The 144,179-nt window shown below is 33.5% G+C and overlaps 2 protein-coding genes across 2 annotated transcripts; one reads left to right on the forward strand and one right to left on the reverse strand.

The window, feature by feature from the left end:
- Positions 1 to 9,959: 9,959 nt before the first annotated feature.
- On the reverse strand, positions 9,960 to 102,012 carry LOC114331518 (UMP-CMP kinase 2, mitochondrial). The gene is made up of 6 exons (XM_028281110.2): positions 101,788 to 102,012; positions 63,304 to 63,377; positions 43,034 to 43,166; positions 39,714 to 39,912; positions 22,585 to 22,842; positions 9,960 to 10,368 (listed from the first exon to the last, which is right to left on the reverse strand). Exons 1-6 carry the CDS (start codon positions 101,903 to 101,905, stop codon positions 10,239 to 10,241), a joined length of 912 nt encoding a protein of 303 aa, XP_028136911.2. The 5' UTR covers positions 101,906 to 102,012; the 3' UTR covers positions 9,960 to 10,238.
- Positions 102,013 to 121,060: 19,048 nt separating this feature from the next.
- On the forward strand, positions 121,061 to 121,891 carry LOC126886256 (uncharacterized). The gene is made up of 2 exons (XM_050653123.1): positions 121,061 to 121,112; positions 121,266 to 121,891. The coding sequence occupies exons 1-2, from the start codon at positions 121,061 to 121,063 to the stop codon at positions 121,889 to 121,891; spliced, it is 678 nt and encodes a 225-aa protein (XP_050509080.1).
- The last annotated feature ends 22,288 nt before the right edge of the window (positions 121,892 to 144,179 follow it).

A 144,179-nucleotide genomic window follows, 5' to 3' on the forward strand; every position in this document is an offset into this window, starting at 1 on the left:
CATTTGCTTATGAGATCGCACATACCAAGGATGCTTCACCAGTTGATCCTCGCGAAATATCATCGCGGTTTGCAACGATATCGATGCCAGAGTACAATAGTTCATTTAGATCGCGATTGGGCTGTTGATTTCGTGATAAATTACTGAATAAATTTTATTATTTATTATTATGTATTTATTTTATACTAGCTGAACCGGCAGACTTCGTACTGCCTCAATAGATAAAAACAAAATTTTGTATACAATAAACTTAAAATAAACAAATGGAATTCGTAATTAATAAACTAAAAATGCTAGATGTGAATTAGTATAGTATAGTTGATCCAAAAGATGGCATAACCCAGACATCCAAAGTGAAAGTTATCCTTCAACACCAAATTGTTCTATATGGTCCACACAATGTCCAGAAAAAAGTCACACCATTTTGAGCGTAGGATTTGTGGGGGAGAGTGGGTAGAAGTCGGTAAATTCGTAGTTTTTTAAGTTTTTCGGCAATATTTCTAAATCTATGCGGTTTAGCATGAACAACCTTTTATACAAAATTGTTCTACATTAAATTCTAAATAAAAAAGGTCCTATGCATAATCTTTCTAAAATGAATGGTTCCAAAGTTACGGAGGTAGTATAGTATAACTGTTCCAAAAAAAGGCCTAACCCAATCATCCAAAGTAAAAGTTTTCCTCCAACATCAAAATGTTCTATATGGTCCACATATTGTTCAGTAAACAGTTACATCATTTTGAGCGTCCGGTTTGGGAGGGAGACGGGAGAGAAGCCGGTAAATAAGTAGTTTTTTACGTTTTTCGTCAATATTTCTAAAACTATGCTTTAGCGTAAACAATGTTACATACAAATATGTTCTACATGAAATTTACAACAAAAAATGTTCTATACATAATTGTTATAAAATCAACGGTTCCAGAGTTACGGAGGGTGAAAAGTCGAGGTTTTCGATACTTTTTATATTTTTTGGGCAATATTTATGATATAACTACACCAAAAACCCAGACATCCAAAGTGAAAGTTATCCTCCAACACCAAATTGTTCTATATGGTCCACATAATGTTCAGAAAAAAGTCACACCATTTTGAGCGTCGGGTTTGGGGGGAGAGGGAGGAGAAATCGGTAAGCATAAAAAAGTATCGAAAACCTCCACTTTTCACCCTCCGTAACGCTGGAACCGTTGATTTTATAACAATTATGTATAGAACCTTTTTTGTTTTAAATTTTATGTAGAACATTTTTCTATAGAACATTACTTACGATAAAGCATAGTTTTAGAAATATTGACGAAAAACTTAAAAAAACTACTAATTTACCGACTTCTCCCCCATCTCCCCCATCCGCCCCCCCAAAACCAGACGCTCAAAATGGTGTAACTTTTTACTGAACAATATGTGGACTATATAGAACAATTTGGTGTTGAAGGAAAACTTTTACTTTGGATGTCTGGGTTAGGCCTTTTTTTGGCCAATTATACTATACTACCTCCGTAACTTTGGAACCGTTCATTTTAGAAGGGTTATGCATAGGGCCTTTTTTATTTCAAATTTAATGTAGAACAAGTTTGTGTAGAGGGTTGTTCATGCTAAACCGCTTAGTTTTAGAAATATTGACGAAAAACTTAAAAAACTACGAATTTGCAGATTTCTCCCCCCTCTCCCCCCCAAACCCGACGCTCAAAATGGTGTGACTTTTTTCTGAACATTATGTGGACCATATAAAACAATTTGGTTTTGGAGGATAACTTTCACTTTGGATGTCTGGGTTTGGGTCTAACTATACCTTACTAAATGAGGTTTTATTATTATTTTTAATTAATTACACATAGTCCAGAAAGCCACTGCGCATCCGCTAGGAAAAATATTCTAATTCGAATTTTTTGCACAATCTTACTCAAAAAGGACCCCTTTTAACAAATTTGCATGTTGCCAGGACCAAAAAATGGTCAAAAATTTTTTAAACGTTTTTTTTTTTTGTTTTTTTCCTAAAATTATTTTTTTTTGCATAGAACAAAATTTTTTTCGGTTTTTTGGATCATTCCAAACAGAAAAGGTTTTTAGTGACTTTTCTCTAAAGTTGATAGTTTTTGACATATAAGAGATTAAAAATTTAAAAATTGCGAAATCGGCCATTTTTAACCTTTAAAAACTATGTGAAAACTGAAAACTTGAATGTTGCCAAGGTAGGTAGATATTCTTTAAACATCGATTGATGAAATCCCGAAGAGTTTTTTGCAATACAATATTCAAAACTCCTTTGTTTTTTAATTGCTAATCAAGCGTGCGCGACATTATTTTCCACCGTTGCATGTGTATGCAGTATGGTGCAAATGAAAGGAATAAATTCGTTATTTCGTAAACCGGCGAATTTAAGGAAAAATCCCGAAACAGGTCAATTTTTATTTTTAAGTTGTGATATTATGACATATATGGTATACTAGTGACGTGATCCATCTGGGCGTGATGACGTAATCGATGATTTTTTTAAATGAGAATAGGGGTCGTGTGCCAGCTCGCTTGAAAGGTCCTTCAATTCTCTATTCAGTAATATAAACATTTGCATAATTATTTATACAGGGTGTCCAATAATTTAATTTTTTTGTCAATTTGCCATATGATTTAATTTAATAAAAATTTTTTGGACACCGTGTATAAATAATTATACAAATGTTTATATTACTGAATAGAGAATTGAAAGCCCTTTCAAATGAGCTATTACACGGCACCTATTCTCATTTAAAAAAATCATCGATTACGTCATCACGCCCAGATGGATGACGTCACTAGTATACCATATATGTCATAATATCATAACTTAAAAATAAAAATCGACCTGTTTCGGGATTTTTCCTTAGAGTCGCTGGTTTACGAAATAACGAATTTATTCCTTTCATTTGCACCATACTGCATACACATGCAACGGTGGAAAATAGTGTCGCGCACGCTTGATTAGCAATTAAAAAACAAAGGAGTTTTGAATATTGTATTGCAAAAAGCTCTTCGGAATTTCATCAATCGATGTTTAAAGAATATCTACCTACCTTGACAACATTCAAATTTTCAGTTTTTCACATAGGTTTTGAAGGTTAAAAATGGCCGATTTCGCAATTTTTCAATTTTTAATCGCTTATATGTCAAAAACTATCAACTTTAGAGAAAAGTCACTAAAGATCTTTTCTGTTTGGCATGATCCAAAAAACCGAAAAAAATTTTGTTCCATGCAAAAAAAATAATTTTAGGAAAAAAACAAAAAAAAAACGTTTAAAAAATTTTTGACCAACTTTTGGTCCCGGCAACATGCAAATTTGTTAAAAGGGGTCCTTTTTGAGTAAGATTGTGCAAAAAATCCGAATTAGAATATTTTTCCTAGCGGATGCGCAGTGGCTTTCTGGACTAACATGATGTTTGAAGTAATAGAGTTTAGTTAGAAGTAACAAAATAATCTTAATCTGATAATGAATATAACAGCTTTATTTTATCTACATTAAAAACAACACTGTATTTATAATTGAGTTCGGGGTTGTCCAACTATATAGGTGTTGATTAATAAAAATTAAATTAAATTAAAATTAAATATCATTAATTAAAATTCCATAAAATTGAATGAAAATAAAACTGAATAAAATAAATAAAAATAATAAATTAATTAAAAACAAATAAAAAAATTAAATAAAATGAAACAAAATAAAATAAACACGAAAATAAATAAAATACTTAAATTAAATTAAATTAAATTAAATTAAACAAAATTAAATAAAATTTTATAATTTGCTGCTTGTTCTTATCGTGTGCTCAGAACTTTTCTCCTGCTTGCCGTTCGTCACAAAAGTTCGGTTTAGAGATATTTTGTGAAAATTTCGAAAAATTAAAAAATTCATAAAAGATAAAAAAGGGTTCAAGGCAGGTTTTGTTTATATTCGATTCAGAGTTGGACCACCATCTCCATATAGTAACTATTTCAGCATCCTTATGCATCATCAGTGAAGATTATGCAGTCACAACTCTGAAGGGAATACAAACATTCTGCCTCTTTTAAAGCAAACCATCGCGATGCGATGAACCCGCCTTTTGAGACGCAAAACAGCGACATCTCTCGTATTACGAGGAAAACGAAAAGCCCTAGATACAAAGTTTACTACTTTTTAAACAATTAGAATAATTGAAATAAAAATATAATAAACAATATTTTAAATCCAAGACTTTTCGTTAATAAACTGCTTTCTGGCTGCATCCCATATCTCCGGATTTTACAATATATAATCACATAGAGACGACGAAATAGGAGAAAGCAAATAGAGGACACTTAGGCCACGCATTTACCTTCTCTTCGTCTAGGAAAAGGACCGAAAGACAGTTTCTAAATACTCACAAATTGAGTAAAAATGAAAAAGATAAAAAAGGGTTCAAGGCAGGTTTTGTTTATATTCGATTCAGAGTTGGACCACCATCTCCATATAGTAACTATTTCAGCATCCTTATGCATTATCAGTGAAGATTATGCAGTCACAACTCTGAAGGGAATACAAACATTCTGCCTCTTTTAAAGCAAACCATCGCGATGCGATGAACCCGCCTTTTGAGACGCAAAACAGCGACATCTCTCGTATTACGAGGAAAACGAAAAGCCCTAGATACAAAGTTTACTACTTTTTAAACAATTAGAATAATTGAAATAAAAATATAATAAACAATATTTTAAATCCAAGACTTTTCGTTAATAAACTGCTTTCTGGCTGCATCCCATATCTCCGGATTTTACAATATATAATCAGATAGAGACGACGAAATAGGAGAAAGCAAATAGAGGACACTTAGGCCACGCATTTACCTTCTCTTCGTCTAGGAAAAGGACCGAAAGACAGTTTCTAAATACTTACAAATTGAGTAAAAATGAAAAAGATAAAAAAGGGTTCAAGGCAGGTTTTGTTTATATTCGATTCAGAGTTGGACCACCATCTCCATATAGTAACTATTTCAGCATCCTTATGCATCATCAGTGAAGATTATGCAGTCACAACTCTGAAGGGAATACAAACATTCTGCCTCTTTTAAAGCAAACCATCGCGATGCGATGAACCCGCCTTTTGAGACGCAAAACAGCGACATCTCTCGTATTACGAGGAAAACGAAAAGCCCTAGATACAAAGTTTACTACTTTTTAAAAAATTAGAATAATTGAAATAAAAATATAATAAACAATATTTTAAATCCAAGACTTTTCGTTAATAAACTGCTTTCTGGTTGCATCCCATATCTCCGGATTTTACAATATATAATCACATAGAGACGACGAAATAGGAGAAAGCAAATAGAGGACACTTAGGCCACGCATTTACCTTCTCTTCGTCTAGGAAAAGGACCGAAAGACAGTTTCTAAATACTCACAAATTGAGTAAAAATAAAAAAGATAAAAAAGGGTTCAAGGCAGGTTTTGTTTATATTCGATTCAGAGTTGGACCACCATCTCCATATAGTAACTATTTCAGCATCCTTATGCATCATCAGTGAAGATTATGCAGTCACAACTCTGAAGGGAATACAAACCTTCTGCCTCTTTTAAAGCAAACCATCGCGATGCGATGAACCCGCCTTTTGAGACGCAAAACAGCGACATCTCTCGTATTACGAGGAAAATGAAAAGCCCTAGATACAAAGTTTACTACTTTTTAAACAATTAGAATAATTGAAATAAAAATATAATAAACAATATTTTAAATCCAAGACTTTTCGTTAATAAACTTCTTTCTGGCTGCATCCCATATCTCCGGATTTTACAATATATAATCACATAGAGACGACGAAATAGGAGAAAGCAAATAGAGGACACTTAGGCCACGCATTTACCTTCTCTTCGTCTAGGAAAAGGACCGAAAGACAGTTTCTAAATACTCACAAATTGAGTAAAAATGAAAAAGATAAAAAAGGGTTCAAGGCAGGTTTTGTTTATATTCGATTCAGAGTTGGACCACCATCTCCATATAGTAACTATTTCAGCATCCTTATGCATCATCAGTGAAGATTATGCAGTCACAACTCTGAAGGGAATACAAACATTCTGCCTCTTTTAAAGCAAACCATCGCGATGCGATGAACTCGCCTTTTGAGACGCAAAACAGCGACATCTCTCGTATTACGAGGAAAACGAAAAGCCCTAGATACAAAGTTTACTACTTTTTAAACAATTGAATAATTGAAATAAAAATATAATAAACAATATTTTAAATCCAAGACTTTTCGTTAATAAACTGCTTTCTGGCTGCATCCCATATCTCCGGATTTTACAATATATAATCACATAGAGACGACGAAATAGGAGAAAGCAAATAGAGGACACTTAGGCCACGCATTTACCTTCTCTTCGTCTAGGAAAAGGACCGAAAGACAGTTTCTAAATACTCACAAATTGAGTAAAAATGAAAAAGATAAAAAAGGGTTCAAGGCAGGTTTTGTTTATATTCGATTCAGAGTTGGACCACCATCTCCATATAGTAACTATTTCAGCATCCTTATGCATCATCAGTGAAGATTATGCAGTCACAACTCTGAAGGGAATACAAACATTCTGCCTCTTTTAAAGCAAACCATCGCGATGCGATGAACCCGCCTTTTGAGACGCAAAACAGCGACATCTCTCGTATTACGAGGAAAACGAAAAGCCCTAGATACAAAGTTTACTACTTTTTAAACAATTAGAATAATTGAAATAAAAATATAATAAACAATATTTTAAATCCAAGACTTTTCGTTAATAAACTGCTTTCTGGCTGCATCCCATATCTCCGGATTTTACAATATATAATCACATAGAGACGACGAAATAGGAGAAAGCAAATAGAGGACACTTAGGCCACGCATTTACCTTCTCTTCGTCTAGGAAAAGGACCGAAAGACAGTTTCTAAATACTCACAAATTGAGTAAAAATGAAAAAGATAAAAAAGGGTTCAAGGCAGGTTTTGTTTATATTCGATTCAGAGTTGGACCACCATCTCCATATAGTAACTATTTCAGCATCCTTATGCATCATCAGTGAAGATTATGCAGTCACAACTCTGAAGGGAATACAAACATTCTGCCTCTTTTAAAGCAAACCATCGCGATGCGATGAACCCGCCTTTTGATACGCAAAACAGCGACATCTCTCGTATTACGAGGAAAACGAAAAGCCCTAGATACAAAGTTTACTACTTTTTAAACAATTAGAATAATTGAAATAAAAATATAATAAACAATATTTTAAATCCAAGACTTTTCGTTAATAAACTGCTTTCTGGCTGCATCCCATATCTCCGGATTTTACAATATATAATCACATAGAGACGACGAAATAGGAGAAAGCAAATAGAGGACACTTAGGCCACGCATTTACCTTCTCTTCGTCTAGGAAAAGGACCGAAAGACAGTTTCTAAATACCCACAAATTGAGTAAAAATGAAAAAGATAAAAAAGGGTTCAGGCAGGTTTTGTTTATATTCGATTCAGAGTTGGAACACCATCTCCATATAGTAACTATTTCAGCATCCTTATGCATCATCAGTGAAGATTATGCAGTCACAACTCTGAAGGGAATACAAACATACTGCCTCTTTTAAAGCAAACCATCGCGATGCGATGAACCCGCCTTTTGAGACGCAAAACAGCGACATCTCTCGTATTACGAGGAAAACGAAAAGCCCTAGATACAAAGTTTACTACTTTTTAAACAATTAGAATAATTGAAATAAAAATATAATAAACAATATTATAAATCCAAGATTTTTCGTTAATAAACTGCTTTCTGGCTGCATCCCATATCTCCGGATTTTACAATATATAATCACATAGAGACGACGAAATAGGAGAAAGCAAATAGAGGACACTTAGGCCACGCATTTACCTTCTCTTCGTCTAGGACCTTCTCTTTTACTCAATTTGTGAGTATTTAGAAACTGTCTTTCGGTCCTTTTCCTAGACGAAGAGAAGGTAAATGCGTGGCCTAAGTGTCCTCTATTTGCTTTCTCCTATTTCGTCGTCTCTATGTGATTATATATTGTAAAATCCGGAGATATGGGATGCAGCCAGAAAGCAGTTTATTAACGAAAAGTCTTGGATTTAAAATATTGTTTATTATATTTTTATTTCAATTATTCTAATTGTTTAAAAAGTAGTAAACTTTGTATCTAGGGCTTTTCGTTTTCCTCGTAATACGAGAGATGTCGCTGTTTTACGTCTCAAAAGGCGGGTTCATCGCATCGCGATGGTTTGCTTTAAAAGAGGCAGAATGTTTGTATTCCCTTCAGAGTTGTGACTGCATAATCTTCACTGATGATGCATAAGGATGCTGAAATAGTTACTATATGGAGATGGTGGTCCAACTCTGAATCGAATATAAACAAAACCTGCCTTGAACCCTTTTTTATCTTTTTCATTTTTACTCAATTTGTGAGTATTTAGAAACTGTCTTTCGGTCCTTTTCCTAGACGAAGAGAAGGTAAATGCGTGGCCTAAGTGTCCTCTATTTGCTTTCTCCTATTTCGTCGTCTCTATCTGATTATATATTGTAAAATCCGGAGATATGGGATGCAGCCAGAAAGCAGTTTATTAACGAAAAGTCTTGGATTTAAAATATTGTTTATTATATTTTTATTTCAATTATTCTAATTGTTTAAAAAGTAGTAAACTTTGTATCTAGGGCTTTTCGTTTTCCTCGTAATACGAGAGATGTCGCTGTTTTGCGTCTCAAAGGCGGGTTCATCGCATCGCGATGGTTTGCTTTAAAAGAGGCAGAATGTTTGTATTCCCTTCAGAGTTGTGACTGCATAATCTTCACTGATGATGCATAAGGATGCTGAAATAGTTACTATATGGAGATGGTGGTCCAACTCTGAATCGAATAAAAACAAAACCTGCCTTGAACCCTTTTTTATCTTTTTCATTTTTACTCAATTTGTGAGTATTTAGAAACTGTCTTTCGGTCCTTTTCCTAGACGAAGAGAAGGTAAATGCGTGGCCTAAGTGTCCTCTATTTGCTTTCTCCTATTTCGTCGTCTCTATGTGATTATATATTTTAAAATCCGGAGATATGGGATGCAGCCAGAAAGCAGTTTATTAACGAAAAGTCTTGGATTTAAAATATTGTTTATTATATTTTTATTTCAATTATTCTAATTGTTTAAAAAGTAGTAAACTTTGTATCTAGGGCTTTTCGTTTTCCTCGTAAAAAATTCATATTTTGCAAAATTTAAGTCCAAAAGTTAAACAGTTGCACTTTTCTTCGATGAAATTTGTTGCTCGTTCTTCTTCTATTTCTACGGCTTAAGTTATTGTAATTCGGACACGGATTGCGCTAGAGAAAAAATTTGAGTACCGTTCTGCTCAGAATTCTGAAAGGAGTCTCACTACTTAATTTCTTATTTTTCACGTCATTATTATGAGATTTGTATGGCGTCATGGGTAACCCCCTCATGATGTACAGGTATGAATTATAGATAACAACCTACTCCCTGTCTGGTCGAATATATCTTCCAAATTTCATAAAAATCGGTCTAGTCGTTTCGGAGGAGTATGGCAACAAACACTGTAAAAAGAGCATTTTATACATATAGATGTAAAATTTTTGGTGGCTACTAAAACGACTATATAAAACAGTATAGACCTTCCCTGAACGCCCACAAATAATTCAACATCAAAATTAGCCAAATCGGTCCAGCCATTCTCGAGTTTTAGCGAGACTAACGAACAGCAATTGATTTTTATATATAAGATTTATTATTTATTGTAGAAAAATGTGTAAATTAATGTTAAAAAGTTAACTATTTCAGAAAACGTGTCAGTCACTTCAAAAACCACAAAGAATACTAAAAGGAAGGTATCTTCGGCATGTCCGTACCCTTACTATCTCTTTACAATCAGTTCAAATGATCCAGATAGAGTACTGAGTGATTAGTGTGTAGGCTCTCGCCTAATAAGAAAGCAAGGGTATACAAAACTTTGTATATTTAAAACAAATAACAAAATACAATAAAGTATATAATAAATAAAAATTTGCCTATGAATTACTTCCACATAGTCAAAAACAAATACAGAGATAAATTTACTTATTTAAATATTAAACATCCTATCTGTGTTAGATGTTTGTCAAAATTTCTGTATCTATAATTAAAGCTTACCATAGCTAAACCTATTTTAACTTGAAAGTAATTCCTATCTCTTTGTTGGTTGTTGATTTTTAAATAACTAAACAATAAAAATAATTTATTTATGGTTGACTTTTCTTAATTAGCGGCTTAACCTTTGAATAAATACTGTTTAAAACTTCTTCAACCGTTGGGTTTCCGTCTATCACAGCAACTCCTGGATTATGCATCCTTTTGTAGGCAGTAAGCATGCTGAAACAAAACATAGTTTAAAAATATAGAACAATAATAAGGCAATTGTAAAATATACGGAAATGGTTAATGAGAAGTTTTTACGGCAATAAAAATCCTTAAGAACCTACTTGGTTTCATCTGTAAGAATTACAAAATACTTTTTTTTGAAACCCTTTATTATAAATCGGTAGTACTTCAGTTAATAATCATGAGTAAAGCTCGGATTATAGGCAAAATGCCTTTTTTGACTATTTTGCCTATTATAATTGTTTTTTGCCCTTTTTGCCTTTTTTCGTAAATTCCGCCTCTTTGTGCCTTTTTTAAAATTTCATGGTACTACCCATGATATTATTCTATCACTAAACCATTCTATAATAAAATTTTGGGTCAATAATAAAATAACAATGGTTTGTTTATATAACAGATTTCTAGGAAAATGTACCTGATCGAGACTTGAGGGTTAGCTATTTGGAAATCCCTAAGTTTTATTAGTTTATTATCAGTTGTACAGTCGGTTACTGTATCAGAGTTTAGTCACAAATTGCTATATCCTAGTTTAGTTTTGTTGCGTATACCGAAAAGCAAAGAACACGTTTTAAAACGTTTTAGACATTTGTGTGAAAAGATGACATCTAAATTAAGGCTATGGATCGCACCTTATTCGGAACTTTCTCTAGAAGGAGATGGAGCATTTGGTAAACCATGCGGCAAATCGGTAAGTTTTATTTTTTCTCCTTTTTTCTCGTCCCACAACATAACTAAATTCTAAAGCGGTTTTAGAATTCTAATTATTTTTTTTTAATTCTCAGATTTCAAGTAGAAAAAAGTACTTTATTGACCAGCATTGTGGGACCCCACTTCATAAACGTAATTTGGAAAAATTAAATTCCTCTAAGTAAGCCCAAATATCTCTGCGGGATAGTTTAAGCAGTTCAAAAAAAAAGGAGGAAGACGCATTTAAATTTGATTTATGCCAGATGATGATTGCATCCAACATTCCTCTATATAAAGTTAATAACCCTAGTTTTAAATGCTTTTTCGAAAAATATCTTAATAAATCCTTACCGGACGAGAGTACATTGAGAAAACATACTGTGGAAAAATGTTATGTGGAATGTATTTCAAAGCGGGAGTTAGAGGGCAATTTTTTGTATATTATCGTGGATGAAACGACAGATGTATGCGGCAGGTATATAGCTAATTTAATGATTGGAATTTTAAACGAAAACTTTGCGAGAAAACCTTATTTAGTTGCCGTTAAAGAATTGGAAAAAAACAAACAATTTAACAATAAGTCGATTTATACAAGATAGTTTAACAAACCTCTTTTTACCCAACCCTATACCAGTGAATAAAATAGTTTTAATGCTTTCAGATGCTGCGGCATATTTGTTAAAAGCTGCTGTTAATTTAAAGATTTTTTATCCTAATTTAATTCATTGCACTTGTGTAGCCCACGGGGTAAATAGAATTGCTGAAGAAATAAGAAATCTGTTTCCGTTGGTAAATAATTTTATAAATTTTATGAAAAAAGTTTTTGTAAAAGCTCCGCTGAGGGTGCAAATATATAAAGAAACTAAACCAGTAATTACAAGGTGGGGAACCTGGCTCGAAGCAGTTTTTTTTTACTTTGAACACTGCAATGAAATAGAATTAGTTATGTCAGAATTTGATGATGATATTTCCGAAGCCATTCGAGAAGCAAAAAAATATTAAAAAATCCCAAATTGAAACAGGAACTCGCTTATATCAATGACAATTATAAATTAATAGTTACCACAATTACCTTATTAGAAAAACAAGAGATAAATTTATGTGAGTCAGTAAAATTAATAGATAATTTAAAGACGAAAATTAAATCGGCACCTGGAAGTAACGGTCAATTAATTTTTAAAAAAATGAAATATGTCTTCGACAAGAATGAAGGTTTTTCGTTTTTATTTAATGTTGCTAAAGTTTTGAATGGGACATTTTCCGAGGAATTACAAATTATGCCAGATTTATTATCCGCTCTGAAATATGGTCCAATTACATCTGTCGATGTCGAACGTTCGTTTTCAATGTACAAATTAATTTTAAGTGGTCGAAGACATAGTTTTAAGACCGAAAATATTGAATGTTTCTATTAATGGTAAAATTTTAAGTGGTTACAATGTTTAATTATTAATTAACAGTTATTTAGTTGCTAGTTTATTTATACTAATGTTATGATTATGATGTGTAAATATACCTGCCTTAAGTTAATATTACGTTAATTCACTTTGTACAATAAATAATAAGTTATATTCCTTTATTGCCTATATTTTGCCTAAATGTTAATATTCCTGCCTTTTTTAATAAAAATCTTTGCCTATATAGGCGCCATTTTCTTCAATTTTTGTTGCCTATAAATCCGAGCTTTAATCATGAGAGCCTTTCTAGAAGTCTGGAACCCTGTACCAGCTTGTATAACTAATAATATATTTTGGAAATTTTTTAGTAGTCTCCAAAAAGTGTTCGTTGCCTGAGGCCTAGTGCCTAGCAATTATAAAAAATATAGTTGATCATTCAAGATCTTTACCACAGAGCTAAAGTCTCCATGTTTGCAGACGATCCTTCACTGACGCAAGTCCGACAAGAAAGTCTGTTATGATTGTGGACCTGATTCGTTTTAAGTAACAACTTTCGTCCCATTAAAATCGACAATAAAACCACTTGAAGAGTAAAGGGGAAAAACAGGGAAGGTCACTTTTTCATTAAGTTTGGCTTTTCTGTCGACATGCGGTAGCAAAAACTGAGTACTATCGACTAGACGATCGATTCACAACAATAACCAGAAAGACCTATCTATATAAATTTTCTAAGAATTTGTATCCAGGCAAAGAACCGGATTATCCGCACGCCACTGAACAAAAATAAGGAATGTTATTAGCAGTTTTTTGGCGAATTTATTCTATTTGTGAACTTATTAATTAAATTAATAAGTTAATATAAATTAATATTATATGAAGATTGTACACTAAGAATTGTTAAAATTCTACTAAGAATCTCCTAAGTATGTATAGTTTTTGGATATCATGAGAATTAAACCTTTATTGGTGTTTATGACACAAATGGAAGTAAATGCATTACAAGCAACTGCTAACAATCTTGTTACTCCTCTTTAACTTTTAGCTTTAAAATCTCTATTTAAAGTCTTGACAAGAACTGAACAAAAAAAATTAGGGCACTCGTGGGAGTGCCGACAGAAGTGAAAACTTCTTACGAAGCCAGCCCCTTCGGGTACACACTCTATCCCTCCTTCAACCATTACAGCTTCGGTCGAACTTAACGGCAATTCAACCTATAGTATGTAAATTACTAATATCTGCCGTGTCGATAACAATCGCGAGTTCAATGCTTTTTCCTCATCCAAAGAGAAGTTATATACCTACATTATATACTCAGTGGGTGCATCCTATACTATTTATATATACATAAACATAATACATAAACGTACAGAATTTATTTCGGCGAAGCGATAACGGTCACGAATTCGATGCTTTTTCCCCATCCAGAAAGTGCACAAAATCTCTACAGAAGTTTTCACTTCAAAAATACTTTAAACACTAATCACTTATAATAATTGGAGTAGGGACCGTGTGGCCCCTTATACGCTTGCTTCGCAAGCTCCTTCAGGTACACGCTCTATACCTCCTCCAACCATTATAACTTCGTTCGAACTTATACATACGCAATTCAACCTATAGTACATAAACTACTCATATCTCGCCGTAGCGATGACGGTTGCGAATTCAATGTTTTTTCTCAATCCAAAAAGAAGTTCTATACCTATATTATACACGCGTTGAGTGCGTCCTATACTATAATATATACATAAACCTAATATGTAGGTACCACAAACGCGAAAATTGTAAACCAATAAGCCTGTTGCCACATCCGTACAGAATGCTTACCAAAATAATTACTAACAGGCTATCAAATAAATTCGATAGTTACCAGCCTGTTGACATAGTACCATAGAACACCTACAAACAATAACGAAACTTATTGAAAAATGCAACGAATAAAATGAACCTCTTCATTTGGAATTTTTGGATTACAATAAGGCATTCAATTCCATAGAACTCTGGGCCGTATTATAAGGAATGAAATGAATAACGCAGGGATTGATTCTAGATATAGAATACTCCTCAAATACATATGCGACAATGCAACTTTGCAAATAAATGAATCAGAAAAAACGGTCACCAAAAAAATCCTTTTTCCCCATCCAAAAATAGGTTTTACATTTATTTTAAATTTAAATACCTCTATACAATTTATATATACATACACATAATATACATACGTACAAAAATTATTTCGCCGAAGAAATGACGGTCGCCAAATAAATCCTTTTTTCCCATCCAAAAAGAGATTTTACATTTATTTTAAATTTAAATACTTCTATACAATTTATATATACATACACATATAATGTATATACGTACAAAATTTATTTAGCCGAAGCCATGACGGTCGCAATGACGGTCGCGATGACGGTCGCGAATTCAATGCTTTTTCTCCTATCCAAAAAGTGCACAACGTCCCTAAAGAAGTTTTCACTTAAAAAAACGTATATCAAGGCTCTACATAACATCCATAGTAATACACTGAGTCTTTTAAAGACGTCCAGAAATGATTTTTAGAACCAATAAATTGTCTATTAAAAAACCAATTTTTATGATCTAGTCTTTTTTAATAATTATGGCACATATATTTCCACAGTAATTGACGAACAGAGTGGTTTCATTGGATTTTTAGTCTGAAAAGGCACTATGGTGAGAGCCTACAATTAAGGCCCTAGAAGCCCCTACTAGAACACCAAACTTAGCATCCAACAATGACATCTATTCCACTTTGCTACCGCTCTTTTCATTTTATGTCCACGTCAAATTTTGTTTGGGATTACAGATAGAACTGATACAACAAATAGTTAAAAAACCTATCGAATAATACTTCTTTTTCCTATACTATTTATTATCTTTTATAACCAATGGACTCTAAAGGCAATATTAGGTACATGTTACGCCATAAAATTCAATATTAACTTTCTTTCTTTCTCCCCCTCCTTATACCCTTTAAGGTGTCGGATTTGGGTTTAGTTTAGCTACATATTCACCCATCTCTTCCATTCCTTTCTGTCTTGTGCTATTAGTTTCATTTCTTCTAGCGTTTTCTGTTTATTTTTTCCTGCTTCTACTGTTTGCTGTATCCATTTTTTCCTCGGTTTTCCTTTTTCTTTTTTGTAATATTCCTTGTTTCGTGAATTTTCCTTGTTAGTCTACTAGGTTTCATTCTCATCAGATGTCCATACCAGTTTAATTGTCCCTTTATTATTTTATTCATTGTTGGTTCCTGTTTAGTTATCCCTCTTCTTACCTCATTTCTTATTCTATCCCATTTGGTCTTTCCGGCTATAGCTCGTAGATGTCTCATCTCAATTGCATTTATCCTACTATTATGCTTTTTCTATAAAGTCCAATTTTCGCTCGTATACAGTATCGTCGGTATCACAATCGTATTATATATATTAATTTTTGTTTCGTGGGACCATTCTTTTTTCCTCAGAACTGGCGCTACTGCGTAGTACAGTTTGTTTGATTTTTTAGTTCTGTTTGTTATTTCGAGGTCTATTTTCCCATCATTGGTAATTATACTTCCAAGATAATCATATGCGGTAACTATTTCCAGTTGAGTATTTTTGCATTTCATATTTACTTCATTTTCATTCTTTTCGCCGATAACCATTATTTTACTTTTCTCGATGTTTATTTCTATTTTAATTTCTCTATTTCTTCTGTCTATATGTTTATAAGTTTTTGCATTTTTGTCACGAAATCTGCTATAAGGACTATGTCATCCGCATACAATAAGGCTTCTATTTTTATTTGCTATAATCTTCGGTATCCTATTGTTGTCTGTATTTGGTTCGTTCTTTCTCCAGTATTTCTAGTCAATTCATTCATGACTATTATGAATAGTAGCGGACTAAGACTGTCTCCTTGTTTGATACCTCTTTCCCAATTGAATTCTTCAGATCTTTCTCCTGCTATCTGTACACGTCCTTTTACTACTCTGTATACACTTTCAATTATTTTTATCAGTGTAATTGGTACTTTCATGTTCTGCAAGCATTTCCATATAATTTTTCTTTCTATAGAGTCGAATGCTGCCCTTAGATCTATGGATGCTAGAATGAGCTTTCCCCCGAATCAATACTTCTTTCTATTATATTTTGAATGATGTAAATGTTATTGTTTGTCTGTCTTTCTGGTCTAAACGCTGCTTGTTCTTCTCCCAGTTCTTTTTCTACCTCTTGTCTTAGCCTCTTCTCTACTATTTTCGTGTATATTTTAAAACATACCGATGATAAACATATTGCACTATAATTTTCGCAGTTGACGTGTTCCCCCTTTTTGTATATTACCCCAGGCTGTGGGTGAAAAATAGGTTGATTTCATGATATAATTCAGGAATTTTTGAAGCCTATCAGGTGTTGTAAAGGACGATGCCAGGAATAGCTTCTACTAAAATGTCACCAAAAATATTGTGCGCTTTTTTTTTAATTGCGATTTTCATTTGTTAAATTTGCAATTTTTATTGATTTTTAATTTTGCAGCTTAGGATATTGATTTTAGAGAAAAACTTTTTAACAGAAAGTTGTAGTAAATTAAAAAACCTACAATTTGAGGTACGGTAAGTTTAATTTGGTTAATTGGTTATTGCAAAACAGCCTGCGAAAAGTCCAAAATGACCGTTTTTTACAATTGCATTATTTATTGTACAAATATTTTTTTTTATTTTTTAAAGCTTTAAAATAAAGATCTTTCAATTTCAAACATAAAAAAATTGTAAAGCCAGATTAACGAATTTGTTGCTTAGATATTATAAATTGTTTATCCCAAGAGGTCAAATGTCGAAGGCTATAACTTTTTGAGAAAAAATCGTAGAGAGTTGGTGAAACATCTAGTCTCCTTCTAAAGAGTTATATTTTCATATTCTGATGTGAATAAATGCGTAAAACATTTTTAAACCTCTAATTTTTGGGTTTGAAAATAAGGGGGCAAATTTCGTTAAAAACATTTAGAGCTGAAGCGGCCCTGTACATCCTATTAGTTTTTAACTTACAGATTATTGTTGCTAAAGATGAAACAAAGATTTATAAAAAAATTAAAAATTTCTACGACCAACTGAAGCCGAGATCATTTTTGGGTTTGGAAATAAGGGGGCATATTTCGTTATAAACATTTAGAGCTGAAGCGGCCCTGTACATCCTATGAGTTTCTAACTTACAGATTATTGTTGCTGAAGACAAATCGAAGATTTATAAAAAAAATAAAAATTTTCTACAACCAACTGAAGCCGAGATATTTGTTTTTTTTTCCTTAAGTCGTAGTGCTTTTATTTATAACAATTAATTATTTTACAGTCATTAACTAAAGAAAGACTTATGTTATCTTAAAATAAAAATTATTATAAAATATAATTACATTTAATTATTAAAAATTATTTTTAAAATCGGTGCATTTGCGAGCGGCCGAATTTTGCAAATCGCCCGGCTCGCTTCAAATCCGCGCGGTCGGAAAATTTTTACGTAGCTTGTATTAAATTTGGAGAGAAAACAATTTAATAATATTACCGTTATAATATACAGTCTATTTACCATTGTATTTGTTTTTCTCGATAAACTTTTATATGTGAAATTTCATTTCTGAAGAAATAATATTACAAAAATGATACATATATATATGAAATATATAACTATATTTTAATTTTTTCATTGTTATATAAATATAATAATAATGTTACTTCTCACTATAATATACAATATAAAACTTTTTTTTCTTGTAGTGACTATTCTTTTTGGATTTCACATATAAAAGTTTATCAAGAAAAACAAATACAGTGGTAAATAGACTGTATATCATAATGGTAATATTATTAAATTGTTTTCTGTCAAAATTTAATACAAGTTACGTAAAAATTTTCTGAGCGCGCGGATTTGAAGCAAGCCGGGCGATTTGCAAAATTCGGCCGCTTGCAAATGCACCGATTTAAAAAATTATTTTTAATAGTTAAATGTAATTCTATTTTATAATAATTTTTATTTTAAGATAACATAAGTCTTTCTTTAGTCAATGACTGTAAAATAAATTCTTAATTATTATAAATAAAGGCACTATGATTTAAGAAAAAAAAAACAATTATCTCGGCTTCAGTTGGTTATAGAAAATTTTAATTTTTTTATAAATCTTCGTTTCGTCTTTAGCAACAATAATCTGTAAGTTAGAAACTCATAGGATATACAGGGCCGCCTCAGCTCTAAATGTTTATAACGAAATTTGCCCCCTTATTTTCAAACCCAAAAATTATCTCGGCTTCAGTTGGTCGTAGAAATTTTTTATTTTTTTATAAATCTTTGTTGTTTCATCTTCAGCAACAATAATATGTAAGTTAAAAACTCATAGGATGTACAGGGCCGCTTCAGCTCTAAATGTTTATAACGAAATTTGCCCTCTTATTTTCAAATCCAAAAATTAGAGGTGTACAATTGTTTTACGCATTTATTTACATCATAATATGAAAATATAACTCTTTCAAAGGAGATTGGATGTTTCACTAACTTTCTACAATTTTTTTTTCAAAAAGTTATAGCCTTCGACATTTGAGCTCCTGGGATAAACAATTTATAATATCTAAGCAACAAATCCGTTAATCTGGCTTTAAATTTTTTTTATGTTTGGAATCGAAAGATCTTCATTTAAAGCTTTAAAAAATAAAAAAAAATTATTTGTACAATAAATAATGCAATTGTAAAAACGGCCATTTTGGACTTTTCGCAGGCTGTTTTGCAATAACCAATTAACCAAATTAAACTTACCGTACCTCAATTTGTAGGTTTTTTAATTTAATACAACTTTCTTTTAAAAAGTTTTTCTCTAAAATCAATATCCTAAGCTACAAAATTAAAAATTAATAAAAATTGCAAATTTAACAAATGAAAATCGCAATTAAAAAAAAGCGCACAATATTTTTGGTTACATTTTAGTAGAAGTTATTCCTGGCATCGTCCTTTACAACACCTGATAGGTTTCAAAAATTCCTGAATTTTTTCTCGTCTTTTCACCCACAGCCTGCAGTATATTGGCACTATAAGATAACTTTGCCAGTCTTCTGGGATTTGCTGCTTTTCCCAGGCCTCTTTGTATATTTTCAACAACCAGTTTATCCCTTCTTCTCCCATGTACTTGACCATTTCCGGGTCTATGTCATCATCCCCTCCAGCTTTACCTATTTTTACGTTTAATACTTCCTGTATTACTTCTCCTCTACTTATTTGCTCTAATTCTTTGTTCCCGTTATCTTGATATGTTTTATTTCTATCAGCTATTGTTTCATTTCTAAATTTGTTTTCATAGTATTCTTTCCTTACTTTAGCTATCCGTTCTGGATTTGTTTTGATTTGGTTTGTTGTATCCCTTACGGCTGTTATTTCTTTATGTTTTCCTTTCTTCATATATCTGATTGTTGTCCAGAAGCTTCTATTGTTTGTTACATAGTTTTCCTGTAATTCTTCTCCAAACTCTTCCCACGTCTTTGTTTTTGCTTGTGTTATGGTGTTTTTCGCTAATCGTCTTAGCCTTTTGTATTCTTTTTTATCTTCTTCCAGCTCGGTTTCAATGTATTTTTTCCATGCTATTTTCTTTTTCTTCACTGCTGTTTTAACTTCATTGTTCCACAATCTCGTTCTTTTATGGTGTTTGTTATGTTTTCTGATTCCACATATTTCTGTTGCTGTAGACTTTATGACTACTTTGAAGGCATTCCATCTCTCCTCCAGTGTCCATGCCACTTTTTGGTTTTCTAGTTGTCTTAATCTTCTATTGGTTTCTTCTTTGTAATGTTCTCGCACCTGTTCTAATTTGAGCTTATTTACTTTTACTCTTTGGTAATCTTTTCTTTCCACCTCCTTTATTTTTTCATCCTCAAGTTTTGCAGTAACCATCCTGTGCTCTGTAGCTAGTTCCGGTTCCTTTACAGTTAAGACGTTATGTATTTTATCTTCTAGGTTTCTCGTATAAACTATGTAATCTATCAAACTTTGCGCTCTTCTCTCTTCCGCCACGAACCTATATTTGTCTACCATGTTTTGGTTTGTAAATGTGATTCCTATTAGTAGGTCATTTGCTTGGCAGAAGTCTAGCATTTTGACACTATTCCTGTTCAAACATTCCTCTCCGTATTTTCCAATGCATTCTTGAATTCCAATCTCCCAAAATTATGATTTGCTCTCTCGATTCTCTTAATTTGTCTAGTGCTCTTTGGAGTTCATTGTAGAATTCTGTCATCGTTTTTTCATCTTTGCCTTCAGTTGGTCCATATAATTGTATGAATCCTATTTTGTCTTTTAGATAAATTTGGATTGTTATAATTCTAGATGATGATGTTTCATAGTGTGTTATTCTTGGTTCTAGTCTCTTATTTACTATTATACCAACTCATTCCTTTGCTCTTTGTCTCCACATAGTTAAGTGCGGGCTACACACCAACATTCGAAGACTACACAAACTGAATGAAGGCCTAATAGCCACCCTTAGTGACAATAGTAACTTAAATGATGTGATAACGTTTCTCAAAGATTGTCAGTTATATTGCGCCATATAGATATGGTTCTTATCATTTTACTCACATTGTAGTTCTTTTTAAATACACTGTAATCCTTGTCTAATAATCTTTAATATATCTCAAATTTTCAGTTAAAAACAGGTTAGTCCTTGTCAGAAAGTGATATTATTTACATTGTTTTAAATGCGCATTTTTTTTAGAACATTGTTTTGAATCTGTGCGTTGATAAAATATGACAAAAGAATAAAGCTTCAAATAATGGACTTCGCTGATAAAGAATTATATAAATCTTATTTTGTATAATAAAGTTCATATTACAAATTAAATAGTATAAGAAAATATAAATAAATATTTTTTGTTTAAAAAAGCTTTGATGTTTTTTCAAATAAAAAAGTTGTTAGGTTGTCAAATTGACTGTTAAATATTTGTAACGCTAGAATGTAATGCAAGTATCTTCTTTCTTCTTCTTCGTCTAGCCATTCACGTCCACATCTGAACATAAGCCTCTTCAAGTCTTCCTTTCCATTGTTTTTTGTTGTGCGCTACTTGTACAATTGCCAATATCCAGTTTCAAAATAATCGGAGTAAAATTACCAGAGATACAGCGTGTTGAATATCCCTACCTTCGACTCGCTTAGCCGCGACTTCGCGCCAGCACGCTTGCGCGTTGTGAGAAACGTTAAACAACTGTTCGCCTTCTCTTTTGTAGATTACTCCTCGATTCAAAAAACATATTCCAATGTGCATCACTTTACGATTTGGCAGACAAATAACAAGATGAAGATGCAGTTGTCAAAACTTTAAACGCATTTTTCTCAAAACTGCTTTTTCAAATGCGGTGGACATTGTAACTGAAAAACTACTCGGCCGATCTACCTGATATTTCGCACAGATTTTCTTTAGACATTTCTTGAGGTAAAAACGTCGAGATATTTTTCTTTTTTTGCTTATTTTTTGTTCAACAATAATAACTCTGTTGATTTTCACAAAATTTTTACCAAAAATTTCATTTTTTTGATTTCTGAGTGATACCAAAAATTCAAAAATCATTAAAAATAAAAAAACTTGACATTGTGACCTCGTGAAACTCATAAGCTAATTAAATCTATTTGAATTTTTTGTTTTGTATGATTCAGTGACGAGTTCTGATGTCTACCGCAAAATTAATTTTTTTGTGAGCTGCCTGTCAAAATTTGTCACCAATGGCTTATTTTTCAATATTTTGGATTGAATTTTTTTCTAAATATGCTTTGAATTATACTTAATATGTTTATTTGATTTAAAAATAGAATAATTCTACCATAGCTTCGAAAAAAATTCACAAAAATGTACTTGATATGTTGATTTCAAACCATACCCCCCGCCGGAACGGTTTACAATTAAATTTTGTATTTTTGCAACCGTTAGCTCCTAGCGTTACATATATGTAACATCATACTGAGTGATTTATAAATCCAAATGCGTAAATTCATTAATTTTTGTTTTCTAATAAAGCTCTTCCCAAAAAAATAATAGCATCACATTAAAAACTGCGAAGAAATAATCTGGGCACTAGTGGGTTAACAAAAACAAAATATGACTTACTGTGAGAGGAAGAGAGGACATTTTTTCAAAAATTTGGTAAAACTTTCTGGTTTCTCGATCACTCCATGTGCTTTCCTTCGTTTGTTTAATCTCTGCTCTCGGATATCTTCATCTACACTTAGTAGTAAAACAATATCTGGTTTAAGTAAGTCCTCTGGCCAATCGTACACTTTATCTCCTTTTGGTGGAAACTGGTACTGATCTGGATAATTGTTAACTGCAGTGGAAATAGCCAGAGCAGCATATGAATGCCAGTACCTAGAGGAATAAAAAATAATAATTTAATAAATAATATTATATCCTAAAAAGTAATAACAGATGGAAATGGAGTTGGATGGGGCAATAAGGAGACCTGACACAGACATCGCAAGGCAAGCCCTAGAATACACCCCACATGTGAAGAGAAGACCAGGTAGAGCCGTAGAAACGTGGAAAATAAGTGTCGAGAAAGAAATTAATGCTATTGGAAAAACCTGGGCAGAAATAAAGATCAGTGCAAAGGATAGGAAAGAATGGAGGATTCCTCTTCGCTCCTATGCTCCGCATGGATTGAAGAGGACTGAGTAAGTAAGTGAAAGTAATAAAATAATGTTTTTCTTGTTTTCTTTTTACTTAAGGGCATAGGCAAAATCTTGGTCCAATGGATTTAGTTTTTCGAATTTGGAGAAAACTGATATGTATTTTTGAAAAAATTAAACGCATTGTAAAGAATATTTTCTACGCCGGCCCTGACGGACGACTAAAAGAAATGGATGTTCTGACAAACAGCATAGATGCCCGAATATGGATAATGAAGTATTTAATGAGTCAGTCGATTATAGTATTTCGTGATAGAAAGACATGTGTACCTAGATATTAAAATAAATGTATTTAATTATGCATTTGCCTTTAAATATTTAACAAAGCAGCGGTAGGATATTATCCATGTGCTATAACAAGTGTTAAGTTATATTTATACTTATTTAATAGTGATATTTGTTTAAAAACACAATAATAGTATATCGTATGTGAATGTTTCGAAAGTGACAAAAATAGCAATGGAATTTTCCTGCAAGAATGAACTTGTGAAGTGTTGTTACGTTAAAGTGTTTTACGTGGAATTTTATCCGGAATTTGCACTAAATGCGACGTGTAAATAATATTTAAAGTACGGTGAATCACCTGGGTGTTTTTATGAGTTGTTTTTGGATCAATTTGTGCTGTTTCTTTGCCAATGATGTACATTGTATTACCACATATTTTTTATGACAGGATGTCTGTTGGAACTTCGAACTTGTGTCTGATGGGGTTAAGAGGATTGAACTGTATGTATTTATCAGATAGTTTATTTAATAGATATTAAAATATTTATCGTGATGTATAAGCTATTCAAAGTGTAGTTAATAGACATATTTCGCGATTTGATTTTGAAAAAGATTAAAATATTTATCGGAATATATTTATAAGCTATTCAAAGTGTAGCTAATAGGCTTATATTTCGCGATTTGATTTTGAAAAAGGTTAAAATATTTATCGGAATATATTTATAAGCTATTCAAAGTGTAGATAATAGACTTATATTTCGCGATTTGATTTCAAAATAAGTTAAAATATTTATAAGGATAGTATATAAGCTAATCAACGTATAGTATTAAGCTTATATTACCTTATTTAAGTTTGAGAAACTGTTCAACGTGTAGCAACAGACTTCTCTTTTATTAACTTCACAATTTTATTAGGTATATTAATAATGTATTATATTTTTATAAGCTATTCAAAGTGTAGATAATAGACTTATATTTTGGTATTTGAATTTGAAATAGATTAAAATATCTATAGGGAGATATAAACTATTCGACGTTTAGTAATATTTATATTTCGAGATTTAAATTTAAAATAGATTAAAATATTTATAAGAATATACACTATACACTGCGTTTGGGTTTCAATTAGATATGCGCGCTTGAGGTGTGAGCACTGCCGGTTTTTCCACATTTAATAAGGTATGCGTTATTGTTATAATTTATACACATGCATTTATAAATATTTAGAGTGTAGACGGTATAGTCGTAGAGTGTCAATGTCATTTTTAAAATAGCGGTGACTATGGCTTTAGTTTTTGAATATTCTTTTAAATCATTACTTGTTAATTGCGTGAATTATTTATTAATTTACATTAATAGCATTATTTTAAATTAATTATTTATTCAGTCATTACGATAATTTATATACTATGCAATAAAAACTAATAATCGAGAAAAGAGAAAAATTTATAAAGCGATTTTAATAACATACTGTTACTATCGAGTAGATGAGTTTTGAACATTTTTAACAGTTAAAAATTAATTTTAAATGTTTGGTAATAAATGTTTGAGGAATTTGAGCAACCGGTTTATTTACCCACTTGCCGGTAATTTAACAACCATATTACGTCACCTACTCATTGTAGATTAGTAATTTCAGAACCTAAAGTATTATTTGTTTAAATCCGTCGATGGACGATTACGCATCGATACTATAGTGGAATAATAGACAGTGTTGCCCATTTTGGCGCTTCCTTCGAAGTGGTATGTCTGGTTGATTGGTGAACGCTCTGTATAAGCTATTCAACGTGTAGTATTGAGCTTATATTGCATTATTTAAGTTCGAGAGGTTGTTCATTGTTCAACGTGTAGCAACAACCTTCTCTCAATTTAACTTCGCAATTTTATTTGAAAAGCATGAATATATAATAAATGTAGGTATATATTATTATATAAGTATAGTATATAAAAAGGAAACAAAAGCAATGGGTTGAAGGAAAGGATCCAGACTAAGTTTAAGTTCAACATCCGAATCTAGCAGTAGTAGTAACGACTATGATTACAAGATAAAACGGACAATATCATTTACATCATCAGGCAAGTTCCAAGATTCCCAGATCTAGAGAAACGAACATCGTTCAGGTAGTTTCATCAAGTGAAAGAGTCTCACACACTCCTCCACTACTCGAAATGTATGTTAGTGATAGACTCAATCGATTAGAGTTACTAGTCAAAAAAAAAGCTCAAGCCCAACGATGCGGTTAATGGAACATTTGTGGAGCCCGAGTGCATTCCTGAATTTTTTTGGGATGTTGGGATCTATTAGTGACTAGAACGAACTGCTATGATATTCCATATGCAAATCAGGTTGAGAGGATTGGCTAGAACAGGGTACAATAATTTGAATACATACATATCACCTTAGTTGAGGTAAGTGAAACTCAAATTGTAGCTAGAGGTGTTGATTGTGTTGAAGATAAAAGTATTTCTTCTGATATTGGCGTAATGACCTGTTCTTTACACAATTCTTGTTTGTTTTCCAAAAATTATGTGTTATGTAATTCAAATTTGTCTGCGGAGTAAGCAGTAAAGCTCCTTGACTTACTGAATCAATTTAGGTGCTGTTTTTCACAAAACATTAGTGAATTGGGTAAACAGATATTCTTAAAATGCAAATCCATCTTACTGATGATCGTCCTGTCGTGTATCGTCCTTATGGTTTGTCTTACAATGAACGAAAAGTTGTACAGACTATCGTAGATGATTTACAGGCTAATGGAGTAATTCAAGAATCTAGTTCACCTTATTCAAGTCCGATTCTATTAGTCCAAAAGAAAAATGGAGAAAATCGAATGTGTGTAGATTATCGTGCATTGAATTCGAAGACTGTTAAGGATCGATTTCCACTTCCACGTGCAGACGAGTTCTTAGAAAAATTAAAAGAGTGTATGTATTTCACGACTTTACAGCTGAAAACAGAAGCAATTGAACGATTTCCAGAACCTGTTGATGTCGACACTACACGCCAATTTTTGGGTTTGTCAAGTTACCTACTTTAGAAAATATGTAAAGGACTTTGCCACGATTGCAAGACTTTTGACACTTCTCACGAAAAAAGATGTCAAATTTGTATGGGGTGACGAACAACGTGTGCTTTCGAAACCCTCAAGAATAAATTGACTTCGAGGCCTGTCCTTGCTGTTTACAATCTGGAGTTAGAAACCATGGCAGTAGTAAATTCATTACAACATTTTCGAATTTATCTCATCGATATCCATTTTAAGGTGGTTACAGATTGTAATGCAGTGCAGACAACACTGACCAAGAGAGATATAATTCCCAGAATTGAAATATGGTGGTTAACCATTCAAGAATTTACTTTGGACATTGAATACCGTCCAGGTACGAAAATGCCACATGCTATAAGCAGAGATACTGTCGCAAAAATTCCTGAGGAGGCACTCATGGTTGAGATAAACCTTGTGAACATCGATCAAGAAGATTGGATCTTAGATGCCCAATTAAAAGATGAAAGATGCAACACTATCATAGATCTGCTGTCGAAATCTCCATCAGATAAGGAAGAAAAAGATATCCATCAAAACTACTGCATTGTAAACAATCGACTATATCGAAAAACTTCAGAAGGCAAAAGGTGGGTTGCTCTAAGGCAAGCCCGCAGGCAGGTTGTTTTGCATTATCATGATGGAACTGGTCACATGTCAGTAGAAAAGACTATTTCGGCAATATCTCAATTATACTGGTTCTCAGGTATGATAAAATATGTTAAGAAATACATTGGAGGTTGTCTAGAAGGCTTATATAATAAGGAACCTGGTGAAAAGCAAAAAACTGGACTTGTGAATTCTATTGAGAAGGTTGCAGTACCTTTTGATACACTGCATATAGATCATCTAGGTCCATTTGTAAAGTCAAAACGAAGGAACTCTTATCTCATTGTCATCGTCGATGCTTTCACTAAGTTCTTTTTTTATGAAGGCTGTGCAGTCCACCAAAGTTACCCCGGTGATTACTTTTTTGAAAAGTGCAATTGAAAACTTTGGTGTAGCAAGAAGAATAATTAGCGATGGAGGTTCTTGCTATACTTCTCAACGATTCAAGCATTATTGCACATCACTTAATATAAAACATGTTCTGAATTCCACTGCTGCTCCTAAAGTAAACGGACACGTGGAAAGGTATAATTGTACAATAGTAGCTTCTTTATCATCCTGCAGTGAAGACGAGATTACTTGAGATGAATTCGTTCCAAATTGGGGATTGAATTCAACGAAGAATTCAACCACAAAAAAAACGCCCTACGAAGTAATGTTGGGTTACCAACCAAGAGGTATAGCCGATGCTGTTCTGGCCAACAAAGTGTCATTACAGGAGGCAGACCGGAGCGATCTATCGAAAATATGTGCGGACGTCAAACGAATGACTGATGCAAATCTGGTCAAATAAACGCAAACATTTGACAAAGTGATTGAATTCAACGAAGAATTCAAGCGGACGTCAAACGAATGACTGATGCAAACCAGGTCAAATAAAAGCAAACATTTGACAAAGTGATTGAATTCAACGAAGAATTCAAGTGGACGTCAAACGAATGACTGATCCAAACCAAGTCAAATAAAAGCAAATATTTGACAAAGTGATTGAATTCAACGAAGAATTCAAGCGGACGTCAAACGAATGACTGATGCAAATAAGGTCAAATAAAAGCAAACATTTGACAAAGTGATTGAATTCAACGAAGAATTCAAGTGGACGTCAAACGAATGACTACCTAATAACCTGATCCTTATATCATTAAAAAGGGTTTTAGATCATGATCGTTACGTAATCGAGGATCCTGAAGGTTCCGTGAGATCTCAAAGAAAAATGAAGGTGTGTCATCTAACGATAAGATGAAACCTTTCAATACTGACGTCAGTTCTGAATCCAAAGGGGATTTGGATCCTAACGAAACGGATCTCCAAGATAACGAGCGATCCACAATTGTTGTGATCAAAGCTAGCTCTACAAAAAAAAAAAATTACGTATGTCTTGTTTTAATCTGAATTTATATCATTGGTTTATCAATTAATTTTGATTAATATTATAAAACATAAAAAAATTAGTCAAAACCTTTAACACAGAACTTAAGTCAAAAATAAAAGAATTAATGAAATTATAAGTAACAATAATAAATACAATCAAACAAGATGCTGTATATGTCCATCGCCAACATCTCTACATAACCTAACTTTTCTTGTTAAGTTGACGTACACTGCAAAGTTGACGTAAACTGGAAAATATATCTGAATTAAGAATAGACATGCACTGTATAGCTATCTCTGTAATTTAGAGCCACCTGTGATGGCAATAATTTTGGATCACACGTTAGCTAGCTACAAGAGTTCTAACGAAACGAACTTATAAGAGTCCTAACGAAACGGATCTCGAAGATAGCTAGCAACAGAACTCTTACGAAACGAGTTCTTAAAGAGTCCTAGGCGAGTTCTAAAGAAACGAACTTATAAGGGTCCTAACGAAACGGATCTCTTAAGATGGTTGACCACAAAAGTATAAGAAACTAGCTCTTAGACCACGGCTCTTCCAACCCATGGTAAGGGGTTTGGAGAGGGCAAGTTCTAAAGAAACGAACTTATAAGAGCTCTTTTCTTACTATAGGTACCTATTGCATGTTTTGCTTAATGGAATTTACTAATGAGGCGAACTTATAAGAGTTGTTTTCTTATTGCAGGTATTGCATATTTTAGAGGCAAACTTATAAGTCTTGTACTCTTATGGTCTTATACTCTTATCTTACAACTCTTAGAGTTGTTGTCTTGCTATTAGTATAGCATGTTTACCTATTGCATGTTGTTTTTAATGTAATTTACTAAAGAATCGAACTTATGAGAGTTGCTTTCTTATTGCATAATTTAGAAGCGAACTTATAAGAGTTGTTTTCTTACTATGGGTTTAGCATGTTTTTTTAAAGAAATTTACTAGCTGTAGATCTTAAGCTAATATTTCAGGTCCAACTTAAGATGAACTGGATGGATGACTCCTGTTAGATTTAATGTAAAATTATTAGATAGTAGTCCCATTATTAATAGGGCATGTGTCTTATTTATTTCATAGTCTTGTCTTTTAAAGTTAACATGTTTTTTATGATCTAGGTAAATCAGTGGCATCGGATCCACGAGGACGTGGATAAGGGAAGCGTGGCCGACTGTAAAGAATATTTTCTACGCCGGCCCTGACGGACGACTAAAAGAAATGGATGTTCTGACAAACAGCATAGATGCCCGAATATGGATAATGAAGTATTTAATGAGTCAGTCGATTATAGTATTTCGTGATAGAAAGACATGTGTACCTAGATATTAAAATAAATGTATTTAATTATGCATTTGCCTTTAAATATTTAACAGCATAATGAAAGATTATATTATTACCAAGGGCCAAGAGGCTCTGAAAACTTCTATAATGTTTATTTTAATAAGTTACAGGAGTGAAAAAAGAAAGAAAAATTAGTGTGATCTTTAATTTCAAATAGTTCATTCAACAGAAACTTTTTTGTATATTTTAAGGGACTTTTGGCCCTCGGTAACAAGTATTCTTTCATTCTGCGTTTAAAAGTTTTCAAAAATATTTATTAGTTTTCTCAGGATTAAAAAAGAGAATGCATTTAGACAGCATGGGAGCAAGAATTTGCGCCTACTCCCTTAGTATATATTTTAAAACTTTTGTAATATTATTTTCAGTTTTTAATATATTAAGTTATTTTTTCTTATTGTTAGATAAAAGAACATTTTCTTGGAAGCATAAACATTTAGTTGTTAATTCTCAATAATTGTTAATGTTTTTATAATGTTGTAATTAATAACAAAACTCACTTTTTAGACAATGTGCGTATATTATATATTTAATATCAAAAATTAAAATACTACGTTGTATTAATAATTTAAGGACAAAGAATCTTGTTATTATAGCTGAACCTTGGAAACAATTTTCCATTTCGTAATATTTTGCATCAAAATCTACAACATAAATGTCTTGATAACCTTGCCTGTAACTGGTATTTTGATTAGTTTCAAGTGAAAATGATAAAAAGTCAAAATTTTAATTGTGAGAAATCAGGATCGGACAGAAAATTGTAAATTGAAATTGAAAGAAAATTATACTAAAAAATAATTAAAAACACGACATTTCATTGTCTCTTTACGGTTGTTAGCATTTCTTTAACAGTAGGTTTCATATCAAGTGATTTATACAGGTCGGTGAATGAGTTACAGTCGGTGAGAATGTGTTTCACAGTCAGGAAAACATTGCAATGGAGACAAGTTGGACGAGTTTATGAGTATATCAAGAAACCATAAGTAAGTTTGGTGTGGTTAATTCGGAGTCTTCTAATAATCGATGTTTCTCTTCTAGTTAGAAAGTCCAAGGAGAAGTGACCAATATGTGGTTGGAGTTCATGTTTTACTCTGTTGCCATAAGTTTTGCCAGGCATCATTTACTGACTTTTTGAAAACGAGTTTGAGATCGCTAGCTAGTTAGGGCAGTCAATGAGGGTATTTGGCTCCGAATTCCATTCTACTAAATTGATTTACTTGATATTTTTACAGTAAGTAGTAGTCTAGGCGCCAGAGGGGTCACCGTGTCATATTCAATTCTGATGGACAAACTCAACGGTTTCTTATCGATTTTTGGCTGCTGATTACGAATTTCGAGGGGGGATTTCGATCCGAGTGGTCAAAAAATTGTTATAAACAATTTCATTGTTTATAAATTGTTTATAAGGCTCTGGCTCATAAACTAAAAGAGATAAAAAAAATGTTTCAAATAAAATTTGTTCCTTAATAAAAAACGAAGAAAAAACCGTTTACTAAACTTAAATCTAGCAATTAGAACTCAAAATATTGTAAAATTAGTGCACAATGCAAATTTCAAATTGCAAAATAAGTATTTTTCGATGCTTTATCGATCGTAACTCGGCTTCTACGCATGAAAATAAGTCTTAGAAGGTGTCGTTTTAAAGCTTAATTACCAGGCTTCCAAACAAAGTTCGTTAAATTATTTGATCTTCATTTGTTTTAAAGTTATACCCGTTTGAAGTTACAATTTTCTTAAAAATATTGTACATTCATTTGTTTATAAGGGTTTCATGCAAATTTGAGCTACAAACATTTATACTTTAATGAACAATTATGATAGAAAAACTCAAAAGGAACAATTTGAGGTTATGGAAATGTTCATAAGTGTATTTTTGGCCAAGATGTCGATATTATAATGGCGCGCGCTATGAGGCGCAAGATCGGCTCACCGCGTAAAGGTTCACGCGCTAACTTCTCGATGCAAATTATAATTTCTATGTATACATACGTTATCTTCATTTTTCATTTTTGAAGATCCTAATAAAATGTTATCATCTAATTCTTATATTTAAATCATCATACTGTACCTCGTATCACCTTTCATTCTATTTACATTGTCTTCTATTTTTTGCACTAAATGAGAAAAAAACATTAAAAACTAATATTTCAGAAGTATAACTAAAAAGTAAGTTGATACTATTTTTACAAACATTTTTTTCATGCATCTGCAAATCTGCATAGAGATATACAGGGAATATCAGCTTTTTTACATCTGCATAAGTTCTTAGCGAAATTTTAACAGTTACATGGTGGTACAAGTCTGTTCTTGTAGGCAGTAAAACTAAAACTTTTTGAGGCTTCAGAGTCTAATTATCTATATGATATCCATATAAAGTGGATCTAGTTCTTTTGCAGCATCATCAAGGCCCGTCAATTGTGTGTATGCCGCCACATCATACATGCTCGTTTTATATGCAATGATGATGCTGCAAAAGAACTCGATCCATTTTTATATGGATATCACATATTGGCTCATTTTCATGCGTAGAAGCCGAGTTACGATCGATAAAGCGTCAAACAATACACACTTACTTGACTGTGAGCCAATCTTGCGCCTCATAGCGCGCCATTAAAATATCGACATCTTAGCCAAAAATAAGCTTACGAACATTTTCGTAAGCTCAAATTGTTCCTTTTGAGTTGTTTTATCATTATTGTTAATTAAAGTATAAATGTTTTTAGCTCAAGTTTGCTTGAAACCTTTATAAACAAATTAATGTACAATTTTTTTAAGAAAATTATAACTTTAAACGGGTATAACTTTAAAACAAATGAAGATGAAATAATATAACAAACTTTGTTTGGAATCCTCTTAATTAAGTTTTAAAAGGGCACCTTATAAGCCTCATTTTCATGTGTAGAAGCCGAGTTATGATCGGTTAAGCTTCGAAAAATACTTATTTTGTAATTTGCAATTTGCATTGTGCACTAATTTTACAATATCTTGAGTTCTAATTGTCGGATATAAGTTTAGTAAACGGTTGTTTCCTCGTTTTTTATTAGGGAACAAATTTTATTTGAAACATTTTTTTATCTCTTTTAGTTTATCAGCCAGAGCCTTATAAACAATTTATAAACAATTAAATTGTTTTTAACAATTTTTTGACCACTCGGATCGAAATCCCCCCTCGAAATTCGTAATCAGCAGCCCAAAATCCATAAGAAACCGTTGAGTTTGTCCATCAGAATTGAAAATGACACGGTGACCTCTATTTGGCGCCTAGACTATAGGGCATAGGGAATAGCTCATGAAACAAAGTCTATCCTATGCCGATGTGCGCTATTATCTTGGGGGTGGTTTTGAACTTGAAATCAATGAACTTCAACTTGACTTGAAACTTGAAATAACAGAGAAACGGTTGATTGTAGATGTATAATGATACTTACAACTATTATAGTGCTTGAAAAGACCTTTAAAATGATCAATACTAAATGTCGATTACATTCAAACTAAGCGAGATTTTCTGCAAAAAAGTTGATGACTAATGTATTCTAAGAAGAAATATGACTCATATATTTAACCCCTCATCCTTCAGATGGTTTAAAATGGACGGTTTTTGAAAAAAATAAGATCAAATTATAGAGCGCATTTTTAAATTTTCTTAAAAATCTTCCCTTTTATCCATGTAACTTGCAAATGATAAGAGATACGAAAAAAAGATACCACACAAAAATGTAGGGTTTTTTTAGATGAAAATTTTTGTATCTCTAATGCCTGGTTGCACCAACAAATCTTAAACTCCAGCTTAGCCCAGCTCTAGATAGGACCGCTTTAAATCTCATCTACGTTGCACCATAATTTTCAAATCCTATCTAAACACCTATTAACTGAGACGAAGTTTAAGATGCAATCCACGTGGCAATCCATTGTGGCAAGCTGATTATTGATCTAATACTTAATGATGCAACGCCTATGTTTCTTAAGCTAAGCTTAAGACACGCCTCTGACGATAATATAATTTTATCGTCTAGAGTACGCCAATGAATTAAGTAAAACGTGTTTTTGAACCGTCTCGGACGATATAAAAGTCGGAGCGAAAAGCCTAGTTGATTATTATTCTTGGAGCGTTGATCGAAGAATAATAAACAACAACGAGGTATAAGAGGTGAGTTATCCCGACTATTTTCCGCTGTCGTTTTGGTGTGTTGAACGAATCCGACGGTTTAACTTTTACCTATTCTTTTACGAGCGTTGATCGTATTTCCCTACATGTCTTTTCCGCTGGCGAGCTGAGCGAGCCTTCCTCTCCTTATATGTCCGTTTCATATTAATAAATGTAATTCCTGATCCACGCGATCGTCGATTGTATTCATTCATGTACCAGATATTGTCACATCAACCCGAACCTAATGTTTCGATACGTAGGTTATAATAGTTATTTATCTACTCTATGTCATATTATGTATAAGTTTTTAGTTTCTGAAAACTGTCATTATAGATAGCAGTGCGTGAAGGATTTAAAGTGTGCGTGAAGTAACAATGTATTTTAATAGTGGAGTCAATGAAGGTGGATATGAGTTATTACCTCAGATTTCGTTGAACCTCCATCGATTTTCATAAAAATTGGTGAGTGGTTAAAGAATACCTCAAGGAACAAAGGTGACATAGTACCAACTTGCGCTTTTTGCATTTTAAGGGTTAAATAAACCCCTTTTTTAAAAATTATTTTTTAGATTTCTGAAAGTGCAGTCACTGTAAGTTTCCACTTCCTATTTCGTTGAACCTTCATCGATTTTGATGAAAATCGGTAAGTAGTTAGAGGATACCTCAAGCACTAAAAGTTATATAGCATCAACTTGCGATTTTGCATTTTAGGGGTGCAATACACACCTACTTTTTAAATTGTAAAAAATGCAGATTTCCGCATTATGGCGCAAGTAATCTCGTTTAATTAAGAAAAATAAACATTTTTTTTATATTTATGTGCATGAATTATATATTTTTTTAATTTTTTAAACCTTATAGCAACCAAAAATCCGAAAATTAACAAGTCGAAAATCACGAAAACCTTATTCTTTTATATTTCTGAAAGTGTAGTCACTGAATGTTTTCACCAACGATTTCTTTGAACCTTCATCGATTTTCATGAAAATTGTTGATTAGTTAGAGGAAACCTCAAAAAAAACAAAAGTGATACGGCACCAAGTTGCGCTTTCTGCATTTTAGGGGTGAAATCCACCTTTTTTATGATAAAAATGCAGATTTCAGCATTCTGGCTCAAGCAATCTCATTTAATTAGGTAAAATAAATAGTTTTTTACATTTATGTGCATGATTTATAATTTTTATTAATTTTTCAAACCTTATAGCAATAAAAAATCAGAAAATTAGCAAATCGACAATCACGAAAAAAGTTATTCTTTTATATTCCCAAAAAGGCAGTCACTGAAGGTTTTCACCCCTGATTTCGTTGAACCTCCATCAATTTTCATGAAAATTTTAAGTCGTTAGAGGATACCTCAAGAAACAAAAATGATGTGGTACCAACTTGCGCTTTTATCCTGGGGATGCATGTTACCCCTTCTCATGGGTGAACACTATTTTATTAAAAATAACCCCATAATTAGGTAGAGGAGTAAATTCTAAGCAAACTTTCTTTTATCAAGTTTATAAATTTTTTATTTAAATAATATTTCATAATTTAATAAAATATTATTGGTACAGTAAAACCTGACAGTAACGGCCACTAAAAATAGAAAACAATTGGCCGTTATAGAAATGTGGCCGCTAATGCTAGGTTTCCTTTTCCACAAATACATAAAATATAATTCAAAATTTATTTATTTTAGTAATTAAAGCAAATCTAATTAAATATAATTCTACAAACAAACGGAACATACTAAAACTAAATTCAATTTACTACAATATAAAACAATCTCTATACGAAAAAACAACTACAAGAAAAACGGAATTTTTGTTTATTTTACTTTTTTTTAGATAAACGAAACATACTAAAACTAATTTAATATAGGTAATACATAATATAAAACAACATACTATAGCTACTACGAAAAATACGCTCATCACTAAAGTATCGTCGTGCTTTCATGCTATATTCAACAAAACCAACTTGGTACGGCCTTTAATTAGATATCGCAAATCACTTTGGCTGATTTTGTCTGCATATATAGGGTGTCCCAAAAGTAGTGGAACGGTCGAATATTTCGCGAACTAAACATCAGATCGAAAAACTGAAAAATACGTTTTCAATTATTTTCAAAAATCTATCCAATGACACCAAACACCAACCCCCACTACACCCCCTGGAGGTGGGGTGGGAGGTAACTTTAAAATCTCAAATGGAAACCCCTAGTTTTTCTTGCAGATTTGGATTCGTTACGTAAAAGTAAGCAACTTTTATTCAAGACATTTTTTCGAACTGTGGATGGATGGCGCTATAATTGGGAAAAACGATTTATCCTGATACCATAGGTAAATTATAGAAACGGTCTAATATCTCGAGAAATACACTTCCAAATCAGAAACTAAAAACAGATTTTTAATATTTTTCGAAAACCTATCGATAAACACCAAAAATGACCCTCCAACCCACCCTCTGGAGACGGGGTGGGGGGTAAATTTAAAATCTTAAATAGCAACTCCCATTTTTTATTGCAGATTCGAATTCGTCATGAAAAATTAAGCAACATTTATACGAAACATTTTTTAAAATTGCTGATAGATGGCGCTAATAAATCGTATTTTTCCAATTAAAGCGCCATCTATCAACAATTCTAAAAAATGTTTTGAATAAATGTTGCTTAATTTTTCATGACGAATCCGAATCTGTAATAAAAAGTGGGGGTCACTATTTAAGATTTTAAAGTGACCCCGACCCCACCTCCAGGGGGTGGGTTGGAGGGTCATGTTTAGTGTTATTCGATAGGTTTTCGAAAAGTATTATAAAACTTTTTTTTTGTTTCTCATTTGGAAATGTATTTCTCGAGATATTAGACCGTTTCTATAATTTACCTATGGTATCAGGATAAATTGTTTTTCTCAATTATAGCGCCATCTATCCACAGTTCGAAAAAATGTCTTGAATAAAAGTTACTTACTTTTACGTAACGAATCCAAATCTGCAAGAAAAACTAGGGGTTTTCCATTTGAGATTTTAAAGTTACCCTCCCCCCACCTCCAGGGGGTGTAGTGGGGGTTGGTGTTTGGTGTCATTGGATAGATTTTTGAAAATGATTGAACACGTATTTTTCAGTTTTTCTATCCGATGTTTAGTTCGCGAAATATTCGACCGTTCCACTACATTTGGACACCCTGTATATTATGTTTGAGGAATCCCTTTTTTTTTGAGACTGGATATAGGACATTTCTCAAGTATGAAGTCACATTCATGGTATATCGTTGCTATACAGGGATAATAATCTGTGCAATGTTATGGTACAGGCTACGTTAAATATGAAGTAAATGTGGAAGATATAAATACACTGGTTATTCATTTCAATTTAATTTGATTGTTTTTTAATCGTTTACAATATTTAAAATAATTAAAGACATAAAGTTAGGGATTTCAAAAATAAATTCAGTTCTCACTGGCAGGGTGGGAAATAATAAAGTGCCATACAATAGCGTTTCATTACAATGCTCATTACAGACATTACAGGCTGCTCCGTTTGAAAAAACTCATACTCTCAAACTTTGAGAAAACACTCATTCAGTTTCGACCAACCCTGTATTAGCTAGAATTAAACGTTTTGCTAAATTAATAATTTTTAACAATAATAGACTATATTAAAAATCACTTGAACATAAATTGATTTTCTGATGTCAAATCACTACAATTATACAGGGGGTGAATATTGCTATGAAATTTGAAAGAAAAAACGTAAAAATTATCTTTTAAAGTACTTTGTATAACATCACAAAACCTGATATTTTAAGAAATAAAACATAGAGGAGAATCCAAAAATGTAAAAATATACAGGGTGTTCCATTAAACAAAAGATAATTTTGTTTCACCCTGTCAATATGGGTGGCCCTGTATATTTGGAAATGTATTTAAATTCTGATATTATCTATGCCCCAATCTCACCTAAATAAACTTTTTTCGTATCTCCTACAACAAACGACTAATTGGACTTCCCACAACTTGTATACATACAAAATCTCCGCTATAAAATTTTTTCAAAGAAAATGTTATTGGTTTTTTTTTTAAAATAACTCCGTTAATTTTTGAAATATGAGATTTATCCAAAAAACATTACAAAGCTAAGTAAAAGGTCTATAACACTGTATTAAACATATTTTTCTAAATCCTTTTTTTTTAATACAAGGTGAAAGGGCCCCGCTTACATGGTTCTCGCAGTAAAATTTAGGTTTTAAGTGTTTCTGTCTCGGTTATTTTTTGTCGTAAAAAAATATTAAAAAAAGAAAAACTTAAATAAAGTTAAAACTAAAATTTTGTTTTCTACCATTTTTAAGTATATCGAGTATTTTTGGAGTTATTATCAAAAGAAAATGAAATTCACGAAAATTTGAAAAGTTCTAATTTTTTTAATCGTATTTTTTTTTCAAAAATATGCATTCTAAACCGCTCAAAATTGTTGAAGTTATTACTCATGTTAAAATAAATAAAGTTTTTAATGGGTTACTATAAATTTTAATTTTTGTGGAAATGACGTATGTTTCATTTTTCATTCTTCCCTAAAAAATCTGAAAGGGTCCTCTTATTTCCATCATAACTTGCTTAATTTTGATGCTATCGACTTCTTATATTGCTTTTTGATAGTTAGCTTTAAGTACTTTATTAAAATCTTTAGTTTAGTGTCTATATTTAACAAAGTGCATCGTTTTCCTGTTATTTAAGCTTGAATACTAAGATTTGAGTACTCGCGGAAAAAAGTATACATTCAATTGCATATAACTCACTTTGTATATGTAATAAAGGATTTTTCGAATAAGGAGCTCATTTATTTTTATACTATCTTCGATTTTGGTAATAACAACTTTTTTGAAGAAACTTATGGTTTTTGAGTTATTTATGAAAAACTGCTTTAAAACATGGATTTTTTCAGGAAAAATCAAAACTTTTGGTCTTTAATAACTCAAAAACTGTTGATTTATTGGAATAACTTTATATAAAAAATTTTAATTATAATTTATCCCTCTATCGATTAGTGAAATTATTTTTAATAAAATAATTTCCACCCCCGAGAAGGGGTGGCATCCCCCCCCCCAGGGTAAAAGCGCAAGTTGGCACCATGCCACCTTTGTTTCTTGAGGTATCCTCTACATACTTACCAGTTTTCATGAAAATCGATGGAGGTTCAACGAAATCGGAGGTGAAAACCTTCATTGACTCCACTATAAATGGGACTTACTTTTTCGCACTGCTTTAACTTTCGCGTTGTCATGGTAATGACAATATGAGCAATGAATTACAACAAAAGTTTTGACAGTTTTGTGGTTTGAAAGTAGTTAGAATTTTTAAATGTCAAAGTTCTAAAAATTGTAGAATAGAAATGAATTCCAGTGACGAAAAGAGTTACAGCTTTTTTTATTTGTTTGTCGTAGATAAAATATTGTATGAAACTGTGCGTGAAGTACTTTTTGCGAACTTACGCGATTTATACCACTCGCTCCGTTGTCGCTCGTGCTCTAAAAATCGCGTGCGTTCGCAAAAAGCATACTTCGCGAACTGTTTCATAAATAACTATTTATTAACGAAATTAACGTGTAGTAATTAAGGCTAATTATCTTATCATTTGTAATGTTTTGATTCTAAAATAAATGTCTTAAAAAGCGAACCTTCTGTCTTCGGCTGAATTTTTGTTACCTGGAGCAACAAACGCAACGACCGCGTTACACGCCTTAAGCTTAGGATCTGTTGGTGAAACCAGCATAAAAGCATTTAGAAAATTTTATATTAATTTGTTTTGATGGCAATGAAATTTCTTACCTGTCCATTACAACGGGTGAGTCTCTAAGCATGCGTTGTACTTCTAGTCCTCCAATGTAGTTTCCAATAGCTTGGTAAGCCATATCTAATTCCGTAGTATTGCGGAATGCCGCCCGCAATGCTTTTACTCCTTTAGGTGGAGAATGGATTTTTTTTCCATTTAATTTATTTATTAAAGCAGTTGAAACAGTGGTTTTACCTAAAATAAAAACAATTTATAAGAAAACATACATTAAAACTTTTTTGATCGTATTCGTGTGGTAGGATGGAGGCCGCTTTTTCACTTTTCTCTTTTTCATGTCTATTCCTTCATAATTATTAATGCATCTTTCCACTGTATAGTCTGTGTTTATATCGCAGGCATATTTGGATATATGTGATTTGTCGAAATCCCTGTTTTTGATGTGTTTCACGCTGGTTTATAGTGACGCTTAAAGGTCTTGCAGTTTCTCCCACATAGAAATTGTTGCTTTCACAGTGTATTTTGTAGATGCAGTTCATTGAGGTCTCTTGTGTGTTGTTGGGTTTGGTCTTGGACAGTATAAATAGATATGAGTGTGTTTGTTGTTTTAAATGTTGTTGTGATGTAATTGGTTCCTATCTTTTTTATTTTTTCCGAGAAGCCCTTTACTTATGGGATTGTTTTCAACCTTGAATCCCTTCTTGTAGGGTTACTGGATTGATTGTGGTGTTGTGTTGTTTTCATTATTCTATCCTTGTTTATAAACTACAGTAAGTAGTAATTTTTTGTTAAAACATTTGTTAGCAGTTTTTTTTTTTTCTTCTTGAAATGCCTTTTCATTGGAGTAGGTGCTTTGGGTCTGCTCCATGAAATATTATACAGAAGGATAAACATGGTATTTAAATAAAATTTCATCTTAATGGACAAAAGTTTTGGGGTAGTTTTGATTTCTTTCATTCATGTATATGTATGTTGTGGTGCTGAATGCAAATAATGAGGTTTGTGGACAAAATTTCGTGATGCCACATTGAAAAAATCGGGAAAAAAGCGAAAAATGTCTGCTTTTTTCCCGCTTTTTTACTTAAACCTCGAAAACTACTAACTTTTATTAATTGGTCTGTTAAAAGAAATTAAAATACTTAAAATATTTTACAAACATCACTATTCAGTTTTTTTTTTTCAGGGGAACATTACGGTCAAAAGTGCGAGTTGAAAATTGGTAACGGTTTCTGCAAAACCCACTTTTACATTTCAGAACATTATTTTTTATTGGAATGCTGTCATTTGATGAATGTTTCCTAGTTTTTTACAAAAATAATTAAAAAGTTCTAAATTGTACAAAAAAACTACTAGTTGTCTCCTGTCAGTGCCAACCACTTTGGTCCCTGCACCAAACTCAATACTCCAGTATCTAATCTATCTAATCAGCCCTAAACATCCATCCTTGGATATAGGCCTCCTCTTCCTTCTTCCATGCCTCTCTATCTTGGGCAATTTACATCCATTTTGACCCAGTGTGTTTCTTCAGGTCATCTGACCATCGCATCTGTGGCCTTCCCCTTTTTCGTTTGTGGTTCCATGGTCTCCAATGTATTACCATCTTAGTCCATCTTTCATCCTTCTGCCGTAGGGTGTGTCCGGCGAACTTCCATTTAAGCTTTGCTACTTGGGTAGAGACGTCTTTCACTTTTGTTTTGTTACGGATCCATTCGTTTCTTTTCCTGTCTGATAATTTAATGTTCAGCATTTGTCTTTCCATGGCTCTTTCTGTCTTTGCTATTTTTTCCATATTCTCTTTTGTAAACGTCCATGTCTGAGAGCCATATATTAAAACAGGGAGTATACATTGATTGAAGACTTTTGTTTTTAGGTATTGCGGGTATTTTCTGTTCTTTAGAATATAAGACAGTTTTCCGAATGCTCCAGTATATTTCATATAAATGTAAATAGGGCATAAACGCAATTGTGGATGCAGGAAGGAGGGCCTTTATTGTTCCCCAATTTAAACATAATGCGAAGGACTGTATGATAACGTTGAGCCTCTGGAAGACAGCTCTGACATAGACGTAGAAGAGACTGAAGAAAGAGATAGAGGTATGTAGAATCTCACAAAAAAGCTATTTTGTAGTGATTCATCTCTCCTTAATATATGATCACAAGTCAATATCTCACCACCTCTTTTAGGAGAACGACCCATGACGCTGACGATGGGGCAATCAGAACCTGAGCCAGGACCCGATGCCATCTAAGAACCTCAGCACAATGCGGAAGGTATGTTTAATCACACAATATATTTTGCAATCCTCACCTCTCCTTTAGAACTGACACCACCTCTTTTATTTACCAGAACAAGGAGAATATGTATCAATACCCATAGCCACCGGAGAACCACAGCCAGGACTTTCTAAAAGAAAGCGGCTAATATAATTTTGTATTAATATAACATTTTGTATTATAATTTTTTGTAATATTAATAATCACGATATTTTAAGTGTTTTATTGTGTTAGTATTGTGTATTGTGTATTGTGTACCTTTTGTGATCCTGAATTTGTACAATTTCGACGTTTTTTTTTTTACCTGTGCAAAAAAACTAGGTGAAATTTATCAAATGACAGCATTCTAATAAAAAATAAAGTTTAGGAATGTAAAAAGTGGGTTTTGCAGAGACCGTTAAAAATTGCCAATTTTCAATTTGGACTTTAGAACTAACGGTTTGTCTAAAAAAACTAAATAGTGGTATTTGTAGAGAATTTAAGTACTTTAATTTCTGTTAAAAGACCATTTACTAAAAGTTAATAGTTTCTGAGATTTAAGCAAAAAAGCGGGTAAAAGCAGAAATGTTTCGCTTTTTTTGAGATTTTGTCAATATTGCGTCACGAAATTTTGTCCGCAAACCAACCTCATATTCGAATTCAGCTGCCCAAAATACATGTAGAATGAAAGAAATCAGAACTACCCCAAAACTTTCCTAGTCAAAAACACAATTTGACTGAATTATGTGCACTTTACAACCACCGTGAAGCCTACACGCTGCATATTATAGAGTGTATTAGAACAACGCAGAAGATAAACGAAATTTAGTCATTAACGAATTTATTTTATCTAAATGTCTTAATATATTAAAACTTTGTAACAGTTGCCCTGAATCGTCTTCTGATAGTAAGTCAGATCAAAGGAAAATCTAAAACTTAAAGCCACTCATTGGCCATGCGTTGTTAGCTGTTATCTGTCATCTTCGTTAAATGTATCATTTTGTCTCAATTTGTAGAATAGTATTTTTCGCTGCACAGAAAAAACCAACAAAAAAATTAAAATGATAATAATGTTTATATAAATATTACAAAACCATGTTATTACCTGTTCCAGACATTCCCTCGATGACAATCAATGGATACTTTTTTGAATTTCCTGGAGCTTCTATTTGTTGGTCTCGATCTTTAGCCTGATGGTATTGTTCAAGTAACTGTTGCACATAGATGTTGGCTTTGTACTAAAAAAAATTAATAAAATTATATTTATATGATAGCCGCTAAAATGCTGGATATATTCAGTCATTTATTTATTTATTTTTAAATAAAAATAAAATAATAGTCAGTTATAAAGAGCATTCAAAAAGTTGTTGCGGTAGTTGGGCGGTAGCTTTTGGGACCCCTGGATCCTTTCTTGGTTTTAATAAAGCTACGACTCTAGATTGTCGGCATAGTTTTCGGATCTTAACCTGTGCGTAACATTAATTTAGGAGCTTTAATAGCCATGTTTTGGAAAAACTGCCCATAATTTTAAGGATTTCATTTCTGATGTCATCTAGACCTGCTGCTCTACCTATCTTATAAGCTTCAATGGCGATGTCCAGTTTATCCATTGTAAATTTATGATGTTCCAGGTGGTACTCACCTCTTTTTGTAAACTGCATGGGGTATTATTGTCGTTTACGTGGGTTACCATTCTGTAGAAGTTATGTGTAGCTATCTGATTTGGAGATCGGATTGGATTTCCTTGAGCATCCGTGAAGTATCCTGGCCTTTTTTATTTAAGGAGACCTTTCATCTGAACAAATTGTGTTTACGTTATTATTTCTTGATTTCTTACACTGTTAATTTTTTTTATTTTTTTTTTATTAGAAAAAGAAGTCGCATCCACCAAAAGGTTATTAGCGACGGAACAAAATATAAATAACAAAAGTAAACAACTACAGATTTTACAAAATGTTTATGGATCTTAGATAATTAACTATATTGTCATAGGAACAGTTTTGACCTAGAGCTTCTGGTAGAGCGTTTGGAATATTGTTGCGCTGTCTTTCTTGGTCATATTTACTACAACTTGTTAAAAAGTGTTCCACTGTTAATCGAACGTTACACTGATCACATATAGGTAGATTTTTCTTTGTTGAAAGGTAAGAGTGCGTTAACCTGGTATGTACTAGACGTAAACGCGCAACCACAATTTGTTCTCGTCTATTCCGCGTCGGTGGAATCCACTGAGACACATTATTTTTGATTTTATTCAGCTTAGAATTATTTGGAGACCACTCATTTCGCCACAAACACAACACTTTATTTTTAAAATAAGCTTTTAAGTCACTGGAAACACACTTGCCTATCGGTTCCTAAAAATCACTTAAAATTGCCTCTCGTGCAGTCCTGTCAGCTTCTTTATTTGCTGTTATTCCGACATGTGAGGGAACCCATAAGAATTGGACGCTTCTTCCATGTTCATGAGCTTGGGACAGCTGGTATTTTAGCAACTTTTCAAAAGGATGTTTCGGAAAAATGTGTTTTAATGTGTTTAGAGAGCTAAGAGAATCTGTTATGATCAGGGCTTTTGTGAGTGTAAGCTCGTTAAGAAGTTTCACAGCACGGTATATGGCGTAGAGTTCAGCTGAATATGTGCTACATTCTGGGGTTAAACGGAGAAGAAGATTGTTTTCTGAAGAAACGATTGCTATTGCTACACCACCGCTTGCACGACTTTCATCTGCACGGTCTTTGCGGAAGCAAGTGAAATATTTTGAATTGAACAACTGATTGGTCTTTGAGTTTGTCTCCTGTAGACAAATAATATCTGGAGAATATTTAGATAAAAGAAGCTGTAGCATAGGGAAACGATGGAAAAATTCATCAATATTCCATTGAGGTATCGGGTTGAATATTGTTAACAGATTCGGAGTTAAATGATACTGAACAATTGTCTACAAAAGAGTCACTGTCTAAGTCAGAAATCTCTTTCCCTAAATGGTTGTGTAGTTTCTTTTGAAGCTTTGTAAACTTGGTTTTTGTAGATCTATCATTTGCATATTGATAGCTGCTTTGTAAAAGATGGAGTAAACCAGCCATATCAGTTGTAAATTCTTTAACGACGCTAATAGTGTCGGGGGAGCCTTGGACATTATCAATCAGTAAGGACAATTGGTAGTAATTTAAAACGAATGGTGGGGTATGATTATCAATAAAATTTTGAAGAGTTTCCCGTGTAGATGGGACTTTAGATGAGCGCGGTTTTTTTGGTTTAGAGGATTTGGGTTTTGCAAACAGATTTTGTGATGAAATTGCTGAGTCTGAAGGAGGCGTATCAACTTCACCAATACTGCGTTTCATGGAAGAACTTGCGTTTTCGCAAGCGCTATTAGAGTTTTCACTTAGATGTTGTGGCTTTATTACATTTGGAAGTACTGGAGCAGACTCATTGGTAGTCACAGAAGTCGAGCTTGAAGTTTTGTTTGTAAGATTGGTTGAAATGGTTGTTTCAGAAAATTGTGGTGATGTATCAGTTTTATTAGAATTTTCTGCAGTTATATCTAATGGAAGAGGTGCTGATAGATTGGAGGATATTGCTTCCGAAGTTTGTGGAAACGGTATTGCCGCTGAGTGTGGTTGATTGAAAGTGTTGCTATGAGTAGGAGTATTAGTAATTTCTTGGTCATGGAGATTTGTAGGTGTAGGTGATATGCTCGGATTTGATAATGCATCACTTGATGACTGCTGAGTGTTTGGTACCTTGTGTAATATACTTGTTGGAGCTAATTGATTTGGTACTTCATTGTTTGAATCAATAAGAGTTGATTCCGTTACTGAACTATTATTGAATTGGGATAATATGTGTCCTGTATTTTTGCAAATAAAGCAGGTGACTGTACCTTGTAACAAAAATATGCGGTAAGTTGTTTGGTCGAAATTTATTAGAATAGAATCTGGAATTGATGATGCTAATTTTCAGAAATGTTATTGGGGAAATAAGCTTTAAACCGATATTCTGTAATTTTTCAACTAATACTTGATGAGGAATTGACGGGCAGACACCAGGCAAGACTAGTATTTCTGCTGGAGAGACAAGTCTCCGTGCTGTTACAACTTCGCCGAGTACTTCTATAGAGCCATGTTGTGTCATGAAATTATCTACTACGGTTTTGTTTGCCAAATACATGCAGATTCTATTATGAGATAATCTAGATGAAAAAATGATATTTTTTGAGTTGATTATTGTGCCCAACGGAATTAAATAATCCTGCAGTTTAGCATTATCGATAAAACTAAATACAATTGCTTGGGTCTTACTCGGAAAAGAATGTGAAGCCGCTGATGCATAACTGTTTGTGATATTCGAACGTTGATTTACTGGACTGGTTAGATCGGAAGGTGTGTTTACATTATGTGAAGTCATCTTAAGCTGCGGTGGCGAAAGCTTCAGTCCGACTCTGGTAAGTGACAAACCAACCGCATGCTAGCTAACCTCACAAAATGATTGTACGGTGGTGTATATTTATTATTTAACGTTTTCTTTCACAATAATAAAGTAATAATTACGTATAGATGACTTACGTAGTAGTATCTAGTGGATAAACACTTTAATTTTAAAAACTATTTAATATTACCACTTGTTTTTAGTAAAAACTAGGAGTACAATATCAGTACAACTTGACCATACTTTGCCAGGGCCGGTCTCTACACTGTTAATTTTTATACGAAAAATATGGTTTTTAGCTTCTTAAGTCAGTCAATGAGAGCCAAAACAGGATATCTCCTCCGAATTCTATCTTACTGCATGGATTTTATTGAAATTTTGAGAATAGCCTCTACTATCTCTTCACTATTTTGCTACTAGCATCTCCTAATTCAAAGTATACCTTATGCCGATGTGCGCTTTTATCTTGGGTCCCACCCCTTCTGTAAGCAAAAACTATACTATATATATATATATATATTTTTTTTAAACTCAATACTCTTTGAGTTATTCGTGTTTGAAAATTTGCCATTTTCATTGAAAAAAGTCATCTTTTCGGAAGGTTTTTTGCGAATACCTTAAAAATTATGCGTCTAACGAAAAAAACTATATAAAACATTTTTGTAGCTTATGAATAATCAAAAAGATTGGTTTTTTTATAATGGTAGGGGAGCCCAAGCGGGGATTTTTACAGTTACTCGAGCGCGTCAGATCATTACATGGCGAGAAACCTTGTACCCTGTAAATGTCCATCTAAATATATTGGCTCTTAATGCAAGGAGTTCGTTAATGGGGGACCGAAAAAAAAATCTATTCTTAGAAAAACTCGAAATCGTCAGATTAAGATAAGGTAAGTTAAGTACATGCAAAACAGTGTATATTTCAAAAATCTGACGATTTGAGCGGGGCGTAAGGAAATGGGTGAGTCTCAAAGGTGAACAAGAAAAAGCGAGTATTTCGCGAAATGAATTTCAAATCGAAAAACTAAAAAATACGTACTCAATATTTTTCAAAAATCTATCGAATGATACCAAAAACGACTTTCCACGGAGAGGGGTGGGGGCTAAATTTAATATTTTAAATACGAATCCCGCGATATTTTACGAAATGAACATCAGATCGACAAACTGAAAAATACACCTATTCAATATTTTTGAAAAATCTGTTATAAAAATCTATGAGATGGGGGTTTACTTTAAAATCTTAAATAAAAATCTTAAATTTAAAAATAAGTAACTTCTATTCGAGACATTTTTTCGAATTATGGATAGATGGCGCTATAATCTAAAAAAACTATTGTTGGAAATGGAAAATTAAATTTAAAAATGTAAAGTCCTCACTAAAATGGAAAACTTTACTTAACTTTTTTTGGTTTTAGGACCTACTCTTCACAATCCAATAGGTCTCCAAAGCGCTCGAGTGATTGCACATTTACCATACTTTGCTCCCCTACCATTAATCTTTTAGTTATAATCTTTTAGTTATAATGCAAAAAGAGATATATGGTAGGGGAAAAGAGTTTTTTGTGGTGCATGCTCAGTTCGGTTTGTTCAACTTAAAATAACAGAAAAATGGTCGATTTTAAGGGTAGAATGTCAATATCTTTTATAGTACTTGAAAAAAGCTTTTAAACGAGCACTGTTAAATATCGATTACATTCAAACTAAGCACGATATGGTGCAAAAAATTGATGACTAATTTATTTTAAGATAAAATGCGAAGTATAGTATTTAACCCCTCATCCACCAGATTTAAATGCATAATTTTACTTCTACAATACCTTTTATTGTAGTATTATTTCTATGTTCAAAAGTTGGACGGGTTTAAAGTACATGGTTTTTAAAAAAATACGATCAAATTATAGAGCGAATTTTTAAATTTTTTAAAAATTTTCTTTTCTCCATGTAACTCAAAAACGAGAAAGAGATATAGTAATGGATGTCAAAACGAAATTGTTATATATAAAAAAACCCTGCACTTTTGTACTGTATCTTTTTTCATATCTCTTATCATTTTCGAGTTACATGGAAAAAAATGAAGATTTTTAAGACAATTTAAAAATGCGCTCTATAATTTGATCTTATTTTTTTTAACCATCCATTTTAAACTCGTTTAACTGTTTGAACATAGAAATAACACTATAATAAAAGGTACTGTAGAATAAAAACGATACATTTAAGTTCTGGGGATGAAGGTTTAAATATACTTCTCATTTTTCCTTAAAATATATTAGTCATAAATTGTTTTACACCATATCTCGCTTAGTTTAAATGTAATCGACATTTAACAGTGCTTGTTTTAAAGGTCTTTCAAGTACTACAAAAGGTATTAGTAGCATTATACCAATAAAATCGACCATTTCTCTGTTATTTCAAGTTTAATACACCGATTAGAGCATACACCAAAAAAATATCTTCACCTATCATATCTCTTTTTGTTTTATAACTAGATGATTTATGAAGAAATTAATCTCTTTAATTTTTCATAAGCTACAAAAATATTGTATGTAGTTTTTTTCGCTACATGTACAATTTTTAAGATATTTTGACCAAAAAATTTTCCACCCCGAGAAGGGGTGGGAGCCATCCCTGAAATCAAAGGGCCATAGGATATAGGGTAGACTTTGTTTCTTAAGCTATTCCCTACTTACAGTGCAAATATCAAGTAAATTGTTGCAGTAAGATGGAATTCGGAACCAAATACCCTCACTTATCTCTGGTTGCCTTTCTCTTATCTTTATGTCTAGTCTAGTTAGGCCGCACATACATTGGATCCGTATTTCTCCGATCCTATTAATTAAACTTCCATTGACTTTTATGCCGACTGCTTACACAGCTTCACAACAGGAAGTGATCACAGAATGGTTCGCGCTAGAATAGAAATTAACATCGACAAAGAGAGAACTAAACTAATAAGAAAGAAACAAATGAAAGCATGGTCACGACCAAAAAATGAAACAGAGTTTGCAGATCATATAACTGTACATCTACAAAACAGACCCCCTACAAATGATATAAATCAGCTAAATAAGTTAATTACTAATACCATAGCAGAAGTTCAAAGGAAATGTTGTACGGTCAACAAGAGAGAGGAGAGAATCACTGCTAACACCAAACTTAAAATGGAAGAAAGAAGAGAAATGCTAAAAGATAAGATTATAGGAAAACAAAGCTTAAATAAAATAAACAAAGAGGTCTCTAAAGCTATTAGAAAGGACATAAGGGCATATAAAAATGAGAAAATCTCGCAGACAATCGAGCATGACAAGAGCATGAAGATATTAGGAAGGAAATTGACGAACAGCAGAAAAGAAATTATCAGACTCAAGGGAAAAAATGGCAAACTAACATCCAATAGAGAGGAAATGCTAGAGATAGTGGAAGACTTCTATAAAACACTATATATAAATAAACTTGACCTAAATCCTAAAGAACATTCAGAACAAAAAATTATGAATCAAGGTTCAGAGGATATTCCCGAGATAACAACGGCTGAAATCTATCATGCTTTAAAGAAAATGAAAAATAACAAAGCACCAGGAGGGGATGGAGTAGTGGCAGACGCGCTAAAAATCGGAGGCTCTGCTCTCATCAGGGCAATCAAACACCTTTTCAATATATGCTTAGAAAACCAAGCCATACCAGCTGAATGGAATAATTCTATAACGCTCCTCATACATAAGAAAAGAGATGAAACAGACCTCGAAAACTATAGGCCAATTAGTCTTCTAAACCACCTGTATAAATTGTTTGCTCGAATAATCACTGCCAGAATTGAGAACAAGCTAGAAACATGCCAACCTAGAGAACAGGCAGGTTTCCGTCCTGGGTATGGTACAAATAACCATCTAACTTGCCTAAAGGTCCTAATCGAAAAAACTGTGGAATACAACCGGCCGCTAGTTCTAGTATTTGTTGACTACAAAAAAGCCTTTGCACTATCGAAATGGTAGCCATCTTAAGAGCTTTGAGAGATTGTAGAATCGGCTACCGATATTCCAACATTATTCAACATATTTATGCAAATGCCACAACAGCAATAAACCTCTATACCCAAACTCAAAAAATAAAACTAAAAAGGGGAGTTAGACAAGAAGACAGCATGTCACCAAAACTATTTAATGCCGTAATGCAGCATGCATTCCAGATGTTAGAATGGGAAAACAGAGGTTTGAATGTCGATGGCGCAAGGCTGAACCACCTACGATTTGCAGATGATATAGTTTTAATAACCGACGACTTAAAGGAAGCCCACGAAATGCTGCAAGAACTACAACGAGTTTCTCAAAAAGTAGGGTTGGAAATAAACTTTAAGAAAACCAAAATGATGACCAATTTAGTACCTAGCGGACCACTGACACTAGAAAACTGCCATATCGAAACAGTTCACAAATACATCTATCTGAGCAACGAAATACAAATAAGTAGAGACAACCAAACATGCGAATTATCTCGAATAATAGCTTTAGGATGGGCAGCATATGGCAAACTAAGAGACGTGTTCAAGGAAAACATCTCAATAAAGCTAAAAAGAAAAGCATTTAACCAGTGCGTACTTCCGGTGCTTACTTATGGAGCTGAAACACTGACATTGACTAAAACATCAATAAGAAAACTACAAGTAGCACAACGAAAAATGGAAAGATCCATGCTTGGCCTAACTTTGAGAGACAGAATACGAAATGATGAGTTACGGCTAAGAACTGGAGTGGAAGACATCATAAAGCGCATTACGAAGTTAAAGTGGAAATGGTCAGGACACGTCGCAAGACAAAGGGACAACAGATGGACAAGGAAGATCTTAGAGTGGAGGCCAAGGGCTGACAAAAGAAGTCGTGGAAGACCACCTACCAGATGGACCGACGATATCACGAGAATAGCGACAAACTGGATTGCAGCTGCCCAGGACAGAGAAGGGTGGAGACATCTTGAGGAGGCCTATGTCCGACAGTGGGCAAATTTGGCTGTGTGATGATGATTAATTAAACTTCCATTTACTTTTATGCCGACTGTCTTGTTTACCAAAGCGTCTTGTATGATTTCTTCAGAATAAGCATTATACGATAACGGCGACAGTATACAACCTTGCCTGACCCTCTCTTTATCTCCATTTCTTCTGACACTTCTCTTCCAATTTTCACATTTGATCGTTGGCTGTAGTATAAATTTTATATCAATGTGATATCCCATATATCCAGATTCTTGTTTTTGAGTACTTCTATAAGTCGGTCATGTTTTACCTTATCGAATTTTTTGTTGTAGTCTATAAAGCATACATAAAGAACTCGGTTAACTTCCAAGCATCTTTGGGTCAGCACATTAAAAGAAAATAGTGCCTCTCTTATGCCCACTCTATTCCGAAATCCAAACTGGGAATCACTAATATCCATCTCCAGCTTAGCGTGTATTCTATTGGATGATGGATGAATGATTTTTAGCAGAATCTTTACATGTACATAGGTATCTAGACATTTTAAATCCTAGGCTTGCTTATAATTTAAGTAGGTATTATTTATAAATAATTTTTATGTATTTAGTTCTAAATACAGATCCATGTTTTTGTGTATATGTGGAACATTAAGAGAAGATGTGAATCACTGTTCCAATGGTTCCGCATTCACATATCGGTGTTTCTCTTCTACCTATTTTATAGAGATAATAAGGAATTTTACAATGGTACACTTCGTAAACACAGTTGGTATACCATGGTTTTAGAGGAACTTATACTGTAATCTACAATAAGTGGGATATTTATGTTTAATTTGGGAATGGCATTCATTGAAGAATTGTGTTAGAATCTCTTTTTTGGCACACAAAAGAGATCTAAACTACTATTTTGATATTATGTGGTACTCTTACTGCCGTGCTAAGGCGGGAACTGATTTTTTATCGAAAATGAGATTTTTGTATTTTTAGGTAGAATAGGTTATTTAGTATATATTTATAAAATCTTTGGAGTTGTAGAAGCATTATATTTTAAATAAAATTGCAATTTTGTTAGCGGTATCTACACTTTTCAGTTAAAATACTAAGCCATTTGGCGGCAAATGTTAAATACTATGGCGTTTTGACGGTATCTGCTACAGTTGCCGTCCATATACCTTAGAATATTGCACTTACCGCTAATCTACTTTCAAGAATGCTACGCCTACATTTAGAAACCGCCAAATCGCCTTAGTATTACAAAGTAAATTCGGCCTAACTTTACAAGGTTAATTATTGTGTTAGTTAAAAGAGTTGTTTTAGTAAAAGAAATAATTAGCGAGGATGGTAAGAACTTTTCGAGATTATTATATCTATTAAAATGTATTTTCATTTTTGTTTATAGTATTTCAAGAATTAACCAATTATGTTGTCCTAAACAATATGAATCTGCGCCAAGTGGATGATTTATATCTTGAATTAGGCGGTAAGATATTTTCATATTTAAAAAATATGTCTTTTTTTTATTAGGTTTTAAAAATTTAATAATGTATCCACACGCTGTCCACAAACATTTTTAGAAAAAGAGACTTAAAATATTTTTTTTTAGAAAATCAAGTAGAGTGGAGTAAGAGTTGTGAAACACGAGGTGAAACCACTGAAGACAATATTGTAGAAAGAGAAAAATTTAATGTAAAGCAATTACAAGAGGTGGAAAAAATTACGTTCAGCCTGTACAGGCGCAAGGTTTGTTTCATACTTAAAGTTTTCTATATGTTTAAACCCTTTGTTGGTCTTACATGGGATTAGCAGTCCCATTGATTGCATTTTTTTTGTTTAAATACAAGCTATTATCATTGTTTAACTAGACAATGTCTAGTAGTCTAGTTATACAATGCTATTATAGATACGGAATTGTAGATTTGGGATATCTTTACTTAATCTTTTGAGAATCCTTTACCTAAGTTTTATACAAAAATGCTGGTTTTATTCCTTTATAAATGTTTTAGGAATGCGTCAGGTACCTGGATAATGATCCAAAAATTTGTTTGCATATTTTAAAAATCTTATATATCCCATAATTAAGTATTTTTCAGTCTAAAAGACAATGTCATGATATTTTAATCATAACATATAACTAGTTTGTACAATACAACTAATAAAATGTTAAAATTTGCCCTAATTACTGTAAGTAATGGTATTTTCCCGAATATAATATTGTGAAATACCCAATAATATAACAATGCATAATAATATTAGGGTAGGTCTCGGCGATCATAAAAATCTTAAAGCTCTATAACAACATGTCGTAAATAGCAAACCTTTGTCGCTAAGAAACAAAATAAAAATAGCTGAGAACGTCAAAAGTATGTTACAATCACATTCACAGTTGAAGAATTCTTTAAAACGCTTAACATCAGCAGGTGTTTAAACATCTATAACAATCTGAACGGATTCTGTTTTTTCCTAGTAAAAGTACAGTTCTGCCTAAGTTATTAGACGCACTATAAAAGATTTTATAAAAAATGTTAATTATGAGGTAATACCATTGTAATACTAAATAGGTGTTGTGTATGTACCGGACACAAGGTATGTTGTTCGGTTGTCTATTAAATTGTCTATATTGAATCACAAATAGAACATTAATATTAATGAACCAATATAATATATTATTATATTATAACATATTACCTATGTATTTATTGACTCTTGAAATAAGACAGATATAACGACAACTAAATACTGTCAATTTGTTGTTGTCATATTGTGGCTCAACAAAATAATAACATTTAATAGTACTTTAATTCTTTCAATTTAATAAACTGTAATACACAGAAAAGCTTTTTATTTCATATCAATCACAACTGTAAACCACATACCGCTAAAAGGCTTAGTTTTATAGTAAGTTTTAATAAATCGTTTTAGCAGTATCTACCTATTTTTATATAAAACTTTGTTTTAAAATATAATTAATGGTTCCCTTAATAAACTGGGGCATACATAAAAACTATTAGCTAGTCCATAAATCCCTAACGGGCCAAAATTTTAGCATTCAATTTTGAAATCGATTTTGCCACCATTTTGTCAAATGTTAGTTACCGCCTTTGGGCCTAGCACGGCAGCTTAATTCTCTTCTAATATTGTCTACCTTTATCTATCTCAATACCTTTAATACTACGCTACCTCATTACATTTAAACCCCTGACGTCCTGGTATCCATTGCATTAGGATTTAGAAAAGAATTTAAAATGAAAATGAGAGACACCTTATATTTTAATTCTCTCAGAGAGGACCATAAAGACCCTTACGAACGTTTCAGTCTCATTAGGGATCACCGGAGGGGTATACAGGGTGTTTGGTAAAGAATGGGCCAGAGCTTAACCCTGGATTCCTGAGCTTAAAATAGGTTTATTTAAGTTAACTTACCTTAGTATATAAGTTGATAATAACCGAAATACAGGGTGTCAAAGTTAAACTTTCATTTTATTTATTTTTAAATATTTCCGGACAGGCATGGGACAACAACACGAAATTTGGTAAGTGGTGCTGGTATTGTACAATATACTAAATTATGTTAAATAAACGTTTCCGGCTACTACCAGAGGCGTACGACGGGGGAACGTGAATGGTTGACCCTTCCCAAATTCTACGCTACTGCCGGAATTGCTATTTTAGTGCAATTTTTTTATTCTCCAATAATTTATTTGTAAAAAATATACTCTTTATTCGTGACGATAAAGCCATTAGTTTTCGAGACATTTGAAGCTAAAAACGAAGGAGCATAATGCATTAATCAAAATAAGTGCACCTACCTTTTCATTTTTAACTTCAAATATCTCTAAAACTAATGACTTTATCGTTACGAATAAAGAGTATACTAATTGCATAGAAAGTATTGTAGAATCTAAAAATTATGCTAAAATAGCAGTTTCATCAGTGGCGTAGAATTTGGGAAGGGTCAACCAGTCACTTTCCCCTGTCGTACGCCTCTGGTAGCAGCCAGAAACGATTATTTAACATAATTTAGTAGGGTGTACAGTCCTGCACTTTCTGCCAAGTATTACACGGATATGTCAAATTATTTTAAAGTATTCTTTTTTTTTTAACAATTTATTCTTTATTTAAAACTTTAAAAATTATGTGTGCCCGATACTATAAAACTATTTGACATATTCTTATGGTATTTGGCAAAAAGTGCAGGTACTATACACCCTATTAAACTATGTTAAATAATTGTTTGTTTTTTATACCAGAGGCGTACGACAGGGGACAGTGAATGGTTGACCCTTCCCAAATTCTACGCCACTGATGGAACTGCTATTTTAGTATAATTTTTAGATTCTCCAATACTTTCTATGCAAATAATATACTCTTCATTCGTAACGATAAAGTCATTAGTTTTCGAGATATTTGAAGTTAAAAATGAAAAGGGACACTTATTTTGATTAGTGTATTATATTCCTTCATATTTAGCTTCAAATATCTCGAAAACTAATGGCTTTATCGTTACGAATGAAGAGTATGTTTTTTACATAGAAGCTATTGGAGAATCAAAAAATTGCACTAAAATAGCAATTTCGCCAGTGGCGTAGAATTTGAGAAGAGTCATCCATTTACGTTCCCCCGTCGTACGCTTCTGGTAGTAGCCAGAAACGTTTGTTTAACATAATTTTGTAGATTGTATAATATCAGCACAACTCACCAAATTTCGTGTTATTATCCCATGTCTGTTAGGAAATATTCAAAAATAAATAAAATAAAAGTTTAACTTTGACACCCTGTATTTAGGTTATTATCAACTTTTGTACTAAGGTAAGTTAGCTTAAATCGACCTATTTTAACCTTAGGAATCTAGGGTTAAGCTATGGCCCATTCTTTACCAAACACCCTGTATATGGTTACCTCTGAACGAAATAAAAAATATTAAGTCTCCCTATGTCGACTTGAACAAATAATTCGATATAAACGCTATAGCGACATCTACTTAAAAAAGTTCGAAATTTTATTTGCGGAGAAATAAACACTTCTCTTTGGACCAGATTATGGTAACTCCTGTATCCGTGGATTCTAATACTTGCAAATCAAATGAATGATAAATCAACGAAGACTTAGGGAAGTCTAAAATTTGCACTTCATTACCTGTTTATTCATCAAGGTAAAAATTCCAACGATCTTTTGGTCCCTATACTTAGGTAGGGATAAAGTAGTTTAAAAAAAATGGGAGACATCTTATATTTCAATTCGTTCAGAGGTAACCATATATAGCCCTCCGAAGATTCCTAGTAAGGGTGAAACGTACTTAAGGGGTTTCTGGTCCTCTCTGAACGAATTGAAATATAAGATGTCTCCCATTTTCTTTTTATACTAGTTTACTCCTATCTGAGTATAGATACCAAAAATTGGATAGAATTTTCAACTTGATGAATGGACAGGTAGTGAAGTGCAAATTTTAGACTTCCCGCGTCGCCTTTAATTCATCGTTCGTTTGGTTTGAACGTAATAGAAGCTACGAATACAGGATTAACCAGAATCTGGTCCCAAGAGAAGTGTTTATTTCTCTGGAAATAAAACTTCAAACTTTAAAAAAAAATTAAGTCTAAAATACTGACGCCATTCTGTGGCTGACAGGAGTATAATATAATAGTTATAGGTCTGGATCCCGCGTATGAAAAAAAAGTTGATTAATAGCAAGCTGAAAATTTGTTAATAGCTTAAGGGTGTCTAGTCGGATAAACTTTGATATATGGGAACACTGGAACAGGGGCAGTTTTAACTGTGGAAGAGGTTAAAAATTTGGAACGGTCACACCACGAAAACGGCACATTTATTTGGTCCGACAGAACAGACTTAAACTCTCCGAACAGAGATTAAACTCTCATGCAAAAATCAGACTGCTATTTATCACCTGTCATAATTCCTGTCATTTGACATATTCTACATGTTCCACTCATTAAAACGCCCATTTGGTGATAAATAGCAGTCTGATTTTTGCATGAGAGTTTAATCTCTGTTCGAAGAGTTTAAGTCTGTTCTGTCGGACAAAATAAATGTGCCGTTTTCGTGGTGTGACCGTTCCAAATTTTTAACCTGTTCCACAGTTAAAACTACCCCTGTTCCAGTGTTCCCATAGATCAAAGTTTATCCGACTAGACGCCCTTAAGCTATTAACAAATTTTTAGCTTGCTATTAATCAACTTTTTTTTCATACGCGGGATCCAGACCTATTATTTATGATATAAATCTTGAATGGGTTGCATGTGAGAGTTCATTTTAAATGAAGTAAAAGTCAGACTTACTCTCAATCTTTATTATAACTTCCGACGACCGGTTTCGCTCTTTAAAATTTGTAGAGCATCTTCAGGTCAAAGGTAACAAGTTACAAAATGCTACAAATAAAAACCAGAATTAGCACATTGTCTGGTTGTAAAAGATGCTAAAGATCCATATGATCAAGCCAATAAAAAATTAAAAATTAAAAATTAAAAGGGTGGATTTAAATTAAAAATTAAATGCTGTTTTACCAATGCTGTGTCCACCTTTTTACTTTGTATTGCTATTTATTATATGACTGCCGATATGGCATTTTAACTACAATTAAAAAGCTTTCGATCACCCTACTCTTATTAGAACAATAGTCCCACACGAGCAGTACACGTCACAGATCTGGTTTTGACCTTAAAATAATCAGTTTGCAACTGCACAATCAAGTTCTAACATACACAATAATTACTCAATACATTTACGATCCAAACGTTGTCAATCTTACATTAATAATAAATAGAATTCTTTAATATATATATATAAATATAGATAAAATTAAAATAAAATAAAAATAAAATCTTTAAAATCAACACACATTAAAATTGTAAAATTGTAAATAAGTCATTCACTAATTTGATTTACACAAACATAATAACAGACATAGATTTGCTGGTTAACTTACACCAACTATCTCATCACCCTCAAGAACTCCTAAGTCCCATAGATTTGTTTACCTTTGCTGCATCGTCCGTCTATTCCACCATATCCCGTTAACATAACTTTAAAAGAAACATCATGATAATGAAAACTGAGTTAATAGCACCTTGTATCCGAATGTAAGTACGACACGTTATGATTGCATGATTATATATAGCATACTTCTGCGCATGTTGTTGCGTTTGAGGGAAGTTTTGTACCACCACCCCCATGAATGCTTGCATGTGCATTGGTATGCTATTTCGCTACTTTTATGTATGTTATTCAACATTGGCTTGATCATATGGATCTTTAGCATCTTTTACAACCAGACAATGTGCTAATTCTGGTTTTTATTTGTAGCATTTTGTAACTTGTTACCTTTGACATGAAGATGCTCTACAAATTTTAAAGTGCGAAACCGGTCGTCGGAAGTTATAATAAAGATTGAGAGTAAGTCTGACTTTTACTTCATTTATGATATAAGTGTTAAAAGTACATGTTTAGGGCACGCATGTGAAAGTTTGCAGAATGAGCGACAGCGAGTTCTACAATTCACATGAGTGCCTTAAAAATGTACTTTTTAACATGCATGTCATACAATATTTTTTCTACAAACGTAATTACAGGACAATATCTACAAAAACTTTTACTTGAACTTGACTGACATTCCATTTTTATATTTTTTTGACATTACATCAAAATTGCCTATACGGTCAATACGAACTGCAGTGCCTTAAAAATTTTAAAGCGCTAGTGCCTTAAAGTAGCCTTTTTAACGCTCGTATGGAATGCTAAAAATTGCATTTTTAACACGGTTGCAGAAAAAAGTAATTAAGTTAATTTCAAAAATATTTAGAAAACTGGAAACAACATTATAATACTTTATATGTATTTTAATTTCCCTTTGCCCCTGAGAATATCGTTTAATTTGTTTTTACAAAAGAAGTAAGCAAGATTATGTTATGATGCAATATCTGACATGAAACGATTTTATTTTTAATTTGATACTGCCACCCCATGCAGTGTGTGTCGCGAGATAAAGCGAAAGGGCTTCTGTTAATCCATTTACCACAGACGTTTACCAGATGTAGTGTTTAATTTTATAAAAGTTTCATTTGGTCCTTTTATTAGCAGAACATTATTAAAAAAAAAAAAAGGAGATGATACTGCTTTCTTTTTGGCGTTTTTGTCTATTATAATTACAATGTAGCTCAAACCAGTTGACGACTGTATTTTTATTTCTTTTCGGTATAAAAGAAATTAAAAGGAATAAACAGGAGTAAACAAGATTTAATTCAAAACGACCAACGAGTTATAGCTTTTTTCATAAAAAATATGAACGTCAAACTTCATTTTCTGGATTCCTACGTTGATTAGTTTTCCGAATGGTCCAAGAGCTGTGAGACATTTTTGAGTAGGTATTTTAGGCAATCTGAAAATTTTTCAGGTATCTCTTCCATGATAGCCTAATACAAAAATGCCGGTCTGGTTGAAGGGCATCGGTTATTTTTCCCAAAAATCCTCCCCAAATTTAAAAAAAGGGTAAAACTTGTTATTACAAAAAATATCTTTCAGTTGACTTCAGAGTGAATTTAAATATTCAAATATAAATAAAATAAACAAACCAGGCGATTTTTGGGTGATTTTAACTCTTCAAGATGCTTTCATAGGCGCCCCAGGATTGTTTTCAGGGGGAGCATCTGAACTTCAGGAGATTGCATCTAAATCTATACATATATATGTATAGATTATATCTACATGTATAGCTATTATGTACATACTTTTCGGACAGGGGGTGAAATTGCTATTTTGACAGGGTATTTTTTAATATTAAAAATAAATATTCTAAAAAAGACAAGTTTTTTTGTTGAAATTTTCTGTCTGCCAGGTGATCAAAAAAATTACACGAGCATATGAGGGAAAAGCGCTATAGGTACGTTGCAGTGTAAGAAAGAACGTATTATCGATAGCTGGTTGCGATCTCGTTCGCATAGATTCCATTCGCTCGGGCAAAATCACGTCACCTGACGATACCCATGTTGTTGTGCATCAAAATTTAAGAGTAATTATTATATATTTTAGATTTCATTAATTAAAAGAAGATAATACACGCTATAAAATAAATTTTGAAAATATGATAGAAAAAGTTTTATTGTTATACATAAATAAGCATAACAGTATAAAAATATAAATCAAATTAATTATATGACCGAATCTTGTACTTCTTCAAACTCTTCATCTGAGTTTTCTTCTTCTTCTTCGCCGGACTATAATCCGGACTATACTCTATATCATCTGTAAATAGTTATAAGTTTTTATTGAATCCATTAAACATTAATTAATAATTATTTCATTAAGTTGCTACGTATTATCTGTCCTTTAATGGGGTCGAAACATGGATAATCAAGGGCGCAACTGAAAAAAGTCTTACCGTTTTGGTTATCGATGTTATGTAAAAAATATCATAAACATAACACGTAACACACACAGAAACATTAAGAAAGATGCAAAAGAAAAAAAATACTCAATACTATGAAGGAAAGAAAAATGATCTACTTTGATCACATACTAAGAAATGAAAAACATTAGTTGATGCGATTAGTTATGCAGGAAAATTAAAAGAAAAAAGAGAACCGGGAACACGACGCATATCCTGGTTGAAAAATTGTAAAGTATTGGAGTGTAAAAACAAAAATAGAACTCTTCAGTGCCGTTGCAGACAGAATAAAACTGGCCGTAATGATCGCCCTTGTCCTGAAAGGATGGTGGATATGAAGAAGAAAAAAATTGAATTAATTCGATAAACACATATAACTATTTATAAATTCTATAGAAAAACCCGAATGTCGAAGGGGGTCCGATGAAAAGGAAGAGGAAAATAAATATTTTAGCTCAGATGAAGAGTTTGGAGAAGAAGTACAAAATTCGGACACAGAATTAATTTAATTTATATTTTTATACTTTTACACCTTTATATTTTTATAATAATAAATTTATCTTTTTATATCATATTTGCAAAATTGATTTTGTTGTTCGTATTATATTTTTTTAATTAATAAAAAGATATCCGAGAAATCTAAAATATATAATAATTACTCCAATATTTTGAGGCACAACAACATGGGTATCGTTAGGTCACGTGATTTTTCCGGAGCAAATCGCTGCCAAAAAACCCGCAAACAGCTATCGCTCTTTATCACACCGCGGCTTACCTATGGCGCTTTTCACATGTACGTGTAATTTTTTTGATTACCGTACAGGTAGAAAATCTATGAAAAAACTGTCTTTTGTAGAATAATTATTTTTATTATTAAATATACACTGTCAAAATAGCAATTGCACCCCCATGTCTGGAAAGAAAGTACATAGCTATACATGTATAATAGTTGTGTATTTTATACTGGTTAATAGTATGTATAGATTCAGATGCAATCACCTAAAGTTCAGATGCACCCCCTGAAAATAATCCTGGGGCGCCTATGCAAGCATCTTACATAGTTAAAACCATTCAAAAATCGCCTGGCTTGTTTATTTTTTTATATTTGAATATTCAAGTTTACTTTAAAGTCATCTCAAAGATATTTTTCATAATAACAAATTTTACCCTTTTTTTAACTTTGGGGGGATTTCTGGGGAAAATAACCGCTACCCTTCAGCCAGACCGGCATTTTTGTATTAGGCTATCATGGAAGAGTTACCTGAAAAATTTTTAGTTTGCCTAAAATACGTACTCAAAAATGTCTCACAGCTCTCATGCTAGAAAATCTTGAAGCTATCGAGAAGCTTCCTTGAAGCGAGAAACAGGGAGAGAGGATCGAAGAGAGGAGGAGAGAGGGTTCAAGACGTAAAGGAGATGGAGAGATGTTATCAAAGAATATGGAATATTGTAATGATAGCTGGTTTGTAATGATTACGGAATTACCAGAGGTGACTTCTTCTATGGGAAAAGGTAGAATCTTCTAATAAATTTACCTCCAAACAGCAATATATTATTAGAAAATGTACCATACCAGAATAATTAAGAAGATAAATACCTAAGATCTATATCTAAAAAACTTGATATGCAGTTATGGATTAGGGAAAGAAATATAGCACACTATGATTAAATGCTTCGTCCAAGGATAATAGTAACACCTCGATATAACGGACCTCTATTTAACGGACTTCGGATATAACGGACAAAAAAATCGGCTCAAATGTGACAAAAATTAAAACATCTCTGTATTTTACAAAGAATTTCAATAAAATTTTTATTATAGCATAATGCGGACATATTTCTAATAATAGTATAAAAAACAGCAAACTTCAAAAGTGCAAACAAAACTTTCAAAAAAAGTTTTTTGCTTCATTTTAAACGTATTTTTGTATAACGGACTTTCGGCTTTAACGGATAACCCGTCCCCCCAATTGGTCCGTTATATCGAGGTTTTACTGGACTTGATTAAAAGACGTAAGCCATCTGTTCAATGTATTCAATTAATCGTATTATTAGATATAAGTTTTGGATATGATATATTCATGTATTATCACTGCCACCGTACGATCGGAGTCTAATTCGATTGAACTAGTTTGAGCTGCACTTAAAAATTTCATTAACGCATCTGATGAATTTTTTTATGCATTGCCTGTTGAAGAATGAAAAAATAATTGTGATAAAGTTGTTTCAATTTCGGATATTTTTGTGTCCAAAGGACTTTTATCTGATGCAGTTTTTAATTCACTTGGATGATGAATAGGACGCAGCAAACAATGATTCTGATGATGATATTTATAGCTCGAGTGAAATAATATAGCGACCACAAATAACAATTTTTTGATATGAAGTAAAGTTTTACATATTTATTTTTATTTTGTATTTTACAAGTTGAAATTTAGAATCAATATTACATGAGAATATTGAATGAACACGAATATGAACAAACCTATTATATTTCTCTCATGTAGAGATTATTTTCCATTTATGCCCAAATGATCAATAATTTCTCGTTGGTCATACTGTAGCTAATAATAAACAAAATCATTTACCTCAGGTTTCCTTAAAAGTTCAAGGACAGATTCCACATCATGATATAGAAGGGGTGGGCCGATCACACTGTAATCTGAAAAAAATTGTAAATAAAATTATTATTGTATAAACTGCAACATTGTTCTTTTACTTATCACAAATACTAACTAGTATTAAATACAGCACAATTTACTTAAATAATGAACTGCATTTATTAATATCTGCCACTAGTATAGGCTCGATATACAGGGTGTCCCGGAAAGATTGGTCATAAATTATACCACACATTCTGGAGTCAAAAATAGTTCGATTGAACCTAACTTACCTTAGTACAAATGTGCTCATAAAAAAAGTTACAGCCCTTTGAAGTTACAAAATGAAAATCGTTTTTTTTTTTTCAATATATCGAAAACTATTAGAGATTATTTATTGAAAATGGACATGAAGCATTCTTATGGCAGGAATATTTTAAAACAAAATTATAGTGAAATTTTTCCACCCCTTAAAAATTTTATGGGGGTTTTGTTCCCTTAAACCCCCCTAAACTTTTGTGTACGTTCCAATTAATTCATTATTATGGTACCATTAGTTGAACACAACGTTTCTAAAACTTTTTTACCTCTTAGTATTTTTTAGATAAGCCAGTTTTTATCGGGATACGGCTTCTTTTTTAATATGTTTACATAAAAATTTTATGGGGGTTTTGTTCCTTTAAACCCCCCAAATATTTGTGTACGTTCCAATTAAACTATTATTGTGGTACCATTAGGTAAACACAGTGTCTTTAAAACTTTTTTGCCTCTTAGTCTTTTTTGATAAGTCATCTTTTATCGAGATGTTGCTACTTTTTCAAAATATACCTAATAATGGAAATTATAAATAAATTTTCAGATTATTAACAGCTCTCTATAATCGTACTTAACCATATACAAATATGTGGTGGATTCGACAAATATTCAAAATATCTCGATAAGCACTGGCTTATCAAAAAATAATAAGAGGCAAAAAAGTTTTAAAAATATTGTGTTTATCTAATAGTGCAACAATAATAATTTAATTGGAACGTACACAAAAGTTTGGGGTGTTTAAGGGAACAAAACCTCCATAAAATTTTTATGGGGTGCACAAATTTCACTTTAATTTTTTTTTAAGATTTTGCTACTATAAAAATGCCACATGTCCATTTTCAATAAAAAATCTCGAAAAGTTTTCGATATATGAAAAAAAATCGATTTTTAGTTTGTAATTTCAAAGGGCTGTAACTTTTTTTGTGTGCACTATTGTATATAGGTAAGTTAGGTTCAATCAACCTATTTTTGACCTCAAAATATGTGGTATAATTTATGACCAATCTTTTCGGGACACCCTGTATATTACAAGAATAAAAAACCGCTAAACGCCGTAAAAATGAGTGGCGCATACAATATTCCAGCTACAGAAGATCTGATATGAATATTACATGGCGCGACAATGTATTTTAATTTTGATTCAAAACAAAATTCTAGTTTTATTTTAAAAGATTTTTTCATAATATTTGCCCAATTTGAAGTAAAACGCGCCACAAAAGGGTAACTTTGATACAGTTTGAATTTTGAAACTCTTTTGTGGCGCGTTTACTTCAAATTTAGCAAATATTATGAAAAAATCTTTTAAAATAAAACTATAATTTTGTTTTGCATCAAAATGAAAATACATTTTCGCGCCATGTAATATTCATATCAGATCTATTGTAGCTGGAATATTGTATGCGCCACTCATTTTTACGGCGTTTAGCGGTTTTTTATTCTTGGCAGGAGTTTTTTAAAGTTATTTATAAATTAAATGTATAAAGTTGTATGCAATGTTTCTCGATTGCACGATAAGTTTTATAAATGGTCACCTTTGTCGCACTATCTCCCAAATGATCTAGTGTCCATCGAATGTACACTAGATTTTTTTTCTATTCAAAATGGATTGAAAAAATTATTGGGATGGCCGGCAAATGAACTCGGATTGCCCGTTGCCAAATCAAATTGGCGTCGTAAACACTACAAATACTTAAGCCATTTAGGGAATAATCGTTAATTGGATTATACTTTTGTAGCTTAATAACTTCTAAACGGCTTAACCGATTTTGTTCACTAAACATGAGTTTAAAACGTATTGACAAGTAGTATCTTATGCATCTAAGGTCAAGTATGATAACTGAAGCTATTACAGGAATTATTGAGCTTGAAAAGCCATTTTTCTCATAAGAAATAGATTTGATCATACTTATGAAGCCTATAACTTAAAAATTCGAGTTTTCCCGGATATAAGGTATACACCCTTAGATTTGTCCAGAGTCCTTCTACAAACACTCAGTTATTGGCGTAATTCGTATGGCCGTTCTGAATCGGCCCTGACCCCCTCTTCAAACACAGAAAAAAAAATCAGATCGGTTTAACTTTTCCACACACATACATACATACATACTGATGTGATCTTGATTATTGATATGAGATAATATTCTTATTTGTCATTTAATTTAATCAATGCATTAATAATAATTTAATTAATTAACCAGATCACATATCAATATGTTTTCAATCTCAGGGCGAATTATAAAATTAATTACTTACTTACGTGGCTTCTCAGTATTTCTCAATGGTTCCTAATCGGGATAGGAAAGAAAAGAGTAAAATAATACACACATATGGGTTACAATTATAATCAAAATATTGTTTATTTCATTTAAATGGCAATCACTGCTTAATATGTGCTAGATCTTATTATTCTTAAACATAACATTTACAAATGGGAATCTTATTTTCTTTTGGTTTCCAATTGAAAGTTTTTATTAACATTTAACTATTAGGATTTATTAGCAACAATTTTATTTAAGTTTGATGAAGCTTTTCTGATATTATTGATTATGTTCTTCAATTTATAATGTGGTATTTAATACGAAAAACCCATACATTCATGTCCAAACAAATGAGACTGACCTTTTTCTGGTGAACTGAGAATGTCTTCACACAAGACCCGTTTCCTGCTATCCTTGGCTGCGATCAAAACCTCGTCCTGGCTTTCAGTAATGTTCTCCTTTGAAGATTAGCTCGTATAGCTCTCGTTCCTGCTTCTGTCGTGATGCTGTGTTCTACCTTTTTCGAAACTGCAATCAGCTACCGGGACACTCTTGGCTCAAGGAGGTTCTTTACTCTCAACCTGGCCTACCTCTCGTTCCACGATAGATCTCCACACTCACGGAACTACACCGGCTTTCTCACTCTCCGTACACTACCGTCTACTACTGGCCTTCACTTCTCGACAGCTCAAAACATTCTGATCTATCTTTTTCATTCATTCCCCTACTTTCTAAATATCCCTTCCAGATTCACAAATCAACCTTCCACCACCAACTCTCATTCGCAGTATTCCTCAAAACCAATTTTTAATCTTTCTAAATATGCTTAATGGATTTCAAAAAAGAAATAGTTAATTCCCATTCTAAAATTACTTTCTACTATTTACAAAATTTAATGACCTATTCTCTATTTCAACTGAGTCTTATTTAGCATCGGCTAATGATCGAACCTTCCGCGAACAACGATAATGACCTATTATCGATTCCAACTGAGTCATATTTAGCATAGGCTAATGATCGAACCTTCCGCGAACAACGATAATGGTACGCGCCATTCACTTTGTTTATTCTAAGCGCATTTTCCCGAGTTTCGTTTAATCACTTCTTAAAATTAAATATAACAATTTGTTGTATACAGGTTGTTCTACATTTATATGCCTGTGGTTGAGAAAATTGAAAATATTTTATATTAAATTGAATCCTTTTTATAATTATCAAAATTTAATTTTCATATCAAATAGAAATATAACAAATCCCCGCCTTGTATTCGATAAAATTTATCTGCATTTTTAAATAAATTTTCTCGAGGCAAAACCAACTCCCTGTATATTTCCTTACTTTAATCTACGTCTTATACCCCTTCTTCTTGTATTACTCTAATTAGTCCCACCTGTAGAGTAATTGTTTCCTTATTTTCAGTGTCCTCATCCTGTGTTAGAGTGTCGGCTATTATGTTGTCTTTCCCTTTTTCCCATATCAATCTTCTGTCTTTTTCCTCAGATTTTTCACATACTTTTACCGTGCATTCTGCATCCTCGTTTTCATATGCCTCCTCTTCAAATGCCACTGTTTCGATCATATCTTTTTCGCTTTCATTTGTTAGCTTTATTTCTTCTTCTCCTGAGCTCCTCTCTTCTTTTGAGGAATCCCAGTTTTCTTTTGCTTTTGATACTCTCAATTTTTCTTCTTCTGGGATCAACTCTTCTTTTGAGGAGCCACAGGTTTCATTTTCTTTTGTCTTTTTCTGACTTTTTCTCCCTTTTCTTCTTTGTCCTTGCTTCGTTGCCAAATTCATTTCCACTGTTTGTTCTTTACCTGATTCGTCCGTATTTTGTTTCTCTTGTTCCTTGTCCTGTTCTTCTTCTTTTTCTTCTGTTAGATTCATCTTATCATTTTTAAAATCTATCACTACATGTTTTTCTGCCAATTCGTCAACTCCTACTATCATGTCATGTGACATGTTTGGCATTATTACACATTGTAGTGCATACATCTTCTTACCCAGTCGTACCATTACTCGTATGCCTTCATTTATAGTTGCCAATGTCCGTTTGTTTGCGCCCACTAAATTTACCCTAGGTATTTTGTAAATTAAATTTGTTAAGTTAACTTCTTCTATTAGTTTTTTGTTGACCAATGTTATTTCAGATCCAGTGTCTATCATAATTTTAATTGGTTTCTCGTTGATAAATCCATCCACAAATTTTAAATTAACTCCATTTTTCTTTTCGTTGTTTCCTGCCAATTTAATAAAATCCTTGGGGTTACAAAAGATTCCTGTTTGATTTTTGGTTTTTAGTGAGCGCCGTCGTGAAAAGACGCCGGTTGCTCATCGTTGTTTATATTTTCGTCATAATGTCTCTCTCCGTCATATTCATCTGTCTGGGTATTATTTACTTTTCTTCTATTTTCTCTTGGTCTGTCGGATCTGTTTCGGTTTTCTCGATATCCCTGTTCATTTTGTCTACCATTATTTCTGTTTTCTTGATTTGAGCGTGTGATGTTTCTACTCTGGTATTCTCGATTTCTGTCCTCATTCCATTGCCTATTTCTTTGTTCATAATTTCCTCTTCCGTTGTCTCTATTTTCGTTTTTCCTTCTGGGATTAAAATCTCGTCTTGTATAGTCCCTCCTATTTTGATTTCTATCTCTGTAATCCTGTGTTTCTCGGGGCCTGTAATCTTCTCGCGACCTTCTTGATTTTCTTTCTCTTAAACGTGATTCTCTTATTTGTAGGAATTGGCATAAACTATCTATGTCTTTGTAGTTTTGCAATGTGATATGGTCTTCCAGCGTTTCTTCGAAATGTCTTGCAATCAGTTCGACTAATTGTTCCGATGAGTAATTATATTGTAAATGTTTTGCGTTATAGTAAATTTGTAATGCATATGTCCTTTCTGATATACCCATCCAATCATTGTATTTCCCATTTTGCAATTCCTTGTCAATTTCCAATTGTTGGACTTTTCCCCAGAAATAATTCAAAAATTTTTGTTCAAATTGTTGCCAACTGTCAAATTCTTCTTCTTTGCAATCGAACCATAGGCTTGCTTCATATTTTAGATGGTTTCTGATAGTTTCTTTTGCTGTTTCGAAATTTCCGATGTGCTGTATTTTCTTTTTCAGGCTATTTATGAACGGCACTGGGTGTAATCTTCTTACATCCCCGCCAAACCTTATCTTCACGTCATCTGTGCTATGTATAACCATTTCTCTTCTTTCTCCTACATTTTGTTGAATATTGATTTCCGCAATCTTTCTTTCCATTTCTTCTCTGATTGCTTGAATAGCGTTTTCAAACTTGTTTTCCAAATTTTCTATTTCCTTTTTCTGGCAATTCGTTAACTCCTTTATTTTATTTTGAATTTTCATTTCTTGTTCTTTCATCTCGTTTTTCATTGTTGTTAAACATCCTTTTACTTCCTTTTCATACTTTCCTATGCGTTCCTCCATTTTGTTGTTGTTCTCTTCTATTGCTTGTTTCATTTTTTGTTGTGTTTCATCCATTTTTTGATCCAATTTTTGTTGTGTTTCATCCATTTTTTGTTGTGTTTCATCAATTTTTTGATCCAATTTTTGTTGTGTTTCATCCATTTTTTGATCCACTTTATCCATTTTCTTTGATGTTTCTTCCTGATTTTTATCCATTGTCCTTTTTGCTTCATCCAGTTTTTGTGACTGGAGTTGCATCAGTTGTAATAGTTTATCTATTCCTGATAATTCTTGCTGTTCTGATGCCATGATTGTCGTGTCTAAAATATCTTCTTGGTCTGACTTATTCTCTTGATTTGAATGTTCTTTTTGTTTTTTGTTGTCTTTGCTTTGGCTTCTTGTCACAGACATTTGTTTTCAAGAAGTACTGTCCCCGCCAAATATGAAATTTTACTAGTATGTTACCAAGACGACTTTTTCTCACCCAAATATTATAAATTGTCAATAAATATATCACATGTAAATATCGTAAAAATAAAATATTAAATCAGTTATGTAAAATTTGTACCTAAAGAGATCTAAAATTTTATGTTATCAAATGTAAGTATCTCACTTTTTACCACAGGCATATAAATTTTCAAATACCGGCTTTACTCTTTCTATCCTTCAAATTTGCCACTAGAAATACTTTTCCATGCTTTCCACGTTGGACGACAGTTGATGTGATCTTGATTATTGATATGAGATAATATTCTTATTTGTCATTTAATTTAATCAATGCATTAATAATAATTTAATTAATTAACCAGATCACATATCAATATGTTTTCAATCTCAGGGCGAATTATAAAATTAATTACTTACTTACGTGGCTTCTCAGTATTTCTCAATGGTTCCTAATCGGGATAGGAAAGAAAAGAGTAAAATAATACACACATATGGGTTACAATTAATATGTGCTAGATCGTATTATTCTTAAACATAACATTTACAAATGGGAATCTTATTTCCTTTTGGTTTCCAATTGAAAGTTTTTATTAACATTTAACTATTAGGATTTATTAGCAACAATTTTATTTAAGTTTGATGAAGCTTTTCTGATATTATTGATTATGTTCTTTAATTTATAATGTGGTATTTAATACGAAAAACCCATACATTCATGTCCAAACAAATGAGACTGACCTTTTTCTGGTGAACTGAGAATGTCTTCACACAAGACCCGTTTCCTGCTATCCTTGGCTGCGATCAAAACCTCGTCCTGGCTTTCAGTAATGTTCTCCTTTGAAGATTAGCTCGTATAGCTCTCGTTCCTGCTTCTGTCGTGATGCTGTGTTCTACCTTTTTCGAAACTGCAATCAGCTACCGGGACACTCTTGGCTCAAGGAGGTTCTTTACTCTCAACCTGGCCTACCTCTCGTTCCACGATAGATCTCCACACTCACGGAACTACACCGGCTTTCTCACTCTCCGTACACTACCGTCTACTACTGGACTTCACTTCTCGACAGCTCAAAACATTCTGATCTATCTTTTTCATTCATTCCCCTACTTTCTAAATATCCCTTCCAGATTCACAAATCAACCTTCCACCACCAACTCTCATTCGCAGTATTCCTCAAAACCAATTTTTAATCTTTCTAAATATGCTTAATGGATTTCAAAAAAGAAATAGTTAATTCCCATTCTAAAATTATTTTCTACTATTTACAAAATTTAATGACCTATTCTCTATTTCAACTGAGTCTTATTTAGCATCGGCTAATGATCGAACCTTCCGCGAACAACGATAATGACCTATTATCGATTCCAACTGAGTCATATTTAGCATAGGCTAATGATCGAACCTTCCGCGAACAACGATAATGGTACGCGCCATTCACTTTGTTTATTCTAAGCGCATTTTCCCGAGTTTCGTTTAAGCACTTCTTAAAATTAAATATAACAATTTGTTGTATACAGGTTGTTCTACATTTATATGCCCGTGGTTGAGAAAATTGAAAATATTTTATATTAAATTGAATCCTTTTTATAATTATCAAAATTTAATTTTCATATCAAATAGAAATATAACAATACATACATACATACATACATACATACATACATACATGCATACATACATACATACATACATACATACACACATATATGCATACATACATACATCTCTCCTGTCGTTTCCCCATTACTGAGGATCGTGATTTCTTCCAATATTCCTAACAATGTTTCTCCATTGGTCTCTATCTTCAGCTGGTCTAAGAGCTTCGCAGAATGAGTTTCCAGCTGAATGCTTTATTTGGTCAGATCATCTAGTTGGTGATCGTCCTCTTGATCTTCTCCCCGGAACGTTTCCAGAAACAATTAATCTCTCCAAACTGTCGTCACCTCTGTGAACCACGTGACCAAAGAATTGCAGAATTCGTTGCAGACATATTGTGGACAGCCTTTTTTTAATATTGAGTTGGTTTAGAATGAAAACGCTTGTCCTATGAGCTGTCCAAGGTAAGCGCAGCATTCTTCTCCAGCACCACATCTCAAAGGCTTCAATTTTTTGGCGTTCGCATGCGCGAAGAGTCCAAGTCTCTGCTCCGTATAGAAATATTGAGAATACAAGGGCATTCACCAGTCCCATCTTGATATTTTGAGAGATAGATATGTCTTTCCAAACTTTTGTTAGGCGACTCATCGCATTTTTTGCCATACCAATACGTCTCCGAACTTCTGCTTCACAGTTACCATCGTTACTTATACTAGACCCGAGATAGACAAAGGTGTTTACTATCTGGTATTCCTCTAATATGTTAGTCAGTTGAATAGTGTCAAATCTCTCGACCACCATTATTTTTGTCTTAGCTTTATTGATTTTCAGACCAACTTTATTGCTTTCGTACTCAAATCTTCGCAGAAGATCAAACATTTCTTGCTCATTTGCTGCTATAAGTGTAGTCTCATCAGCAAATCTTAAATTGGAGATTTTCCTACCAGCTACTGTCACTTCACCGGCCCATTCTTCTAAAACCATTCTCATGGCATGTTCACCATAAACGTTCAATAAGTCAGGTGACAACACGCATCCTTGTCTAACACCTCTCTCGGTCTTGAATTGGTTTGAGAACTTCTGATCTAGTCGTACTGTCGCTATATTAGACTGGTACAGATTTTTAATAAGTGTCACCAGGTGCATTGGTGAGCCCATTTCTATTAAAATTGACCACAGATTTATCCAGCTTACACAATCAAATGCCTTTTGGTAGTCAACGAAGCATATAATCATAGGTACTTGAAATTCTCTAGACTTTTCAATGAGTTGTCTCAGATTCAGGATTTGTTCCCTTGTACCTTTACCCTTTACAAACCCCGCTTGTTTCTGAGGTATTTGGTAATGTAGATAGGTTTTTAATCTTTACATACATACATATCCACAAACATTTTCCCTTTTTTAATTAGAAATTGAGTCGTATTTCTGAGCTCGGTAACTTTTGAATGGTATAACCAATTTTCAAAATTAGGCATGCGTTGGAAAGGTAATGATCGCTTCTATTAGAAACCGCAAAGGTCGGAGTTAAATTTTCGAAGTTTTGGGGAGTTTTGGGGACGAGAACGAAAAACAGACCCTAAATAGGAAGGGCCGTAAAATCCACACCCTTAGACCAAAACGGATGGTTGACAAATAAATGGGTGAGTCTTTTCCTGAACTTTAAGATGGGGGTTGACCCAATTTTCAATTTAGTCAGATTTAGAAAATCGAAAATTTCGTGTATATATAGTGTCGCGTGTAGGTGGTGTAGGTGTACGCCACTGGCGAGAACTACCGTTCTCTGGTAATAATATGTTTCATCATCATCATTATCAGCGCTTTTCATTCCGAATGGAATGTTTGCCGCTTTTACTGAGAGCTCTCTGATTCGCTTATCGCGGTGAATCACGCCGCATTCTTTTTGTGCGTTGTCAAAGTTGAATTGGAATTCTGTCTAAATCCTGGCCCACCACTTTGTGCCGTCTAATTTGGGTTGCATATATGAACTTGAATCGGCGAAATGGGCATATAAATAATAAAGTTTTAACCACTTTAAAAATTCACATTGTAAGGCTTGAATGAATCAAATAGATAGTATTATGTAATAATTGATGGTTTTGCTTGTTTTTGGAATGTGATCGTTTCCTTTTCGTTTTCTATATTCGTCGTCTGCGGTCTTATTAATTGAAAAAGTCGCAGATTAAGGATGTACCAGAAAGAACTTTCAAAACGAATCTTCAATTTGTTAAGAGATGTCGCTGTATCGCGTCCTAATGGGGAATTTGAATTATCTTTCAGATTCCCTTTAAATTGATGGTCCAGTTATTTTTTGATTCAGAGGAGTGCACGCTAACGAACGCTGCTGATGATGCCTGCAATGGTAGAAACAGCCTGTCCAGCGGGTGTGCATCCCTCTGAATCGAAAACAAGCAAAACCATAAATTATTATTTTTCTATCTTTACTCGGATTTGAGTACTGAAAGTTCCTCTTCTGTCCTTTTTTCCTAGACGAATCAAAGCGGAATGTGTTCGTTTCCTTTTCGTTTTCTATATTCGTCGTCTGCTGTCTTATTAATTGAAAAAGTCGCAGATTAAGGATGTACCAGAAAGAACTTTCAAAACGAATAGTCTCAGATTTAAATTACTATTTACCATTTTTGGTGGATTCTGCATCTGAGACTCTTCAGTTTGATAATATTATGTATTTGATTATATGTAGTACCTTTTTTGTAGATGTATTTAAAAATGAAACTGAAAAGTTAAAGAGTGTTATGTACCTGTGGCTATATGCTTGATGCTTGACTAAAATAAAACAACGATTATTATATAAAATAAATCACAAATTTTATTAAATTGGGGAAGTTTTTGGGTATTTTATTTAATCATCATCTTTTTGCACATTTCATATTTTTAACTTGATATCAGAGCTGATGGACAGTATTTGAAAATTTAAATACTTAGTTATACGTATTTAAAACTTTGCACTTTAGAGAAAGTATTTAACTGCCAAGTATTTAAATACTGTATAAATTATAAATAAGTAATAATGCACTATTTAAATAATGTATTTAAATGCTCTAAAGTCCAAAGTATTTAAATACCTAGAAATAAGTAATAAGTATTTAAATTTTGAAATACGGCTCATTAGCTCGAATACCAAGTTGAAAATATGAAATGTACAAAAAGGGTGAATTATTCAGAAAAAAATTTACCCAAGAACTTGGGTACATCTTTAGTATTTAAATACTAGGTATTTAAATAGGTTTCAACATTGGTACCTATTTGTATATTTATTTTCCCAAATTTTATTTAAGTCAAGCATAGCCACAGTTACAGTTACCTACAGATCACTCTTTATTGTAATAACTTTTCAGTTTCATTTTTAAATACATCTACAAAAAAGGTAGTACTACATATTTGATTCGTTCATGCCTTACAATGTGAATTTTACTTACAACCCCAAAAACCGCCCGAGTAATCTATTTGCATCGATTTAATTCCGGAACCCTCGAAACTGCAGAAGATAAGATTTAGCCTTAAGGCCTTAGCAGTGGTACTGAGCACCAGGTGCTCCGAAGTCGGTTCGTATTTCGTAGTCGTATTCAGCGACCTCAAAACTCTCGAGTAACAAAATCTGTCCCTTAATATGCTTATATTGACATGCATTTTATTCACTTTACAAGGCAATAATGCATTTCCATCCATTTTTCTATTCTTCTTCATGTACCATGTCCTTTAAGAACGTTGGCTACCATCATAGCTATCTTAATTTTATTCACTGCCACCCTAAATAGCATGCTTGTATCAACACAATACCAATCTCGCAAGTTCTTCAACCATGAGGTTCTTCTTCGTCCTGGACTGCGTTTGCCTGCTATTTTTCCTTGCATAATATTTTGCAGCAACCTACATTTGGGACCTCTCATTATATGTCCGAAATACTCCAGCTTTCTCTGCTTGATGCTTTTTATAATCTTAGTAGTCTTGCCGAGACCTTTTAGAATTGTGGAGTTTCGAATCTTCTCCGCCCAAGAAACTTTTAAAATTCTTCTATAGCACCACATTTCGAAAGTCTCCAGGCGATTTATATCGATTTTATTCTGAGTCCTGGACTCGGCACGGTAAAGTAAGACCGAGAACACGTAGCAGCGAAGCAGACGAATCCTCAATGAAAATTTTAGGTCTCTGTTACATAACACCTTGGACCTCCTTCTAAAAGCGGCTCTGGCCTTCTTTATCACACAGTGGTGATTGGTCAGAGGAGGCAAGGGGGCTACTTTGCTATTTTGCTTCGCGTTAGAGATGTCGGAAAAAGTTATTTGAACAAGTTGTTCCAAAATAATGTTCTAACCCCACATACCAAATTTCATCACAAAATTAGCACTTTTAGTTTTTTCATTATTTTGTAGTCAGGATCCTAAAATTGGAACGCTGGCAGGAATATCTCACTTGCTGATGCTCCGCGCTGCCCAGCAGCGTTTACGGAGACCCTCTCCGTAAACGCCGTCTCCTTAGAGCTGCATTATAGTTTAACGCACACGCTGCCCGGAGATTATGCAATAGGGTGGAACGAAAGGATAATAATAATAATAATAATGTGGACAAAAACAGATATAGAAGCTCTTCAGCGAAAAGTACGAACACACCCCACAAAGGCACAAAAACTCCATCCTAAAAGTGCAGTAGAAAGAACAACATTACCACGGAATCTAGGAGGAAGAGGACTTATGGATATAGGTGAGCAATTAGATAAACAAATTGCTAATTTAAGAACTTATTTTCAGATGCAGGCTGAGACATTTACTCTACATCGCGCTATCTGCGCAGTAGATGACAAAACACCGATCAAACTGAGGGAACCAGAAATGCGCATAAACCACCTTACTAAGGACGAAAAAGTGCGCGCCTGGATGGGTAAACCTCTGCACGGGCGACATCCCAATGAGGTCAGCCAAGATTATGTCGACAATATAGCGTCGAACTACTGGTTAACATCAGGAAATATGTTCCCTGAAACGGAGGGTTCATTACTGGCCATTCAGGATCAGGTTATACCAACCAGAAATTACCTGAAATATATCATCAAAGACCCCCATGTTCAAAACGACAGATGCCGATATGGATGTCAAGCCCAAGAAACCATCCAACATCTTACAGGGGGCTGCCAGGCATTTGCTGCAACTGAGAACAAGGAACGGCATGACGCAGTGGGAAAAATCCTTCATCAGGAGACAGCTATCAAGCTGAAACTTCTTCAAACCGACCATCTTCCATATTATCAATACGTCCCTGAGTATATGCTTGAGGATGGCAACTACAAGCTATACTGGGACCGCACTGTTCTCACAGACCAAACAGTGGCGCATAATAGACCAGTTCTCGTATTAGTCAATAAATTGACGAGACAAACAACCCTCAATGATGTGGCGATTCCTAACAACAATAATCTACGTACTAAATTTACTGAGAAGATCGCCAAATACAGAGATCTGGAAATTTAAATACGGAGACCATGGAGAATGCAAAGTACCCAGACGATACCGATTATTATGTCTACTACTGGAGTCATTCCGAAGACCCTCCTCGAAGGCACAAAAAAGCTGGGTCTTAATGAACATCTTTATAAGACCATGCAGAAAGCAGTGCTACTCGCAACGGCCAGATGTGTACGAAAATTTTTGGGGGATACACCTGCATACCAAGTCACCTAGGGCTCGATAACACGGAGAGAGTCCCACCAGAGCTCAATCCTTTTGATACCGTAGGTCTCTGGGATGAGTCAATTTTCCCCTTAGAGGGAGTGTGAGCCGTATGGCTAAATCTGGATAATAATAATAATAATAATAATAATAGCGTTTATTGCCCAACAGTCACCCATTTACAGAGCAATTTTACAAATAAATAATAAACAATTCTCATGCAATCAAATAAATAAATAAAAAGAAAACAAATATACGTTATAAAGACAAAAAAAAACCAAAATGAAATACCCTAGGTAAGAGCTCGACACTTGTTTTTTAATTCATAAGCACTACAACAGAAGATATCACAATTATTAGATAGTTTGTTTGCGTTTCTGCACATTAAGTTGATTGGTGCTTTCAACATTATATTCGTGTAGGATCTTTCACACACAAATGCATTATTAGATAGAGCTGATACCCGAGGAACAAAGATATCGATTTGTGCTAGTAAATTAGGACAGTCAACTCCACCATTTAATAGTTTATGCAAAAATAATATCGCTGATTGATTCCTACGCATTTCTAATGAAATAAAATTAAAACTATCTAACAAAGCGACATAATCACAACCCCTTTGGGGATATGTTCCTGTAACTTTGAAGGTTAAATATTTTAGATATTTTTTTTTGAACCCTTTCGATAACGTTTGAATATTTAAAATAAATAGGATTTCATATTAAAGCACCGTATTCCAATTTGGATCTAACTAAGCTCATGTACATAGCATTTAGTGCTGATAGATTATAGAAACTTTTGCAGTTGCGAATAATGAAACCATATGAGCGATATGCCGAGGAAACAATAGAATTAATGTGATAGTTCAATATTAGTTGACAGTCCATGTTAATACCTAGATCTTTGATACAATTAGTTTTTTCTAGTACAACATTGTCAATTTCATACGGAAACATCAAAGTATTATATTTACGACTAAAAGTAAGAATCTTACATTTAGATTTGTTTAGGTGAAGTTGGTTTTGTAGACACCAATTATGTAATAAATTAATTTGTGTTTGCAACATAACACAATCTTCTAAGGTATTAATGCTTACATATAATTTCAAGTCATCCGCAAACATCAGCTTATGACAATCTAAGGACTCACTCAAATCATTAATAAATAATAAAAATAGCAATAGGCCTAAATTCGATCCTTGCGGGACTCCACTATTTGCAGTATATATTTCTGAACTATAGCCATTATAATAAACATACTGTCTGCGTTGCGACAGGTAAGACTTGAGAAGCTGGAAATAAGTATTGTTAATTCCGATCGAAGAAAGTTTTTGTAATTAGATTCGATAGTTTATCTTGTCGAATGCTTTTGAGAAGTCAGTGTAAACTGCATCAATTTGCCCCCTAGCGTCAAGTGATTTACATAAATACTGAGTAAATACTGCAAGATTACTAGTAGTGGATCTTGCGCTCGTGAATCCATGCTGATCTGTAGATATAAGATTCCTAGCAGATACATATATACGATTGTACAAAATGGTTTCCAAGATTTTAGCAGCATTATTCAAAATAGAGATTGGTCTATAATTATTCACGATATTACGGCTATCTGATTTGTGAATAGGACAAACCTTAGCTATTTTCCAAGCATCCGGAAATGTTGACGTTTTTAAAATTAAGTTGAAAACTGTTTGTAGTGGTTTTATTAAAACCCGCAGAAAATCTTTAAAAAGAAATGATGGGATTGTATCTGGACCTGACGTAAATTTGTTTTTAACCTTTTTCCAGCTTCCAAAATCTCCTTTTCCGTTATTGGTTCACAACTAATATCCAACCAGGTACCCGGGTCAAAATTTAAATTAGACTCATCATTAACATCTGGTAAAGAATAAACACTTTTAATTAAAAAATGTACTAAAGGCATTGACTATTGCTTGAGAGTTATCAAATGATTCATTATTATAAAACATATTTCCTGGAATTCTAGAAGTATTGTTTTTATAATTAACAAAAGACCAAAAATATTTTGGATCTTGTGTCAGCTTAATCTGTATATTTTGTAAATATAAACTATATGCTGGGATCAGACTAACAACAAACTAAAAGAATGCCTAAGTCAAGTAGGAACTAAACTCATGTTACCAAGAAATAGAAAAGACCAAGTCATCATCAACCGACTCCGAATAGGACATACGTTACTAACACACAAGCATATCTTCAACAAGGAGGCCGCTCCGATGTGTACCAATTGCAACACGCAACTGACAGTGAAACATATAATTATCGAGTGTCCAGTGTACCAGAAAGAAAGGATCGCGTGTGCTCTTAGTGACAATATTAAAAGTGTACTGACTTCAAACCTAAACTCCTTATTAAATTATCTCAAAATGACTAAACAATACACCAGATTGTAAAGCATTTTTATATAATAATATGTATCTTACTGTTTGTGTATGTCCCCCCGCTAATAACCCTTAGTGGTTGATGCGGGTTTATTTGTGTAAATAAAAAAAAAAAAAAACTATATGCTTCCTTGCACTTTTGTTTGATTTCTAATCTATATCTACTAAATTCATGGTAGTAAACAATATTATTTGTTCTTTTAAAAGTTTTATGTAGCTTGAATTTTTCTTTTATGAGTTTAATAATTTCCCCCGTATACCAAACTGGATATCGATGTTTATAATTTTTATAGACTGGAACATGTGTATCAAGAATTTCATAAAATTTTTTGTAAAAATTTCCCACCGCTTCATCAACTGTAAGACAGTTGTCTAAAAAGTTCCAATTTGTATACATAAAATTATTATAAAGGTCGAGATAGTTCGCTCTTTTAAAGTTATATGTTTTGTTCTGAATATTTGAGTTAAAATTATTACGTTTTTTAATAATATCCTTTAATTCAATTGACAGAGATGGATGATAAAATATCTTCATTCACCAAAGGTATAAAATCCCTAATTACCGTAGAGTTTATATTACTAATGACTAAATCTAATAATCTAATTAATTACCATTTAAAATATCATTAGACTGCTTCATATTTAAAAAAGCTAGCATATTCATTAGTGAACGAGTTTTGTTATCACCCATATCATTATCAATAAATGTTGGACAATTAAAATCCCCTACAATAATAACTTGTTCAGAGTTTAAAACATCCAAATTTTCAAACGATTCAAGGAAATTTTCAAAATACTATAACGAAATAGATGGGGGTATGTAAACGACAGCTATATAAAATGTGCTAAAAGGAACAAAACATTTACAAACTAAACAGTCAATCATAGGAAAAATATTATGTAAGTGGGATGTATCTACAACATCCGATTTTATTGTACTATCAACTGCAATTAAAACTCCACCACCAGATGTAAGTTCTAACTGATCTAGTTGACGATCATTACGATAGACATCGTAGTCAGAAGGAAAAAATTCACTGGAGTTCACATCTGATTTTAGCCAAGTTTCACTAAGCGCGATCACATTGTACTCACAGTCACTAACGTTAGTAGAGAAGATGTCGACTTTGGTATTAAGACCTCTAACATTTTGATAGTAAACAGATACAGAGTCATTGGAGTTACTGCTGGGTGCATTCAGTTTAACGGAATTATTTTAGGTACATTGTTAAAATATTTATTACGAACCTTTTCGCCAGCTGAAAGCCTCAGAGTCAATTCTTCTTTTACTTTCTTAAAGTATTCCACCTGTTTTGGAGTTCGATCAAATGAAATTGAAACAGCAGTCAATGATGGTTTGTTCTTGATTTTCTTCGCGTTTTTGATAGCAAAAATAACCGCAGATTAATTATTTAATGTAATTTTTATAGGACGTTTCTTTTCAGGTGCAAATTTACCAAGTCTAAACGGTTTAAGGGTGTTAATGTTGATGTTGGGATGAACTACGCCGAGTAGTTCCGCAACTTTGTTTCTGTCGGTATTATTCTTGATATCCGAGGCTTCATTATGATCTGGTTCATCAAGGCCATATATTATTAGATTGAATTTACGCTTTTGGCGTTCCGCTATCTCTTAACAATATCTTCAAAATTGGCGCTATGTCGGTATTACTCGGTTTGGTAGTGTTGCTGTGGATGGATTTCAGATCTTTAATTTCATCGCGAAGACTAACTATTAATATTTTGAGCTCTTTGATGTCGTTTTTTATGTCTCTACATCCAATGCAAGGCCAATCATAACCTTTATTCATTGCCATTACCCTAATTTCCGAGGTCGAAACATCCACACAAGTGTTCTTAAACCACTTCTTGCAGATAGAGCATTGCAGCATCTGTAATTTATCTTGGACTTTTGTGTTACAGCAGGAACAAATGTTGTTAGGCACATTTCCGGAATGACACGTCTTTGAACTAATAATAAATTTTTTGAATCACCTAACCGTATACTTCTCACAATCTGGCAACGTCACTCAAAACGTAATGAGTATTTTGTTAAAAAACTTTTTGCTAATGTTTGATGTCTCTGTTAGATTTAGCGATTTAACCTAAAATGGAGATTTCCTTACCATGTATTTATGACACTTAATATCACAACACTTAGGGCACTCTTTTTTAATGAAACTGATACAATTTCAATTAATTTAAGTTCGCTATTTACTATTAAAAAGCTTTAATTTAGCTAGTTGAAATTCTTCACGTATATTCAGCACGATGCACGGTTGCCAATGCAAAGGATAGGAAAAAAACGATTTTTTTTTCAGACAACTTTCTAACAATACTCGAAAGTTGCCTTATCATGTCTACAATAAAACTACAAAATATTTTTGTTCTAGGTTTACATCTTGAGGTGCCGCAAGAGCTATAGGTCTTTATCAAAAAAATGCAGAAAATTTCAAATAATTCATATATTTAACTTGGTACTGTTGCTAATATTTCTTAGTCAAATATTTTCAAATCAAATATTTCTTAGTCAAATATAGAGCTAGAATTGTTAACAAACAAACGACACAAACTTTGGTAATACACTTTTACAATTTGACTAACTATTTTTAAAATGATATGATATTATGAAATTATGAATTATGATGATATTATAAAATGTGAATAAAAAAGAATGTGTGTGTACTTTGTACGCACGTAAGAAGTTATACTTCTATTATAATATAATTTCAACGAAATAAATATACCTACTTAACAGTTACAATACAAAAAATTAACAATAATTACCAAAATTTAACCAAAACTTAACAATGCCAGATATTAAAAAAAAACGAAAAAAGTATGAATCGTCCAGGAATTGAACCCGCAACCTTGCGAATTCTTAATCTCTGGTCCAATGCTCTACCAACAAGACCATCAAGGCACATACTATTAACGTGTCAGATATACCTATTTACACATCACGGTGACAAGTGAAATATAAAAATAGATGTTTTATTAAAAAGACTAAGTTTTCACTCTAATGGCATATAAAACAACATAATGGTATTCTACATCCCACCAGAATGAAAACAATGGGAACCTTCTCTGGTTACACCTCCGAGGCTTCTACAATTTGCAAGCCATACGGATACTGAGACTAAGGAAGATGAGGGAATTCTACAATTTACAATTCACGTCCCATCTGCTCAGCGCGGTAAAGTTCCAACGAGAATGGTTCCCTTCATATTCCACACAGAGTAAACGTAAATCAAAAATGAATAACCATTTTCAATTTCGTTGCAAAACGAAAACACAGCCGAACCATATTCTAGTCCAATCAGAGAGTGCCGCAAGCACCCCTACCAGTTTCGAAACTTATTAGTCTCTCATCAGGAGACACATATGCTGCTCTCCCCGATCCAACCAAAACAAACCCCAGCGTGCAGTATTTATTTTATTTAGCGTATGGGTACATCACAGGTTCATATACAGGGTGAGTTTTTAGTGCGGGATCGGTCGATAATTCCATTACGGTATAGAATATCTAAAAAAGTTATTTAGAAAAAATGTAGGCAATAATATTCTCCACGCTTGGAAAATATGTCCATTTCTACAGGGTGATCAATAACAGCGTATTATATCAAAGATATAATTTTTTAAATGGGACACCCTATATATTTCTTCATATTTATATTCCCCTCATAATTCTTGTTCATACTATATAGGGTTTTGCATTACTATACAGAGTATTTAACAAGTTATGACCATTTTTATTTCGAAAAACCTATGAGAATAACACCCTGTATATAAAGAAGTAATTCATAGACAATAATTTGTTTTATGTAGTAAGATAAACAATATACTGCAGTTTTTAAATTAAGTCCAATTGAAATCATTGACGAATGTTTGTATACAGGGTGAACTACAAAACCAAATTAAGATTTTCTCTATTTTTTTAAATGGATCACCCAATATTTTATTTTTCAAAAATATTGTATTTATTATACTCTTTCATTTTTATATAGCATTCCCTATATCTAAACTTATTACTTTCGGAGATATTTTTAGTTTTCTTCAACTTTCGGGAATATATTCAATTTTTCTAGTAGAAATAAGTTGGTATTGAATGATAATTAAACAAAATTATTTTTATTCAATAAATAACTAGCACAAAATATAAACCATAGCAATATGCAATGAATGTATCTATAAATGTGATATTAAGGAATTATCATATTTGCCTAATATACAATAATCGTAGAATTCCTACAAAAAAATATAGGTATCTTGTGTATAATAAAATTACAAGATTATTTTTATTTAATAAACAACTCACACAAAAATAAAAACAATATACAACTAATTTAACAGTTTTTAGATTATTATATCAAGAGCATTCTTAGCCAAGAAATTTTTAGTAACACATTCCTAATTACAGATTGTGACCCGCAGTTATTAATAATATAATTTTCATATTAAATTTCATTAATATGCATCAAGAAATCCCTACTTTGTTAACACTCAAACTAGGTGATCTGTGAATGTATAAGGTGATATTTTTAGAGATTATGTGATTGGTCCACATTTTTTGACGGTTGAGGTTTTTATACGAAGGTGCTCCAGTTCTTCCAAAATTGATTTTTTTCAAGTGAGGCTATAGGTATAAAAAACCTTGTATACCAGAAGCATCCAAGAACAACGCTTGATGATATGAAGAATAGAATAAAAGAAGCTTTTAATAATATTGACTTACAAAAATGTTAGAAATGTGGCTCGGTCATTTGAATATCGGTTACAAAATTGCATAGACGTTGAAAGTGGTCATTTTCAATATTTACTTTAGACTTATATCATTAACTTCACATTAATTGGTACATTTATTAAATTTTGTTATGGTTTATTTTTTTGTTAGTTATTTATTGAATGAAAATATTTGTTATATTATTACATAATACTTATTTGTCAAGTTATTTATATTTATAAGAATTGAATGTATTCCCGGCAAATGAAGAAAACTAAAAATATCTCAGAAACTAATAAGTTTAGGTATAGGAGATGCTATATAAAAATGAAAGAGTATCATAAATACAATATTTAAAAAAAATAAAATATAGGGTGATCTATTAAAAAAAAATGAGAAAATCGTAATTTGGTTTTTTAGTTTAAAAGTGCTTATAAAAATGAATGTTCTACTAAAAAATTCTTGGCTTAGAATGCTGTTGATATACCAATCTAAAAACTGTTACATCAGTTGTATATTGTTTTGATTTATGTTTCATGTAGGTTATTTATTGAATAAAAATAATCTTGTTATATTATTATATACAATACAAGGTTTTTTTGTAGGAATTTTAAGATTCTTCTATATTAGGGAAATATGATAATTTCTTAATATCACATTTATTGGTATATTCACTGCATATTGCTATGGTTTATATTTTGTGTTAGTTATTTATCTAATAAAAATAATTTTGTTTAATTATCACTCAATACTAACTTATTTCTACTAGAAAAATTGAATGTATTCCCGAAATTTGAAGAAAACTAAAAATATCTCGGAAAGTAATCAGTTTAGATATAGGGAATACTATATAAAAATGAAAGAGTATATTAAATAAAATATTGTTGAAAAATAAAATATAGGGTGATCCATTTAAAAAAATGGAGAAAATCGTAATTTGGTTTTGTACTTCACCCTGTATACAAATAATCGTCAATGATGTGAATTGGACTTAATTTAAAAACTACAGTATATTGTTTATCTTATTACCTAAAACAAATTATTGTCTACGAATTATTACTTTATATACAGTGTGTTAGTCTCATAGTGATTTCGAAGTAAATATGGTCATAACTTGTTAAATACTCTGTACAGTAATGCAAAACCATATATTATATGAACAAGAAATATGAGGGGAATATAAATATGAAAAAATATATAGGGTGTCTCATTTAAAAAATTATATGTTTGATATACCACGCAGTTACTGATCACCCTGTAGAAATGGACATATTTTCCAAGCGTGGAGAATATCATTGCCTACATTTTTTTTAAGTAACTTTTCTCGATATTTTAAATCATAATGGAGTTATCGACCGACCCCGCACTAAAAACTCACCCTGTATATACATATATATAAATTACAAACAACAGTAAATACAAAAATATTCTACAAACAAACATCTAGATTATAAATATATTCGATTGACTCTTTTGTAGCAACCAGGAAATCCGAAGGGTTGCCGTTATAGGATCTAATCGGGCATTCCTCTACCATGTGTTTTACTGTTTGCCTTTCGGCGCCGCAGTCGCAATTTGGTGATTGTATTTTTCCCCATCTGAAAAGTGAGTTGGAACATCTGCCACAGTTCGTCCTTATTCTATTGAGTGTGGTCCAAATTCGTCTCGGTTGGTTGAATCCCTCAGGTTTGCTTGTAATACACGGCATGTTCCAGTTAGCTGGTGCAGCGTTATTCTCCCATTGTTCTCTCCACCGTTCAGTTACATTAAAGTTTTGATCTACTAGCCTTTTTGCTGTTTTTAGAGGCGGGTGTCTTGAACGGAGCCTATTTATGTCTCTGGCGGAAGTTCCGACATGGGAGCGGAGCTCAGGATCAGTATTGATTTTTGTAAATTCTCTGACAAGGGCATGTTCCCGGCGGATGGGTGGTGGAGCTATATGACTCAAAGCTGGTAACCAGTAAGTGGGCGTGTCCTTGATTGTGCCCGATATAGTTCGCATGGCTTGGTTGAGTTGGACATCAACACGGTGAGTATATGGACTGTTTATCCATACTGGTGCACAGTATTCCGCTACGGGGTATACCAGTCCTAATGCTGTCGATCTAGGTGTGGGTGCTGAGGAGCCCCATGTAGTGCCGCAGAGCTTTTGCAGGATGTTGTTACGAGTTCGGAGTTTTGCAGCAGTCTTAGTAAGATGCTCTTTAAAGTTTAGCGTTATGTCAAGTGTAACACCCAAGTATTTTGGGTGTTTATTATAGTTAAGGAGTCTGTCCTCAAAATGGATTTGAGGTTGATAGTTGGCCATCTTGTTGTTCAAATGGAAGCAGGACACTTCTGTTTTAGTTGGATTGGGTTGCAATCTCCATTTGCGGAAATAATTCCCTAGGGCATTTAAATCGTTTGTTAGAATGCGTTCAGTGACCTCGAATTCTTTAGGACTTGCGGCAAGCGTCCAGTCGTCTGCGTATCCAAACTTTTTTGATGTGGTTTCTGGCATGTCTGCTATGTAGAGGCTGAAAAGCATGGGAGCCAGCACGGATCCTCGTGGAAGTCCATTATTCAGTTTTCTTTGGGTACTAGTCTTGTCTCCCAATATAACTTTAAAACATCTGTTGGATAGCATGGCGTTAAAACCTCAGTGGTCTTTCTGCATGGGATTATTCGCATTAATTTATATATTGCCCCTTGTCGCCACACAGTGTCGTAAGCAGCAGATAGATCGATGAAGACAGCGGTTGTTTTTAATTGCTTTTGAAAGTTTGCGTGCAGTCCCGGATTGCAACGAACGAAATGGCATAGATGCCCTAGCGGCAACTGCTAGCAAAAAGACTAAGTTTTCACTCTAATGGCATATAAAACAACATAATGCTATTCTACATCCCACCAGAATGAAAACAATGGGAACCTTCTCTGGTTACACCTCCGAGGCTTCTACAATTTGCAAGCCATACGGATACTGAGACTAAGGAAGATGAGGGAATTCTACAATTTACAATTCACGTCCCATCTGCTCAGCGCGGTAAAGTTCCAACAAGAATGGTTCCCTTCATACTCCACACAGAGTAAATGTAAATCAAAAATGAATAACCATTTTCAATTTCGTTGCAAAACGAAAACACAGCCGAACCATATTCTAGTCCAATCAGAGAGTGCCGCAAGCACCCCTACCGGTTTCGAAACTTATTAGTCTCTCATCAGGAGGCACATATGCTGCTCTCCCCGATCCAACCAAAACAAACCCCAGCGTGCAGTCCCGGATTGCAACGAACGAAATGGCATAGATGCCCTAGCGGCAACTGCTAGCAAAAAGACTAACTTTTCACTCTAATGGCATATAAAACAACATAATGCTGTTCTACATCCCACCAGAATGAAAACAATGGGAACCTTCTCTGGTTACACCTCCGAGGCTTCTAGATTCTGATTGGACTAGAATATGGTTCGGCTGTGTTTTCGTTTTGCAACGAAATTGAAAATGGTTATTCATTTTTGATTTACATTTACTCTGTGTGGAGTATGAAGGGAACCATTCTCGTTGGAACTTTACCGCGCTGAGCAGATGGGACGTGAATTGTAAATTCTAGAATTCCCTCATCTTCCTTAGTCTCAGTATCCGTATGGCTTGCAAATTGTAGAAGCCTCGGAGGTGTAACCAGAGAAGGTTCCCATTGTTTTCATTCTGGTGGGATGTAGAATAGCATTATGTTGTTTTATATGCCATTAGAGTGAAAACTTAGTCATTTTGCTAGCAGTTGCCGCTAGGGCATCTATGCCATTTCGTTCGTTGCAATCCGGGACTGCACGCTGGGGTTTGTTTTGGTTGGATCGGGGAGAGCAGCATATGTGCCTCCTGATGAGAGACTAATAAGTTTCGATACCGGTAGGGGTGCTTGCGGCACTCTCTGATTGGACTAGAATATGGTTCGGCTGTGTTTTCGTTTTGCAACGAAATTGAAAATGGTTATTCATTTTTGATTTACATTTACTCTGTGTGGAGTATGAAGGGAACCATTCTCGTTGGAACTTTACCGCGCTGAGCAGATGGGACGTGAATTGTAAATTGTAGAATTCCCTCATCTTCCTTAGTCTCAGTATCCGTATGGCTTGCAAATTACAGAAGCCTCGGAGGTGTAACCAGAGAAGGTTCCCATTGTTTTCATTCTGGTGGGATGTAGAATAGTTGTTTTATATGCCATTAGAGTGAAAACTTAGTCTTTTTGCTAGCAGTTGCCGCTAGGGCATCTATGCCATTTCGTTCGTTGCAATCCGGGACTGCACGCTGGGGTTTGTTTTGGTTGGATCGGGGAGAGCAGCATATGTGCCTCCTGATGAGAGACTAATAAGTTTCGAAACCGGTAGGGGTGCTTGCGGCACTCTCTGATTGGACTAGAATATGGTTCGGCTGTGTTTTCGTTTTGCAACGAAATTGAAAATAGTTGTTCATTTTTTAGATGTTTTATTATTTTACGCCCAAGGAAGATAAATCCAAAGACACAAAATTATAATAAAAAACCTTTTAAACCACATTTTTCAAATTGCGCAAGTTGTATTATTAATATTAATGTTAATAAATGAAATATCTATATTTTGACGTTTCACAATTTGACAATATCATAACAAAATTTGATCTACTATTTTTAAAACACTTACCAGTGTAAGATTGTTTAGCTTTGAATAAGCGAGATCGTAGATCGTCCCGGTTGATTGTTGTTATCCACAGTTCTCTACAGCTTCGAGCTAATAGGTTTTTTATCAGTAATTTTGCGGCACTCATACTAGTCACAGTTTGATGGGCTTTCACATTGACATGCAACAATCATCTCTTCTATGTTAATAAGTCCAAAAATATAATATGAAAACTATTTAAAAAGGCAGTATAACCATTAACTAACTTTTTGTTTGTTGTTTCTCTTCCTACAAATTTTAAAACGCACCAACCATACACCATACATAACCAAACCACAGTCCCACAGCTGTGATACAGCTGCCATATTGGATAATTTTTGTCATGTCATTTGAACATCCAATCAGAGCAAAGTTGTAATGCGACTGCACCGGGATCAAAGGTTTTAATCCTATTAAAATTCACCCTCATATGCGCGTAAAGAAGTATAACTTCAAAAATGGTCAAAAAAATGGGGCCTTAAATTAGATTTTTTTGGCGGATTTTTTTTGGTAGTGGAAATTTGGCTAGATATTTTACAGTTAGGTATAGCCTCCTGAACACAATGCATAATGTTGCAAGTTTCTAGGTGCTGTATTTAAAATCAATTTATTCCGGTGTTTTGAGTTCTAAATGCTCTGTTCTGATAACCTAGTCTAAGTAGGTACCTTTCTATAATTATTAAGTGAGAGTTTCTTCGAAAAATGGTTTTGTAATCGGAAATAGACAAAAGCGTACATTATTTTATATCAGTAGTAATGTGTATACAATTAAGTTACAATTTTATATGTTTTATGGAAAAGTTATTAAAAATAACTGTAGGAAAAAACAAGTGCTTATTTAGACGACGTATAAAATCTCATTAACCTGATTCAGTCATTTGGTGACGTCAATCTACGAACGAAACAATGGAATCCGACATTACTGAAAACACCAGGGTGCAAGTCGGACCCAGTCGAGCAATTCAGTATAAATTTAAAATATTTGAATGTTTTTAGGTTCCGTGAGTAACCAGTCGTGGACCACAGAACAAACTATTAATAATACTATTAATAGCTAATACTTATTAATAACTAATTCTTAATAATAACTAATACATAATGTACATGAAAATGCAACTATGATAAAATAACAACTAGAACTAGACAAAAATACAAATCCCAACCCTATTAAGAGAGTAAGTGGGCAAGGCGACGTCATATCTCCAAAGCTGTTTAATTTAGCCCTAGAAGACGCCTTCAAAATTTCAAGTTGGTCAATATTATGGCCTCAACTTTAATGACAATAAGGTAAACCACCTCAGATTCGCTGACGACAGACGACATCGTGATAATAGCGTGCATATTCTAGATACTACAAATGATGGTGAATGAACTCGCAGACAGCTCCCAATATATGTCCGACTAAGAATGGATGTGACAAAAACAAAAACAATTACGAGCACAGACTACCCCAGACGTATAACTACAAATAGCCATGAGATAGAACAAATCGAAGAATACTACCTCATAGGGGTCGCCAAGTTCTTGAAAATTTCAAAATCTTGTCTTGATCTTGTCTTGATTTTAAGACAAGATCAAGACAAGAAGTAATTTTAGATTTCAAGACAAGACAAGAAATTTTATGTCAATACCATTGAAATATCTTGACTAATAATAAAAATTCTAAAAACGTATTTATTTGTGAAAAAACATGTTTTTTAATTTATTGAACCCTTTTTTTGCTAAAACGATTTAAAAAATGTAAATTAAAAGTAAAAAGTGATACTTGCCTAATCCTGTTGATAATAAAATTGCAAATTAGTAAGTCTGGATCCCGCATAAGAAAAAAAAGTTGATTAATAGCAAGCTAAAAATTTGTTAATAGCTTAACGGCGTCTAGTCGGACAAACTTCGATATATGGGAACACTGGAACAGGTAGAGTTGCACAAGTTTGACTTGAATGTTTGAACTTGACTTGAGTTTTACTTAATTTCAAGTCAAACTCAAGTCAATCCTTTTGACAAATAATTCAAGTCAAGTCAAACTGGTCAATCGTACAGGTTTGAAAATTCAAACTGTTTGTCAAACTAGTTTGAAAGAGTTTGAAAAATAATTTATTTAGTTGATATATTTTTTTGTCGACATTGACATGTTAGTTGCCAATTAAGATAAGAAAATTAATAATACAATGAGTGCCACTTAAAAGTATCTTGATACAGGAAGCGATTATAATCAAAATAGGGTAAATTTTTTGAAAATGATTCCTGTATGCTTAGAATTGCTTGTTGGTAAGTTTCGTTTTATCGATATAACTTTTTTATATTTGAATCTCACTAGATTAAAACAAAGAATTAGTTGGATAGATTTTTATCATACCAAGTGTAATTTAATCTACTTTGGAAGCTTTAAAGTATTACGTAACGCAAGTTGGGGGAGGGTAACGCAAGTTAGTAAATGATCCGGTAAAAACCCTGATTAAACCGGTCCTTATATATGGATCAGAGACATGGACACTGTCGAAAAGCGATGAGAACTTATTAGGTACGTTTGAACGAAAAATCCTCAGACACATATATAAAGGGGTGAAAGAAAATGACGTATGGCGCAGAAGATATAATTTTGAACTATACGCAGCATACAACGAACCCGACGTCATAACATCCATAAAGATCGGAGGTCTGCGCTGGATGGACCATGTTAAACGGATGTTGGAGACCGAAACACCAAAACATATAATGAGGCAAACACCAGTAGGGAGAAGGTCAAAGGGAAGATCCAAACTTAGATATATACATGGAACAAGTGGAACAAGATCTGAAAACACTTGAGATTACCCACTGAAAGAACAAAGCAAGGAACAGAACAGCATGGCGGAAAATCCTAGAACAAGCCAGGACCCAAAAAGGGTTGTCGAGCTACTGATGATGATGAAGTTGGGGAAGGGGGTCATGTAAAACGTTACGGCGCGTTATACGGGGGGGGGGAGGGAGGTTAGAACAGCGCTTTACAAAACATTGTTTTTTAACTTAAATAAAAAAAACTACGGAATCACAATCTCCTAACTTTTCAACTTTCGTTTATACTTTACATAGAACCCCTGGATTGTATTATATTGTCCCCTCACGCTCCGCTGATGTTACAATAGGACAATATTATTCAAGTGAAAAAATCTTGAAATTTGTATTACCAGATCAAGCACAGTAACACATGTTTCCAATAAATAGCTGGACCTATCTTCACAACAAAAGATGAAAAGGTACAGATGGGATAAAGAAGTTGTAAAATTGTGTTAACGATACTTGAACTGCCCCTTTAACAAAAATTTATGAAGGAACAACAAAATATTATATTTTTGATAGAGTAGGTTTAATGAATTTTTTGCGACTTTGCAATGTCGTCTTAAAGAATTAGTTTACTAATTGTCATTTTATAACACTGTTCTTTATTTTTACATAATACAAGTATGCACTTTTCAATGTTCATTGTTTTGAAATCACCTGCCGCTGCCGCAATATCAAATAAATTAGTATATTTATTTTTCTTAATTAATTCTACTTCAACTACAGATTTTTTTCTCTTAATTTTTGCAGTGGAAGAGAAGAGATACCTTCAAAATCAGACTCAATTTGATCTGGTACTTGTTCTGAGCTGAAAAATATTCAGGTTCAGATATTATTTCACAAAGCACACACTTCAAAACGAACGTAATAAACAAGCCAAGCACATACTTCTTAATATGAACTACAAACTAATTTGCGGAGTAGCAGTAGAAGAGTACAGATTCAGACCTATCCAAATAAGTCAAAACAAAAGTCGGTACGCTCTCCATTAGAATTGGAAATAAACACGTAGCGCAATATGATATTCAAACTTCAAACTGTTTGAAGAAGTTTGATTTCAAGTCAAACCTAAAGATATCGAAATCAAGTCAAGTCAAACTTTTTTACAGAAAAAGTTTGGTTTTCAAGTCAAGTCAAGTTTGTTGAATAAAATCAAACTAGTTTGACTTGATGCATCTCTAGGAACAGGGGAAGTTTTAATGGTGGAACAGGTTAAAAATTTGGAATGAGTTTAACAAATCAACTGGAAGTTCTATCCGACAAAATACATGTGACGTTTTCGTAGTCTGACGTTCGAAACTTATAACATGTTCCACAATTAAAACTTCCCCTGTTCCAGTGTTCCCGTATATCAAAGTTTGTCCGACTAGACACCCTTAAGCTATTAACAAATTTTCAGCTTGCTATTAATAGACCTTTTTTGGTAAGTGGGATCTAGGCCTATATTATTTCAAATGAGTTTAAGAATATGGTGTTCTAATTTCGTTTAACGCATTGAACCATTACATACGTACTTAATTAAGAAAGAAATTTGAGGATATGTATTTTTTAAGTATAAACAGTATCCTTTTAGTTTGGCATATGAACGTTACACATATATAGAGATGTCGAAACTTAAATCTGACAAATATTTTAAAAATATTGCGTTACTAAACGCAAAATTTATGCTGCGGGCCTAACTTTAAAATGGCAAAAATTGAATTAAAAAGATTTCTTAAATGTTAAAATATTAAATTTCCGCAACGGACAAGGCACATGAAGAAGAAGACGTTAAAATATGAATTGTGTTACATTTAGAAAATCTTTTAGTTTAGAATCAAGTCATCAAAAATCATCACAAGGCGTTTGCAAGAAATGCCAAAGAACCTTGCACATCAAAATTTTAGAAATAACGAAATGCTTTGCAACTTGTAGAAGTTGTTCTGAAGCTATTTTCTTATGGCATTTTTATAATAAATTACTTTTAATGGAAAATAAGCCACAATTTTACCAAAAAAATGATTTTATTAACGTTTCGAAGCCCAAATTGGGTTTCGTTGTCAAAATACAAAATACTACTAAAATACACAAAAATGTTGTTGCTAAGTAAAAAAAGAAGAAGCTAACAAATAAAAATCTAACTTGCAGAAGCTTGCAAATTGTAGAAGCCTCTGAGGTGTTACCAGAGAAGGTTCCCATTGTTTTAAATCGGGTAGGATGTAGAGTAACATCGTTTGGTGTTGTTTTATGAGCTATTAGATTGAAAACTTAGGTTTTGCTAGCAGTTGCCGCTAGGGCATCCCTGCCATATCGTTCGTTGCAATCCGTGACTGCACGCCGGGGTTTGTCCTGGTTGGGTCAGAGAGAGCAGAAGTTGTGCCTCCTGATGAGAGACTAATAAGTGTCGAAACCGGTAGAGGTGCTTGCTGCACTCTCTGATTGGACTAGGATAATGATGCGGCTGTAGTTTCGTGTTGCAACGAAATTGAAAATGGTTATTCATTTTTGAAATAACGAAATGTTTATAATAATTGCTTTTATACAGTGCTAGTCAAAAGTCCGTACCCCCCCTCTTATCTTTTGAACGGTTGTACCTAAAATAGTGAAATTTGGAGGGAATAAATAAACGGATGTAGGCTTCTTAACTAGTCATGACAGGTGACGTAATAGTGACAGATGACGTTACAGAGCCAGTGTGACTGATAATCTTAAATGGAAACTTATGGCAAGTAATACCTCGTTTGAAAGGTATTCAAAATAGCTATTCAGTCATACTAATTTTTTGGGTTTAAGTTGATTTTGATTTTGGTGAATAAATTAAATAAATATAATATTGTAGTTTCGCAAGTAATTAATAAAATTTCAAAAGTCCGCCTCATGTCAAATTTCAAATTTCAAATGGTTTTTTTGTTGAAAAAGTTGACGTTTTTCAATTCTCTAGTAGTTTTTACGTCAACGTCAACCTTTTTGACAAGTAACCATATAATTTTTATTAGTTAAATGCGAAACTACAATTTTATATTTATTTCATTTATTCATCAAAATTAGCTTAAACTCGAACAAGCTTAGCATGACTGAATAGGTATTTTCAATACCTTTTAAACGAGGTATCACTTGCCATAAGGTCCCATTTAAATGTATCTGTCACAGTGGCGCTGTAAAGCCATCTGTCACTATTGTGTCACCTGTCATGACTAGTTGAGAAGCTTACGTCCGTTTATTTCCTCCCTCCCAATTTCACTATTATAGGTATAACCGTTCAAAAGATACGAGGGGGTACGGACTTTTGACTAGCACTGTATACGCTAGCGTGAAATAATATATGCTAAAGGAAAAGACTATCGTGGCTAAGAAACATCCGAGAATGGAGAGGGCTAAATAAAAAAACAGCCAACAGCCAAACAGCAAATAAGAAGACAGACAAGAATTTGCAATTATAGTAGCCAACCTCCATTGAGTAGAGGACACTTTAAGAAGAAGAAAAAATATTGAGACATCGAAGAGAACTTGTTAATAAGGTCAAAAACATATCAGCAAGGGAAATTTAAACACAGGATATTTGGAAATAATTTTAAAAGGCATAAAAATAAAAAAGCTCTAAAAAACTAGCTTTGGCTCAAGGTTATTATAGTCAAAAATCTCGTGAACCCTCCGACTAACGGTCGTCCTGTAAGGCTAGAAATTTGTCTAGTGATAATTCATAGCACACCAAGGCTAAAAACCATGAACTGGCAGGCATCAGCCGTGCACGTGTATCTACCAGGTGAATCGAAAAGTGCATAGTTTAGGGGTAAAATAAACTTTCTCCTGTAAGGTTTAAATTTAAGTATGTGTTTGAGTAAGTCGTTTAGAAGAAATATGTACAATGACAGGCGATTCTGAAGAGCATAAGACCTTGCCAGGCCAGGGAAAAATTAGGGGTTTTTCCTAAAATAATTTTTTTTGCATCGAACAAATTTTTTTTAGGTTTTTTGAATCATTCCACACAGAAAAGGTATTTAGTGATTTTTCTCTTAAGTTAATAGTTTTTGTTATATAAGTGATTGAAAATTTTGAAAATTGCGAAATCGGCCATTTTTAACCCTAAATCGGACATTTATCTAAAAATTTCAAAGTTACCAAGGTTTGTAGATATTCCTTAAAAATTAATTGATGAAATCCCAAAGAACTTTTTGCAATACAATATCGGAAACCCCTTTGTTTTTTAATTGCTAATCAAGCGGGCGCGACACTGTAGTATAAGTAAGGACGTTTGAGTTGGCATAAATTCATTATCTCAAGAATGGGCAAATTTCAAGAGAAATCCTCAGATAGGTCGATTTTTATTTTTAAATTAGGACTTTTTGGCATATATATAATACTAGTGACGTCATCCATCTGAGCGTAATGACGTAATCGATGATTTTTTTAAATGAGAGTAGGGGTTATGTGGTAGCTCATTTGAAAGGTTATTTAATTCTTTATTCACTAATATAAACATTAACATAATGGTATACATTTTTATTTATTAACATAATTATTTTTACAGGGTGTACAAAAAAAATTTTTTTTTATTAAATTAACTTTGATTAAATTTGACAAATAGAAGAAAAATTTTTTTGTACACCCTGTATAAATAATTATGTTAATGTTTATATTACTGAATAGAGAATTAAATAACCTTTCAAATGAGCTATCACACAACCCCTACTCTTATTTAAAAAAATCATCGATTACGTCATCACGCCCAGATGGATGACGTCACTAGAATTATGTATATGCCAAAAAGTCCTAATTCAAAACTAAAAATCGACCTATCTGAGGATTTCTCTTCAATGAATTTATGCAAACTCAAACGTCCTCACTTATACTACAGTGTCGCACCCGCTTGATTAGAAATTAAAAGAACAAAGAGGTTTTCGATATTTTATTGCAAAAACGTCTTCGGGATTTCATCAATCAAGGTTTAAAGAATATCTACGTACCTTGGCAACATTGAAATTTTTAGATAAATGTCCGATTTAGGGTGAAAAATGGCCGATTTCGCAATTTTCAAAATTTTCAGTCGCTTATATAACAAAAACTGTTAACTTAAGAGAAAAATCACTAAAGACCTTTTCTGTTTGGAATGATTCAAAAAACCTAAAAAAATTTGTTCGATGCAAAAAAAATAATTTTAGGAAAAACCCCTAATCTTTCCCCTCGCCTGGCAAGGTCTTATGCTCTTCAGAATCGCCTGTCATTCTACACATTTCTTCTAAATGTCTTACTCAAACACATACTTAAATTTAAACCTTACAGGAGAAAGTTTATTTTACCCCTTAACTATGCACTTTTCGATTCACCTGGTAGATACACGTGCACCGCTGATGCCTGCCAGGTCATGGTTTTTAGCCTTGGTGTGCTATGAATTATCACTAGACAAATTTCTAGCCTTACAGGACGACCGTTAGTCGGAGGGTTCACTAGCTCTTCGACTATTAATATTTAGTAGCGAAAATTGTATACGTACAAAGTCCTACAGCCACTATTAGATAATAATACAGTAAATGCTTGTGAGGAAAGCGGACTAGCACTTAACGCTAATAGAAAACAATTTATGACAATTTCCGAAACACAACAAAAGACATTTTAAACATAAGAGGAGTGCCAATAGAAGTAGTTAAAAAATACAGATATCTCGGTACAATGATTAATGAGAATAACGAATATACAGAAAAAATAGGAATGAGAATTGGACAAGCTAGAGCCGGATTTAACAAGATGAGAAATTTATTATGCAGTAGAGACCTTATTTTTAAACTCAAAATACGAATATTACATCGGCTTGTTCAGAGCTGCAATCTCAAAAGTGAAAATAGCTGTGATTATTACCAACCTCCTTAGAGGAGACGCTATCTAAAGAAGAAGGAGAAGAAGCGAAAATTATGCTTTGATTATACTAAGAAAAAATTACCTAAACACGTTTCAGTAAGAGACTATTCAATCAAAGCAGGTATACTATCATTCTGTTTTTATTGTAGGCCAGTGGACCGGCACCAGCCTCAGCTTTCAATTTAAGGGACGCAATGGTAAAGCTTTATGTTGACAATGGTTGTACTACCACCAGTCAGAAAAAAACATAAATGGAAAGGATACAACACAACAACCGGATACAACCGGAGTACCTGGTGTCCAGGCTAAGGCACATCATCTGGAGTTTTGAAGGTTTTTGGCACTAAATGATTGCAAACAGATTACTCGGGGGTTTTTGGGGTCGTTCAAACGCCATCAAAACAATGGTCCACCAGAGCACCTTGTGCTGAGGGTCACTGTTAAGATACGTCAGCTTCTGGAGTTTCGAGGGTTTTCTGCTCTAAATTGATGCAAAATATTTACTCGGATGTTTTGGAGTTGCTGCTGAACAAGAATACGCCATCAGAACCGACCCCAGAGTACCTGGTCCGAGAGTAATGCTAAGGTATGTCATCTCGAATTTCGAGCATATTTGGTTTTCGAAGGTCGGGTCCCCCGAGTAATCTTATTTGCATCAATTTAGTACCGAAAAGCCTCGAAATCTCAGAAAATGACGTGTCTCAGCAATGACTGGGCACCAGGTGCTGCGGTGGTCCGTCCTGATGTATTCGTGTTCAGCAATCCCAAAAACAAGTTCCTAGTAACAAACTTCCCTAGTAACTCATGATGACAGATGTTGATAATGTAAATATATTTACTAATCATGGGACTCGGAATCCAAGATTCGGCGTGGGAAGCAGCAGGGTTTCCTCAGTCGTCATCAAGCAAGTTCCCTGTAATTCATCTAATTTGGTAATAGATAAAGAATGTTTAATAGCGACTTGGAATATTACAAGTATGTTTGAATCTGGAAAGATTCACAATACGATCAAGGAAATGCGAAGGTTAAATATACATACCTTAGGTATAAGCGAGATGAGGTGGCGGGATTCTGGCCATATGACGATAGATAATTACGAAATTTACTACTCTGGTAAAGAAGGTCCGCAACATAGAAATGGTGTGGCATTTATTTTAGAACAAAATGTCGCAAAATCAGTAAAACATATCGTGCTATACTCAGATAGATTAATAATGTTACAAATAAAAACAAATCGTACAGACTTAAACATCATTCAGGTATATGCACCTACACAACAATATGACGATGAAGTTATCGAAAGCTTTTATTCAGATCTAGACTATTTATTATCACTCACAGGAAGCCAGGATATAAACATTGTATTGGGGGATTTCAATGCCAACGTTGGAAGAAGTAGTGAAGAAGATGTCGTTGGCAAGTTTGGTTTAGGAACGAGAAACGACCGTGGAGATAGAATGATTATATTTTGCGTAGAAAAACAATTATTAATATCCAACACTTTTTTTGACTTGCCTAAGCGACGACTTTACACCTGGAAATCTCCTATGGACACTTGTGGAAGAATAGTAAGAAATCAAATTGATTATATCTGTATATCAAAAAGATATAGAGATGCTATCTTATCCTCCAAAACATATCCAGGAGCGGATGTACCCTCCAACCACAACTTACTAGCAGCTAAAGTATTACTTAAATTTAAAAAGATTAAAAACCCCAAAATATCTCCTAGGATCAGCAAAGATAAACTTTCAAATACGGAAGTGAAAGAAATAGTAACCGATAAATTAGAAGATCAGTTTCAGAAATTGGAAAATAAAAATTCAGAAGAACAATTATGGGAGTCATGCAAAGAAACGTTGGAAAAAGTCCAAGAAGACCATCTAATGGAAAATCAGCGTGGGAATAGGCAACAGTGAATGACAGAAGAGATATTGAATTTAATGGATGCAAGAAGAAAATATAAGAATACTAATCTGACAGAATACAAAAAGCTAAACAGTATGATTCGAAGAAAAATAAGATCAGCTAAATCAGAGTGGCATAAACAACAATGTAAAGAAATTGAGAACTACGAGCGTATCTATGACGCATTCAATATGCACAAAAAAACTGAAAGAAGTTGCAGGACTGAATAAAAAATGCAATCCTCCACTAATCGAAGATAAAAATGGAAAAATTATAATCGATATCGAAGGTCAACTAATACGATGGACTGAATATATAAAGGAATTATTCGATGATGAAAGAAGCGAACTAGAAACGCTAAATGACATAAGCGGTCCTCCAATAACTAAGGAAGAAGTTCAATACGCTATAAAATCGCAAAAAATGGCAAGGTGATCGGACCAGATGGAATTTACGTAGAAACACTAAAGCTTTTAGGTACCGAGGGCATTAAGATACTTACGAAATTATTCAACTTAATATACGAAAGCGGAAAAATTCCTAAAGATTGGCTTAAATCCTCATTTGTTGTACTACCAAAAAAACACAGAGCCACAAAATGCAGCGACTATCGCACCATCAGCCTAATGAGTCATGTATTGAAAACTTTTCTCAGAATAATTCATTAAAGAACATATAGAAAAATTGAGGAAAGAATCTCAAGTACTCAATTCGGTTTTCGCTGTGGCCTTGGAACGCGTGATGCACTATTCGCAACCCGTTTTAATTCAAAGATGCAGAGATGTAAATCATGACGTTTTCATGTGCGCGATTGATTTTGAAAAGGGCTTTGATAAGGTTCGCCATGAAAAAATGCTACATATTCTTAAAACTACCGGTCTGGACGGTAGGGACATTAGAATAATCGCAAATTTGTATTGGGGCCAGGCTGCATGTGTTAGGGTTGGGAATTAGTGCTCTGAAGAAGTAAAAATCAAGCGTGGAGTTCGACAAGGCTGTATATTGTCACCAATGTTGTTTAATCTTTACGCTGAAACAATCTTAAATGAAGTGTTGGAAAGCGCAAAAGAGGGAATACTCATTAATGGTATGCTTATGAACAATATCAGATAGGCAGATGACACCTTGTTACTGACAGGATCAATTGAACATCTTCAAACATTATTGAACCAAATGGTGGCATTCTGCGCGATATATGGACTCAAACTCAACGCAAGAATCACAAAGTTTATGGTTATTAGTAAACAGGCAGCCGTAAATAATAATAACTATAACGTAAAAATCAGTAATGACTCAATTGAACGAGTAAGTAATCTTGTATATCTGGGTGCTCATATTAATGAAAGCTGGAACCCTAGTACAGAAATAAAAAGTAGAATTGCCAAAGCAAGAACAAGTTTTATGAAATTTAAGAAAATCCTGTGCAGTCATGATCTAAGTTTGGAACTTCGCATAAGAATGGTTCGATGTTATATATTCCCAGTACTACTTTACGGGGTTGAAGCATGGACCCTGACAGAATCGCTTTTAGAAAAGCTAGAAGCATTTGAGATGTGGGTCTACCGCCGTATTCTGAAGATCAGTTAGGTAGAAAAAATCACAAACGAAAGGGTTTTGCAACGTTTGAATAAAAGTTGCGAAGTAGTGAACACGGTTAAAAGGCGCAAATTGGAATACTTTGGTCATATAATGCGTCACCCAGAAAAATATGACATACTTCACCTTGTCATGCAAGGTAAAATAATGGGAAAAAAGAAGTGTGGGCCGCCGTACAACTTCTTGGCTTAAAACCCTACGCCAATGGTTTGGGAAAACTAGCACTGAACTATTTCGTGCGGCTGTATATAAGACAGTGATTGTTAATATGCTGGGCAACATGAGAGCCAACGATCGACAAGCGGTCTCGGCACCTTAAGAAGAAGAAGAAGAAGAATCCCAAAAAAAAACCGAGTAATCTGTTTGTATTAATTTAGAGCCGAAAATCCGCGAACCTCCAAATAACGTGCCTAAACAGTAACACTGAGCACCAGGTGCTCTTGGGGTCGGTTTTGATTGCGTCTTCATCTTTAGTGGCCCCAAAAGCCCCTGAGAAAAAAAATGTGGCTCTTAATTTACTGATTTTAACATTCATGCACTTTGATGCATTTTAGGCACGCACTGTATTATGCATTTCCACACACTTTTTTTCTATTGTAGACTTCCTGACGTCATCCTGAACACATGGAAAAAGTCGATAGGTGTTTTAGTTAAAAATCGATTTATTTTTCCTAAATGTCCTGGTCTGACGTAAGCATTGTTAAAAAATGAACGCTAAGACGCAATTATTTTAAACCAACTACTTTGACATTGAAAGAGCTGAGGTGTTAAGTTATTAAAGCAAAGCAAATACACTTACCAGTTTGATTAAAAATAGTTTTTTCATTATCATTCGGCCCGCACGTTTGCAAATACCGTCCACTACATGTGTGTTTTAACAACACAAGAAACGCCACAAGAACCGTACACTTCAACATTTTAGAAATAACTAAATGTTTATACTAATTGCTTTTATATAGGCTAGTGTGAAATATTGAGGCATCGAAGATAGCGAGACTGTTAATGAGGTCAAAAAAATTTTGTAATATTTATATTATACCAGATTTGTTTCCCACAAAATTATCGATTTGTTTACAATCGATTTAATGAATTAGGTTTTAATGATTATTAATTTAGCAATAATATCTTCCAAGTAGGTATAATTTTAATTAAACTGCTCGACAAACGTTAAGGATATTGGTATTATTAAAAAAAACTTTTGCTGTCGAAAAAATTTGGTTATTTTCATATTAAATGGGGCGAGCGGCACATCCCTAATTTGTGGCTTAGAAATAGAAAAAAGTATAAGGAAAAAATCGAAAAATAAATTTTGATGATTTTTCAACTTGCTGTATCTTTGTTCGCTGTAAATATTTCCTTTTGAAAATGTTACTGTATCATATTTGCATTATTTAAATAACAACGACATTTGTTCGAAATGTTTAAAAAAATTAAAAGAAGAGTTGTTAATTTTTAAACATTTTGTCGTCAGATTTCGTTAGTTTCATGTTTACTTAAAAAAGTTGAGTGACAAACTGTTAAGTTTGTAATTTTCACCAACACAGCCTTAAAACATAAATCATGAAGAAGTTTTCTGGAAAAGTTCAAGTCAAAATATGCAATAGGGAAAAAGTTATTGGTAGGGGAGCAAAGTATGCTAAATGTGCAGTCACTCGAGTGTTATGGGGATCTATTGCGTTGTGAAGAGTAGGTCTTAAAACCAAAAAAAGTTAAGTTTTCCATTTTAGTGGGGACTTTCCATTTTTAATTAATTTTCTATTTCCAACAATCCGTTTTTAAAATTATAGCGCCAACTATTCATAATTCGAAAAAATATCTCGAATAAAAGTTACTTATTTTTACATAAGGAATCCAAATCTGCAATAAAAAATGGGGCACCCATTTAAGATTTTAAAGTAACCCCTGTTTTAAACCCTATTTTAAAGTAATATTGAATACGTGTATTTTTCAGTTTTTCGATCTGATGTTCATTTCGCGAGGGATTCGTATTTAAAATTTTAAATTTACCCCCCACCCCTCCCCGTGGGAAGTCGTCTTTGGTATCATTCGATAGATTTTTGGAAAATATTGAGCACGTGTTTTTTAGTTTTTCGATCTGTCATTCATTTCGCGAAATATTCGTATTTTTCTTGTGAAATGGGACTAACCCATTTCCTTACGCGCCGCTCAAATCATCAGATTTTTTAAATATAAACAGTTTTGAATGTACTAAACTTACCTTATCTTAATCTGACGATTTCGAGTTTTTCTACGGATAGATTTTTTTCGCCCCCCCCCCCTTAACAAACTCCCCCTGGATTAAGAGCCAATATATGCCAGAGGTACATTTTCAGGGTACAATGTTTCTCCACATTTAATAATCTGACGCGCTCGAATAACTAGAAAAATCCCCGCTTGGGCTCTTCTACCATTATAAACGAGCGGCACACCCCAAAAAAACGCTTAATTCTCGAGATACTGACCACGGTGTGGTGAATGGCTTATTTTTGTCATACTTTATATTTTTGATGGGGCTGAAAACGAAAATGAGGTTTATTTGGAACTTTATGTGGGGGAATATTCTCAAAATCGCAATTTTACTCATTTAATTTTTTTAAGAATCTTGGACAAATCTTATAAATACTATAAATACCTCAAAGATGATACAGTAAAATTTTCGAAGGGAATTATGTACAGTTACCAAAGATAAAGTTATAGAGTTAAAAAATCATCTAAATTAATTCTAAATTGAACTTCATATTCGGATTCACCGACCTTGAAAATATAAGGAATGACCAAAATTGGGCATTCACCCATGATTTTAGGGTTGCTGCCGCTCGCCGTAAACAGTCCCATTAATTCCTTTTTTAATTCACAAAAAAATATCAGTACATTTTTATCACAATAATTTAGACGGCATTAGTTACCATGTGTTCAGTCTGTTTCTGAACTGTACAGATAGTCCAGAGAAATAAGGTTTTTCTCGTGACACATCCCCCTCCAGGCCGAAACCAAATTTTTTGAGTAGTATGGACATCTGTATTATTAACATATATGTTTCCTGCAGCCGATTTTGATGATATACATAGTTATAAACAAATGAAGATCGAAAAACGGTAAATTATCGCTTTTTTCGTCTATTACCAAAAACTTAAGCACTTTAAACAAATTTGAGAGTAAGAAACTCATAAATCGTATAAAAAACTTCAATATGGCATTCGCTGAATATGTCCAACCTTATTGGTTGCTTAGAAAATTGCAAAATAAATCATAAATATTGAGTTTTTATAAATATTCGGAACTTAGGTAAAAATTAACTTAGAATCTTCTTATTAAGCGGAATGCCGAGACTTCTTGTACTTAAATTATATTTTAAATTTCAAAGCAATTGGTCAAATAGTTTAAAAGTTATTTAATCTATTTTTCCCAAATTCATTTTTTTTGCAACACTATAAGTCAGAAAATTATGAGGTTACAATAATACTTCGGACAGTTTATGAAAGAAGAACATTTATACTATTACCTTAATTAAAAATAAATGACAAAAAATAATTTTCAACAGTGTAAAATTATTTTGCAAAAACATGTCCATTTTTTGCTTACTTATAAACAATTAGAATAACTTTTTAACCGTTACCCGTAGAAAAATTATTTTTTCATACTTAGAAAGACTGAATTTTTATACACATTTAGAAAGAAAAACAACTGTTCTAGGACATTTAGGGACAAAGTTAGCCCCCCCCCCCCCATTTTTTTAATTCACATGTTTTTGCAAAATTATTTTGTAATATCTATAATTATTTTTTGTCATTTTTTTTAAATTAAATTAATACTGTAAATTTTCTTCTTTCATAAACTATCCAAAATATTACTGTAACTTCATAATTTTCTGACTTACAGTGTTGCAAAAAAAAATAAATTTTGGATAAACAAATTAAATAACTTTTAAACTATTTGACCAATTGCTTTGGAATTTAGGGTGTAATTTAAGCACCATAAGTCTCAGCATTCCGTGTAATAAGAAGGTTCTAAGTTAATTTTTACATAAGTTATGAATATTTATAAAAACTCAAAATGTATGATTTATTTGGCAATTTTCTAAGTAACCAATAAGGATAGACATATTCAGCGAACGCCATATTGAAGTTTTTTATACGGTTTATGAGTTCATTACTCTCAAATTTGTTTAAAATGCCCAATTTTTTAGTGGGAGACGAAAAAAGCGAAAATTTACCGTTTTTTGATCTTCATTTGTTTATAACTATGTATATCATCAAAATCGGCTGCAGGAAACATATAGGTTATTACTATAGATGACCATATTACTCGAAAAATTTGGTTTCAGCCTGGAGGGGGATGTGTCACCAACACGATATTGTTTTTCCTTATTTCTCTGAACTAAGAATTCTAAATAATCATTTTCATTTCGAAGTTTTTTAGTAAAGAGGTATGGAAAGAAGGAAGTTAAGTGTTAATATGGTTATTGTTATGATCCAGGCTGGTGCTAGGCAAGCGGATGTAGGTGCAAGTTGTAATGTATCGCAAAGTATAGTTTCTCAGTTAGTCAATCGTTTCAACTAAACGGGAAATGTTGCGGAACAGCTCAGAACTGCAAGGCCGAGAGTTACTACGCCCGCACAGCACCGTTACATTACTCTATCAGCTCGAAGAACTCCACTCGATACTTGTAGAATCCTAAATAGAAAATTTTATGAGGCGACGAGAACTGCGATGTCAGTAGCAACTCTACGTCGAAGGTTCTCTGAGGTCCATTTAAGCCATTTAAGATCAAGGCATCTTTTAAGAAGAGTTCCGCTAACCGCAGAGCTCAGACGCCAAAAACTAGCTTAGGCTGTGAAACATCGAAATTGGCAGAAAGAATGGAAATATGTACTCTTTACTCACAAGTCCCGCTCTGGAAGGTACTCCGATAGTCGTCGCTTACCTGTTTGGACCAATCCGTTAGTGCCGAGAAATCGTCGACCTACCCAGAAAATTTGTCCATTTCGAGGAGGTACTGTTACAGTGTGGGCTGGAATTTCTTTTGATGGTCGAACAAACCTATTAGTTTTCGTGACCACACATCTCGTAACACGACAATTCGTAACCGGACAAGTGGTAACGGACAACTCGTAATGGCGACAGTTAGTAACAGTGACACTTCGTAACGGCGTCAATTCGTAACTATACAAATTCGTATCGGACAATTCGTAACGTCAAAATTGAATTATTCTATTTATTTTTGTTAACATGGAAACTATTTGTTATTACAGTTATAGTTGAAATTATGCTTATCAATTTAACGAATCAGTACTGGGATAAACATGTTTAACATATTTTATATTTCGTGTTTCAGAAGCCCATTGACATTCCATTCCATGATTCGTAGTTGCTTAGCCATTTCGAATTTTCGGTATAGCTCTTTAGCGCTATGTTCCAATCTAGTAACGCGTATATCTATTTGTGTTATTTTGTCATCTATCTTGATGAGTTTTTCTAATATTATTTTCAATGTATTCTTGGTTTCCATTTCTTGGTCCGTTTGTTTTACAATATTAACTACATCACTGTATTTTCTATTTGCAGTGACGTTTTGTGCTTTTGGTTTTTCCTTCTCATTGACCCTTTGTGGTGGTTTTGGTAGACTGGCCTTATTTGTTCTCTGATTTCTCAGCTTTTGTATTTTTTTTTTGCTACATAACATCCTCGGTAGCTTGCAGGATGATTTTCACCACAATGGATACACTTTGGTTCCTCTTTTAGTGGTTTCTGACAATCTTTGGTAAGTGCTTATCGATGCATTTAACACATCTTGGTTCCTTATTACAATATTTCCAGGTATGACCATAGGCCTGGCATCTTTTGCACTGTGGTACCAGCTTCAAGCTCCTTAATGGTTCAATTTCTACTCTCATGCTCAAAATGTCAGTTATTCCAAAGATTTTGTTTATATCTTTAAGAGGTTTTTTAGTTCTCCACTTCAATTTCTTATCAGCTTGTATAGCTTTATATCCTCTTCTTTGTAGCTCCTTTACTATGTCATTAGGCTGATAGGAATGATGTAGTTTCTTAACCATTACTCTGATTGGTCTTTCTTATTATTTCCATATGTGTGATAGGAAAGTTTACTCGTGTTTAAACTGTTTATTAGTTTTCTATACTCATTACTGTCGGGTGTATTGATTTTTATGACTTCACTGTTTATTATTTCATGGTGAATTTAATACTAGCATCGACTAGAGTCTTACTTAAGTTGGCAACATCTTCGAAACCTTCTACTACAACCGGAGGTGGCAGTTTTGGCTTTTGAATTTGCTTTACAGCTGTTGCTTTCTCTGGAGAGGGAGGAGATAATGAAGTATCCATTTTGCGTTTTTAGGTCCTCCTGTTCTCCTGTCCTATCCACTCCGTTTCGTTGGCTAAATCTTCTTCATCGGTAAAATATTCAGATTTGTCTGTTTTGGTTTTTGTTTTATCGGCGCTTGCTGTTGACCCTATATCTTGTTGGGTATTCTCAAGCTTTGCTAATCTTTGCTCCATTGTGATAATTATTTGATTTAGGCGCTGATTATCTATATTAAGTTTTTGAACATTATTTTCTGATTGAACCCATGCATTATATAATGCTTGTTCATTTTGCGAACGTTGTGCATTTTCTGAAAATAAAACGTTCTTTTCCTGGACTAATATTGCCTCAGTTGGCATCTGATTAGGAAACATTTTAAAATAATAATTGTTCCTTTATATTTAATAAAAATAAAAGTAAAAACTTACTTATTAATCGACTTTTGGTTTCTGGTTTCGTGATAACATAACGACCATTTAACCCTGTAACCGTCACACATTAAATTTATTAAAATAAAATTCTAAAAATTTGTGTGGGCGTTTTTTAAGCGTCTATGAACGTATCAGTGGGGTTGGTATATGCAATTTTTGTATAAAAAGTGGAGTTTGAAAAACGTTGCCCTCAAGTAACATTGTCCATTAGTGGTATAACGAGAACGTTGCTCGAAAGCAACAGTATCAGTTTGAGGTTAAAATTTTTGCATTGTGCAAACGAGAAATCACCATCAACAAAAGTAATTTTTTTAGGGCTTACAATATGTAAAAAAAGTTACAAAAATAAGCAAACATGAACTTTATTACTTACACAGTTACAAGAAAAAACAAAAATAAAAATTTATGGAGAGTTATGGAAATTAAAGAAACAATTCTTGCCCGGTGTAAAACATAATCTCATGTCACATTTTTGACACATAATTGTCGTGTAGCCATTCTTGCAAAAGCGGCATATTCCTTTTGGTCCATAGATCGCACCTTGAAAACCATATGGCAATAACTGCAATTTTTTCATGAAATGACCTTTGAATGCAGTCTAATAGGAAAAAATCTATTTTTTAATGCTATATAGCAGAATCTGCAAAAAATTTTTAAGTTCGGCACCAGAAAGATACATCCCTATGGCTTTTATCAAAAATCGATTCTTCTTTTTATACCATCAGGTATTATCTGCAGTTGATGCTCTACGGTTCTAAAATTGGAACAAAAACTTAGATCTATATGGCAATATGTGCAAAATGTGACCCACGCTCGTAAAATAAAAGCGAGATGTACTAAGGAAAAATCTTTTAAATGCAACAAAACATACGAGTGCTGCAGAGAGATTTCATTGCAACACTGGAAATAAGCGACAAGACTATAACAAATTAATATACGACGTCATACTGCAGATGGGTTTATCCCAAAAGAAAAGCGAGGAACTCATAAGAATGGAAAAAGAATCAACGAAGTCGTGAAACAAAACAAAATGATTTACATTGAGTCCATTCTTAGAGTGAAATCTAACTACCTAAGGAAACAAACTACCAGATAATTCGTCAGCGCTGACAAAACTCTTGCTGATATTCATCGCGATTATATAAAATTTTGCAAAGAAAAAGTTTCGGTGTTCGGAAATTACGCTACGATGATAACCATATTTCACACAGAATTTAATATACATTCCTTTAAGCCTAAAAATACCTTTGCTTGCTGTGAGAAAGTTACAGAAATTAATTAGACAAATCGACATTAGAAACAGTCTATAATACTCACCGTCAGGAAGTGGAACTCAATAGGAAAGAGAAATAAATGACTTAAAATCTGCAAAATCCAACAATTGCGTCACTTCTTGTTTTGATTTACAATCATTACTACCGACGCCTTCAGGCGAAGTCTCTTTATTTTATTACAAAAGCAGATTATCAACATTATTTAATTTCACAATTTTTTACCGGACCACAAATGCAGGACACTTCTGTCTTTGGTTCAAGCGAATTGCTAATCGTGATTCAAATGAAATAGCGTCGTTCCTGCTACAATTTCTGAGGAACGATGCCAGCGAAAAAGAAAAAATATTATACTCAGATAACTACTGTGGGCGAAACAAGAACAAGTACAGTCGGAAAAATAAAAGAATACCCATGAACGAACGTATAAAACACGCTGTATTTTCCTGTCACCGTGTCACACAAAAAATTGGCCAGCGAAAGTACATGTAATAATTATTGTTACATGTACTTGTACTGGACAATTTCCTTTGTGATACGGTGACAGGAAAATACAGCGTGTTTTATATGTTCGTTCATGGGTATTCTTTCATTTTTCCGACTGTATATTGTCTATCTTTGTCAATATGCAGTACAGAAATTGAAAACATACCTAAACCACAAATTTTTGATAACGGGTCACTCCCAAAATACGGTAGATAACGTGTATTCTTTGATTGAGAAACAAAAAAAGGCTTTAAAAGATGACCAATTTACGTGGCTGCGCAATGGTTCACAGTGGTTCAAACAGCGATAAAAACAGGTGAACCTTATATAAAATTAATGAAAGGTGTACATCGGATATATTGGACTTTAAAAAACGATGTAAGGAAATGGGGAATAATTATAACATTGACGAAGAAGGAAATCAGGTCGTCTGTCGTCTGGAATGACATAAGATGAACTAGGTGGAGAAGACATTTAAAAATAAGTTTCAGGTTAAGGCAAGCTTTAACGATACAGAGTTCAGAACCATTAATATAAGGCAAAAACAACGAGGGATGGTGGCTAAGATGGAACTAAGTAAAGCATATTCGCATCCACCAGGAATATGCAATCTCAAAAAACAAGATGTAGACTCTCACTATGCAAGGCTAATGTTATTCAAGAGCACTATCATAGGTTTTATGCAGATATACACGTGACCAATGCAACAATAGAAGACGAACAGACAGATTATAATATGCAACCCTTTGATTAAGTGTTAGCACTAAAAATTTGTAATAAATAAGTACAATCTTAAATAAAAAAACTATTATTTGATATGCATTTTTACTGCGTCATTTGCGAAAATTGATATATTTTTTAAAACCATATGGGCGTATGTGCTAAAATACCTACTAATTTTAGCAAATTTTATGTACTTCTTAATTTATATAAAAATATGCAAAATTAAAGACAATTATACCAAATATCAGGTTTGTAGTTTAATTTTTGGAACTACAAGAAATAAAATTAACTTTACAAAAACTTAAAATGCTCATAACTCGATATTATGATTTTTGCAGTTACTGCCCTATGGTTTTCAAGGTGCGAGATGAGCCAGTGTCTCACGTTGACTTTCCTAGTGATGTCATGTGATCGACTTTTCGTAGGAATTACAATTTTTTCGACCGTCTCGTTCAGTGAAGGCCGCCCCTTCTTTTTAATTTTACCTGTTTGGTGAAAAGATTCAGCTATGTCCATTTTAAATTTTTTTAAAGGCATTGGTTTTACTTTTAGCTCAGCACAATGATGTTCATATACTAGCCAGGAATTAACAAAACACATATCTAATAGATATGTAAAAATGGCATAGTACCATCGTCTAGCCCTACTAGGACTGCGGTATAATCCTAAAAGAGAATTGGCTTTATCCACATCTCCCATGTATCGGTTATACTGTTTTATTATGGCAGGGCAAGGAACATCAGCTTTTTGTTTGGAATGCTCCATATATTTATTTCTACCTATTTGTATTTCATCATATTCATCTCCCGAATCTGCAACTAAACACTCATCCAAATGCTTACTTTCGATGTCCTCATCATCGGATATACTCTCTGTATCTGATACATCTGCTCTAACAGGAACTATGTAGCTCCTTTTTTTTTTCATAAAACGTAACAGGAGGGATGTCCATATTTCTGAAAAGAAAATTTAGCTTAGTTTTTACCATTACCACTCAGGGCCGTAACTACCATTGGGGCAACCGGGGCAATGCCCCGGGGCCCCCGGCCAAGGGGGCCCCACAAAGGCGTCCTTTTGGTTGGCAGTGCATAGATTTTAACGAGGAAAATAAAAATATGTAATTTAAAAGCCGATATCGACGAAATATTTTCAAATGGCACAATTTTAAAAAAGACAGCAACATAAAGTCCTAATTTTTCACTGGGGAAATTAGTCTTTTCGACTAAAATGCAATTTTAACAGAACAGGGGCCCTGAGGCCTGAGCTAAGCTGGGAACCCCGAGACCTTAACATAAAAATTTAAATTATTAGTTAGGAAATTAGTTATTTCGGCGTAACAAAACCTAAAATGCCATAGGAAGAGGGGGCCCGGGCTAAGCTGGGGCCTCCGAGACCTTTCGTAAACATATAAATTGTTGCTGAGGAAATTAGATATTTTGGCGAAATAAAAATTAAAATGCAACCGTAATAGTGGCCCCAGGTCCCAGCCCAGCTACTTTGACTTAACCAATTTTCCCAGACAACATCTTGGTATGTGAAGGGAACAACATGGTACCACTTTTTAAAAAGAAGGGTAAGGGTAAGATAGAATGAGCACATTAGGATCAGTCCCACCACTACAATGACCAGCTTCACTGACTGTGTTTGGCTCACATTGCAGTTGCTTAAGGCACCTTAAGGTGCATTTACGTTTGCTTGGTAGTTCGCTTGATTATTCGTTCGCTACAAAGTAAGACCATTTACATTGTAGTGTACGAACGCATTCGTTGCTGATCCGTCCACAATGTCAGATACAGATAAAGATGTATTCATTAGCGCTGCTAATTTTATAATTATTGCAAGACATGCTGGAAAAAAAAGAAAGAGGAGAGTGTGGTGTTCACACGGGAGGGAAAATGCGTTTTCAAGTGGTTAAATATCAAACATTTTTCCGGACCCCTTTGCGTTGCGGGGTAGGGGGCCCCCAGATTACGTTTGCCCCGGGGCCCCCAACATCGTAGTTATGGTCCTATACCACTTAACGTCAACGTTGATTCTAAGCAACATACTTTTTAGGCAAAGTTTTTGCTAAAACTACTCAATGTACAACGTAGATGTATGTTTTAGATTATAAATAAACCTTTCCTAAATAGACTCTAAAAATATTACAGCAAATACGTGTTTTTACTTACCGATTTGTTTATATTTAACTAGCAACGTCGGCACTACAACACTTCCATTGAAACCTCATACTCGAAATGATGCTTACTAAGTTAAAAAATTTTAATACAGGTGGCGCACATGCCGGAATCATAGACCAGTGTTTTTCAATCTTGTTGATCTCGCGACCCCTTTGCAGGTTAAAATATTTTGGCGACCCCCTGGTGTCATAGAAAGCCAAAGATATAAATTAGTTAAAAACTACATACGTTAAGTAATAATTTTTTCCGATTTGGGTACATTTAACTTTTATTCACAGGGGCCAACAATTAAATAACGGCCAAGATTTTGCTTTGAAGTTTGATGAATCTACATATATGTTTCCGACTGTGCACAGTTTGTAGTATTTGTGCGCTTTGAAGCAGATGACAGTATCAATGGTATTATGGAAGAAATTTTATTTTGCCAAGCATTTTCTGCAAACACTACTGTCCAGTGTTTGTACGATATGTTTTTAGAAAGCACTTGCGACTACAATATTGATTGGAAAAAATGTATCGCTATTTGTAGCGATGGCGCTAAAGCTATGACTTGCAAAAATAGCGGACTCATTGCAAAATAAAAACGACAATGCCAAACATATCCTGCACACATTATTTTCTTCATCGACGGGCTCAATGGCTCAAGCTGCTAAGGTAGTACCTTTTGATTTAAATGACGTGCTCAAGGAGGTAATAAAAATTGTAAAATATACCAAAGCTATCTATCTATTTTTGCCAACCGGGCTATTCAGAATCGTTTGGGAACATATGAGCTCGCGTCATTAAAATCTCCTTTATCACATAAGAGGTCAGGTGACTATCCAAAAGAAAGGTATTATAAGCTGAATTTTTAATGTTCTTACAAGATGCAAAATCTAAATATACTTATCGTTTTTCTGACCCTATTTACTCTTGAAATTAGTATTTTGGTAGATCTTTTTAGCCACCTTAACAATTCGAATAAGACCTTCAAGGAAGAGAAGATAATTATATTAACAGCTCTAAAGATAAAGTAAAAGCATCTCACGCAAAATTTCGTTTGTGGTCAACCTCTCTACAAAACAAAATGTTTGTCTTTCCATGTGCTCAGAAGAATAATGAAGATAATGCAACAGACCAAAGTTTTGCAGTATTGGCTCACATTCCTTGCATCATTCAAAGCTTGCAAAATCTACAAGAGCAACTTTTGATTTACTTTCCAGACTTGCACGCTGAAGCTGACAATGGGCGTAGATGAATTTTAAACCATTTTTTGGTCAAATTAATAGATCTGGCTAATATCCCCAAAAAAATAAAATAATGTCTTTTAGATTTAGCTGCTGAAGGCATGCTTAAAATGAAATTTTATTCGCAAAGTGTCGACGTACTTTAGATAAAAACAAAACACCAATATCCCGCGCTGGCAAGGGAAGCTGTTAAATTATTAGTGCAATTCCCCACTTCATACTTGCGTGAATTGACATTTTCTTCAATGGTAGACATTAAAACTAAAAAGAGAAATAGACTGAATTAGAAAATGATTTGATTATTAACCATTCAAAAATAGCACCACAATTTGATAAACTTTTGAAAAACAAACAAGCACATCCTTCCCACCAAAATTTTGCTTTAAGAACCTCAACTTTTTCTTTCAGTCGGCGACCCCCCGACAAAGGCTTCGCGACCCCCCAGGGGGTCGGGACCCACAGATTGAAAAACACTGTCATAGACGAACGGTTGTCGCTTGTATACCACACCGTCCTACTGTGGTAAAATTCGACGTATATGGAAATTTTAGAGTTTGAAGTCAACGTTGCTTGAGAGCATCATGCGCACTTACAGGGTTAATTGGATCGTCGGACATCACTCACGATAAATAATATCCTTAATAATATTCTAATTTAACTACTCGTTGATAAGAACGTCTCGGATACAACCTTACCGTTCGGAAGTCTATTTGTTACTAAGAAATTGAAAATGTTTATACATTTCATATTATATCATTCAGATCTTATTTACTTCCGAATTAATTTTTATGCCTACGCCATTGAAATTATATAAAATTCTTGGTGGTTTATGTCCAACAATACCGTGGTCCCGAGAGGTGACGTTTAGATACGAAACAAGCATGAAATTGCTAATGAAATTCGCGAGAATTTTTGATGGCATGCATCCATCCGTCACAGCTCTGCCTCCTGTTATAACTCTAACTCCAACTTGAACCAAAATATTCAAATTTAATGAAACCCTCGCTAGTAATTTGGTAACCTTCGCCAACCCTCATTATTCATCAAAGTTTGTTATAGTTTTGATTAACCGGTTAAGTACGCGGAACGGGGAAAGAGGAAAGACGAGAGCGTTACTTTGGAAATTACTTTCTACATATCATTCCACTTTGGTAAACATTTTTTTCTACAATTTTTTTAAAGGGAAATTAATAAAAAATAAATTGTTTATTTTCGTTTTTAATAGTCTAGGAAGCCACTGCGCATCCGCTAGGAAAAATATACTTTTATTTCTCTGATTCTGGCCTTGGTTAACTAGAACTTTAGCCACGTAATTGTATAATTTATCACTAACTCAGGTGTAATGTATGGTGTGTGTGTTGAGTAAGTGTCTTGTTACTTTGAAAAGTCAACGTCATTGTCTTTGCAAAGAGACGCTAATTGTATCCGAACCTCTGCGGTCCCTCCGGTGAGTACCGATCCCACAAGGACAGAAACTATTTTCATTTATTAATTTATAATAAATGAAAAAATTCCTGACCCTGGTGAGATTCGAACTCACTACCATTCGGAACTTTCTTTTCAAAGGTTAGGCGCTCTTACCACTGAGCCACAGAGGGGGTAAAAATATTCTGAATTTTTTGCACAATCTTACTCTTACTCAAAAAGGCCCCCTTTTAACAAATTTGCATGTTTTTTTTTGTTTTTTTCCTAAAATTATTTTTTTTGCATGGAACAAAGTTTTTTAGATTTTTTGGATCATTCCAAACAGAAAAGGTCTTTAGTGACTTTTCTCTAAAAATGATAGTTTTTGACATATAAGCGATTAAAAATTGAAAAATTTCGAAATCGGCCATTTTTAACCCTCAAAAACTATGTGAAAAAGTTAAAATTTGAATGTTGGCAAAGTAAGTGGATATTCTTTAAACATCGATTCATGAAATCCCGAAGAGTTTTTTGCAATACAATATTCAAAACTCCTTTGTTTTTTAATTGATAATCAAGCGTGCGCGACACTATTTTCCACCGACAGTATGGTGCAAATAAAAGGAATAAATTCGTTATTTCGTAAACCGGCGACTTTAAGGAAAAATCCCGAAACAGGTCGATTTGTATTTTTAAGTTACGATATTATGGCATATATAATATACTAGTGACGTCATCCATCTGGCCGTGATGACGTAATCGATGATTTTTTTAAATGAGAATAGGGGTCGTGTGCTAGCTCATTTGAAAAGTTCTTCAATTATCTATTTAGTAATATAAACATTTATATAATTATTTATACAGGGTGTCCTTCTAATTCTTTTTTGTCAAATAATTTAATTTAATAAAAATTTTTTGGACACCCTGTATAAATAATTATGTAAATGTTTACATTACTGAATAGAGAATTGAAGAACCTTTCAAATGAGCTACCACACGACCCCTATTCTGATTTAAAAAAATAATCGATTAAGTCATCACGCCCAGACGGATGACGTCACTAGTATACCATACATGCCACAATATCATAACTTAAAAATAAAAATCGACCTGTTTCGGGTTTTTTCTTAAAGTAGCCGGTTTACGAAATAACGAATTTATTCCTTTCATTTGCACGATACTGTATACACATGCAACGGTGGAAAATAGTGTCGCGCACGCGTGATTAGAAATTAAAAACAAAGGAGTTTTGAATATTATATTGCAAAAAATTCTTCGGGATTTCATCAATCGATGTTTAAAGAATATCTGCCTACCTTGGCAACATTCAAATTTTCAGTTTTTCACATAGTTTTTGAGCGTTAAAAATGGCCGATTTCGCAATTTTTCAATTTTTAATCGCTTATATGTCAAAAACTATCATTTTTAGAGAAAAATCACTAAAGACCTTTTCTGTTTGGAATGATCCAAAAAACCTAAAAAAACTTTATTCCATGCAAAAATAATAATTTTAGGAAAAAAACAAAAAAAAAACGTTTTAAAAATTTTTGACCACCTTTTGGTCCTGGCAACATGCAAATTTGTTAAAAGGAGTCCTTTTTGAGTAAGATTGTGCAAAAAATCCGAATTAGAATATTTTTCCTAGCGGATGCGCAGTGGCTTTCTGGACTATATAAACATCGAAAACATATTATATTGTCAATATCGAAAACCCCTTTGTTTTTTAATTGCTAATCAAGCGGCCGCTATAATATTTTCAACTGCTGCGTTGTATATATACAACATTATGCGTAAATATACATATGTGCGGAAAGATATTCTGATTTCATTTTTTTTTTCACCATCTTGCTTGATAAGGTTCCCTATTAACAAATTTGCATGTTGTCAGGAAATCACTATATATCCATAGGCACGGAGCATTAGCGTTAGAACGCATGATTGTGGTCACAGTTTTTTCATTATTTTTAGTCAAGACCCTAAAATGAGTTATCCCGAGATGTATGTAACGGAGGCTACCGGCCGGCCAACCTCACTTGCTAAAATACTATTGCTAATAATGTTCCGCGCAGCGCAGCAGCGTTAACCCGGTCTCCTGGTCTCCAAGTACACCCTGGCGCTGTCCCATAGCGTTGCCCGGAGATTTAGCCAGGAAAGCAGATCGGCTGCTAGGCTCCGTTACATACATTTCGGGACAACCAATTTTAAGGTCCTGGCTACAAATAAAGAAAAACCTAAAAGTGCGAATTTTGTCATGAAATTTGGTATGTAAAGTTAAAATAATATTTGGAATAATTTGTTCAAATAATTATACACGAATCAAAATATAGGAAATTTACTTATGTATCAGGTTTCCTCGGTCAGAAATTAAAACAATTCTATTTTTTTGTCACTTAATATTTCGCCAATTGGTTGCCCGCTTCATCAGATGTGCACTACCATTTTATTAAAACAAAGGTCTGAGCAAAATAAGAATAAAATTACATACATATCGATACTACTTACAGAGATGAAATTTTTAGGTAACAAATAAACGACAAAAACATTGGTATTACACTTTTACAACTAGACTAACTATTTTTACAATGATATGATATTATGAAATTATAAATTATGATATTATGAAATATAAAAAATAAAAAATGGTCAAAAACAAATGGGGCCTAAATTACATTTTTTTGGCGTATTTTTTTGCCAGTGCAAATTTGTCTAGATATTTTATAGTGATAGCCTCCCCTATTGTAGCCTCCCCCTCCCCCCCCCCCCCATTTTGAATATTGAAACCACCGGGCTGAAACTGTCCTCTGATCATATTTACGACACAGCACTTGTCTAGACCAAGCAAAGTGCTTACTCTTATCATTAGAGAAGGTTTCTACAGTTTTTAGCAGCTGATCCAGGTGTTCTCGAGTAGAAGTCATTAATTCCAAATCAGCCACATACAAGAGATGATTAAGCATCGCCACAACGGTATTATTATTTTTGATGCTAAAACCTGAGTCAGTTGAATTCAGTATCTGAGATAGTGGGTTCATCGCTAGGCAGAACCAAAGTGGACTCAAGGAGTCCCCCTGGCCCCAAGTAATTGGGATATCGTCAGTTTCCATATTGTTTTTACCAGGTATTTGAAGGTGACTTTGATGTATCATAATGATGTATCATAATTGCGACCGTAAATTGTTAATTTACAATTTAATTGTTGCTAAACTATTTGTGCATGATCCACCAGCTTCTGGAAATATGATCCATACCAAAAACGCTTTTATATTACTAAGATATTTAATTATTGATAAATAAGTACTTATCCAAAATTTTAGTTCAAAATAAAAGTGTGTGTTGGGAAAATCCGGATTTTTCGAGGAAAATATTTGTCGAAGCAAATGGGAAAAAATATCTCTATACAGAATTAAATTAAGGTGAATTTTAACTTGGGTGATTTTGGTCTAAATTAAAATCTTCTATTGAAATAAACACGATTTTATTTAAATTAACACGGAGCACTAATTTGTTTATAAAAAAATAACACTATTTGCGGACTTTGCATCCTATACAGGGTGTAACGAAAATACAGGTCATAAATTTAATCGCATATTCTGGGACCAAAAATAGTTTGATTGAACCTAACTTACCTTAGTACAAATGTGCATATAAAAAAAGTTACAACCCTTTGAAGTTACAAAATGAAAATCGATTTTTTCCAATATATCGAATCTATTAAAGATTTTTTATTGAAAATGGACATATGGCATTCTTATGACAGTAGCATCTTAGCAAAAAATTATAGTGAAATTTGGACACCCTATAAAGATTTTATGGGGGTTTAGTTCCTTTAAACCCCCCCAAACTTTTGTATACGTTCCAATTAAATTATTATTGTAGTACCATTACTTAAACACAATATTTTTAAAACTTTTTTGTCTCTTTGTACTTTTTCGAAAATTCAGTTTTTATCGAGATATTTTGAATATTTTTCAAATCCACCACATATTTGTATATGGTTAAGTACGATTATGGAGACTTGGTAATAATATGAAAATTTATGTATGATTTACATTTTTAGGTATATTTTGAACCGTACTAAAAAAGAAGCCATATCTCGATAAAAGTTGCCTTCTCGAAAAAATACAAAGAGGCAAAAAAGTTTTAAAAATATTTTGTTTAACTAATGGTATCGCAGTTATAGTTTAATTGAAGCGTATACAAACATTTGAGGGGTTTAAGGGAACATAACCCCCATAAAATTTTTATGTAAACATATTAAAAAAGAAGCCACAACTCGATAAAAATGCCTTATCGAAAAATACTCAGAGCCAAAAAAGTTTTAAAAATATTGATTTTAACTAATGGTACCACAATAATAATTTAATTGGAACGTACAGAAAAGTTTGGGGGGGTTTAAGGGAACAAAACCCCCATAAAAATTTTATGGGAAGCACAAATTTCACTATAATTTTTCTTTAAGATACTCCTGCCATAAGAATGCCACATATCCATTTTCAATAAAAAATCTCTAATAGTTTTCGATATATTCGAAAAAATCGATTTTCATTTTGTAACTTCAAAGGGCTATAACTTTTTTTATGTGCATATTTGTACTAAGGTAAGTTAGGTTCATTCGAACTATTTTTGGTCCCAGAATATGTGATTTAATTTATGACCTGTATTTTTGTTACATCCTGTATTATTAATATAGCTATATACAGTCAAAAGATTCGATTTCAGCAATAAAATTTCTGATAATTAACTTTTCTTTGTTTTTTTTTTTCTAATTTGCCCAGAGGATAGATTATAAGGTTATATTGGCTTTAAAAAATCGCATTACCTAATATTTCCAGCACTGAAGGTACTTTCAACTCAGAAATATTTCACTCTAGTTAAGTACTACTTTTGTTTATATTGCTTATGCATCAATAATTCCAGTGTCTTGAAACTTTAATAAAATATAAACATTTTCCATTTCTAAACTGCCAACAAACTAAAACTAAAAGTTTGTTTGCGACTGTCCAAATTCCTAATCTAGTTTTACATGAACTCATCCCATAAACCTTTAATCCACGTCATTTATTATATACAATTTGGAAAGCACACCGCTTGAAATATGTTCCCAAACTTTTGCCGCCCTCACACATTGCGAATTATATCTCCTCTAATTTATCAAATAAATTGAAGAATTTTTCTCCAGGATTTGGTGGCCTGAAAGCGGCTGACGAGCAGAGCACGATCCTATGAAAAAATGGTCATTAGTTCGATTCGGCACGAGGGATTTAGGTGACACTTCTGTCTTTAGATTTGATCAAACGATATTATCGGGAAATTATACAAGGTTTGCACAAGAAGTTCAATAAAATAATGTCTTACATTTAAACCTATAGCGATACTCTTTAATTACCATTTTTGCTAATTTTAATTTTAATAATTTTTATCAGAACGAAATAATACGGGTCATGTAAAAGTCACAGTTAATATACAAACCAGATGCGAAGAAAGACACGGATTTATGAAAATAAATGCATCCCTAACCATATGGTTTTTGGTGTGTTCAGGTTAACAAATTGAATTCTCCATAAATTAATTACCATATCAGACCATATGTGTCAACAACTCACAAAGGACATGCACTCGAGACGTTTTTTAAAGCTGCAGAAGTGTTTCTGTTTTTAAACGTCAGATCTAAATAATTTATTGCCGTCTTCGGGCCATATTGTAGAAAGGCATACATCGATATAATAGTGTTGTGGTTTTAGCCAGTCTCTTCACAGCATGCGAACAATGCAGACAAACCCTTGGCTCGCTAACAATCGACCCTCTTCCGAGATCTAAGCAAACACCTTTTTTTTACCAAAATAAATAAATATTTTACTGTTCGTTTGTCATACTTATTTTTATTATTTCAAATAATTGTTTCCGTCAACATACACCAACGGAACATTATATTGGTGACCCCGCGAATATTTAAAACGCCGCGAAAATTTAAAAAGTTAGTGTTAATAATATACTTTTGCCAATTTTAAATACAGTGAACATCGAAAATGACGGATAGTACCAGTGCCAATATCAGCGCTTCAGTGCGTCAAGATAACAGTGCTTCAGTTGATCGGATTTCAGTTAAAATCCCACTGTTTTGGCCCAACGATCCTGAAATTTGGTTCCTGCAAGTGGAAAATTAATTTACACTGGCAAACATAACAAGTGACGCCACAAAATTTGACTACATAGTTGCTAATCTCGAAACAGCTTACATATCAGAAGTTGGGGACATCATTGTGTCACCACCAGCTACAGAAAGGTATGTAAAATTAAAGTCAGAGTTAATTAAGAGACTTAGTGCATCACAGCAACAAAAAATTAAGAGACTACTTGAGCATGAAGAATTAGGCGATCGAAGACCTTCTAAATTCTTACGACATCTACAGTCTTTAGCAGGCACAACAGTACCAGATAATATTGTAAGATCTCTGTGGTTAGGTAGACTGCCATCGTCTACACAGGCTATCCTAGCTACTCAAGCTAAAGCTAGTTTGGACGCAGTTGACGAGCTAGCTGACACAATCTCCGAAGCTATAGCTCCTAGCGTCCATATTTCAGAAGTTCCCAACGCGCGTGAAAGTACCATCGATATATTGACAGCCGAATTAGCTGAAATGAAAATTCAGCTAGCTAGTTTGTCGCAGGCTCAAGCACAAACTAATACATACCGTCGTAACCGCAGCAACTCAAGAGGCAGACCTTATCCTAGAGACAGAAGCTATAGCAGGGAACGTAATAGTGACATTTGTTGGTATCACTACCGTTTTGGTGACCAGGCTCAAAAGTGCTCTCCTCCGTGCAAGCATCAGGGAAACATCGCGGGCAGTCGGTAGGTGCGACATCCGATCCAAGCCCAAAGTCTCGCCGCCTTTATGTAACAGACTATGATACTAAAAAAACAATTGTTAATCAACACCGGTGCCCATCTGTGCGTTTTTTCCGCGGAAATTTCCGCGGTTATGTGAATTTGACTTGAAACATCGGACTACAGCGTGATTTTATGTGGCGATTCGTAGTGGCGGACATTTCAAAGCCTATCATTGGAGCTGATTTTCTTTCCCATTCCGCTCTCCTAGTGGACATTGCCAACCAGTGCTTAGTAGACAGTACGACGACCCTTCGAACAAAGGGACTCGTTAAAGAGTGTTTAGATGGCAGCGTAAATACTATCGCGGAAGTGTCGCGTTACCTTAAACTGTTGCTACGATTTCTGAAAATCACGCGACACACCAGTATCGTGAAAGACATTCAGCATCAAACCAAGCACCACATTGATACAACACCAGGTCCACCTGTTTTTTCGAAGCCTCGACGATTAGCAGCTGACAAACTGCAATGGGCTAAAAAATAGTTTGAAAATCTTCTACGGCTAGGCATCATAAGACCATCAAAAAGTAACTGGTCTGCTCCACTGCATATGGTCCCGAAGAAAGGTGAGGAATGGAGACCCTGCGGAGATTATCGACGTCTAAACTAAAGAACAGTTCCAGATCGATATCCAATTCCGCACATCGAGGACTTCGGTCAGTCGCTAGGTGGTAAGACAATCTTCTCTACAATAGATTTAGTTAGAGCATACAACCAGATACCAGTAGCCACCGAAGACATACCAAAGACCGCCGTTACCACACTGTTTGGGCTGTACGAGTATTTAAATATGCCTTTTGGTTTACGAAACGCAGTACAGACCTTCCAGCGTTTTATAGATGAGATTTTACGTGGTCTATACTTCGCCTACGCCTACATCGACGACATTCTCATTGCATCAGAATCCGAAGAGCAGCATATGTCGCACTTGGAAGAAATTTTCAAAATGCTCAAGCAATTCGGCGTTGTGGTAAATCCAGCAAAGTGTCAATTCGGCAAAAACGAGATTACCTTTTTGGGATATACAGTATCAGATGGAGGACTCACACCTCCACAAGAAAAAGTAGCAGCTGTACAAAATTTCACCCAGCCGAAAACAGTGAAAGACCTAGGCAGATTTCTAGGTATGTTAAACTTCTACCGAAGTTTCATACCCAACGCAGCTGAGCTACAAGCACCACTACATAATGCCCTAAAAGGTAATGTCAAAGGAAAAGTACCAATCGAATGGACACCACAGCGAATCAAAGCCTTTGACGACTGCAAAAACAGTTTAGCTAACGCTGCTTTACTGAGCCACCCTGTAAACGATGTTGATATCTCCATCACTTGTGACGCTTCTGATTTTTGTGCTGGAGCTGTACTAGAACAAAAAATGGATACAGGTATCTATGAAACCTTTAGCTTTCTTTTCTAAGAAATTCTCACCTAGCGAAAAGAAATATAGTGCATACGACAGAGAACTACTAGCTATATATCTAGCCATAAAACACTTCATACATATAATCGAAGGCAAGGACATAACGATATACACAGACCAGGAACCAATCACCTTCGCCTTTACTCAGAAGCTAGATAAATGTAGTCCTAGACAGTTTAGATATTTAGACTATATAGGACAGTTTTGCACTAACATTCAACACATTTCTGGATTAACAAATATTGTGGCAGACGCACTATCTCGAGTCGATAGCATCAAGAAAGATATCGACATCATGGACTTAGCTCTCGCACAAGAAACTGATCCAGAATTGCAAACTTTTTTAAGTGAGAAAACATCACTGCAAATGAAAAAAATACGCTTTTCCGAATAAAACGTGAGTTTGTGCTGTGACATATCAACATCTACAGCCAGACCATTTGTACCGAAACCACTTCGAATGGCAATTTTTCGCACCATACATAACCTAGGACATCCCGGAATCAACAGTTCTGTGAAGATGATCACACAGCGATATGTTTGGCCATCCATTAAATCAGATGTGAAGAAATGGACTCGAGCGTGTATACAGTGCCAAAAATCGAAAATATCGCGCCACATTGTTTCACCTACTGGAAGTTTTCTACCACCTTACAGCCGATTCGAACATGTCCGCATAGACATTATAGTGATGCCGGTTTCAGAAGGAAACAGATACTGTCTAACATGCGTCGACCGTTTCACACGTTGGCCAGAAGCTTTCCCGATGCCTAATCAAGAAGCAGACACAGTAGCCAGAACATTTTTTTCTAGTTGGATAGCTCGTTTTGGCACTCCCAAACGCATCACAACAGATCAAGGCCGACAATTCGAATCGCATATTTTCAAATCAATCTGAAAATTAACTGGAACTACCTATTTAAGGACAACCGCCTATCATCCTCAAGCAAATGGTATGGTAGAAAGGTTTCACCGACAGTTAAAAGTAGCAATTCGATGTCATGAAAACATTCGATGGACCGAAAGCCTACCTTCAGTGTTACTGGGCATACGAGCAGCGTGGAGAGAAGATTTAGGTACTTTAGCCGCCGAACTCGTGTGCGGAGAACCATTGTGTTTGCCAGGTGAACTATTGTTTTCGTCGCAAAGAAACACCGACGACAGTGCTCACATATACCTAAAAACACTTCGAAACCATTTCGAAAACCTCCGTCCTACGCAACCGTCGCATCATGGATCCAAAAGCACCTTCATTTTCAAATACATGAAAACCACCTCTCATGTTTTCATCCCCGTGATACAATCAAAAGCAGCTTAGAAAACCCATATCACGGCCCTTTTCCTGTAGTCAAACGAGGTGACAAGAGTTTTGTCGTCCGTGTAAATGGAAGAGAAACAACAATTTCCATAGACAGATTGAAGCCAGCGTACGAACTTCACGAAAGTACCCATCACGAACCAGAAAAAATGACAGTATCTGTTATATCTGCAGATTGAATAAGTAGAACATTTCGATAAATATATTTTGACAACTAATAAAATATGAACTGACATAACTACATATAATATTACATAACAACTGCTATAAATAGAGGAGGATACTATAATCTCCCACGCTATTTTGAACTTAAAAAAATAGAAAAGAATTAAAAACCTAAATCTAAAATCTTGACTTGAAAAATCGAATTCGTTCAGATCTTCTTAACTGTGGAAGATCATTACGTTCTTCAACAGCAGGTTCATTAATGGGTACCGCAGCAGGTTCAATAATGGGTACCGCAGCAGGTTCATTAATGGGTACCAGTTCATTATCAGGATGATCAGGTTCTATCATTGGATCTACATTTTCGTTGATTGGATTTGGATGTAAATGGACTGGAGGTTGGATAGATGGCAGAAGATGCAGGGGGAGTTCTTGATACTGTGGCTGATAATGAATTACTTCTGGTTCGTTTACAAAGGTTACATTCTTTTTAGGTACCATGGTTTTACGAATTTGGTCAATGTGACGTTTTAAACAATAGCCATCATCAAGTTGGACTTCGTAAGGTAACAATCCATACTTTTTAACAATTGTGCCAAATTTCCAAAGTTCCTGGTTACCTTGGTAATACCGTACTTGTACTCTCTCCCCCACATTTAATTGTCTTGCACCATTGGGTTGATTTTCTGATCTTCTAAGTTTTGGTGGACGTAGTGCGTCGAGTTTGATTCTTAAACATCTGTTCAGGTACATTTCAGCTGGTGATTTTCCACAGGAAAGTGGTGTCGCTCTATATTTTAAAAGAATTTCTTGTACTTTCTTACTCATGCGTAAACGATCAGTAGACATAGCTTTTAGTCTCATTTTTAGGGTTTGAACGTCTCGTTCAGCTAAGCCGTTTGTAGCAGGATGACCAGGAGCAATAAGCTTTTGAAAAATACCATGAGTTTTTGAAAATTTTTTAAATTGATCACTTACAAAAATTGTAGCGTTGTCTGACACCATAACCTGAGGATATCCGTGAGTAGAACATATCTCTAACAGAAGATCGATGGTTTTTTCTGATGTTGGCGCATCCCTAAGAATTTTGATTTCAGCCCAGCGTGATTTAGCGTCAACCACAACAAAAAAATAAAAACCTTGGAATGGACCCGCATAATCAATATGGATGCGGTCCCAATTTTCTCTTGGAGTATCCTAGTGGTGCAGTGGAGCTTTTGAAGGTGATTTTCGAATTTCAGCGCAAGGTTGACATGACTTGACCATAATTTCAATGTCTTTGTCAATGTTTTTCCAATAGCAATACTTTCTTGCAAGTTGTTTCATCTTTGTAATACCTATGTGAGTTCTGTGGAGTTCCGATAGGACCAGTCGTTGGAGTTGAGTTGGAATAACAATTCTCTGACCTTTAAAAAGGATCTCGTCTTCTAAAATAAAATCATGTTCATTTTGATTTTGTGATTTTAAATCAGATTTAATTCTTGATAAAATAGGATCTTCGTCTGTGGCATCTTTGATATTTTGATAGGTTAGATCGTATGTTGAAATTCCTTTTATTGACTCATGACAGATAGATTTAATTTCTTCGTTGAGAATTTTTTCTAAAGAAGATGAAGGTTGATTGATAGAAGCTCTAGAAAATCAGTCGACGTTAACGTGATCAGAAGATTTTCTGTATTCGACTTCGTAATCAAATCCTGATAAAAATGATGCATATCGAAGTAGTCTAGCAGAAGTTATTGAAGGTAATTTTGAATTTTGATGAAAAATTCTCGTTAGAGGGCTGTTATCAGTGATGAGTTTAAACTTACGCCGAAAAAGATACATGAAGAAGTGATTTACTGAAAACATAATTGCAAGTGTTTCTCTGTCTAACTGACTATAATTTTGTTCACATTTGGTAAGAGATCTTGAAGCAAATGAGATAGGCCTTTCGATTCCATCAATAACATGAGATAGTACCCCTGCAACACCGGTTGGACTTGCATCACAAGCTAATACTACGGGCAAACTTGGGTCATATGGAATTAGAACTTGATCACTCGCAATTTCCTCTTTTATGATTTACCTCGTCGCCAATTTGTTATATCTGCAGATTGAATAAGTAGAACATTTCGATAAATATATTTTGACAACTAATAAAATATGAACTGACATAACTGCATATAACATTACACAACAACTGCTATAAATAGAGGAGGATACTATAGTATCCAACAAAACAAACAGCAGACCTAAGAGAAAGGCAAGATTTACCGGAAGTTATCAAGAAAGTGTAGGTTAACAGTGAATTCAGTGATTTTTCTTTCTCCTCGTATAAACATTGCGTTGTTTTATTTCCTGTTATTTTCAATTTTCATCATATGTATATATTACGTATTATCTATCATCTTAGTCTCTCGGAGGGGGCTATATAGCGATACGTTTTAATTAATTGATTGGTTGACTTACCTGTTAAGGAGGGACAATCATAATTGTCCTATCTTACATTTCGAACATTTGTACTTATGTAGTGGTCTTTTCGGGCCGCTGATCACAGTTTAAAGAAGCAGAAGAAGAAAAAGAAGATTATTAAGCTTCTTGACAAGTGACGTCCGCTCATCACTGTTTTTTTTTATATTTTTATCGCACAAGACATGGGTGGGTTCAAAAGGATCAATGGGGGGGAGCGTACAAATGTTCGAAATGTAAGATAGGACAATTATGATTGTCCCTCCTTAACAGGTAAGTCAACCAATCAATTAATTGTCCTTCACATAACATTTCGAACATTTGTACTTATGGTAGGCTGTTGAAAGATTAAACAATATTGTGCGATAAATAAACAAAAGTACATTGCAATCCAAAAATGAATAGTACTTAGTAATTTTTTTTTTTTTTTTTTTTTTTTAGAAACTTTACACAAAATATATACATATGTATACCTAACTAACATATTAGAGCAATTATTAATTAAGATTCATGTTTATATTTTAATTATATGAGATGTGTACCTTCAACCAGGTACAAATAAACATAATAAGAAAATTAATGTTCTTACTAATATTAGTAACCTACACATGTAATATAATTACAATTACATACAATTACATGGACTCACCAGACAATACGGTTTTGCAAAGAGTCCGTAATCTTTTGCTAGAGGTTTATTATAAAAAATATTGAATACTTGAGAATTTTCTGTCCATCTCGCCGTCTCTCTAATATCTTCTATAATCCAGTTCTAACTCCCGCTGAGGTAGATGCATGTCTGACACTATACACTTCAAAAATATTAGTGTCTATATTTTTAATTTAAAAAAATGTTATATCCATCTACTCAACGTCTGGGTAGATGTTGCTTTCTACGTCTCTTTTTTTTTTGTTTTTAGTTATAAACAAATTGTCTTCCGATTGAGGACGAATGTTTTAGAAATCTCTAAACACTCTCAACTGTGTTTTTTGTTTTAAATAGGTTGCTATTTGTTTATTTATTATTATTATTATTTTTTGGGGAAGTCTTTATTCTATGTTATATCAAAATGTCAATTTTATCTTGATCCATGAAAATATTCTGAATTTTTATTAGGTACAGGATTTGCAACCTCTGAACTGAAGTGAGTGCAATCAACATTACAAGTTTGTAAGTAAGATCTTTCAGGGAAAGACTTGTGAGACGAAATAATGTTTCTAAATAAAGTAATACTGGTAGAGGGTCCCAAGTTAATTAATATTTGGGCAATTAAGGTTTGAGGTTATATATACATTTGTAAAAAAAATTTAAAAATGTTTTTATAATATTCTAGGATATCTTCTATCAACGCCAATGCAGCACTGTGAATGTTTATACGAGCTATAATTATAATCCTGTTCTACGATAGATTTAATAAAATTAAAATTTGATAATTCATAAGCAAAATGGTTACTATTTTATACTAAACCGTCGCCATCTCTTGAAAACTGTATCATACAGATTTAGTGATTTGTTGTAATAGTTGGGATCGAATCCTCAGGAATGCCTTTTCTTAAAAAGCTTGCCTGACAAGAATATGGAAACCCAAAGGATGTCCTGGATATAAAAGCCCAAATAAAAATTCTAGATTAAATTTTTATCAGGTCCATAATTATCTTTTTGGTTGTGTAAGGTGTGGTTGTCAATGGTTGTGTACCAAGGCTGAAAAACATAAAATTTAAATCCATGCCAATCTAGAGTTAAGGCATTGGCTTTCTCTGATCCGGGGTCAGGGTTCAAAATTACATACCTTGCACATTTTTTTTTTTTTTTTTTTAGGATATGTGGCAGACATATCGATTTCTGGAATAAGAAGCTGCTCAAAAATTATAGTAACACAATTATCACTTAAAGAATACCTACTCTGTTTCAATTTTTAAAGATCTTGATTCTGAGTCAGGCAAAAGCATTTTTTTTTACTGTTATAGATGCAAAAATAATTTTTAAATTCCTATTTTCACAGAATTATTAAACTTATCTGCAAATGTTGAGTACTGTACACTACCCATCTTGTTATTGCAAGACACAGCTGTTGCGTTATTTATTCCTAGCAAAATGTTACAATTCCTATATTCGTTCAAAAAGGATTTCAAGCCACTATATGCTGCTAGTAACTGAAGTACATTTATATGTAGTTGTTGTTCATGACTCCAAAAACCATGAGTTTTGTTATCAATGCAGCATACCCGCCATGCTAAAAGATATATGCATCGCAAAATATTTCAAGTACATAATTGGATTATTTTATATTTTGCTCACTAATTGGTTTTTTATTTAACCACCAATTGTAATCGTTTTTAAGTATTTAGGTATGGTCATTTCAGTGTTATAACTATTAGTTTAAGAAAGAGGCTACTTTTCTTTTTTATTTATATATATATATATATATATATATATATATATATATATATATATATATATATATATATATATTTAGTATAATTTTCCATATGTAACTTCCATAAATGGACTAACTGTTACAAACTGACCGATTAAGGCTGCAAATGATCATATTTTACATGTACTTTTATTTTTGATGTTCTGAATACTATTAGATATTTTTTTTTTTTTTTTTTTTTGTCAGCAGGTGCAAAATATATCAGGTTCGAATCAAACGTAAAACCAAGAAAAGTTATATTTTGTGTGGGTGAAAGTATACTTTTCCTTTTTTTTTTTATTTATAGTAAATCCCAAGCAGAAAAACATAGAAAATGTTTAAACAATATTTTCTTTACATTTTAAATATGATTTTGAAATTGGTAAATGGTCCTCTAAAAAATTGACAAAAGTAAAGCCTCCTGTTATTAGATTATTTAGGGCTGGTTTTAAAGTTTTTGTAAATATAAAAGCCGAGATATTATTCAAACCAAACGGTAAACAGTTTAATTAATATAAAAAAGTTCTGTACTTAAATTTTAAATATTTTTTAGAATTTTAATGAACAGGAATAGCAAAATAGACAACTTTTAAATCTATTTTTGCCATAACCCTTGAAAATGAGCTTGAGGACTGACCTATTATAGTCTTCCAGCTTAAAATATGTGGCTTCTATAAAGCAATTCAATTGTTTTAAATTCAAAACAAAATCTCTGATTTCCGTCCTTTTTGGGCACAAAAAACTACGAAAAATAAATTGTCCTTTTGTATGTGAAGAAGGAGAAATAGTAATTTTTAATTACTTTTCAAGTATTTTTTTTTTTTTTTTTTTTTTTTTTTGGTCATACGACCAGTTTGGGTCTATGAGAACTTTTGGTGCTCTCTCTTCAGAGGGCGTTGTTTTAAATAAAATATTAAAACCTTAGACCCAACTTAAAACTTTCTTATCTGAAGTAATCCCTTTCCATATTTTAATACAGTTAGCAATATTACCCTATTAATTTTTATTGACCTTTAGTATGACATCCTGGTTGTTCTCATTTGCTTTTGGTACTGCTGTCTGTTCGATTGTTTGTATCTCGATGCTAGTAGAGGGTCATTTGAGTACTGACTTTGTCCAAATCTTGGTCTGCTCAAGGTTGGATTGAAGTTTAAACGCTGCTGATTAAAGTTGCTAGATTCTGAAAGAACTCTTGATGGATGCTGAGTGGAAACAGCAGCTTGGCTTTGTGGTACAGTTTTTGGATAAACAGTGGTCTTTTGTGGCTTCGTAATGACGTCGAGATGACTTAATAAAGCTGATTTTGTATCTTTGTTTAATATTTTTGACAAAACCAAACAAAAATTTATTGTAAGTACACTTACTAACTTTGTAATATCAAGGTAGACGATAAAAATCAATGCAGAATGTGCAAAAAGTAGTTAAATATATTTTATTCTATTCTAAACTTCTGGGCTACTATAAGTAACTCTGCGAAATAGGAGTAGCTCAAAATAAAGATTTTCTGGGCTACTAAAAAAAAGTACCCTCTTCTAGTTTTATTGTTTGAGGACAAACCAAACAAACATTTAATGAAAGCAGTAAACTTACTACCCTCGTAATATGAAATCTAGCCAAAATGTGCACAAAGTAGTTGAATAAATACATTTTATTGTATTCTAAACTTCTGGGCTACCTTAGAGTACCTCGGAGAAATAGAAGCAGATAAAATAATCATAAAGATTGTCTGGGCTGCTAAAAAGTACCCTCTGCTGTAATTTTATTGTTTGAAGACAAACCAAACAATAAACTTGGTGTAATTAAACTTGCTTGTAATCTTAAATCGAAGTAGAATTTACAAAAGTAGTGAAATAAATATAATTATATTGTATTCCAAACTGCTGGGCTACTGTAAAAATACCTCTGAGAAATAGAAGCAGATAAAATGATCATAAAGATCGTCTAGGCTACTAAAAAATACCTCTGCTCTAGTTTTATTGTTTGAACACAAAACCAAACAAATAATTTAGTGCAAGTAAACTTGCTTGTAACGTGAAATCGAAGTAAAATTTACAAAAGCAGTTAAACTAATATATTTTGTTCTATTCTAAACTTCTGGACTACTGTAGAGTACCTCGGAAAAATAGAGGCAGGTCAAATAATCATAAAGATTTTTTGGGCTGCTTAAAAACACCCCTGCTCTAATTTTATTGGTAAACCCTTTATTTTGTTCTATTTTAAACCTTTGGGCTATAATTTTATTGTTAAACCCCTAATAATTTAGTCTGTATTACTTTGGGCTACCTTAAGTTATCCTTATTGACACAAACAATATAAATTTTTGCATAATATCATGTCTGTCGGACATTTTGCTACAAAATAAACATTAATAGGAAAATCAGAGCAGTGTGGCAACATAGCGCCTGTTACATTTCTGTGTGTTTTGACAAATACTATTGACGTTTTGAGTATTTCGAATAGGGAAGAAGGCGAGATATAGTAACTATGACAACAGAGAAAATATATTGATAACAACAAAATAGGACCCCAAGTTTGAATTTGATTAAAATTGTCATTTCGTAAATATTAAATATTTATAGTTCGATCTATTCACACATAATTTAATTTATCTAACATAAAATAATTCAAAAATATCTTATAAATAACTTGGTCTTTTGGGATAAAACCCAAAAATATCATATAAATACCTTAACTCTACCAGTTTCTGTTGCAAATTTTCATATTTCCGCCTCTTTCGGGATACATAATTATTCTCTGATGACTTTTGTTGTATTTTAAACACTTTCTAATAATTTTTATAAAACTATTTGGAAACCACTTGTGATCAGTACAGGCACAGAAAAAAAACAGTGATGAGCGGACGTCACTTGTCAAGAAGCTTAATAATCTTCTTTTTCTTCTTCTGCTTCTTTAAACTGTGATCAGCGGCCCGAAAAGACCACTACATAAGTACAAATGTTCGAAATGTTATGTGAAGGACAATTACTATTTTTTCTAATTTTAATTTTAATAATTTTTCTCAAACCGAAATAATATGGGTCATGTAAAAGTCACAGTTAATATACAAACCGGATGCTAAGAAAGACATGGTTTTACGAAACGAAATGCATCCCTAACCTTATGGTTTTTGGTGTGTTCAGTTTAACAAGATGAATTCCCCATAAATTAATTACCATATCAGATCATATGTGTCAACAACTCACAAAGGACATGCATTCGAGACGTTTCTTAAAACTGCAGAAGTGTTTCTGTTTTTAAACGCCATATCTAAATAATTTATTGCCCTCTTCGGGCCATATTTTATAAAGGCCTACATCGATATAATAGTGTTGTGGTTTTAGCCAGTCTCTTCACAGCATGCGAACAATGCAGACAAACCCTCGGCTCGCTAATAATCAACCCTTTTCCGAGATCTAAGCAAACACCTTTTTTGTTACCAAAATAAATAAATGTTTTGCTGTTAGTTCGTTTGTCACACTTATTTTTATTATTTCAAATAATTGTTTCCGTCAACATACACCAACGGAACATTATAAACCGTAATAATCACAAGAAGAATAATAAGACAATAGAACGAGTTCAGAAACAAACGATTATACCAAAGAAATCAGAATTGGAATAGAAAAGGTTAGAATTGCATTCAATAATATAAAACAAATATTATGTAGTGGAAACCTCAACCTAAATCTTAGAAGACGAGTACCAAGTGTTATGTATTTTCTGTTATTTTGTATGGTGTGGAGACATGGACTCTTAATAAACAATGTGTCAATAAATTAGAAGCATTTAAAATGTGGACAATGTGAGCCAAATGTGGAACAAATGTGGGCATCGAAGAATGCTGAGAATCTCCTGGACAGACAAAATAACTAATGAAGAAGTACTAAAAAGAATAGAGAACAGCAGCGAGATACTGGATTCCATAAAAATAAGAAAACTACAATATTTGGGTCATATAACACGTGGTGACAGATATTAACTCCTAAAATGAATAATGCAGGGAAAGATTCAAGGAAGGCGCAGCATAGGTAGAAGAAAAATACCTGGCTGAGAATTCTCAGAGAATGGTTTGGATGCAGCTCAACTGAACTCTTTCGGGCTGTAGTGTCAAAAGGTAAAATAACAATGATGATTGCCAACCTTCGTCGCGGAGATGGCACGTAAAGAAGAATAATCACAAGAAGATATCTTCGCTGTGAAATTAAACCGGTAAATACAAAAGAGACATTTTTCACCAGAACATTCCAAAGATTTTGCTATTAATTTTTTTATCGCATTTGCATGAATAAAAATCCTGAAAGGTCTAGCTTGTTGAAGTATTCGCAAAACATAACCAGATTATCCTAAATATATTATAACTTAATCCAGGGAAATCAGCAGTTATGTCAGAATGATTAATTATGTGATGGCAGTTTGCATTAAGCCACAGTGGCAAGACTGCTTATAATGTATTCCTTGCCAACTTTATAAACATCAACGTGGACCCCTTTAAGTTATAAGAATTTGTGATTCGTAATTTGTAATATCAGCTAGAGCTATATTTTTTTGGGTACATAGGAAACCAAAGTACAGTAAAACCTGTCAATAATGGTCACTAAAAATGACAGAATTATTGGCCGATATAAAAAGGTGGCCGCTAATACCAGGTTTTGTCGTCCACAAATTTTGGTTTGGGCCGGCTTGTTCAGGAGGCCGTTAACACAGGTTTTACTGTACATTTTTCTTGACATGCAAAAAATATTTTTTGATTTGGACGCGGATGGTTGCAATTCTTGTGAAACAAAGCGCGTACTTTTATGCAGTGTACCACAAAATGTACCTGATATTTTTTATCTTCTTACCTTCTCCCCTCTTTAGTTAAAAAAATTACTGAACCGTAAAAATCTCGTTAAAATTTTGAATGTGTCTCTGGAAATATATGCTGGAATAATTTGGCGAGAGTACGCAGGATTGTATGTAAATACCATTTCTACTGGTTCGTGGTCGCTTTGAAAGGCTCCTTTTATTAATCCAACGCCGATAAAAGCTTGAAATTTCAAAACAGTTATAGGAAACAATTTTTTATGATTATCCAGGTTTTCAGTATTCCAAGCATTATAAAAGATCTTCTGGGTCAAAAGGTTTCTCTCAATATTAATATCCATCTCATTTTTGAAAAGGACAACCCAAACAACTCTTTTATTATAGAGACGCTTGAACTATAATTTATTAGGGCACGTTTACATGTGCAAGTGTCATGTGAATGTGCCCTTAGTACAGGACAAACTTTTATTTCGTTATAATTACGACGTTTTTTGAATCTACGTAAAGATACTTTTGCGCACTTAGTACTGTGCTTACTTGTGTACTGAGGTAGTACAGTGTCATCGTTATCTTCCAATAGAGGAACTTCAAACGAATTCCCGTCACCTAGGAGTTCGTCAGATTCAATTTCGTGAAGCAATTCTCTACCACTGGCCTCGTAACTATTTTGTTAGGTTGGTACTTTTTGACCACTTTTTGCATTGTATTGGAAATGACACCAGAAAAAATTACTACAATAGAAATTCGGGTGAAAATACATAATTGCCTTTTTTAATGAGTAAGATGCATCCAAAAGTGCATAAACATATCAATATCGGTATATAAAGGGCCAGATTTTTGTTAGTCGAGGGTTTTTGGAATCGCTTAATATGAATATGCCATCAAAACTGACCCCCAGATCACCTGGTGCCAGGCCCGCCGAGAGGGGGGTACAGGCGGTACATTTTACCGGGGCCCGGGAATGTAACGGGCCCGGCGTCGACCAGACCAAAGACGTACTTTTTCCCATTTTTTTGCTCCTCACTTTATGTGCATAATGCGTTTAGTTAATACTCAGCTATATTTAATATAACCTTTACCTCTATTTTGATATACATAAATATAAGGCTCAGTATTGAGGCGACTGATAATTATGAGCCCGACGCAATATTTCGCTGTGAAATATTTAATATTGTCATATATTGTATAATAAGCAACTTAACCAGAAGACATTCTGAGATGAAGATAATATTGAGATTGAGATTAAGATTAATATTAAGAGTATTAAGAAAATAAAATGGTATATTGCGCGACTTTTATAAAGAAGACGATAGAGAGATATACAAGGAGAATATTTGTGAATCTCAACTTTCTCCAATAGATTTACTTAATAAAATTAAACATCCCAAATTGGAATTATTATTTTCTAACGTCGTTATAGCGTCAACAATAGGTATTTAGTACATTATCGGTGGTAGTCGCAAAAGGGAAAATATTTTACTTTTCTTTCTCGCATAAAAAATGCTATGAGACCTACAATGAAACAGGATCGGTTAACTGGCCTACCAACTTTGTGCATTGAGAATGATTTGGTAAAATCATGTGATTTTTCGAAAATTATAGACAATCATAAAACTTGACTTAAATTGCTATAAAAATATAATCAAAATTTAATAAAAGTTATATTTGAAATGTTTCTTATTATTTATTATTAATTAGTTTATTTCTGTAAAAATTGGACCATTTTTTCGCTCTTAACTTTTTGCCGGGCCCGCTCTTCACTTCTTAGAGGGGGCACGCTCATCTCTCTCGGCGGCCCTGCCTGGTGCCCATGGTCCCTGGTAAGGCACATCTGGAGTTTCCAGAGTTTTCGGCGTTAAATTGATAAAAACAGACTACTCGGGAGTTTTTGCGGTTAATGAACACGAAAATGCCATTAAAACCGATCTCCGAAGTACCTTGAGTCCAATTTCTAAATTTCCATCACTAAACTGTTGCAAACAGAGTACTTGGGCATAGCAGTCACATTGGGTCAGTTTTGTTATTGTTTTCGTGGTCGCTAACCCAAAAACTCCCGAGTTATCTGTTTGCATCAAACGCATAGCTCCTTGGCCCCCGGCAAAGGAGGGCACCGCAGGCGCACCCATTTGGTTGACCGTGCATGGATTTAAAACGAGGAAAATAAAAATATGTATTTTAAAAGCAAATCCTAACGAAATATTTTCAAATTACACAATTTTAAAAAGACCTTACAGGGGCACCCTATACCTTAACATAAAGTTTTAATTTTTCACTGGGGAAATTAGTTTTTTCGACTAAAATGCAATTGGAACAGAACAAGGGCCCCTGAGACCTCAGTAAAGCTGGGTCTCCGGAGACCCTAACATCTTCTTCTTCTTCTTCTTTTTGTATAGACATGACTCTATCTGTTTTTTCAATGTGCCTCTAGTAAATTGTCGTTTCATCGTCGTGGTCTTCCCACTGATCGTCTTACTATTGGGGAACAGTCTCTCGTTGAACTGACTATCCTATTTGTTGTCATTCGGCTTATGTGGTCATTCCATTCTATTCTTCTGTTTCTTACTCAGTTATTAATGTTATACACCTTGCATCTCTGTCGTATATCTGTACTTCTAACTCTGTCCCATAGAGTCTTACCATCGATTTTTCGAAGGGTTTTCATCTCCGCTGTTTCGAGCAATATTTTTGTCCGCTCTGTGTCGAGTCGTGTTCCTGCCGCGTATGTCACCTTAAGATCTAATCTAATCTTAAGTAGACCTTAACATAAAAATTTAAATTAATACTTAGGAAATTAGTTATTTCGACGTAATAAAACCTAAAATGCAATTTGAAGAGGTGGCCCGGGCTAAACTTGGGCCCCGAGACCTTTCGTAAAGATATAAGTAGACAAACAATCTAATTAAGATTATGGTATATTTTTTTATGAAAACAAAAAAGATGTTATATTGATAGTGCTTGCAAAATTATTTAGTTTAGATTAAGGAGATTAAGGAGATAATTTTTTTTGTGTTGGTTAACTAAAATAGTAATATGTAGGTACAATGAAACTTCAGTCATAGAATGCACTAAAATGCGTTTTCAAGGGGTTAAATATCAAGCATTTTTCCGGACTCCACCCCCTCTTCCGCTAGGGGGTAAACCCCCCACACCCCCGATAGGGGGCCACCAGCTCACGATTGCCCCCTGGCCCTTAACACCGTACTTAGGGCTCTGGCCTTAGCAGTGAAGCTGGACACCAGATACTCCGGGGGTCGGTTCTCATTGCATGTTCGTTCGTAGCGACCACAAAATCCCCGAATAATCTGTTTGCATCAATTTAGTATGGAAAACCCTCGAAACTCCAGATTACGTGCCTTAGGAGTAATGCTATCCACCAGGGGGTCCGAGTGTCAGTTCTGATTGGAGCTTCACGATACGATACAATATCGATACTTTTTAAGTATTGAGTATTGTATTGGTTATGCCAATGAAGTATCGTATCGAGTATCGGTATCGGCAATACTTTCTTATAAAAATATCATATTAATATTGATTTCGATACGATATCGATACAATACTTGATAAAATAACAACATAAAAAGAATTATACATATGAGCTATGTAGGCTCTTTGTGCCCACTTTTGCATGCTTAGCAAATGGACATTATTCTAAAAATATTACGGATATTTCTTATAACTTACATATTTTTATAAAAATTCAATATGGATGAATGCTTCTTTGAAAGTCGACTAATACTTACTAATTCTGTATTGTTTAAAAACTGCTTTTGAAAAGATAGGGAAATCCCGGAGATTCGGAATGAATCACAATTCAATATTTTTGTTAAAAATTATTTTTGCGTCATCATCACTAACTTCCATAATATTGCCACAAATGCCACATGATATAAACAGTCTAATCACACAGTCATTTACTCACTCTCAAGAGTTTCAAGTTCAGGCACTTAATTGTAAAATATTACAACAGCTGATGCTTGGGTTGCAGATCACTTATTATAGTTTTATATACATAAATAATTACTTATGATCTAAATATTACACAAAATATAATCCAAACAACTGTGGCGTTTTATTTTTTTTTTTTTTCTAGATATCGATATTTTCAATAATATCGAGGCAAGCGTATCGACAATACAAGAGTATTGTATTGATTTCAGATAATGAGTACCGTATCGACATTAACATTGCTAAGGTATGTATTGTATCGATATCGTATTGGTTTTCGATACGATATCAATACAATATCGATATTTTTATCTATCTTGAAACTCTAGTTCTGATATCGTATTCACGTTCAGCATCCCTAAAGATCTCCGAGTAACAAAATCGGACCCTTAATATACTTAATTTGACATATTTATGCACTTTTGGATGTATTTTATACAGTGTAAATGCAATGTATGCGAAGATATTTGCCGAAAATTGGAAGCATTTGAGATGTGGCTATATCCGAGAATTCCTAAAATCCCATGGACTGATCGGGTTAGAAATGAGGAGGTCCTTAGGAGAATGGGGAAGAACCGAGAAGCACTAACCACCATCTAATCTCGAAAGTTGGAATACTTTGGAGACATTATGCGAAATGAATCCAGATATGCTCTCCTATACAAGCCATCCTGCAAGGAACAATATTTGGAAAGCGAGGTCCAGGAAGAAGAAGAACATCCTGGTTAAAGAACCTCAGAACCTGGTTCAATACAACATCTGTGCAGCTTTTTGCGCGTTGCTGCAGATAAAGTGAAGATTGCCATGATCATTCGTCAGGGATAGGCACATCAAGATAGGCTTCCTCGGTCGTAAACCTGCGAAACCCTTGTAATAAGAAAAAGACAACCATAAAAATTGCTACGTGGAATGTGAGGAGCTTATTCTCTTCGGGAAAATTAGATAACGCCGTGTTGGAAATGGATCGTTTGGGTATAGACATATTAGGCATAAGCGATACACAATGGCCAGGAAATGGCAAATGCCCCACAACTAATCATGGTATGTTTTATTATGCCGGAAGTGACACCACAACACATCGATACGGAGTTGGAGTCATCATCTCAAAAAAAATGGAAAGATGCTGTAGCAAATTTTACTCCATTCTCAGAGCGCGTGATGTTAATACAACTGAAAGATAAGAAGAACATAATAAACATCATACAAGTGTACGCTCCTACAGCAGACAAAGACGAAGAGGAAATAGAACAATTCTATAATAACTTGGAAGAGGTGATGAGAACAACAAAGAGACAACACATTAACATAGTAATGGGCGATCTGAACGCCAAGGTAGGTCAGGGTAAAGTTGGAGAAAATGTCGGTGAATACGGCTTAGGTAATAGAAATGAAAGGGGTGATCGTTTAGTTCAGTTTTATCAAAGCGAAAATTTAATAATAACTAATACATTCTTTAAATTACCCCCAAGGAGACTGTATACGTGGACGTCACCTCAACACACACAAGAAAAAGTAATCAGAAACCAAATAGATTACATAATGGTGACAAAAAGATACCGTAATGCCATGAAATCTACTAAAACTTACCCTGGAACTGATATCGGTTCGGATCATAATCCAGTAGTATCTGTGTTAGAAGCTAGACCAACGAAAATTAGAAAAACCATCATCCCAACGTTAGACTTAAGTCAGCTTAAAAGTGAACACCGACGACAAACAGTGCGCGAAGAAATCAACACCGACCTCAGTGTAGCAGAAAACCAAATCCGCAGAACAGACAACATAGATGAAAAACTGAAGTATATAAACACTATAATAAGAACTACGGGAAAGAAACACCTAACCAAATCTCCAAAGAAACATAAGGTGTGGATGACACCAGACATACTAGAACTAATGGATGAAAGACGCAAATTGAAGAATAATTCAGAAAAATACAGAGAGGTTGATAAGAACATAAAGCAAATAATAAAGAAGGCCAAAGAATCATGGATTAAAGAACAATGTGTAGAAATGGAAGACTATGAAAGAAAGTATGACACATTCAATATACATAAAAAAGTAAAAGAACTTACAGGAACCCAAAGAAGACATCAAATAAGTTTGCTTAAGGACAAAGACGGAAATATTATTATAGACTTAACAGAAAAAATTAATAGATGGAGTGAATACATAAGAGAATTGTTTGAGGACAACAGAAATAACATTGACAAGGTAAATGGTGAAACGGGACCTGAAATCCTAAAATGTGAAGTAGAAATGGCACTTAGAAATTCCAAAACTGGAAAGGCAAATGGACCCGATGAGGTTCCTACTGAATTACATTGAATCAATAGGTATTGCTAAAGCTATTGAATGATGAATCAATAGGTATAATATTGCACTTATTTAACACAGTATACAATACTGGTATTATACCTCAAGAGTGGCTGCTGTCTACATTCGTTACACTGTCAAAGAAATCCAATGCAAAAGAATGTTCAGAACATCGAACAATATCTGTAACGAGCCATCTACTAAAGATATTTCTAAAAATCATCCACAACCGAGTTTATCAAAAGTTGGAGTCAGATATTAGTAATACACAGATGGGGTTCAGAAAAGGACTAGGTACTCGAGAAGCTCTCTTCGGTTTGAATGTTCTTACACAAAGATGCCTAGACGTTATTCAAGAAGTACATGCATGTTTTATCGATTTGAAAAAGCGTTTGACAGAGTACGCCACGATAGGCTAAGAGACATTCTTGAAAGAAAAGACATAGATAATAAAGATCTGCGAATAATTCTCAACTTATATTGGAATCAGAAAGCTAACATCAAAATAGAAAACGAGATATCAAAAGCAATAGAAATACGTAGAGGAGTAAGACAGGGATGCATTTTGTCACCACTGCTATTTAATGTATATAGTGAAAGCATCTGTCAGGAAGCCCTTTTGCAAGCAAATGAAGGAATCGTAATCAATGGAGAGGTTGTAAATAATATTCGATACGCAGACGACACTGTACTAGTTGCAAGAACAGTAGAAGAATTACAACGATTACTTACAAACATAAATATTGCTTGCATCAATTATGGCATAAACATTAATATCAAAAAAACCAAGTATATGGTCTTCAGTAAAATCATGACACAACCAGCACATATTAGTATAAACGGCATTCAAATTGAAAAAGTATCAAGTTATAAATACTTGGGAACTTTAATAAACGAAACTGGAGACCAAAACAATGAAATAAAAAGACGTATCGAAATTACCAGGGCCACCTTCATAAAGATGAGAAAATTCTTCTGCAACAGAGATATAAGCATCCCTCTACGATTAAGAATGCTAAGTGGCTACGTATTTAACACGCTATTATACGGTGTAGAGGCCTGGACTCTCAAACAGAACAACATAAAAAATATTGAAAGTTTCGAGATGTGGTGCTACCGTCGAATGCTGAAGATAAGTTGGGTTGAAAGAATCACAAATCTTGAAGTAATACGAAGGATAGGAAGAGACCCAAAAATTTTATTAACGATAAAACGAAGACAACTCGAGTATTTGGGTCACCTGATGAGAGGTCATAAATACGCATTACTTCAAAATATAATGCAAGGAAAAATAGAAGGAAAACGGAATCCAGGCCGTAGAAGAATGTCGTGGATGCGGAATTTGAGAGAGTGGTTTGGCTGCACCACTAATGAACTTTTTAGGTCAGCTGTAAACAAAGTCAGGGTAGCCTTGATGATTTCCAATCTCCGATAGGAGTGGCACAAGAAGATGAAGAAGGCACATCAAGAAGAAGAAGAAATGCAATAATTCATTTCAACCCATTTTTCTATCGAAGACTTTTTCTTGACGTCATCTCGATGGGTGCTATATTTAAAAATCGATTTATATTTTCCTAAATGCCCTGTAGACCAGGAAGGATCTGTTATTAGGTGGATGTGAGAGGTGGCATTCGGATTTTTGCGGATAAAGTTAGCTGATATCTTCGTTAATAATAATTGACTTATGCTCCTTCTCAAATATGCCCGGAACATTAATAAAGAAAAATAAAATATTTAAAAATTTCAAAAAATTTCGTTTTTTTTTCTACTTTCTTGGCTTATAACTTTAAAACGATTCATTTTGGAACAAAGTCCTATTCGCGGTGTGCAAGTACTTGGAGGCGATACGAGAAACGATCGTGCGAGAATAGCGGAGAAATATTTTAACTTTCTTAAATAATTCATTGTCAATTGAAATTGTCAAATTGACGTATATTTCATATCTACTGTCAATGAAGAAGAACATTATATATTGCTCCACAATATTGATAAGATATGCAATTTTTATATAAAGGTAAATGTGATTAATTGTATTGTGCTTGCATTACTGCATTTTAATAACTAATTTTATTTACTACATACAATTGTTTACGTTTTAATAACATAACCTGAATCTTATTTTTTCTCCTTATTATTTTTTTCGACTATGGACTTGACAATTATCCAGCAACCAGGAGCCAATATAATTAAATTGCGAATAAAAGTGCAGAGCGAAGAAACCAGGTGACGCTTTTCCGAACTTGCACGGTCCCAATAGGAATAAAACAAAGATAATTAAATTTTCCATCAGATACGATTGGTTAAAAATGTCTTAATTTAACACCCTTGCTGTAAAATAGCAATAAATATAAAATAAGGGGGCAAAACAAGCCTGTCCATATTCAATGTTTTTCCATCACTTAGGTTACACTTCAAACCTTCCTAATTCGCTTAAAAAATTTTTGTAATGTACTAAAACCGTCCACCAAATTTCATTAAAATTGACTTACTAGATTTTGCATAATAATTTTGCAATCTAAACTTTTTTTGAAAAATTAAAATTTTTTAAAATCTTGTACAACAAAAACTAGGACATACAAAGATTGGTAATTTTTTTTACATATAAAAAAGCACTTCACCTATCTAATGCACTTTACGGAATTGAAATCGGATTATTTAAGCAGCCTCAGCAATGTTTTAAAGTTATAAACAATTTTTTGGCTTATAAACAAATTAGTACTGTGTCCAGGAGGGGGTGCTACGGGCTCCTTTATTTAGATGGACTTACCCAAGTTTTTTTATGTATTTTGACCCGTAGAACACGAATTTTTTGGGTTAACAGTTGATCCGGATGTCGATAAGATTGTTATAAACAAAGAACTTAAGGAATTACATAACATCGATTTTTCGCAATTTTTGTATTTCTTGGGCAATTCTAAGCAAAAAATGTTTTTACAAGTTTTTTCGTAGGATGCATAGTTTTCGAGATAAACGCGGTGGAACATACAAAAAATCGAAAAATTGCAATTTTTCAACGAGAATATCTTTTGAATAAAAAATAAAATAGCAATTCTGCTGACAGCATTTGAAAGTTTAAGTCAAATTATACCGGTTTTAATTATTTGCATTGCTAAAAATTAATTTTTTTATTATTAAACAAAGCTATTTGTTTATAAGCCAAAAAATTGTTTATAATTTTAAAACATTGCTGAGGCCCCTTAAATAATCCGATTTTAATTCTGTAAAGTGCATTATATGGGTAGAGCAAGCACCTCTTTATATGTAAAAAAATTAGCCAACTTCTAAATGGTCTACTTTTTGTTCAGAAATATTTAAAAAAATTTGAACTTTTTTAAAAACATTTATATTGCAAAATTTATTATGCAAAATCTATTAGGTCGATTTTAATCAAATTTGGTAGACCATTTTAGTAAGTTATA

Source organism: Diabrotica virgifera, chromosome 6 (genome assembly GCF_917563875.1).
Source record: "Diabrotica virgifera virgifera chromosome 6, PGI_DIABVI_V3a".
In the NCBI taxonomy this organism is placed as follows: domain Eukaryota; kingdom Metazoa; phylum Arthropoda; class Insecta; order Coleoptera; family Chrysomelidae; genus Diabrotica; species Diabrotica virgifera.

Coding starts and splice junctions, on each gene's coding strand:
- LOC114331518 (XM_028281110.2), bottom strand. CDS start 101,905: ATGTTGAAGTGTACGGTTCTTGTGGCGTTTCTTGTGTTGTTAAAACAC. Junction 22,843..39,713: donor TCACCCGTTGTAATGGACAG/GTAAGAAATTTC, acceptor TTATTCCTCTAG/GTACTGGCATTCATATGCTG. Junction 10,369..22,584: donor TGTCCTCTCTTCCTCTCACA/GTAAGTCATATT, acceptor GTTTTGTTTCAG/CATGCTTACTGCCTACAAAA.
- LOC126886256 (XM_050653123.1), top strand. CDS start 121,061: ATGACGGATAGTACCAGTGCCAATATCAGCGCTTCAGTGCGTCAAGAT. Junction 121,113..121,265: donor TTCAGTGCGTCAAGATAACA/GTGCTTCAGTTG, acceptor ATCTCGAAACAG/CTTACATATCAGAAGTTGGG.